Source organism: Plectropomus leopardus, chromosome 12, assembly GCF_026936395.1.
Source record: "Plectropomus leopardus strain MGB_pleo_1.0 chromosome 12, ASM2693639v1, whole genome shotgun sequence".
Taxonomy (NCBI): domain Eukaryota; kingdom Metazoa; phylum Chordata; class Actinopteri; order Perciformes; family Serranidae; genus Plectropomus; species Plectropomus leopardus.
In genome coordinates this window covers 811,257-955,435 of record NC_142187.1, presented here as the reverse complement: position 1 = coordinate 955,435, position 144,179 = coordinate 811,257, and the positions used below count along the sequence as shown (strand labels likewise).

The following is a 144,179-nucleotide window of genomic DNA, read 5'->3' as shown; positions in this document are numbered from 1 at the left end:
ATTGAGTTATTAAATTATAAAAAGGGGATTTTCCACCATGATTGACAGCCGTGACAGCCAATCCAAGCACTCGCATTCAATGCAGCTGCGGCAATTGATCACGTGTGTTTGGCCGGGAACTTCCCACCACGGAAATTGCTACTGTGCAGATGCAGGGCTCCCAATAACATCACCCTCAACTCGCATATCCCAGATATTTTAACCTCACTTCAGCATAGCGGGGGTAAGTGGGAGCATGTCGTCCATCTTTATTTGAAGTCTATGGGCAGCCGTAACAAAAGTTATTTTATTGGCGGAGGGTTCATGAAAGAATCTCAATAGAATACTGTTCATTTGGGTAATGAAGGCTGCGTCAAAGCAACAAACGCCGCTCACTATGTACTCTTTAACAGTGACAGACATTTGCTTGAGACAGCAACATAGCCAAAATCATTAAAGAGGGTCTGTTATGTTATATGTAATTACCTTTTTTTAGGTACCTTTTAACAACAAAACACTGCATTTTTTTTGGTAGCAACTTTTACAAAACAGTTTGTCTAGCATTACCTTTTACCACAGATGTTGGAAGAATTTGGCAAGTATTACTTTAAGAAAACAGCCAATTTAGTGTTGATTGTATCTCCGCTCCTGTTGGAATCTAGGCTTGTATGCGTGAATGGACTGTGTGGAACTTGTTGAAATGGAGTCGTCTGGAGCGTGCAGCTTCTCTGGTTTTGATACATGGACCCAGACTGGATGTAACGGAAGGGACTGCTCCTGGCCTCACCCACAGGTTGTGTGCCACTGGAGATTTCAAACTGAGACGTGTAGTGGATGCTTCTGGTCTTGGTCTTGTTATCCATGATACAGACACAGAGGCAGCTTCAGTTTGTGTCATATGTCATTGCTACACCAGAGACATACTGATACAAGAGGAATCTGCAGGAAGATAGCACTGGTATAGATTTTCCAAACTGAGAAAACCCTTTTCCTGAGCTGGGCTTTGCCATAACTTTAGATGCAGTTAAGGGGCTTTATTTGAATGTAAACCTGCTGAGAGTTCAGGTTTATGCACGTCAAAGGGAAAAACAATATATAAATACTGTGTAACCACCTCACACCAAATGGAACTGGATGGTAAACATAATACACTGTGGAGAGACAAGCCAAAGGTTGTAAAGTTACACAAATATGGAGATTTTTTTTAAACAAGGCTCCCTTAGACAGGTGATGGGTGATCTTTGGTAGAGGATTTTGCATGGGTCTTCAGCTGTAACATCGTTGTGGCAAAAATAACCCTGGCTGTCTCTAGTTAATACCTGTCTGTGATAGGCCAGAAACAGTTCTAAACAGTTATAAATCGCTTGAACCTTTTTTTAAAATTGCTTGAACTTTTATATGGCGGTTTCACGGTAAATGGTCCATAACTTGTTTGGTGCTGGGTGCAGCAAGAATATTGCAAAGAAGTGGCAAACTACTTAAATTTGTGGAAGGAGAGGTGATGAATATATATCTATAAGAGCAGAAAAAGAAAAGACAGAGAATCTCTTTTTGTGATGAGTTAGTTCCACTTTTTGTGGTTTTAGTGAAAGTCAGAGTAGTGGAACAACATAGGCCGAACAATTTTATATGGCGATGAATGATTTCTGTTTATTTTTGTCATTTTATGTCCCAATCCTGTTTTGCATGAAATAGCATGTTGTATTTTATTAGGAAAGAAATTAATCTATGAATGTTTTTCAATGCAATGTTGGTTTTTGATACCAGTGTAAATAAAGAACATTTAAAAGTCAAATCTCCCTCTCTGTCTTTCAAATTGGCCACCTTTATTCTCTTTTCTTACATACATATATGCAATCATCTACAAATAAATAACAGCAGCACCACCCTGGAGAGTCAGGGCCAAGTGTCACTTTCCCAAAATACTCAGTTCATGCAGAGTAGCAAACAGTCAAACTCATATTTCGAATTGAAAAAAGTCTTACCTTAAATATCAATTTCATGTTGTTTCAGCCTAAACATAATTTCCATGTTGTCTCAGCTAAGACTGAACATAGTTTAGAGGGTGGCCATATATATATATATAAACCATATATGACAACATTGGGGGGTAAACCAAGAAGTGAAGTTAGCTGTTTATTCAAGAGGTGGATATCTCCTAATGGAGTCGTGTACCATCTTCTGGGGGAAAAGTTGTGTTGGAGGTGCAGCCAAGGCAGCATTATGTGTTTCCCTGTGATACTTCCTTTGATTTGCCTGTGGTCAGTCACACTCCACAAGAATATGTGTCTAGTTTATGCCATGTGCTCAAGAAAGACCTGAGTGAAATTCAAGGACCTTCAATAGTCATGGCTGATTATTCTATCAAGACCAAATCCAGATATTCCTTAAACCAGTTCTCCGAACAGTTGGCTTTCATCATTCTCCTTTCTATGATTATTGTCCTCTTAAACGAGAGACATGTTAGAGACATGTTGCATCATTTCAGAACTGATTCCATTCCAAATCTGACTTCATCACCACTTTATATTGTACACTCTATTTCAATCAAACCAACCATTAATCTCAGACTGCTGTTTTTCAGATGCTTCATTGGAATCAACCCAGGAAGAGGGATAAAAGCCAGCCGGGACAAGATCTTCTTTAAGTGGACAGGGAGAGTCATTTAGAAGAAGTGTCCCAATGTCTCCACTCTTCTAAAGAATCTCTGAATGGAAGTTCATGTAGGTCAGTGAGAGCTCAGAGGCTCCACATCAATGCAGCCATGGCTATTTGAAGTGTATGTAATCATATTCTTGTTCTCCTGCTCTCCATTTTAATAATCTGGGTATTCCTGCTGTCGAATGCTGCAGAAAGCTGCTATGCTCACTGGTCACTTGTTCACATGAAGGGATGGTGTATGTGCAGTAAAATGTAGATTTAGATTAAAGATTAAAGATTAATTAAATTAAAGATTAAATAATAATAAACCTCAAAATCTGATATATAATCCTATATATGTTTCAGTTTGTATGAAAATAGGGGTCACTCTTTGTATATTAATGAGATTGTGGGATCAATGTAAATTAATTATTAATCACACAGACAAATTTGTGAAAAAAAATGCAGCAATTCACACACAGTGGCAAGATGTATTATCCCCCCAAGTTTATTAATGTTATCACATTTGGTGAACGCAGGGAAAACTGTTTTGTCATTCATACCTGATATCCAACTGTTATGGGGAAAAAAACAGTTTGTATCAACAAATTACTTCAGCTTTGTTTGCTATGTTGTTTTTGTAAATAAATGTTGGGTTTAGGAATTGATCTTACATTTTCCACGTCTCTTCTTTTCCATAAAATGTTTAAATGGATCCATTTTTCGTGAACTTCTGCTGATGAGATATTTAGGGTTTTTTTTGTCAATTGGAAGAGACTGAATGAGATCTTTAGGCAGACAGGCACAGAAAGGGTGCAGGAACAGGATACCCAATATAGATACAGGTCCACATTTAGGTTCCAGCCTCTTGGCATCAGTGTTGTGTGATGTCTCTTTCTCCCAGATGTCCCTCCAGTATTGCTCAGACTCAGTTTTGGGTGGGTTTGTCCTCATGTTGTTGTTCCCATGCAGCTGGTAGTGCACCCTCGATGGATCTTTGGAGAACAGGCCATTTATTCTCTTCTGCTCAGTCTCTAGAGCTTCACTTATGAACAGCTTGTTGTACTTCTTATTCATTTAGGACTTGTTTGTCCTGACCCCCTTCTGAGCTTCTATCAGCTGCTGACGTATACCTCTGGGCTTCCTTGATCTTGGCTTCCACCCTTCTCCTCCATGGGCACTCTCTGCATGTTATGTTCTTGATCTTATACCCAAGTATCTCCAGGATTACTGTTGCATATAAGAGCTCATTGCTTGATGGTGGTAGCAGAGACAATGAGCTGTGTTAACATCTACAAGCATCTCCTCTGATGGGATGTACAGATGTGTGTACAGTGTGCAGGATGTGTATTGACAGTGCACAGTGATGGTGCATTCTAAATTGTTGATACAATGGGAGCATGTAGATGTGTGGTGTTGCAGAGAAACTGACACTGATGGCCAGTGAAGGGAAACTGATGTGTCTGGCTGTGTTTGTGAAAAGAGGGGCTGATGGGAATAACAGGGCAGTGGTTACTGCAGGGCACAAGGGAGTGGCTGGCTGTGGGTGTCGGGTGACTGGGACAGGTGTGAAAGTCTGAGGACATTTGGTGGCCTGGAGAGGGAGGGACAGAGTGGCAAAATGTGACAGGTTTACATTGTTATGCATATCATATTATGTCCTCTTTCTATATGTTATATGTTACAGTATGTTGAAATGATGTTTTCCATGACTAAAATCAACTTATACTTTTGAGGTGTGTTGAAGGTGTTTAGGGCACAGCCTGTTAGCTACTTCAGGTGCAACAACTGCAACAGTAAAACACAATCTCGTGAGTATTGATCAAAAAGATTGTGTTGGTAATGCTTGAATCCAAAAATGTTTACAAACTTGATCTCCAAGTTTGAGATTTTACCTTATGATTTCTTTTTTTCAGCTATTTTTGTAGAACGAATATCATTTACTTGTTTCTTTATCTTTTTCCATTACAGCTCATCTCCCATCTATCCAGGAATGATCCACTCCATTTCATTTAGTCATTTATTTGTCTTCCTCCTACACTGCTCTACTTCATCATATGGACCAACACACATCATGTAGAATGATATGTAGATGAGGGTTTTTTTAAGTACATGCCTCATTCCTCAAAAGAAGTCTAGTACCTGAGATGTTTGTAATTGATACCTACCATCCATTTCACAGCCTTGTATAAATACTACTGCCTTTCTATGTAATCAGTGTCAGCCTGCTTTCTGTGATCTGTGTCAGTCTGCATTTTCTCTTGTCTCTGTCTGGGCTGACCCGAGCACTCGTCTTTGTTGTACTTGTCCTCATTTGTAGTCTTAGTTTAGTACATCTTTGTACTCATCTTCATTTATGTTGTACTAGTTTACTGTACTTGTGTTCATTGTAATTGTAATCATAATCGTATACTCATACTTTTACTCATATTAAATGTGTGCTGATTGAAGCTTTAACAGGTGTCTCCATCCTTCAGAAGTCATGACAGAAAACTCATACTATCAGTAATTAAAGTTTAACTGGTTATGTAAGTGTAAATTCAAAATTGAAGCACACAAGACCACCAGATGGGCTACTTCTGAATAAGTACAGTTGTAATTTCCTTAAATCAATGCAAGTCTCCACTGTTCCCTTTTATTGCCCTGTACCTACAGAGTATTTACCTTGTACTTACGAAGTACTTACCATGTACTTACATAGTACTTACTGGTGCACGGGCTGGATTATGGAGTATCCACTGTTCACCCTTCTTGCCCTGTACTTACATAGTAACTACTCATTACTTACATAGTACTTACAGGGGTGTGGGCTGGATTATGGAGTATCCACTGTTCCCCATTTCTTACCCTGTAGTTACACAATACTTATCCAGTACTTTCACATCATTAAACATTAGTTATCCTTTAATTACATAGTATTTACCCTGTACTTCCACAGTACTTACAGGGGTACAGGGTGGATTATATTGTATCCACTGTTCCCCTCTCTTACCCTGTAGTTACACAATACTTATCCAGTACATCCATGTTATTACAGGGGTGCAGGCAGGAACAGTTCCCTGTTCTTTCCCTGTACTTACATAGTAATTAAAGGGGCGCGGGCTGGATTATGGAGTATCCACTGTAGTCTTTTCTTACCCTATTATTACACAAGATTTACTTTGTACTTAAAAAGTCTTGGAGAATCTTGAATCTCAAGAATCTTGCTGTGTTTTGTAACCCACCTAGAAGTCATCAGAGTACTTAAATATATCAGGACCAATGTCTAGATTCGTAGGAGGGGTTGAAAGAGGATGACAGACACAAAAAGCAACTGGAGTCGCAGGGTCAAGTCAAGTCAATTTTATTTATAGAGCCCATTATCACAAACATGGTTTGCCTCAGAGGGCTTTACACTGTACAACATCCCTCTGCCCTTAGACCCTCACATCACTCAAGGAAAAACTCCAGAAAAAGAACCCCTATAATGGGAAAAAAATGAAGAAACCTCAGGAAGAGCAGCAGAGAATGATGAGGGATCCCTCTTCCAGGACGGACAGACATGCAATAGATGTCGGAAATAACAAATGAAATACAATCATGGCAAAAAGGAAAGAGAAAGAGAGAGGGGGAGAGAGGGTGGGGGAGAGAGACACAGCAATAGTGGAAACAGATGTCATATTACAATAACGATAGGTGTAAAATTATCAAATGCACTCTACGATGATATTTTGGGTGTTGATAAGAGTCTCATGCAGATATTGATAGGGAGGTGTCCAAAGACAAGATAGGAAACAAGGGAGCAGGAATGCTCTGCAGAGGCAACGGGATTAGCGTAGTGCAGTTCAACAGACCCAAGGTGGTGAGCACTCAAGCACTCAATGAGGATCCTAGAGTCATTAATCAGCAATTACAACTTAAATATGAATGCCAGAGAGCAGTAATAGACACGAAAGAAAGAGAGAGGAAGCAGAGCCAGAGTGGCAGGTCTGAACAGACTCAAAACCCCCCATCGGATCGGGCCGAAAGCTCTGCCACCTCCCCCTCCTCCCCGTCACACAGACTGGGATTTCAGGAATATACATACTAACGAAACTAGGGTCACTAATCAGCTATTATGGCTTAAATATAAAGGTCAGAGAGCAGTGTTAGTCCCACTGCTCTCTTGATCAAATAAAACTCTGAGGTTCCTGACAGATGTGCCAGCTAGAGAAATTACATTGTTAGAAAGGGAGTGTCTGAGGTGTTCGGGGCCAAGAACAATAATTTCAGTTTTGTCTGAATTCAACATGAAGAAATTACTGCTCATCCAGGTTTTTATGTCCTTAAGACATGTTTGAAGTCTAGATAGCTGATCAGTTTAATCTGGTTTCATAGATAGATAGAATTGCGAATTGTCAGCATAACAATGACAATTTATAGAGTGTTTTTTAATAGTGTTGCCTAGAGGAAGCATATATAAAGTAAAAAGGATTGGTGCAAGCACAGAACCTTGTGGCACCCCAAAGTAGACCTAGTATGCACGGAGGATTGATCATTGATGTGAAAAAACGATCTGATAAATAAGATTTAAACCAGGTTAGTCCCATTCCTTTAAGGTCAATTAACTGTTCCATTCTATGCAGCAAGATTTGATGGTCAATGGTGTCAAAAGCGACACTGATATCTAAAAGGATTAAAACAGAGACCAGACCTGAATCAGAAGCAATCAATAAGTCGTTATTAATTTTTACTAGTGCCGTCTCTATACTATGATGAAGTCTAAAGCCTGACTGAAAGTCCTCGAATAAACTATTATCTTGGAGAAAGTCACAGAGTTGACGAGCAACCACTCTCTCAAGGATTTTAGAAATAAAGGGGAGATTAGATATTGGTCTATAGTTGGCTAAAATCTCAGGATTGAGAGTGGGCTTCTTGAGAAGAGGTTTAATGACAGCTACTTTAAAAGACTGTGGTACATAGCCCGTGAATAAAGACGCATTGATTATATCTAATAAAAAGTTGTCTAATAAGGGTCAAGCTTCCTTAACCTAGTTGGGATGGGGTCTAGCAGGCAGAGTCAGCGAAGGTCAATGGGGGAAAAACAGTCCAAATAAATTCCAGGCCTTGCTGCCATATCCAGGCTATCTGAGTCCGGGGTCTGGTCAGTTAAGGGCAAGAGGTGATGGATTCTATCTCGAATAGTTGTAATTTTATCATTAAAGAAAGTCATAAAGTCGTCACTGCTTAGGGCCGAAGTAATACAAGGCTCTGTGGAGCTGTGACTCTGAGTCAGTCTGGCTACAGCGTTGAAAAGAAACCTGGGATTGTTCTTATTTTCCTCAATTAATGATGAGTAATAGTTTGCTCTGGCATGGCGGAGGGCCTTCTTATACACTTTAAGACTATACAGCCAGACTAAACCGAACTTCCGAGGTTGGTTGAACGCCAATTTCTTTCAAATTTTCATGATGTTTGTTACAATTTGCGGATCTGGGGGTTAAACCATACCCCCAGATCCGCAAATTGTCTTTGTTTTCTTTGTTTCATTTAAAGTAGACTTCATTAAAATGTAGGCACAAAACAAAAATCAAAGGGTCCCACTTTAACCAAGAAAAAATAAATAAAGGTTCTCACTCTGGATACCATATAAATGCATTCAGTACATTAATAACTGTTTAAACAGTGGATCACAACCTAACACATAACATAAATCCCATTTAACTGGTTGTTTGACATAACTAAATTGCATGGAAAGAAAATTGTCTCCAAGTGCCGTTGAGTTCAGGATTCCTGCTTCTGTTCCTTTAAGTTCAACTTTGGTCCTTTGGTCAGTTCAGCTAGCTTCAGAAAGAAAGGGTAGTGTCAAGTCAGTTTCAGTTTTAAATTGTCTCAGTTTTTAGTCAAAATGACAAATGTGGGCTTCGACAGTCCTGCCAGGGCATCATGGGTGGTTCCTTCCTCCAGCAAAAGATGATCTCCAGATCCTCTGGATAAGGAATTGGTCAGGTTCAATGGTGGCTCACCATCTCCTTCGTCAAGAAGAGTTCAAAGTCCAAAATCTGACAATGTCTTTAGGGTATCTCAAAAATTAGCCTCTGTTAAAACAAGGCTGTTACTCCTTTGATTCATTACATCCAAATCCTCTATGGCCATACTGAATATCACATCAAAACTCTCAAACACCACTGTTACACAATAGTGATAAAAAAAATTAAAAAATAATGGGTTTTTTGGAGTTTTTTTAAACTACACAGCATCTCTTGAGTGGAATATTTCACCCCTTTTTATGTTGATTATGAACTATGTTTAGCTTTTTACCGTAAAATATGATTATTTAATATTTAAACCATAAATTATGATTATTAACATTTTAACATCATTTTAACCACGAATTATGATTATTTAACATTTTATTTAACATTTAAAACTGACATGTGTTTCCTTTAAACTAATAGACTGAATAACAGCACCAACATCATGTATCTTGTGCACATCACACACATATTCTTATGTCCGAGGTAGTTTTAAGTGCACCTATTGAGGTTTCTCATTTCTTAAATACACTATAAATTATTGGCATACAACTTGTATTTCATGATTTCAATCAGGTTATCAATGCAGATTACTTTCATCTCATGTCTGACTCTCAGGCAGCACTCATCCAAACATGGGGGTTCTTTCTGTACAACCGAAATGTACACGGATGGTTGGGACTTATTTTTCCCCTGTTCAATAGGAAAAACTGCATTGCTTCAATAGAGTGGTGAAGTAAGTCCTAAAATGTGGAAGTCCGTTGGCCTCTTAGCACTCCCAGCTCCCTTGTCAAAAAGTCTATAGACATTTTTTGACTGGTTACCACAGGCTAAAGATATTGTATAGACATAAAATAAAATGACATAAAATATGTCGGCTTAAACCCAATTTTTGAACTTTTTTTTTTGAAATTTTTTTACTCATCTTAAAAAAGGCGGTTGCTAACAAATGGGACTACAGTGTTGGTCGTACACGTTAGACGTCATCACAGCAGACACAGAAACTCATTAAACCCACTTGTCCGCCTTTACAGCTTTCCAGGGTCAACATGTTTTTAAAGTGTTTGTAGCAGTGACGTTTAATACATGCAAGCACGATGTAGTTCGTGTATAGGCTAACAAAAGCTTTTTGCTTCTGGCGATTTAATTTATGCTGAACAAAACATGTAAGTCTCATTTATAAAGTTGTGTTCGCCACAGAGCATATTTTTTGGCCATAAACAAAAACTCCATTCAAAAATCCCATAAGGTTTTTTTTTTTGTTTTAAATTTGCGATTATTGGCAAAAATAGGCTCTCTGATGAACACAAGTTTATGAGACTTATACGTTTGGTTTGTTTGTTGATTTAACTTGTGTGAGCGAGCCAGTGAGTCGGAGGCAATGCTCGGGTACATTTGGCCGCATTCGGCTGCCGTTAATCACTTCTACGAATGCTATATGGGCCAGTAGATCCGGGTATTTTACACTTTTCTAAACCCGGAAAAAGAGTTTTCTCTGCTTCATGCGCCACTGAGCAGCTCTCATAGGAATAAATGAGGCCCCGCCCTCACGGCTGTATCCAGATTTATAATAGATCCATGGTGGGAACATCTGGTGACGCAACCAGGAAATCCTCCGGAGGCTGGTACGTCCCATTTAACACCTTTTGATGGACCACGTAGGCTGCGTCCTCCGAAGGATGCAGAACCTGAATTGGGACACAGCTAGTGTTGCCAACTTGGCGACTTTGTTGCTGGATCTAGGGACTTTCCAGACACCTCGGCGACTTAATTAGTCAATAGCGACCAGCAACAAATCTACTGACATTTTCTGGTAATTTGGGGAATGATTGTGCTGACCAAGGGTCTGCAAAAAGCATCTAACATATCCCATTCTGCGGTTCACGTTACAACTCCATTGACAAGAGCCAAGTACAGCAGGGTGGCTGCCGTCTCCTCCTCACCACTCACACAGCACTCATGCAGCCAGTCTGACCAGCAGCCCCACAGTCCCAACCCTCAGCGGACTCCGTGACCGCTCTGAGCAACAGCTGTCTGCCTTGCAAATGAATCATGCGTTTGCAGTTTACGACCAGTCACAGATGATGATTTTGTTCGGTTACAGCAGAGACGTTACATTTCACACCCCAAAATCCCTCACACGGTTCACTCTGTCTCAGTCAGTCTCACTCACACACTCAGTCAGTTTCTTGTCCTTCTCCTCCTCTAGCCAAATATAAGCCTTAAGCCTTACTTAGGTCAGTAAAAAACGAAAAGAAAAAATCTAACATTATAGTTATATGGCAACAAAAACACTTTGTAAATACATAAATAGTTAGTTTGTAAACTACCAAGTCAGCCTTTTCTATTAGTTTTGCCTCTCAGAATTTCATATTATGCAAACTGATTGATTACGTCATCTAGCTGATTGTAGCAACTTTTGGGAGAGCTACTTTCCTTACAGAGAAGTTGGCGACACTGCAGAGAGAACCGCCATGTTTGGATGAGTGCTGCCTGAGAGTCAGACATGAGATGAAAGTAATACGTGGTAGTGGATAATTTTGCTATAACTGCTGAGCAGAACCAGAGACGGCATTTGTGAAGTGGAAGAAGTGAACAAGGACCCGTGCACCAGGAATATATCACTTTTCGCAACATCTTGGTGAGTTTGGGTTGAGCTAGCACAGATGCTAAATACTTAGCGAGTGATGTCTGTAGACACAAGGCACTGCAGAAAGCCTCTGTTTTTCTCACTGAGTGTCACATTATACTTACTGCTGTGATATCAAGTGTTAAAGCTCTAGTTAAAGCTGCACATCTCTGCATAATCTGATTGAAATCATTATGTACAAGTTGCATGCTAATAATCTATAGCAGGGGTCACCAACCTTTTTGAAACTGAGAGCTACTTCAAGGGCACTGAGTAATGCAAAGGGCAACCACTTTGATAACACACTTCTGAAATAACAAAGTTGCACGGTTTACCTTTAATTTTATATTATTATTAATGATATTCTACGTGAAGACACTGATCGTTAATGATTCATCACAATAATTATTCAGAATGATTCAACAAGGTAGGACAGAGATACATTTCAACATGCAATATTTTATTTCTTATTTACCTTTCCAATTGTTTCATTTTCAAATGATCACTTCCACAACATTTTGCAGGAAATCTTGTCCAATTTTTACTACCCACTAACAGTTTTTATCAAATCATGAACTCTGAACCATGTTTAAACAAATGATCAATTATGTAAGATTTAACAAAAATCGACTCCTTTTGAAATAAATCTTATCACATTTGTACTAATCACTACATTTGCAGCCATTAAAACAAGTCAGCATGTCTGTTACACTTAGTAACACATCTGTAACAGTTTTTCAATATTTTAATTTATCTTTGCCATGGCACTGACATGTTGCCACCAACAACATCTGGCATTTGTTTCTTTGTCTGTTAATGGGAAGCCTGGCATTGCATGCTCTTCACCAGTGTGCTGTAATCTGGGATGTACGTTGACACTGCAACTCTGAGTGACTCTTGCAGATGTGCATCAGTGAGGCGTGTTCTGTGTTTGTTCTTAATGAAGTTCATGTCAGAAAAGGCTGATTCACACAGATAGGTTGAACCAAACATGTTGGCAACCTTCATGGCTGCTGTGCATACACCACTGTACTTTTCAGTGTCTGCAAGGCACCAAAAGTTTGGTGCGGCCTGGTTGACTTTGAGGTGGAGGTCATTTTGCAATGTTACAATTTCAGTCTCCACCTGTCCAACATCCAAGTTGAACGTTGCACTTAGTTGCTCAGCAATGCATGTTGTATCCACTTGCATGAAAGGATTGGAAATGAATGACACACATGGCTCAAGCTGATCAAAGTCACAAAACCTGTTCTCAAACTCTTGTCCAAGTCTGTTTATGACTTGAAAGTACTTTTCTGCAGCTTTGTCAAAAGTCTCATATGCATATGCAAGCATTGTCTTTCAGCACTGACTGCACAGAGGGAAAGTGCAGCACTTTTTTCCTCTGTAAATGCATGGAGAAAATGCTCATCTTAGCTTTAAATGCATTGACAGAACTTATCATGTCAGCAACATTCTTACCTTTGCCCTGCAGCTCACAGTTCAAAAGGTTTAGTTTCCCAGTGATGTCAGTTAAAAATGCAAGGTCAAGTATCCACTCAGTGTCCTCCAGCAGAGAGGTGTCTTTACCTTTGGACTGCATGAACTCTTTGATTTCACCCAAAAGAGACAAAAAACGTTTCAAAATCCGTCCCCTGCTCAGCCATCGGCTTTCTGTGTGCAGTAACAGGTCTCCATATTCAGCTGACAGCTCCTCCAATAGCACCTTGAATGTCCTGTGCTGTTTCGCTTTGCCGTTTATAATCTTCACGACGGGAGTCATCACATGCTCAAAGCAGGTCACTTTTGCACATATCACCTGCTGGTGAATGATGCAGTGGTAATGCAGAAATGGTGGGAAGTCTGTGTCACCTTTACAGTGTGCGATGAAACCTGCATGTCGGCCGGTCATAGCAGGAGCTCCGTCTGTAGTCACCGATACCAGCTTTTCCAGTGGTACTTTTTTCTCCGCGAAAAAACTCTTCACTGCGTTATAAATGTCAACTCCCCTCGCAGTTGTCTTCAGGGGCAGTAGTGTCAGGAGTTCTTCTTTTGTGGAGAAATCATCAAATACCATCCGAATAAAGATCATCAGCTGTGCGGTACTGCTGTTGTCCACAGACTCGTCGCACTGGATGCTAAACCACCTGCACCTCGCCAGACCCCGGTCCAGCTGCTCTGTCAAGTTCCCAGACATAGCAGACACCCTTCTAGCCATCGTGCTTGCCCCCAGCTGGACATCGGAGAGAGTGGGGAGGATATCGGTTCCATTCTTCTCGTCTTTAAGTACAGTGTTCACAATAATCACCATTGCTTCTTTGAGAACCTCCCCATCTGAAAACGCCTTCTTCTTCTTTATCAAAAAATGTGTAGCTCTAAATGAGGCTTCGGTTGCTTTTTGAGAGTTTTTCACCGGCCTTGTAAAAAAAGACTGCTGTTTGCCCAAAGCTGCCTTTAAGTCGCAGGCTTTTTCCGTCCGTAGTGCGCTGCCTGGTGGGTAGTTAACATGGTAGCTTTTGTGACATGTACTGAAGTGTCTCTCCACGTTCTGCCGCTTTGCCATCGCCACAGTCGCACCGCAAATGAGACACACACAGTTTTCTTTCACGTTAGTAAAAAAGAACTCTTCCTCCCATTTACTGTGAAACTGATAAGTTTTCTTCCTTTTTCTGCCATGTTTTTGTGGGTAGAAACCGTTTTCGTCTCCTCATCTTCGCAGCGCTCAGAGCTCATCTCAGCAAAGCTGTGGTTTGTCATGCGCACTAGACTGACCTGTGACCCATACTACGTCAGACTTCGTATATTAAACTTTTTTTTATATTTTTTCTTTACATTTTTATATATTCGTTTTTAAATTTACATCACTGTAAATGCAATTCAAAAAGAATAGCAACACAATTAAATAAAATTTTAGACAGAGCTAGTTCGTGATTAGTGCTATTTTTAGAACTGGCCTGTGGGCGACTGATGTGGTCGCTGCGGGCGACCTGGTGCCCGCGGGCACCGGGTTGGTGACCCCTGATCTATAGTGTGTTTAAGAAAAGAGAAACCTGAATAAGTGCACTTAAAACTATCTAATATAAGAATGTGTATGTGATGTGAACTAGATACATGATGTTGGTGCTGTTATTCAGACTATTATTTTAAAGGAAATAATAATAATCTGTAATAATCTGTGGTTAAAATGATGGTAAAATGTTAAATAATTATAATTCATGGTTGAAATATTAAATAATCATGTTTTATGGTTAAAAAGCTAAACATTATTCATAATTGATATAAAAAGGGATGAAATATTCCACTCAAGAGATGCTGTGTAGATGGAAAAAAAATATATATTCTTTTTATTTTTTTTTTTATCACTATTGTGTAACAGTGGTGTTTGAGAGTTTTGATGTGATATTCAGTATGGCCATAGAGGATTTGGATGTAATGAATCAAAGGAGTAACAGCCTTGTTTTAACAGAGGCTAATTTTTGAGATACCCTAAAGACATTGTCAGATTTTGGACTTTGAACTCTTCTTGACGAAGGAGATGGTGAGCCACCATTGAACCTGACCAATTCCTTATCCAGAGGATCTGGAGATCATCTTTTGCTGGAGGAAGGAACCACCCATGATGCCCTGGCAGGACTGTCGAAGCCCACATTCATCATTTTGACTAAAAACTGAGACAATTGAAACTGAAACTGACTTGACACTGCCCTTACTGTCTGAAGCTAGCTGAACTGACCAAAGGACCAAAGTTGAACTTAAAGGAACAGAAGCAGGAATCCTGAACTCAACGGCACTTGGAGACAATTTTCTTTCCATGCAATTTAGTTATGTCAAACAACCAGTTAAATGGGATTTATGTTATGTGCTCAGGTTGTGAAGCACTGTTTAAACAGTTTTTGATGTACTGAATGCATTTATATGGTATCCAGGGCATGAACCTTTATTTATTTTTTCTTGGTTAAAGAGGGGCCCTTTGATTTTTGTTTTATGCCTACATTTTAATCTAGCCTACTTTTAAGTGAAACGCACCCTGTGACTCCAGTTGCTTATTGTTTCTGTCATTCTCTTTCAACCCCTCCTACGCATCTAGACACTGGTTCTAATAGATTTAAGTACTCTGATGACCTCTAGGCGGGTTACAAAACACACCAAGATTCTTGAGATTCAAGATTCTCCAGGAAAAGTACTTTGTAAGTACAAAGTAAATATTGTGTAATAATAGGGTAGGAAAAGGGTACAGTGGATACTCCATAATCCATCCCACACCCCTTTAATTACTATGTAAGTACAGGGAAAGAACAGGGAACTGTGGATAATCTATCTGGCCTGCACCCCTGTAATGATGTGGAAGTACTGGATAAGTATTGTGTAACTACAAGATAAGAAAGGGGAACAGCAGATACTATATAATCCACCCTGCACCCCTGTAAGTACTATGGAAGTACAAGGTAAAAAGGGGGAACAATGGATATTCCATAATCCTGCCCGCGCCCCTGTAAATACTGTGTAAGTACATGGTAAGTACTTCGTAAGTACAAAGTCAGTACTCTGTAGGTACAGGGCAATATAGGGGAACAGTGGAGACTTGCATTGGTTTTAGGAAATTACAATAGTACTTATTCAGAAGTAGCCCATCTGGCGGTCTTGTGTGCTTCAGTTTTGAATTTACACTTACATAACCAGATAAAGTTTAATTACATAGCATTTATAATTATTTGTAGAAACAATTATTGCCAGCAGACCATTTAGCATAGCTACATTTGATCCACCTTCATATTTGTCTGTGACATTGTTAGATTACTGTATTTTGTTACTTTTGTCCTTGGATGACAACACAAGCCTTCTATGGAGCTGAGAAGAGGTAGGTTTGTTTTCACTCCAGCCTGCTCCTTGTGCGTTGCTGCAGTGCTGGATGAATGAGGGGTCCATTCCATCCCCACTAGCTGAATGACTGTATAAATTGTATGTTCAATAAAGAGGTAAAAAACCTAGGTGTGTTGTTTCTTCAAACATTATACCCTATGATGCCAAAGACAAGTCAGATAATTAGAGAACAAAACTAAAAAGTAGAAAAAGTGCTAATAATTATTAATATAACAGAGAAAAGCATTCCAGCATCCCATTTCTGTAAATCATTTGGATCTATAAACCTGTACCTTACCCTGTAGGTACCCACTACTAAGAAAATATTTAGAGGATAAGGTAATTTATTTTCCTCTAAAGTACTTTCCAAAATACTTAACTTCAAACATCTTTCCACTAGAGTACCCCGTACCTACAAACGTTTTTGGAGATAACTTCAGACATCTTTCCTCTAAATTATCCTGTAGGTAGCCAGTACTTACAACATACTTAGCAGGCAACTTCCTACATCTTTCCTATAAAGTACCCTTCTATAGTGCTCTGTAGGTATCAGGTACTTAAAACACTTAAGGGATAACTTTCAACATCTTTCCTCAAAAGTGCCTCGTAAGTGTCGCATAAAGTCACATAATTACATTGTAAGTGCCACATAATTACATGGTAAATCGCAAGCTGTATTATAAAGTGCTACCGTTTTTTTCATAGAACCAGTATAATTATTGTACTTGCCTTCTTAAAGTGCGGTTTTGTTCTCTCCTTCACCTTTGTTGTACCGTTCTTTTACCTTTCTCTGTTCATCCATGTCACCTCCTCCCTTCACCCTCCTCCCTTGCTCCCCTCCATCCTGTCCTCTCTTCTTCAGATAACACAGCCAGTATCATATTTCATCAGCGTGAGGGCTTCAGCCACAGCAGAGAGCAGGAGCTGTTCAGCCTGGTGCTTGTGGTTTCTGATGGTGGAGAGCCTCCTCTTAGCAGCACTGCCACGCTCTCCCTCAGGGTGTGTGTGTGTCAGAGGAACACCAGGGGGAGACACAGCAACAACGTCTGTCAGGCCCAGGCCTTCCTGTCCTCAGCTGGTCTCAGCACCGGGGCATTTGTGGCCATATTGCTTTGTATTGTCATATTATTAGGTAAGTATGTGGTTGCTCATTTTTTCTTTTATTTCCCTGCTGATAACACACAAGTGGAAATAGCACTGTTTTTAATCAGTAAAGCCCTGTACCAGTGTGCCTCTGAGTGTAATTTTTATGAAATTTCAGTTGCCTGTTGCAACCTCACACACTCCTAAAAATGTGGCGATAGACAAATTCATTACACAATAAATTAAGATTTACCCAAACACAAATAAATTTGGTCACATCTACCACGTGGGTTGCTAATTTAAGCTTATTTAGAAGCCACAATAAAGTTGAGGACCGTTTCCTGGCATCTTCCGTGCTCTTCTTATTTAGCACACCTGCCTTTACAACACATTCTCATCGTTACTGCTTTGGTGTGGACTCCCCATCTACATATTACATTTTAGGTATCCCTCTGTGTCTGCTGTTTAAGTGCTGGGATGCTGCTACCATTATATTAACACAAGCACATGGTGGGATGATGCTGCACATGGTTATGTTTAGACAACTAAAGCACATGGCAACCAACTCCATGCACACGCTGCCCCGGATGGTTAGGAATCTGGGAAGGAGGCACCTAATGAGGTGAATAAAACATCACATTCAGAGGGGAAGCGAACACCAAACGCCTGCATCAAAGTTATGTGTTTGTTGCACACTTCCACCCTATCGGCGCCTACACACTTCTTATATTACATTATTACAGGCAGCATTTCAACCTGACGCCATCCTGCCGCATTTCATGCAAATGAAACAGGTGCTATCTGGCCATGCTTTCATGTGAAGCTTCCTGTGCACATATACGTATTCAGCAGGTGATGTCCACCAGCCTATAATAACGCCCCAACCGGTTCAGTCCGGCAACTTTCTCAGCTGACGTTGTCTAGCAGCGCTTAATGCACACACCAAAGGTTCTCTTTTGGAACTTAGGCCAAAGGCACTGTCAAAGTGGCGTAAATTTAAGAGTTGAGAATGGGAACGGGCTTGTCTTTAATAAAATGTCCTGAGATGCCAGGTCAGGTGACGCATTCAAGTAACTCAAAAAGTATTTTAAAATGCATGGGACATGTATACATTTGGAACATATTGTGAGAACAGCCTGAGGTTTGCGTCCCTAAGTGGGATGTTAGAGTGTCTTATGTGACACTCCCACTGGGTGGCACCAAAGGGGGTTTGCACCAAACTTGTTACAGACTCTGTGAACATGCTGACAGTGTCACCTACAGAGTGAAGTTTTCACCCCAGCTATGAAATACTGAAATAAATTATATAATTTATATTTGAAGGTTTTCAAATGAATCTCATGTTTTCTTTTCCTTTCTTTCTGCCCTTTTACTTTGACTCATTTCCCTCCAGCCATAGTGATGCTCTTCACCCAGCTACGAAATAAGAAAGCCAGCAAAGAGCACTTGATTCTCTCTGAAGAGGACATCAGAGAAAATGTGGTGACGTATGATGATGAGGGAGGCGGAGAGGAAGACACGGAGGCCTTTGACATCTCTGCACTCCGAAATCCCAAAGCCTCTGAGCCTCACAGGAAGTTCAATAATTACTTTGGCTGCAGACCAAGTGCATACGCAGAGGAGGAAAAAATCGAAGAGGACGAGTTCAAGAATGAAGAGGAGGAGACTGTGGTAATAAGGAGGAGAAAAAGACAGGAGGTGGATTACAGGAGCTACAGCCCGGAGTCAGAGACTGCCTGGTTTGTCATTGATTGCATTCCTCGAGAGATGAGCCAGTCAGCGCCTTCGCTTCTGCTACATGGTCAGGACATCATTCAGCAGATCATCCAGCAGAAGGTGGCTAAAGCAGACTCTGACAGACGGGGGCCACCGTATGACTCACTTCAAACATATGCCTATGAGGGCCACGGGTCCTCGGCTGGATCAGTCAGCTCTTTGGGCCTGACTGCCGAAGTGCCTGAACTAAACTTTGCCTTCTTAGAAGACTGGGAGCCGCAGAGGCAAACACTACAATGAACTGTTGGCGAGCAGCTGACTACGTCAGGCTACCCTTGGCACCTGAAAATTACAATCACAAGGTTTATTTTTGTGTGTTTTTTACCTTTGGCCAGTTTGCTTTTTACTTGTGCCATTTTAACTTGGTGTGGGGATGCTGCAAAAAGCTGGCAGTTAGAAACTGTGAAATCATGAGGGATCAGAGGATAAGAAAGACCTTGTACGTGTATCAGGAGAGAAGAACACAAGCTGAAGGGAATCAGGGAGAAGACATCCAAGCTCAAGGAACGTTGACTTTTCTAGATTTCTTTTTCATAAACAAAATAACTGTGATACAGATGCTACAAAGAAGGATTTAGAGGAAGCTGATGGCCCCTGTGGAAGGAGCACATATTGCAGATGTTCCAAAGGCCAAAGAAAGCTATAGGCCCCTCCTGGTTAACCCTTATTGTTTACTTTTTCTATAAAGGTATTGTACCTTTAAAATATTTGAATGGGCCCTGAAGCACCAGATATCCAGGTTCATGATCCCAACCAGAGCCTCGCAGAGCAGGAAACACTGAGGCAAATTAATGAACATGAGGAGATGATTATTAAAAGTTTTCTTCTTTTCTTTATTTCTCATGCATATTAATATCCTACTGACATTTGTACATTTATTAAATGAATAAAAAAATAATGAAACAGAGAGCTTTACTATTTGCTGAATTTTAGTGACATTCAAAATACAGTACAGCTTTTGTTTCCTTATTGGGCATCGCAAGACCTGGCATTATAAATCCACTTCACACCGGCAGCCTTAACCATACCATAATGTCACCTGACATAGAGGATGACGTCGATATAACGCTGAAAGTGATGTAATAACCCTTTATGACAGGAAGAACGAGCATTTATGACTACGTCGGGTGTCAAAGTCAATTAGTGATTTATTTCTCACACAAAGGTAAAAAAGCTCTGTAATATTTTAATCCACACAACCCAACCCTAACAAGACAGTCTCATGGTCACTCTTCCTGAACATGGCAGCGCCACATGCTGCTGCCATTAGCAGTGATTCACAGCAGGAACAGGACAGCATCTTGAACACATCGTTGTCCCAAGTCATCTCATGTTACCACTTTGCAGTGGACACAATCAGTGAAATTGGCAAACATCCTAAAAACAAAATAATCCGTCTCTCAAAGTTGCCTCAGTTAAAACTGTGTGTTCGCTGCTCTGAGGAGTGTGTGAGGTGCGCACATTCTCTGTGCATATTCCTTCTTCACAAATGCCAGTTTATGCTTGGAAAAAAGCATGTTTTTGTGAGTACACATGGTTTATGCATCTGGCCCCTGTTCAGTCTGTGGCCCCGTGTCATCCGGCGACACATCTTCATTTGCCCAAATTATATGTAATCTCAAAGTCAATCTCTTGATGAGCCATGTCATCCATCCCTGGCACCTTATTTAAACTATGTGGCTCACTTCCTCGGCGATGAAGAACTGGGGTTGAGCTTAAAGGCACCTCCTTTTCCTCTGAGGACAGCTGCACTTGTCTAATTTTGGTACAAAGATACAATCTGAGGAGTTTAACCTTGCTTTTTTCATACAAGTGTTCCACAGTGCTACAACTGTTGACCTGTATCTGAGGAGACTGAATTTCAGTTGAGTATTTTGAGAGCTTGTTCTTTTTTTTTAGAAAAACCATTTGGGAAAAACAGTTTTTCAGCAATGTCTTTGATTTCCTCCACTGTTTTCTCCTTGCCAATGGTCAGGTGTCTCGTTCCTCCTCCACTGACTGCCTTCACCTGTTTGTACCGTCTCTCTTTTTCATTAAAGTCCATCCATCCAAGCTCAACCCTTCTCTTTCTTTTTTTTGCACTTGTATTTCCAATCCAAGGCTTGTTTTTTGCAGGAACTGCTAACTCACCAGACACTGGTCTCTGCCGCAGCCTTGTGAATATAGAGTCTTTCCTGCTTTTTGTGTCAAGCGATGCGATGGCTTGTCGGCAGAAGGCCCCAAAAGGTCTTCTATCTCCATGTTTAGAGACGTACTTTGCCATGTCACCATTCACCATTACAGGGATTACAGATGCATCGATCTGGAAAAACAAATTGGATGATTAGATTTTACTTTAAGCAGACCTGTATAAATAGTACAATGTTGAGTCTTACACATCATTATACCACATTTGTTTCCATTCACTTTCAGTTGGGGATATTCTCCTAATCCCTTCAACATCTTACTGATTTTGTTTTCACATCCGATTTTAAACATAATATCTCTAAGTCGATCCATGCTAAAATACATTTTAAAAATTCCATTTTTAATTTTATTAATTAAGACTCATTAACCTTCATTTTGGTCAAAATTTGGGCTATGGTGATTCTACAAAAATATTTGTCGTTTTTTTTACTTATTTTCCTTTAGTGAGGTCACAACTGATAGATTTAATTTCATGCCAGCATTTTTTTGAGGTCATTAAGTCAGTTTAGCAATATATTAATTTGTTGTTGAAGATTTTCAGTCATGCAGGTCATGGTAATTCTGAGTGCCATATTGTAGGCAACAGTTCTAACAGACTGCTTGGGAGCAGCAGGCTTTAAACCTTGAGTGGGTGTGGACCGACCAAAACGATCCTAACAACTCTGAAACTCAGAACTCATGTGACCTCAAAAACTCTCTCAGAGTCCATTTCTAAGGGTTACATTTGTAGGACATTTCTAGGATTTTAGCTTGTTTCTCGGATTTTAGGACATTTCCAGGATTTTAGAACATTTCCAGGATTTTAGAACATTAAGGACTCAGCTAGGACCTCTGTCCTGCTGTTTCACGCACTTTGGCACCTTACGTAAACTACAAGTACAAAAAAATTTCCCAGTGTTAATCACTGTATTTCTATTGTGAAGTAGAAAATGGTTGGGGGACCACCCGGCACCCTATCAGGGGCCAGATTTGGCCTGCAGGCTGGAAGTTGAGAATTACTGGCCTACTTGTTCAGCCCATATAAGTTTAAAAATACTTCCTTTTCATTTGTTTTCAAGGAAAACACACCTATATTAACATAGAAAAATATAGAAACTCCACAGCTTGTGAATTGGGTGCTGCTAGCTGTTGTCCAATAAGAGGATTAAACTAAATCTTTAGACTCCACATTCTGACAGATCACCTGTGGTCGGCTATTTTTCAGACCCAACAAAAAAGTTTAGTAAGTAGTGAGATTCCCAGCTTTTTTGAATTCCCAAAATTACTATGCTGTGCGACGCCTGCTGTGGCATTAAAAACTGATTGGAAAATGAGTGCAATTAGCTGATAATTAACCTGATTAGCCACCGTTGGCTGCAATTCATTTAACCCCTCCTCATGGCACTGCTAATTCACTGTCTATCATGTGTGTGTTAGATGGTGTTTTAAAGCTTTTTGTTTATTTGTTTGTTTTGGTTACCCTTTAGTGCTGGAAAGATACGTTATGCACAGACACTTAATGTGTTGTTTTTTTGACAGCGATCGAGGTTTCTTCTGTTTATTTCTATGATGTTTACATGAATGTGTTGCAGACAGTGTAGAATGATCAGAGAAAAAAGGCTGACGTGTCGATAGTGAGTTTACTGTGTCCTTTTGGGTTTTACTAATAAGAGTCAGGACGTGTATCTATCATCACTGGTAGACTGTTATATGGCTATTTGACACACACCTACTCAGTGATTATCCCAGTGTCAGGGAGTCTACATTGACAGCAGAGCTTTGAGAACTAGCCAAGGTAAGCCAACCCAGGTAGAAATCTAGTTTGGTTTAGAATATCAAACTACTTTGTAAAAAAAAAAAAAAAAAAAAAAAGATGAAATTAACAATATACATGTGATATGAAAATATAGGCCTAACAAAATTAAAACATAAAAAAGTCACGTCAGCAAAAATGCGGCTGACATTTGTTGTGAAAAAGTTTTCGGAAAGGTGTTCTTCACAGATCATACATAGACCAAAACCAAAACAAACACTACAACAGTATAACACCACTGCGCATGGGGAAGTGCACAGGATGTCAGTTTTGGTTTTGTACACAGTGTCCACCAATGGGGCTGCTCAGTTAGGGAAGCAATGGTACAATAAAAATAAATCAACATTCCTTTCCTTTTCCTTCCTACACCAAAAATGGCAACAAAATAATGGAACTTCTTGAGCCATTACGTAAATAACACTTTAGTTGAACTACCAGCTAGCTGCTGCTTAATTGTGTGAATTCACAGGTGAATATATTTATTTTACCACTGTGTATTTCTAACATAACAGCTACTCATTCAGCAGCTCTGAAACTTTTAACTTAAGCAGATTTAAATGTGAAGCTCAGAATTGCATTTCTGTATACTGACACTGGGTTTCATGCAGCAACATCAAAGTTCTATTAAACATACTTAAAATGATTTTCCAGAGTGTCAGCACTGGTGTTATAGGAAAATCAAAAACCTATAAATGACAAAATATCTGCCCTGTCAGCAGCAGAGGTGCAGGAAGTATATAGTTATAGTATAGTATAGTATAGTATAGTATAGTATAGCTACTGATTCCACAATATAAAAATACTCTCTTATTTATCAAAGCCATACATAAAAAGTGTTACTTATACCCCATTTCCACCCAACATTAGTGAAAAAAACACAAGAAAAAAAAAAAGGAAGAGGAAAAAAAGATCCTAATCCACACCGTCCTCCTTCTTCATGTCAATCAGGGGCTGAAATCTGTTACAAATTACATTAGTGTATGTAGGCAGGTTTTTCATACACAGGTAAACCTGCTATAGGCTATTGACTGCTATCTCATTGCCAGGAGAGCAGAGCTGTGTACAGTGTTTATTTTGGCAGCTATTTTAGATTTAGTCTTTGTCTTAGTATTTAAACGGAAATGTTTATTAGTTTTAGTCACATTTTAGTCATTTTTATCCTTTTACAACCTCTACCCTTTTAGGGTAGAGGTTGTATCAAGTGTTGAAATTCGTAAAGCAACATTGCACTGACTTTAGTTGGATATGATGCAATGATATACTGTACTATTGCAGTTATATTTATTTTCTGAAGCTTCAAACAAAAATGCAATGAACAAACTTTTACCATGCTTTAAACAACAGTGGCCTAATAACCAATCAGAGGGGATCCCCTCGTAACAGACACTGGATATCAGTAGCAGCTTCAACAACCTTGAGTCTGTCAGCAGAGTTAGGCTACTGATCTTGATTCAGTTTGAGAAAAACGCTTCTCTCTAAAATGACTCTTGCTTTATTTCGGCAACCACAACAAAGGTCACCTGTAATGCTGAAAACTCACTCAGCAAATGCTTGAGATGCTGGCATTGCCAGAAGATCTAAGACCAGACGTTTCAGGTTCTGATAAACAGAACCATGTGCAGCCCAAAAGCAGTCTCTTCAGTTATGGGCTGTGACAGCTGCTCCTTGAATTTCTGCATCACTGTCCTGACACTGGACTCTGACAGGCCAGGCCTTCATGGCCAGTTTGCACTTTGTGATTTTGACAGGAATTTATATCTGGGTTGCTTTGTCTGTGGTGCCTCTTGTCTTTCTTATCCCTTCTTATTTTCATCAGCCTCTTCCTCCCGTGATGCTGGTGACACCGTTTGAGCAATATAATCTTCTGCCTTCCTAAGAAACTCCTGTATTTGTTTGTCATTATTTTCAGTGCTTTGGGTGAGACTGTCAGGTCGAGGAAACATGCAGCAGCGAAGAGAGGTGAGAACTTAACTGGGATCAAAGGAGCACCTGAAACACTGATCCATGTCTGCCTTCATCTTCTGTGCCAGAGAAGCTAGGTCCCTATAGCTAGAAACCTGGGCCTGGGGGAATTCAGACAGGTGAGCACTCAGGTCCAGGAGGGCAGGCAGCACTAGGGATAAGGACACTTTGTCCCTCTGCAGCATCTGCGTATGCTCAGCAAGGGGGACGTGCAGATCTCTCAGAGAGCAGTCAGCCTCTGCCACTGACCTGGTAGTAGACAGTCCCAGCCCATCCCATCAACCACCTCAACAACTGAGTCCTTCGCCTGGAGAAGGTGTGATATCATCAGATATGTGCTGGACCATCTGGCGGGGCAGTCTTTGACCACAGTGAGTCCACACAGCTGCAGCAGGTGCTCCATTGCTACAGATGACATGCGGAGGAGTTTGACAAGTACTCGAACTTTGTCAAGGAGTTGTTGGACAGTGACACTTGCTTCTTTCTGGATCATGTTCACCACGAGCTGCAGTGTATGTACAACGCAGGGCGTCCTCCCTATGGCTCCATACCTAAATAGATAAGAGAACTTAATTAATCATCTAGAATGAATTCAATTGCCATGGGCAACACAATACAATATGATAAACAATGTATGAACAAACACTGGGCCAGCCGCTGCCATCAACACTCCTATGTGGTTGTTTAGGGAAGCACCTAAAACACCTGCTGTGTGACCTTTTTTTGTATTTCAACTTACAGTCATGGTAACATATCAATTTAAACATACGTTTAAGTAAACAAACAACTAAATGGGTGAATGATAAACCAGTAAAGTCAGTTTATGACTTGCTGCTCACTCCTCGTGCGTAGCCATGGTGATGCAACAGGCAGCTGCAACATTGTAGGTGACGCTGAGTGAATTTTTTTCTTTGGTGGTACAGCATAATCACTACTTATTTTGATGAACCCAACTGAGCAAAATTAAAAATGGCTCCTAAATGAAAATTTAGGAGTGGAGCTGAAGGACAAAAGAAAATAAATTTGCAAACAGAAAAAAGTTCACAAGATAAAAGTACATTACAATGTGATTGTTTGTTGAATCTAATTGAATAAATCAATCTGCTGTTGCTTTTCTTTTTTTTTTAAGATTATTATTTGGCTGGGTTTTTTGGTCTTTATTAGACAGGACAAAGTGATAGCATGAAAGGGGGAGGGAGAGGGGATGACATGCAGTAAAGGGTTGCAAGCTAAAAGTTAACCTGCAGCCGCTGAGCCACCAGGCGACCCCTGCTGTTGTATTTCTTTCCAGCATTTCAGAGTTACTCCGAAACTAGCAGAGCACTTTCATGTCACATCCAACCAATATCGTCAGCGGTCCCAAGGAGTTATTAAACTTTGAATAAACAATAATCAGGGCTCTGCTGAGACTGTATGTCATGATATGTCAGAAAAATAAGTAGACAGTGGAAAGATTTTAATGAAGAATGGATTATGGACAGACTCTTAGGCTACTCCCCATGGGCAGTTCAAAACCACTATGTCATATAAGCATACATTTTTTGAGACATGGTATGGTCAATCCACTTTTTGTAGGATGCACATTTTTTTCAAAAGCTCTCTTATGCATTTTATTTATCCCTCACTATACGTGAAATGAGATTAACCAACATAACGCCTATTTAACATCTGTGTACAATGAGAATTTCATCACATCAACAGTATTCATTTTTCTGTGTTGAAGCAGTTATACCTGAGGCCAAGCAATGGATTGTAAGCATCATTTATAATTCATAAAAGCTAACTTTGCTTGTTAACTAGCTACTAGTGTTTTTGTTATTTTAATACATAGCATACTAAATCTCCAGATTGACCTAAATAGTTTCAGACTGTCCATTTGCTTTCTAGCCATGTTAAATTGTATTTTTGTTGACCATATTTGGACATTTAGATCATTTGCATATTTCGATAAAATTGCATTTGTTGTGTGGTTAATACATAAACCTGAAAAATACATATAACATACCTATGTAGCCCTGAACACACATCTTGACTGAACAACACGATTTAAGGTCTGCTTAGGAGAGGACAACCAATGTGTCGACCTCATCGCAATTGAGCACTTTTCAGACCCTCTCAGCAGGGTTGTTTGAAAAAAAAAGCCTCAGGAGAAACACTTAGTGACTTATTTAGATCATCAGGGAACAAGGTGGAAATATATCGTCATTTGTTACTATGCTCGCTGTTCTCAGTAACTGTGGAACACCGCTGTCAGGCCAGTAGATGCTGCTCGCGGTGAGTTCAGGTGTGCAAATGCATAAATTCAGATGATTAAAAAAAGGAACAGAAGAAGCTACAATAAAATGTGTTTTGTGTACGAAAGCTGAACATCTGTTCTTTATCTTTATGTATTCATTGTTTATATATTTAAAACACAAAATGTTCTGGATGACTTGAAAAATTAGTAAATATGGCCAAAAATGCTGGCGCTGGCTGGCAACTTCAGATTAATACTCTGGCAGGGAAAGAGTTAACTAAAAGAATTTACCTTTGGTTTTTGACAAGTTGAGTCTTCATCACTCTCCTGGTATTCCTCATCAGAGCTGCTGAGCTCATCATCATCATGTCCATTATTTTTGAATGCTGCAGCCATGTTGCCTCCGTTATCAGTTATGACTGTCACAATTTTTCATTTTGGTATTTCTCAATCCTCTCTGCATTGGTCAACACAAGTCTTTATGCCCTCTGCAATGTGTGGGAGATCTGGCCAAGTCTCAACAATATGTGCTTCCCTTTGTTCTCCTGAGTGCAAAAGTAACATGCACTAATTGCAAGGAATGATGCTGTGTGTCCTTTTTTTGTTCATATGGCCAGGCCAATTGTTATTTTGCGTGCTGTGGCAAGTCTTTCTTTGAATTTTTGTTTTTCATCATTGTAAAGCCTGTCAACTAAGTTGTTTACTTTTGTTTTTTTCAGATATGGTCAATGGTCCCCATCATAAGGATGAACTATACGGCAGGTAGACCGCTGGGTCCAATCTTCTGGGCAATTGCCTTTTATTTAGAAGCTTGTTCCAGTGAGTCAGCTTTGTATTTTGATCCAGAGGAGACCGCTGCTGTGATAGTTGACCTTTCATTCTCTGCTCAAGGTTGCTGTTTTTGGGTAGCCGTGTCTGGGGTCTGGGTGAGGAAACAATAAGACTGGATACAATAACTTTCTATACTGACCTCCTGAAGGCCTACAGATGAATTCAAATTACGTTCAATCCAGGCTTACAGGCTTAACGATATCACACATTAATCATCATTAAAATATAACAGAATATCAAGTATAGCTTTTGAAAATTCAAATGATGTGATAACACAATACAACTCGCCTATTATATAAACCTACCTCGCCTTAGAGCTAAAAAAATCATACACAAATATCTGCTGTATAAACTGCTGTGTTATTTTAGAAACAATAAATTGCAGTTTGACTAGCTAGCGGGACATGTTCACGGCTCCTCATTAAGCTTTATCTGGTAAGGACATGAAAATGGACAGAGCATAAATACAAGGAGCTTGTTCAAAATAAATTAACTCCCAGGCTAGTTATAAATGTTACAGCTGCAACACATGATGTGCACAAAGACACACTGGGGAGCATAACTGTTTTTTTTCCCCCTATGTTTCAGTCGAACAACATTATATGATTAATCATTTCACTTGTCCAGCCCTAACACTTTTTTTGTCCTGGACAAGCCTAACGTTAATTATAAAATCCTAACATTACATGTTTCACTCAAGAGCTTTGAAGCAAGCAAGCTGACATTAACCCAGCCAATATTGTCCTTAAAGCCAGACTCATTGATTAGCTACCTCAAACTGAAAACTTGTTTTGCGAGAAAGACTTCCAGGCTCTCTAGCAAAGTTGGCACAAGTTAACATAACCGACTGTCCACTAACACTGTCATAAGGTTAACATTAGGACTCTTCATTTAACATTAGTTAGCTGACTTACCGTGGCATAAATAGCAGCACGGTGCGTCTTCAGTTGTCTTGTTGGTAGTGCTCTTCCCACCTAGTTTGTAGCCACAGGGCTCCTCTCCGTCCCCCATGACAACCATGCATTGGGTTTTCCTTTCTGCTGAGTTATAAGTAAAGTGTGTCCAGACGTCCACTCGTTCTTTTCGACCAGGCTCTTTTTTTCATTGAAGCCATCATGTCAAACACGCTGTCAGTTTGGGGCATCATCACCTGTACGGCTGATGTTCTGGGAATCTGCACACAAACCTCAACCAATTCAACCAATGACAGGGATGCATTATATTTTAACAAAGTAGATGCACAACTAGGGAAAAAAATAATGCATTTTAAATGTCTGACAGCCCATCACTAACGTTTTAGCCCAGTCCTCTCTTGTCATTGAAAAAATACATTTCGTCACAGCTTTTATTATGATAGATTTTAGACTACTAGATAGATAGATCGATAGATAGACTATTTTTAGCTTGTCATCATCTTGTCTTAATCATGGAAAAAAGATTGAGGAAAACATTTTGTCATGGAAAAGAACAACGTTAATACTGTGATGGGTGTATGGGTGAGTGTGGGTTGTTTTGATGTGTCTGATGTCATGAAGTGGCCAGAGAACCGGTAAACAGTAGACAGTAGTATAGACAGAGCTCTGTGAAAACTTTACAGTGCTTACTTCTCTTTATCTCTTACTTATTCAGTTACTTTTCAAACTCGTTGCAGACTAACTTGGGTTGATGTTTGAGTGCTGCTTGGGCGGAGACGGTAATTAGAGATGGTGCATTACTGCACCTGGCCAGTTAAGTAGCTGAAATTAGCGCTTTTACAATGCCAGTTGGTAAATACCCATGACTGCTGCAGAGTCATTTGATCTGGGTGTAAATGCTGATTGTTCACTTTGTCATTGCATTAAATCCTGATGTTAGTGGTTGCTGGCAGGTTTTTTGCACAGTAGCAAAGATGCTTTAAGTTCAAGAATTTAAGTACTATCAGGGAAGTATTAAAAGTAAAAGTACTCATGCATAAAAGTTTAATTTTAAAAATCAACAGTAAAAATAATTTAAAGGAAAAACAGCAAGTTCTACATATTCTGAAAATATGGAATTATAACATTATTTTGCATGAAAATTATTTAAACAATAAGAAAAAAATACTTTTCTAATTAACTGACTAATTGTTGACTAATTGTTTTAGCTGCATGTGTATATATTCATATGGTTTGTGCACAAAAATCAAAAAGTGTAGTGGGCAAAGTGGCATGAGTTTAAAATGCTTAAGTTGCATTTAAGTTAAGTACTTGAGTAACTGTACTTAGCTACATTCCAGCTGTGGTCAGCAGAGGGACACAAAGGAACTGACATTACAGTAATTGGGATCAGTGGACCATGTATAGTAAAATTGAGACCCGCAAATTTACTAATCCACCTTTATAATTACTCTTAAACAAAATCTAAATTTGATTAAATGATATTCATGCATTTTTTTAAATGTTCCTCAGGTATAAAACTTACTTTTCCTTGTATTAGACAACAGTTTGTGGCCTGTGAAAATGAGATGTTTTTCTCTTTTCTTGGTAAAAGTGCTCTAAACAGGCCTAATGCAAGAAGCGATATACAAACAAATTTTCTCTTCTTTTTGTTCTTGTCCATTTTGTTGTTTTGTTAGTCCCCATTGATTTCTATGATTTAACATTTTTTTCTTATTTGTGCTTTTCTCTGAGGTAGGACCAAGAAAGTAGTAATGACTGGATTATTAAATTTTAAAGTGTATAAGTACAATCAGGGAAATGTATTTATATATTAGAAACAAAAGTAATCATGCAGAAAAATTTAAATACATCTAATCAATAAAAATAATTTAAATAAAGGAAAAGCAGCAAGTTCTCATTTATGAGAAGCTGCAACCATTATTTTTTTTAATGAAAAATTACACAGTATTATACACAAAATATTTGCCAATTAATTTTCTAATCAACTGACGAATTCAGCTCCACTTGTATATTTTCATATGTTTGGTTTATGTGCACAAATCTTAATTTGAAAAGTAGTTATCTAATAATAGCAGTAGAGTGAAAAATACAATATTTCCCTCTGAAGTCTAGTGGAGTAGAAGTAGATCGTGGCATGAGATTAAAATAAAGTAAAAGTACCTTGAATTTGTCCTCTGGTACAGTACTTGAGTAAATTTTAGTTACAGTTCAACACTAGTTGAGGGAAGCACAGTAGCTGACATTCCAGTAATTAGGATCAATGCACAGTATATATGCGCAGTATAGCAATGTCTCTTTAGCCCTTAACTTAACTTTCTTAATGCAGGACTTTTACTCTAACAGGGTATTTTTGCAGTGTGGTATAAGTACTGTTAGTAAGACAATGCAAATGTTTTTCCATCGCTGAGTTTTTGATTATCCTGTAACATCAGTAATGAAACTCTAGATAATCAATTTACTGTGTTTCAGTTTATTTAAAAGTGCATCAATGTCACTACTGCAGAAATTCTTCTTCTTGCAGCGTTTTTTTGGTAGCATCTCATTCTCGAGCATGTGCCAGAGTCTTTGCACACGGCACAAAACCTGCTCTTATATAGTGTTGAGGGGGCGTTACCTGTGCAACAGGTGATATATGTTCAAGTGGGATTCATCATTAAACCCACCTAATCAGAGCAGGTTTGGATGATCAAGAACATTTGGTGCATCTGAAGCTGACTTCCCTTTGATTTTCTCTTACCCGATAATAGAGAGAAAATATATGAGAAATTTAAGAGAATGATGCTACATTAGACCAAACCACTCATAACATGTTCCTACCTCAGAAAAGAGCAAAAATAAGAAAACTTTGGTGAATCCCAGAAATCAATGGGTACTAACAAAAAAAAAACGAATCACAGATATTATCAAAAATAAGTGAACATTTATTTGTACATAATTTCTTGCATGATGCCATTGTCCCATAATACAGGAGCAGTCTGACTGGAACCATCTTCTGTTCAGCCTGGGGAAGATGTGTGTGAAGGATCCATGTTGTCCCACATGAATAGAAACAATAACAGCCACCTGCTTCCAATGATTTGTGGAGGCAAATAACGGCCAAGATGTTAATTCTACTTTGTGTGCGACTGTTTCCTGAATCTTTTCTGGTAAATGTTATTCTGTCTTTGTCTATCTCTCACCACAGATTCCCTTGTGTGGACTGTCATGTGTTGTGTCAGATTTCCTTTCTGTGCAAATTTTTCACCACAAATAGGACATATGCATGGATTCTCTTTTTTGTGGATGGCCAGGTGTTGTTTCAGGTTTCCCTTCTGAGTAAATCTTTTACCACATAGAGAGCAACTGAAGGGTTTCTCTCCAGTATGGCATCTCATGTGCATCTGCAGATGGTACTTCTGGCTAAAATTTTTACCACATTTTAAGCAGCTAAATGATTTATAACTTCCAGGATCACTGAGAGGAAGTTTGTTTTTTGTGGGACTGAAATCTGTCTGAGGTTTCCAATCATCATCATCATCATCATCATCATCATCATCATCACTGTCTTCAGTCTCAGTGTCAGAGGAGTGTGAGGTCACCTCATCAGATCCAGAGAAAGCAGCTGCTGACGCCTTGCATGGTTCCTCTCCATCAGCTCCTGCTCCCAGGTGCTGAGCAGTACATGTGGCCGGGGCCTCTGCCTCTCTGTCCTCCTCACACAGTCTCTGATGAAGCTGTGACAGCTGAGCTTTCTCCCCATCACCTTCACTTGTCACTAGGACAGCAGTAATAGGGAAATCTGGGATCTGCTCCTCCTGTGGTCCCTGCAGCTGGCTCCAGACCTCCTGAATGCTGCAGAGATCCTGCTGTTCCTCTTTAATGTGCAGGCCCCCTGGGTGCTCTGGGTCCTCCTGGTGCAGGCTGAGCCTCCACTCCTGCTGCTCCTCTTTGATCACCGCCTGAACTGAAACATTCAAAGACAGACAGATATCTATCGATTACGTAAATAGGTCGATTCACGTAATATGAGTTGACGCGTCGCACCGTTTCACACAGCGTGCGTAATGAGAGCGTGAGCAGCGCCGAGCGTGTAGTGTTTTGTTTCGGCGCTCCTGTATCAGGTCAGAGCTGCACACTGCCGGCCTGAGCAGCGCTCGTCAGGCGCGTCTGAGCTGCGTGTCAGCTGCAACACATCTAGAGAAACGGTGGCTCGCCGTGTTTTTACACGTGACGTTCGCGTTTTGTTGACTCTATAGCACTTTCTACTGCAGTTTAAAGTCTTTCTTTGTCACAGAGATAAGGAAATACAAAGGTGTTTGTTTTACCTCAACTTCCTCGCTTCCCTTTTAAAAACAGCAGAGCAAGCTATCTGACTGTGTCTCTGTGGACAGAATGCTATCAGTTGCTGTTACAATGCATTTTATTTTGAAAAATTTACAGGATGGGGTAGTCAGCTGTGCAGGAGCTTGTATAACTTCATAAATGAGTGGAATATGTGCTTATAAATATGAAATTACAGCACTCATATCTGCAGGCAGCAATATGCCTTAAGGCCCAGTTAAGGCTGGACTATTTTGATGCAGAAAGAATGTACTAGTTATAATTATTTCTGTTGTAGAGAAGTTATAGTGTTATTCAAATTGCACTAATTTTACTGTAAAATGTTTTGTTGGACTGCTAGATTTGAGGTTTGTTACTGTAACAAAGGGTAACTGTTTTATTACTCCTCCTAAAAGTGATTTCAGTTTTACATTGTTTTGTTAATTTTGCTTTTGGATTGCTAAATGTAGATTGCACTACATTCCTTTTACCTGGAATTTTATTTTGGAAAGACTTTACATCAGACTGTAAAACACAGATTACCAGTTAAGACTGGGCTATTTTTTGTTGGGGAATAATGCCCTGTCGTGTATGACAAGTTTTAAAATGTTATTTTCGGTAAATTTGTTGTTATATTATTCGAGTCACTAAAAAATAATAGCTACATCAATAATAAAAAAAAATTAAAAACTCGATAGATTAATCTTTTAAAAGGAAAAAATAATCAATAGATTAATCGATAAAAAAAATTGTTAGGTGCAGCCCTAATCTATTTAAATGTACACAAATAGATAGTATTATTACTAGTAATACAAAATCCAAAGGCCTGTCATAATGCACATATTTAAAACTACCAAAATAAACTGACTATAGCAATACAATCAGATCACAAGTGTTCCTGCAACACTATGAACAGAAAAGCCTTTCCATGAAACACTAAAATTTTGCAAAAAAAAAACAAAAAAAAAACCACCATTTACTACTACCATTTATCACAAAAAAAGTTTTTTCACGGACATGAAGTGTATATTATGCAATTGGAAAAAAAAACACATTTAACAAAAATGTGATGGAAACCCTTTTTAGCTTTTCTAGGTCACATGATGCTATGGCTATGTGCTTGTCAGTAAGAACTGACTCCTTCATGACACAGCAGGCGCTTCATGAGGTGTTATTGCATAACATAACTCTTCAAAAGTTGAACTGAATCTAATGCGATGGCTGCTATAGAAATAAAGCTGCTAATGTTTTGAACATCCACCACCGTGCTTCTTGGAATGTTACTTTCAGCTAACTGCCGATGCCGGTATCACACGAATTTTCACAAAAGCTCTTTCAAATATGCCACAAAGTGGCAAAATCTAACAAAGCTTTTTTTACTTTGGAAGATATTTCACCCATGATTTCCTCCGATTGTGACTGTACAGTAAAATAATATCACTTTAGCAACATCAAACTCGGGGTCATTCTGAGCAGGTTTACAGTATATGTATTTCAAAATTGAGGAAATTGTGTTAAAATGACATTTGAGGTGACTTGTCCTTTAAATTTCTGCAAAACTTGCAGCACAATCAGCACAAATTTCAAGCTGATCCTAATCAGTGTGATTCTGAAAAGGATTCCATTGAAATTTTCAGCAAACCACTTGAAGTTTAAGTGCATATTGGCCTGATATTCAATGTGTTGCAACTGATTTGGACTTTTCCTTTAAAATGCTTTCCTATTTTATATTAAAACAGTCTGCAACATTCTGAGCCGAGTTCCACTGGGATTCTCAGCAAACCTGTTATCGAATTGTTTTGTCATGGGTAAAAAATTGTCCCATGCAATATAATGCATAATGTGCATACGGATATGTTGTTTTTTCACAAAGGCTGCCAGCAGTAAAATGACTTAACATTTTACAGGACATCATGTTGTGTAACAGTGATCTTAACACTGGGATTTTCAGGAAGCCAATGCCATTTCATACATTAGTACGGCAACCAAGGTCGGAAAATGGCACAAATAGACACCAGCCAAATGCTGGTAAAATATGCAAGTGGCTGATGGTTTTGCTTTACTCACAAGCCAAAAAAAAATCTATTGAGTAGCTGGTAGCTTTTGGAGATGAGTATCATGAACGTTTGTTTATGCTAGCTCCCAGGGATGATAAATTCGTCCTGGTTCCCTCATCAAAAAGCCTACAGAATTTTATATTGTGGGATTTTCCCATTGGATTTAGGATCATTGCAGGAAAAAAAAACTCTGTGCTGAACAAACATTTATGTGACTTAACAGTTTTTTTCAATAAGATAATCTTCACAGATAAACACCACTCTCAGGTTTTTTGAATCCTAAATACAATCATCAAACGTAAAAAGCTAATGTTAGAGTATAAACTAACTACACTATGAGCGCATCGCCACTGCTGCGAGGCTGCAGAGCTGTGTTTGGTGCAGCTTGATGTGATGATATTTTTATAGTCTCATTTAGCTTATTAGCAGCCGCCTCTTACTGTCCTCATTAATAATCTAAAAACACATTTTTCTCCACATAAATGTTTAATATGTAATAATAAAAACATTAGATATAAAAATAAAACATTGTTTATTGATAGTTGGGTTAAAAATTACATTTTGTCTGTGACAACTTCTGAATGAAAGCGGACTCCTATGTACTGATACAGAGTTTCTAAAGAAGTATGGAATTCCAATTATTCGGTCTGAGGTGAATTAAGTTGATCTTACGGTATGTCCTAATCTTAGAAGACTGACCATAGGAACCATTGTTTCTCCAGCCAAACCTTTTTGGAACTCTAATTATGAAAATATTAAATAGGACTCTGATTGGAATTTTAATAACAAATATAGTGTCACCAACAAAATTCTTAAAGGTTCTTTTAAAATCATACATTTGTGGATGAACACTGTATCTTTTGTAATAATGACAACTTAAGTATGTGTCACCTGTTTTATGAATGCCTTTGCATTAAATTATTTTGGATGCATATATAACATTTCTTTGAAACACTGACAAGTAAAAGAATTCAATTAGAAAAAATACATATATATTTTTGTACAATACAATGGACTTGCTAGTCAAAAAATGACTTTGATTTTGTTTATTTTGTATGGAAAATGTACATACATAAATGTGAATGGACTCAAAAGAAACCAAAAAACACAAGAATTCAAAATAGAGATAGGTCATTATATCCAAACATTACACAGACTTTCTTCTGTTTTTGCTTTTTGTCACACTTAAATGTTTCAGATCATCAAACAAATTTTAATATCAGACAAAGATACCCTGAGTAAATTCAAAATGCAGTTTTTAAATGATGATTTCATTTATTTTGGAAAAAAACACTATCCAAACCAATCTGACCCTATGTGAAAAAGTAATTGCCCCCCTTGTTAAATCATGAATTAACTGTGATTAACCACATTTTTTGGAAAGCTGAGTTCAAATTTCACTAGCTACACACAAACCTGATTACTGCCAGATCTGCAGAACCAAGAAATCACTTCAATAGAACTTGTCTGACAACATGAAGTGGGCTAAAAGATCTCCAAAGGCAACACATCATCTATGTTAACTACAGAGCTTATCTCATGCTTCTAACCACAAACACATCCAACAAACCCAGAGACTTTGAGACGAAGGAACCAGAGATGCTACATGCTAACTGTTTTTGTGTGAAATGAGAGAAGTGACTGCAGGAACACACGTGCAACAAACCCCACAGCGGCTAGCTTGCTAAGTTAGCTCGAGCTAACAGGCTGTGAAAGAACCGAGTCTGTGAAGGACTACTGTGACTATTCAGTGATGTTTATGTGTCGCTGTACTGACCTGCTGTTAGCGGCCTCTCTTTGGCTTTACACACCGAGTCCAGCAGCGTCATGTGACGGCTCTCCATCTCCTTCTCATACTGGCTGAATGTTGCCTCCAGGTGCTCCATGATTTCAGAGACAGCCGCGGTTAGCCGCTGGTACACGAACACTCTGGCACTCTGCAGTCTCGCCATTTTGCACAGTGGACTGCTCCTATCACAGTTACCAAAAACAAAACTCAATGATGGCAGCGTTTCTCTTGTTAGCCTCAGCTGAGGTGCCTGCAAACACTTCCTCTTTGTCTTCTTCTTGTACCGCTAGTTCTTCTTCTTCTTCTTCTTCTTTTTCTAGGTTTATTGGGGGTTGACAAACAACATTTTGGCGCATTACTGCCACCAAGTGGTATGGAGTGTAGAGAGCGCGTTAACCCTTTGAATCATGGGCAAATTGGTTTAATTTCTTTCAGAAGGGGAGAAGGCATTGAGCAACTTAACAAGACATGCCCCTCAAAATAGCAAAAAGTTACAAGAAAATAACCTAAAAGAATAAGCACCCCCCCCCCCAAAAAAAAATGATGATGATGAAAATGATATGTATAAAATTACTGTTATTATGAATATAGTTTTCTGTAATTCACTTTGTAACCTGAAAACCTCCCAAACGTATCAGTCTAGTGGGACTGACTGTTAATAACAAATCATTAGCAAATACATTTGTTTTAAAATCATATCCTCCAATTTGTATACCAGTGATTTTCTTCTCTGCTCGTATAGCACACACTAAAGGCCAATGCCGTGTAGATCTTAATAGTTCGAAAGGCTCAGATACAATGCCATTAGTTTTAATTGATGCAACGGGTTTGTTATAAAGGACCATCACCCAGCAGATAATGACTGGTCCAAAATCAAACTTGGAGAGAGCATAAAACAGGTATTGCTACTCAAGCCTATCAAAGGCTTTTTCAGTATCCAACAATAAGGCTATGGCTGGATGCTGTAGGGTACTGACTTTGTCCATTACATAAAAAAGTCTCCTCATATTGTTGGAAGCAAGACGGCCTGTAACAAATCCAGCTTGATCGAGGTGTATCAATGAGGAGATGACAGTCTCTATAGGCATATCAAGGATTTTAGCAAATAGCTTATAGTCATTATTTAACAAACTAATGGGGTGAAAATTAGTCAGATTCAAATAATCTTTACCAGGTTTGGGCAGCCTAGAAATAGTGGCTTGGTGCATAGTCAATGGCATAGATTGACTAGTTAATATATTATTTAATAATAAAGCAATAAGTGGAGATAGATTATGTTGGAAGCATTTATGGAATTCAATAGTAAAGCCAATGTTGCCTGATGCTTTCCCTGTTTGGAAGACTTTTAAAGCAGTGAATATTTCTGAATCACTAACAGGTGCCTCTAATCTTTCTCTCCCCTCATCTTTAAGGGTTGGTAAGGAAATGTTCTTAAAGAATGTTTCCATATCTTTTTCATTTATGGAACCTTCTGTCTGATAAAGTTTACAGTAAAATTCTCTGAAAGCTGTATTAATTTGTTGATTTAATTTGCTCAGAAATTACTTCATAAATGACTTCAGCAGAACTATTATCACGTATAAATGGTACTGATTGACAATTTTGCAGTTATTGAAACTTTAAGGCTAACATTTTGACTGTTTTATCTCAATTTTTAAAGTACTTAACTGCAGAGATTGAACAAATGCAAATGCTGTCTCCTCATGTATAATTGAATTTAGTTCTGCCTTACAAATCATCAATGCATTTTGGAGTTTCATATCATTAGGTAACTGCATATGTTGTGATTCTAATTTCTTCAACCAGGTTCCAGAGGATTAAACAGCTTTTTAAAGGTGTCTGAACGAAGCACAAGAAAAGCTACGTTGATCCGGGTTTCAAGGGGTTAATAGGCATATTTACAATGCAATACAATAAATAATTAATACGATACAAAAAAATCAAGTCTTATTGAATTAATTTATTTAGTCTGATTTAACTATCTCCCTCAAAATCAACATAAACCAACCAATTGAAAAATAATCAGCAAACAAACCAAGTACCTTATAACCAACCAACTCACCGCAGCTGCTCAAAGAGGACTGTTTCAGAAACATCATTGGTTTAAACTAGACAAAAAACAATGATAACCACATGCAATCATGAGCAAAAAGATACATACACAACAAAAACCTAAAATTTATTCATGTACCCGTAAATAAGATCTTAATTTCTGTTTAAAACCTACTTTTCCTTTGATTTAACTTATACTATGTGGGAGACCTTTCCATTTCACAATAGACATGTAATGTTTTGTGAACATAAAGTGAGTGACATCGGCGACCATAGTCAATTGTATTCCTGGGGCCAGATTGGGCGACGTCGAATCAAATATAAAGCTGCTGGCTAAGGTTAAGCGTAAATTTGCGAAGATCGTTATTCACGTCGGCAGCAATGACACCCCATTTCACCAATTGTCGGTCACTATAATTAACGTAGAGTTGGTGTGTGAGTACGCAAAGATGATGTAATCTTCCAAAATTCCACCACTCCTGGTCAAATAGTCACGTTGCTCAAGACACTGGCCTAGGAGGGGGGAGTTGCTGCTATTTTTGATTCAAGCTTAGCAATTCATTCTAAACCTAAGCTAAATTATAGTTCATTTGAAAGTTGTTTCCTTAGTCTCTCTCCTCCTCCTCCTGGAAAACCCTACAGCTCATTTGAATTGTTATAGTAATGGTAAATGGTAAATGGACTATACTTGTATAGCGCTTTTCTAGTCTTATTGACCACTCAAAGCGCTTTAACACTACATATCACATTCACCCATTCACACACTGGTGGCCGAGGCTACCGTACAAGAGGCCACCTGCTACTCAGTAATCATTCACACGCACTCACTCCGAAGACGCAGCGTCAGGAGCAATTTGGGGTTCAGTATCTTACCCAAGGATACTTCGACATGTTGTCCAGAGGAGCTGGGGATCGAACCGCTGACCTTCTGATTAGAGGACGACCCACTCTACCTCTGAGCCACAGCCGCACCCCAGCCCATACTCTGAAGTTGTATCTGAATTCTCTGAGCTTTTATCAAGTTCAGTGCTTAAATCAGACAAAGTAATTATCATAAGGGATTTTAACATTCATGTGGATATTAATAATGAGAGCCTTAGTTCTGCTTTCTCCACACTTTTGGATTCAATTAGCTTCAGTCAGTGTGTTCATAAACCCACCCACCGCTACAACCACACCCTAGATCTTGTCCTTGCATACGTCATCAATATTGAAGATTTATTAGTCTTTCCTGAGATTCCCATTCTGTCAGACCATTATTTAATAGCTCTCAATTTTTTATTACCCGATTACACGCCTCTCAGCAAGACTTACAATACTAGATGTCTGTCTGATGGTGCAGTTGCTAAATTTAAGGAATTGATTCCTTCTGCATTGACTTCATTACCATGTCTCACAGTGACTGAGAATGCTTTACTGATTTTAGTCATTCTCAAATTGATTGTCTCGTTGATAATGCTACTGGCTGACTGTTATCAGCTCTCGATGCCTTTGGAACTTTCAAGAAGAATATAATGAAACAAAGAAAATTAGCTCCATGGTTTAACCCCCAGATCCGCAAACTGAAACAAACATTGTGAAAATTTGAAAGAAATTGGTGTTCAACCAACCTGGAAGAGTCCCGTTTAGTCTGCCAGGACAGTCTTAAAATGTATACAAAGGCCCTCCGCCATGCCAGAGCAATTTATGACTCATCATTAATTGAGGAAAATAAAAACAATCCCAGGTTTCTTTTCAACACCGTAGCTAGGCTGACTCAGAGTCACAGCTCTATGGAGCCTTGAATTCCTTTGGCCCTCAGCAGTCGTGACTTTATGAGTTTCTCTAATGATAAAATTATAACTATTCGAGATAAAAATCCATCACCTCTTGCCCTTAACTGACTTGACCTCGAACACAGGTAGCTTGGATTAGGCAACATGGCCTGGAATTTATTTGGACCATTTTCTCCCCTTTGACTTTCACTGACTCTCTAATTTCATTTCCGCATCCAAGCCATCAACTTGTCTGTTAGACCCCATCCCAACTAGGCTACTTAAGGAAGTTTTACCCTTAATAGACAACTCTTTATTAGATATACTCAATGTGTCTTTATTAACGGGCTATGTACCACAGTCCTTTAAAGTAGCTGTCATTAAACCCCTTCTAAGGAAGCCCACTCTCAATCCAGAGAGCTAACTATAGCTAACTATAGACCGATATCTAATCTCCCCTTTATTTCTAAAATCCTTGAGAAAGTGGTTGCTCATCAACTTTGTGACGTTCACAAAGATAATAGTTATCATAGTACAGAGACGGCACTAGCAAAAATTACTAACAATTTACTGATTGCCTCTGATAAAGGTCTGGTCTCTGTCTTAATCCTATTAGATCTCAGTGCTGCATTTGACACTACTGACCATCACATCTTACTGCACAGGCTGGAACATTTAATTGGCCTTAAAGGAACGGCACTAAGCTGGTTTAAATCATACTTATCAGATTGTTCCCAGTTTGTTCACATCAGTGATCAATCCCACAAGGTTCTGTGGTTGGACCAATCCTTTTTACTTTATATAGGCTTCCCCTGGGCAACATAATTAGAAATCACTCATCACTTCCATTGTGTCATGCTGATGATATGCAACTGTATCTAGATACTATTTCCTTAATGTGATTTGACCACGACAAAAGCTTGAAATTCCTTATTCAGTTTAGAATCATGTGCCAGTTTATGAAAATTAAAAAAAAATGTTTTTACCCAGTTATTTACAATATTAAGCTTACTTGACAGGACTTGATTAAGTTCTGCGCAATTGGCTGCAAATGAACAGTAGAATCATCTGCATTCATGGTCAAGCTGGACTGTCCAATTGCAGATGGCAAATAATTCTTAAAAATAACAGGGGCTCAAGGCAACTGACCTGTGAAATGGAACAGTCCAACCCTCGACTGCCTGATATAGAGCCACTAACATATACTCTCTGTGACTTATAGGACAAATTGCCTCTGAACCACTTTATAGCACATTAAATAAAACCATTACAAATAAGTTTGTTAATTGGAGTATTATGATCAAATTAAAGGCAGTTCCGGAGTCTAGCATTGCTGTATCAACGAGCAAAGACCTATCCATTTCAGTAAGCCAGCTATCTGACATTTGTGATATAGCAGTGAAGGTAAAAGGACCGTCTCTACATGTTGATGCATAGAGAATAAATCTTATGATTAAAAATAATACTATTTTTTTTATTTCAAAGACTTTGCTAAGCACAGGCAAAATGCTTACATGCCCTCTGCTGGGACCATTGAAAGCTGTCTTTTGGTAGAGGAACAATCTTTGCCTTCTTCCATACTTTTGGACACACACCACTTATGAAACATCTATTAAAATTATGACAAATTGGTTTGGAAATATATGAGGCAGATATTTTCAGCAGTTTACCATCAATGTGGTTGGTATCAGCAGACTTATCATCAGGCAGAGAGCACAACAACTTCTTAACCGTCTCAGCATCGACACCCTGGAATTTAAAAACACAGTTTTTATATTTTAGGATACAGTTTATGTAGGCACTGCAAATGAGGGCTGTATAGGAAGAAAAACTAAATTTCTCTGTCAATTCGGCACGCATTGAGGAATGTTCAATTAAGTGCATTTACTATCAGCACTGACCAGATATCCACTTAAAACATGGCAAATTTCTCCTTTAAGTTCAGCCAATTGTATCCCTGTCTCTCTCTCAACCACATATGCCGTACACACAAACTATTCTACAGAGATACTGAGCTAAGAGCCTCTACTCTAACAACATCTGAGGTATCTAGTTGCTGGGCTGCTGAAGACCGAGGTATGTAGGAATGTTTGGGGGAAAAAACTCCCCTGCAGTTAAGGGTTAAATTCACTGTAACAATCTATGAATGACTTTTAACATCCATTTAAAGAGGGCTGGAGAAGTGTGTAAATGCACTTGTTTTGACAATAAATTAAACTTCTAAATGCCAATGTGTTCGACCTAGCTGAAGTTTGTCCTCATGCAGAGCATTTAGAAAAATCTGAGTGGCTTGTAAAGTTGAAATATCAGCAACTGGATGAACTGTGAGAACTAGATTTTCCAGAAGATGGCAGAGTTGGACAGTGCATTGGGATAACTGTAGTCCTTTGAGACATCCTTGGACTCAGAGCAGCTGCCATAAGGTTTGTTTGAGTTTAGAAGTAATGAGTATGACTTTTCACACAAAATAAAATGTGTCAACAATCTTTTTTGGCATCTATTGCTTTTAAGAGCACAGTGGTACAGAGGTTAAGTGTTATGTCATCATAAGTAGAAACTAAGAAGTGCACTATCAGAGTCTTAAAATTGTTTAATGTAATTTACCAGTGCACACAGCATAAGATTCAGTCATTATCAATCCAGAGGTAACATCAGACAGTAGCCTGCTGTTTGTTTTTGTTTGTTTGTCTGTATATTTTGAACAATAAAAAAGAAAGAAAGAAAATAAGAAAAAAAACAACATAGTTGAAATAGAAATAAAAGAAAGCAGTTTACAAATCCAAATATCCATCCATCCATTTTCTTCCGCTTGTCCGGTGTCGGGTTGCGGGGGCAACAGCCACTGCGTCCAGCTCTTCCCGGGGGATCGCTAGGCGTTCCCAGGCCAGCTGAGAGACATAGTCTCTCCAGCATGTCCTGGGTCTACCCCAGGGCCTCCTACCGGTGGGACGTGCCCTGAACACCTCACCAGGGAGGCATCCTAATTAGATGCCCAAGCCACCTCATCTGGCTCTTCTCAACGCGGAGGAACAGCGGCTCTACTCCGAGCTCCTCCCGGATGACCGAGCTTCTCACTCTATCTCTAAGGGAGAGCCCAGCCACCCTGCGGAGGAGGCTCATTTCGGCCGCCTGTACCTGCGATCTTGTTCTTTCGGTCACTACCCAAAGCTCGTGACCATAGGTGAGGGTAGGAACGAAGATCGACCAGTAAAACGAAAGCTTTGCCTTTTGGCTCAGCTCCCTCTTCACCACAACAAATCGGTGCAGAGTCCACATTACAACAGACACTGCACCGATCCGCCTGTTGATCTCTCGCTCCATCCTTCCCTCACTTGTGAACAAGACCCCGAGGTACTTAAACTCCTCCACTTGGGGCAGGATCTCATCCCCGATCTGGAGGGGGTACTCCACCCTTTTCCAGCTGAGAACCATGGCCTTGTATTTGGAGATGCTGATTCTCATCCCGGCCGCTTCACACTCGGCTACGAACCGATCCAGTGAGAGCTGGAGGTCATGGCCTGATGAGGCCAACAGGACCACATCATCTGCAAAAAGCAGGGACCCAATCCTGAGGTCACCAAACCGGACCCCCTCAACACCCTGGCTGCGCCTAGAAATGCTGTCCATCAAAGTTTTGAACAGAACACACTGCTCCTCCTGAATCCGGGGTTCAACTGTCTGGCGGACCCTCCTCTCAAGTACCCCTGAATAACCTTACCAGGGAGGCTGAGGAGTGTGATCCCCGTGTAGTTGAAACACACTCTCCGGACCCCTTCTTAAAAAGAGGGACCACCCCGATCTGCCAGTCCGGAGGCACTGCCCCCGATGTCCACGCAATGTTGCTGACAACACGACAGCCCCACAACATCCAGGGCCTTAAAGAACTCCGGGCGGACCTCATCCACCCCCGGGGCCCTGCCACCGAGGAGCTTTTTGACCACCTCGGCAACCTCAGCCCCAGAGATGGAAGAGCCCACCCCAAGTCCCCAGGCCCTGCTTCCTCACCGGAAGGCGTGTCGGTAGGATTGAGGAAGTCTTCAAAGTATTCCTTCCACCAATCCACAACATCCCAAGTCGAGGTCAGCAGCGCCCCATCTCCACCATACACAGTGTTGACAGAGCACCGCTTCTTCCTCCTGAGATGCCGGATGGTGGTCCAGAACCTCTTCTAAGCCGTCTGGAAGTTGTTCTCCATGGCCTCACCGAACTCCTCCCACACCTGGATTTTCGCCTCGGCGACTGCCATAGCTGCACTCCGCTTGGCCTGCCGGTACCTGTCTGCTGCCTCCGGAGTCCCACAGGCCAAGAAGGCCCGATAGGACTCCTTTTTCAGCTTGACGGCATCCCTTACCACCGGTGTCCACCAACGGGTTCGGGTGTTGCCGCCCTGACAGGCACCGACCACCTTATGGCCACAGCACCAGTTGGTCGGCTCAGCAATGGAGGCAGGGAACATGGCCCACTCTGACTAAATGTCCCCCGCCTCCCCCCGGACATGGTCGAAGCTTCCTCTGATGGGAGACTCTGTCAGACGTTCCCAGCAGACCCTCACAATGCGTTTGGGACTGCCAGGTCTGACCGGTGTCCTCCCCCACCATTGGAGCCAACTGCCATCTGTTGACAGCTCCGCCCCTCTCTTCACCTGAGTGTCCAAGACATGTGACCGCAAGTCCGACTATGCGACTACAAAGTCAAACTGTGGCCTAGGGTGTCCTGATGCTAAGTGTGCATATGGACACCCTTATGCTTGAACATGGTGTTATGGACAATCTGTGGCGAGCACAGAAGTCCAATAACAAAACACCACTCGGGTTCAGATCGGGGGGCCATTCCTCCCGATCACGCCCCACCAGGTCTCACTGTTGTTGCAAATGTGAGCGTCCCCCAGCAGAGCAAGGGAGTCCCCAGAAGGAGAACTCTCCAGCACCCCCTCTAAGGACTCCAAAAAGTGTGGATACTCTGAATTACTGTTTGGACCGTAGGCACAAACAACTGTCAGAATCCATCCCCCCACCCGCAGGCGGAGGGAGGCTACCCTCTTGTTCACCGGGGTAAACTCCAACATACAGGCACCAAGCCGGGGGGCAATAAGTATTGCCACCCCTGCCTGGTGCCTCTCACCAGTGGCAACTCCTGAGTGGAAGAGAGTCCAGCCCCTCTCAAGAAGACTGGTTCTGGAGCCCATGCTGTGTGTCGAGGTGAGGCCGACTATATCTAGTCGGAACTTCTCAACCTCACGCACCAGCTCAGGCTCCTTCCCCATCAGAGAGGTGACATTCCATGTCGCCAGAGCTAGCTTCTGCAGCCGAGGATCGGACCGCCAAGGTCCGTGCCGACAACTGAGCTCCTAGGATCACTGGGACACGCAAACCCCTCCACCACGATAAGGTGGTAGCTCAGGGAAGGGAGTTTTCAAATCCGTCTGTCAAAACTGCAGTACCACTGTCTTGTGTTCAAAAGGGAGTAGGAGGAAGCTACCAGGGGGATATTCCAGAATGCAGGTTATGTGAAAAATCTGATTATGCTAACCCTGAGATGAGGGAAATGCTGTGTTATCCATTCCAGAAAGAGAGTTAAGTCAAACTTTGAGTCAATCAGCATGGTAATTGATTCTGTGAAAGTAACCTGCTCGCTAGCAGGTCACTTTCAAGGAATGTACTTGCATATTTATTTTACGATAAAATAACATTTGTAATACAATTTTCAGATGTCTTTTATGTCACTGAAAGCAAAAATTATAACATTCAAATCACTGTTTTGCTTGACAGACTCCCTTTCACAAAAATGCATTTTTCTCAGCTTTCTAGAGAAAAAAGTAGTCTTTTTGATATTAGCCTGACTTTTGAAACTAGCCTCTATTAAACTTCAGATAAATCAAGAATGGAACAAAGTACATTTTTTCCATGACAAAAAAAGAGAGTTTCTTCTTTCATTTGAGCTATTCAGTATATTATAGTCTTTGTCAATATTCTGTGGGTCTTTAAAATGATGACTCAAAATGGCCAGAAAAGCTGGCCAAGCCACTTTCCATTATATAATAGGGCTGGCACTCAAAGACTTAATAAATTGAATTTCATACAGTTCTGTTTCACTAACCTTTTTTCAAATATTTCCTCCTTCCTGATCTCTATATCTTTCTAGAATCATGCTTCTGTATCTCTTTTTAAATTGTGCCAGATTTTTTTGTGTTTGATTCCATCATCGACGCTATTCCACAGAATCACCCCACACACCAACATGCACATACTTTAAAGAGTCGTGCGTACAGATGGTTGTTTTAAATTTTAAGGCATTAGATCGTAAAACAGTGCGTTGGTTTGTGCATAGTTTCCTACATTATGAATAATCCTTATGGCTTTCTTTTGTAGTGTGCATATTGGCTGTAAGGTGCTTCTGTAGGTGTTGCTCCATATCTCCACACAATAATTTAAATGTGGCAATACAAGTGTACAATAGAGATTATATAGTGAGTTGTAGTAAAGAATATGTAGTGTTTTGCCCCAAACTCCAATGCTCTTTGCTAACTTGGAGCACACATGGTTTCCAGCAGATTTTGTATGACAACCAGAGTATGACAACCAGAAATGTATTCTCATGCACTCTTTCAGTCATAACACTGTCAATCATCACTTGGACTTATGTGTCACTCTTATGATTTCCAAACAACAGAAAATTAGTTCTGTTCAAGTTTAAAGACAGTTGTTTTTTTTAATCAAACCATACTTTTAATTTAGCCAGTTTAGCAGATACCAATTCCAAAAGCTACTGTAAATTTTCCCCATCACAAAATATATTAGTGTTGTCCGCAAAAATAACAAATCTTCAAATACTTGATGTCTTGCAGATGCCGTTGATATATAAAATAAACTATTTTGGTCCCAAAACTGAAACCTGTGGGACCTCACAAGTAATATTCAGACAATTTGATTTGAAGTCACCAATCTGTACAAACTGTTGTCTGGTCCCCATATAACTATTTAGCCAATCTAGCACAACACCTCGTACACCGTGCCTTTCCCTTTTCTTGAATAGTATGTCATGATCAATAGTATCGAACACTTTCTTTAAATCAATATTCCAATTGCATACTTCTTACTGTCTACGCTACTTGTTATGTCTCCTATTAGTTCCATTAGTGTACTGATATAGCCTAGCTTATAGATGGTGCTGTGACGCTACTGATGTTGCATTACACTGCATTGTATGTTATTCAGTGAAGAAGATTAAATCTATACTCTTGAGAATGGCATCTGGGTAGCAGTCATTACATGGTACCAGGAGTAAATCTGGAGTAAAAAGATACGAAAAAAATGAATAATACGCATCTGCGCGACGAGTTAAAGTTAACAGGCAATGCCCACGAGAACTGGAGAAGCTTCAGGCAGAGTTTTGAGTTTTACTTGCTCGCAGTAGGGATAGAAGAAGATAACAACCATTGCAAGATAGCCCTGCTGTTAACTGTAGCCGGCAGATTTGCACTGGATATTTACAACACCTTCACGTTTACTGTGGATGACAAAGACAAGTTTCCCACGGTCCTGGGAAAATTTGAGGACTACTGCACACTGAGAAAGAATGAAACACACGAATGGTATGCATTCAGAAACAGAATGCAAAAAGAAGGAGAGTCTATAGAAAGTTATGTGACAGACCTATGTCTAAAGAGTCAGTCCTGTAAGTGAGCACACTGTGTGATTCCATGATTAGAGACCAAATCGTTGTGGGAGTGCAGGACAAGAGAGTAAGGCTACTTTTATTAAAGGAAACGGACTTTACTCTGGAAACAATAGTAAAGATTTGCTAGTCATCTGAAAGCACAAAGCTACAGCTCAAGTCCTTTGACAAGGACAGTGAACAACAATCAGGTCAGTTGATGCAGTGCAAAAGCACAAGAAGAAAAAATGAAAAATGGCAGTCACAGAAAATGAAACATAAACAACATGGACAAAGAGAATCAAAACAGTATGGCAAAGATTGTGAACGATGTTGAAGCCAACATGCTCCAAACAAGTGCCCAGCATATGGCAAAGAATGTCGCAAATGTTTCTTTGTCACAAAGAAAAAAGTGCATGTAGTGGGACAGGCAAAAGAGGCAAGCGACAGTGATGATAACAATGTGTTGTATGTAGAGACAGTAGCATTATTTGATGAGGATGGCACTGAAGGTGAATGGATAGCTAACATAGAAGTGGATAATGTAACAGTCCCAATGAAGATTGACACAGGGGCATGTGTCAATATCCTACCCATGAAATATTACAAGAAACTGAAAATAAAGGCTAAAGTGAGACCTAAGAAAATGAACTTAAGAGCTTAAAACAATGATCCAATACCATCAAAGGGTGTGTTTAATGCTAGCCTGTCAGCAGAGGGGCTTTCTTTTAGTTCACTGTTTGTCCTAGTAGAGGAGGATAGGCAGCCTGTGATAGGTCTGAAAGCAATTGAGAAGCTAGAGCTTATCAAAAGAGTCCATGTCATAGATAGCACTCTAGTGACCCCCAGAGGAACTGCTGGGGAGCGTGTGACCAAAGGCTCTACTGCAGAGATAGTGAGAGTACAAATATATGTTTCACAGGATTGATCACTTTCCAAATAAGTATAAAATACAGTTAAAAGAGCATGCCAAACCAGTAATACATGCAGCTAGGAGAGTGCCAGTAGAATTGGAGGAAAAACTGAGAAAAGAGCTGCAGTCTCTGATAGACAAACACATAGTAAGAAAAGTAAAGGAACCCGAAGAATGGGTTAATGCCCTTGTTATCATCGAGAAGAAGACTAGTGCTTTAAGGCTATGTATAGATCCAAAAGATCTGAACCAGTGGATCAAGAGAGAGCACTTTAACCTACCACCAAAGACAGACATCACAAGCACAATGGCAGGTGAACAGTTCTTCTCCAAACTTGATGCATCCTCAGACTTCTACCAGATTGAGCTGGATGAGGAAAGCGCAAAGCTGTGCACGTTCCACACACCTTTTGGAAGGCACTGCTTCCTCTGCATGCCCTTTGGTATAGCCTCTGCTCCAGAGATTTTTCACAGGACAATCTATCAACTTTTTGATGGCATGGAGGGAGTGGACAAGTTTTTGGATGACATCAGAGCATGATGAGAGGCTAAAAAAAGTGTTAGACAAGGCAAAAGAGTCAAAGTTAAAGCTGAAGGAATTGAATGGAAGATAAAAATGAGTGGCAGTGGGAGCATAAACACAAGGCTGAATGGGAAAAGCTAAAGATGTGTCTCATAAAGGATCCAGTCATAAAATTCTATGACCAATTGCTCCCAGTGAAAGTGTCCACCGATGCTTCTAATGCGTATCAACAACAGAAGGAGCCCCTTATGGCTCACAGCAAGCCTGCAGAGCCATAGAGAAAAGTGGGCACAGACTTGTGTCACTTAACAGGGAAAGATTACCTTGTCATCATCAATTATCAGTCGATTTTTCCTTTTCCTTTTTTTGCTGCCTGACACATCAGTAAAGCAAGTGATAAAACACACTAAAGCTATCAAGACACAGGATCCCAGTGACTGTGGTGAATGATAATAGCCAAGAGTACAAGGACTTTGCTGAGTCTTATGGCTTTGAGTACATGAAATTGGTCAAATGACATGGCTGAGAAAGTATAGATCGTAAAGAGGCTGTTAAAAATGCTGCAGAGACTGGCGGTGATCCTCACCTGGCCCTGCTTAACTACAGAGCAGCTCCACTTGAATGTGGAAAACCTCCAGCGGAACTCCTTATGAACAGACAACTAAGAACGCGGCTGCCCTCAGCTGAACACCTATTTAAAAAGAAAGAAGAAGGTCCTATTAACCAGAACAGACTGCATGCCTACGAAAGGTCCACCAAGTCATTATTTCTGCTGGCACAAGAAGATGTGGTACGCATCAGATGCGGCGGACAGTGGGGGCCTGTTGCAAAGGTAATCAAGGAGACAGCACCTACGTGCTTACTGAATATGGCAACACACTGTGAAGGAACCGTAGTCACCTACTGAAAGTGCCACCAACTGGTCGTGGCGGACTGGAGTTCGGTGTCACTGATGGTCTGAGAGTTCAAATTAGTGCAGAGCAGACCCCACCCAGCTCCACAGTAGAACACGGATTAATCAGCATCACACCTGTCACTGGACAGGATGCAGACAATTCACCTCCCCCAGAGACTGTAAAAGAGAGGCCAAGCAGACACGTTATCAAACAAGAGACTAATTGAGGAATGCTAAGTATTTACCTCATATTGAAAGAAGGGAAAAGAGAACCGTGAAAAGTGATATGGAAATGTTTATTTGCTTATGGGAACACAGTAAGTAAAGGGTTGCTTACAAGAAATGTTTAAATACTGATGTTTAAAAAAGCTTTTTGTTATTATGGTCTCTTAACAAAGGCAGTGACATTTTGGTATACTATCACACAGATGCTTATAATTAGGGCCCAAGCACCGAATGGTGCGAGGACCCTCTTGGAATGCAAGGAATTAGAGCCCAAGTGCCCCTCTTGAAACTGAAGGAATTATTATTATTATTATTATTATTATTATTATTATTATTATCATTAGGGCCCGAGCACCGAACGGTGCGAGGACCCTCTTTAAACTGAAGGAATTCTGAAATGAACTGCCTTTTTGAGGGCTTTAGCATATTCAAAAAGTTATGAAACTTTGCAGACTTATCAGGTCTGGTGAAAAATTTGATATTTTAATGGTCTCATGCGTGGGTGGGAGGAAATGTATCAGTTGCACCCTGTACAGATTTCAACGAAACAGCCCCTGCAGTACATTTCACCTAGAGCTACAAAAGTTGGGAGGCGTGTGTAACAGCCCAAGACCTACAAAAAAGCCTCTTAGACCCATACCCTAATTTTGGCCATTTTCGGGGCTTGCAATTTTCCGATCTTCTCCTACAGATTGCATCCGATTGACTTCAAAATTTAAAAATCCTCTCAGAAGGCCTGGGACATCAAAAGTTATTACATTTGTGAGTTTTTGTCACATAGTGTGGTTGTTACTGGGCAAATCATTTCCATGTCTCACAATTAACCAGGAAGTAGTTTATAACTCTGAGGTACATTATCCAATCTGCACCAGACTTCACATGATTGATGACAGTCTCGCCCTGAAAACATCTACATTACAACCATTATCATTACTTAAAGCGCATCCTACTGGCAACATTAAATGTCATGGAAATTACATGCTTTCTTCTTTGATGGAATGCTCCTACAGATTTTATCCGATTGACTTCAAATCTGGTGACAAAATCTTTAAGACCTTAATGATGCCTCCCTCTGAAGTACAGGTCTTTCATTAACGCCATTGCCATGGAGACCCAGTGGTCGCCGCCAAACAGGAAGTTATTGTAACTTCAATTTGCATTGACCGATTGGCCCCAAATTTCACAGTTGTGATCAGGCTGCAGCCCTCAACACATCAACATGTCATTTAACTATGATACTCACTGAGACACCTACTGGCAACAGGAAGTAAGCCTCGTAACATAAGTATCCTTTGATTTACATGGAATTTACATGTTTTGGTCTACAAATCATTTAGAACAAGATGATGTAGATTATGTGAGGCCTCCAGCGCCAGCTAGTGATCACAGGAAGTATCACATCATATAAAAAAATCTCACTTAAGGGTCCACTCTCTGCGTACATTTTCTGACTGAAATCAACAATTGTGCCACTCTGAGTCTTGCCAGTGGCCCTGACTTGCATGGGGATGTGAGGGCCCATTCATCGCTGCTTGCAGGTTTAATTTCTATATTATTTCTTTCAAAAAAAAATGAGCTTGGATTGCTGTCTTCATATTCCTCTGCTCCAGTTTCCTCTGTGTGTTGTGTGTCATTTATTTCTCTTGCCTGTTTAGAACCCACATTCACAAAAAAGTTGTTTAACCCCTCTGCCACATCAGTCATATTGTCATATATATTATCATTATAAGTAAAATTATCTGGGTACTGTAAGCTAGTTGTTTTATTTCTAATAATTCAGTTTAATATATCCCATGTTCCCTTAATATTATTTTTGTTATTTTCTAGGATTTTATTGTAATACCACTTCCTACATACCCTCATTTATGCATTTTATACTTATTTTCTGCCTCTGTTGTTCTGTGTTTTAAAAATGATCTATATAGTGTGCTATTTTTCTTACAGGCATCTTGCAGCCCTTTTGTGATCCATGGTCTGTCTGGATAATTCAGTTTCTGTCATGGACCTGCTGTTTCTCCTCCTCACCTGCTGCCAGTAATTTTCCACTCACCCTCCCTCTGCTCTGCTCTACCTGCTAGCCACGCCCACTGCTGCAGCTGCTCTCCCCTCAGCTGCAGGTCATCATCAATCAGTGCAGTATATAAGACACTCCAGCTCACTCACTCGCTGCCCGATTGTTCCTCTGCACTATGCATGTCTTTCCAGCGGTTTCCTACCAGATCTCCCGTTGCTGACTCTGCCTGCTCCTGACCTGCTCTCCTCGCCTGATTCCCCGTGAACCTACCTGCCCTTTGTCCTGGACCACGTGTTCAGTTTCGGCGTTCCGGAAGTCTGACGGCTCTCCTGGTAAAGACTCCTTCGCTCGGCTTAGACGCTTCTTCTGCCTGATCCCTGTCGGTGCTGTTACCTCCGCGGACGGACTTCCTGGTTTTCGAACCCCTGCCTGTTCCCGACCATTCCTCTGCTCGATCCCTGTCGGCGTTCCAGCACGTGTCGACGGCTCGTGGAGCTACGGGGTTTCCTCCTCGCCAGCCACAGTGGGTACAAGCTTCGTTTCTTCGCTTCGTGGGAGACCCAGAGACATTGCTAGGGCTGCCTGCCCGAAGAACGAACTCTCTGCCTGTAAGCTGAGCTTTATTTGTGTTGGTTTTAATAAAAGTTATTACCAACTGAACGAGCGTTTTGGTGTACTGCATCTGGGTCCTGTAACCACCCGTTACAGTTTCCTTCTATATTTTTGCAGTGGACAGTCTTTTATCATACAATGATTTAAAAATATATAAACATGATTTATAGACCCTGTCAATGTTGCTTTCTTGATATACTTTTTCCAGTCTTGGGCTAATAAATCACTTCTGAACATGTTAAAGGCAGTTTCTGATCTCACTCTCCTATATCTAGTTTTGTTTTCATATTTTATCTTTCCACACACACTGTCATAGATCACAAAAACAGGCTGGTCACTTATATCAGTCTGCTCACTAAATTGTTTTCAATGTCATTTGTTGATATATTATCTATTAGTGTTGCACAATGCATTGTTATTCTACTTTGCTTGGTGATGACCAGAATCAGACTTAAACTGTACATTGCATCACTAAATTCATCAGTCATTGCACAATTGTTAGGGTTCAATAGGTCTATATTGAAATCCCCACAGATGAATATGGTCTAAACACGAGAAACCCCTTTGTGACTTGCATCTAAAAGGAGTATGCTATGAAAACAGGCGCTGTAACCTCATACTTTGACTGATTTGAAAAATTCCAACTGATATATTCTTAAGTCAGCTAGCACCTTAAATGCTGTAAAGGAAATGTTGAACTTCCACCAAGGACATTAATAGGTTTAAAAAACAAGATTGCATTACTATACAATTCAAATATAGTAACAAATATTTACACTGAATTCCAATTTACAACAGGTAACAGTGATAATTATTGTTACCATTGTTTGTATTACATCACATTAAACATATGTAAGTGGTATTGATTCACTCAATTGCTGATAAACACCACAGCACTAGCAGGTAGAGTACTGAAAATCTATTCTAAAGTAAAAGCACAGTAACTCAGGGCGTCCATTAGCTCACCCAGTAGAGCCGCCGCCACATGTACAGAGGCTGTGTCCTCGCCACAGCAGCCGTGGCCCTTTGCATGTCATCCGCCCACTCTCTCTCTCCCACTTTCAAGCTTATCCTGTCCTATATAATAGAGACAAAAGGCAAAAAAAACCCTTAAAAATAGTACAGTAGCTCTCTACCTTTTGAGAAACCTACTTGTAAAATGTTAAGATATGAACACTAACACTATGTCTTCACCTTTTCATTTTTTACTGAAGCAAGCTGATTCTAAAGGAGCACTAACTAGTTAATGTCATAATCCTAACATTGAAGATTAACATTAAGCATGAAAAATGAGCAGAGTGGTAAAATAAAAAGCTGATTAATGGCTCAAAAAAACACTCGTCATAATTAGCAGAATAATTTTTGTTTTGTGAGGTCACACTGACCCTGATAAATGACCCCGCTGTGCCAAATATAAAAAAAAGATTCTTCAACGTCTTGTTGAGATGTTCACAAGAATGGACAGACAAAGGGCATCATGCAGCAACATCCTCTTAAATTTCATTTCAATGATGAATCCCACTTGATCATCAAAGCGGCATTAGATTAAAATACTAATACTTATACTTTAGTACAATAATTGATTAAATGTAAAAATTCCAGCTCCGGTCAGCAGAGGGACGCACAGTAACTGAAATTACGTTTATTGGGATCAATACATCGAGTAGTCTCCCTTTAGTCCTGAAATTTACTAATCCAGTCATTATATTTACTCTAAAACCCATCTAAATTTGATTAAATTATATTCCTGCATTTTTTAAATGTTCTTCAAATATAAAGCGTATTTTTTTTCTTCTGTTGGACAACAATTTGTGAACTGTGAAAGTGAGATTTTTTTCTTTTGTTCTCTTACCTCTGAGAAAAGCAAAAATAAGAAAACATTCAGAATGCTAAAAATCAATGTGAACTAACAAAATAAGATCAAATCCTGGATACAAGCAAAAATAAGAGAAAATTCATTCACATATTGTTTCTTGTGAGGCCAAAAGTCACAGTGACCTTCACCTTCGACCTTTGACCACCAAAATATATTCAGTTCATTGTTGAGTCCAAGTGGATGTTTGTGCCAAATTTTAAGACATTCCCTCAAGGTGTTCTTTTTATGTTTGAGATATTGGGCCTCGTGTTAGAAACAACATATGAACAAATTTTCTTTTATTTTTGCTTGTATGCAGGATTTGGTCTTATTTTGTTAGTACCTATTGATTTCTGGGATTCACTAAAGTTTTCTTATTTTTGCTTTTCTCTTAGGTAAGTGAACATTTTACCAATGGTCAGAAGCACTCAAGAAAAGAGAAAAACATCTCATTTTCACAGGCCACAAAGTTTTATATTTGAGGAACATTTAAAAAATGCATTAATATCATTCAAATTAAATGGAAGTTTTTATAACGACTGGATTATCAAATTTCAGGGCTAAAGGGATACCACGGTATTATACTCAGTCTATGATCCCAATGACTGTAATTTCAGTTACTGTGCATCCCTCGGCTGACCAAAGCTGAACTGTAATTAAGTAAATTTACTCAAGTTCTGTACTTTAAGTACAAATCTGAGGTCACTTGAGTATTTTGGCTGCAAACTGACAGTAGTGAGCTTTGCTCATGGATGTCAGTCAGTCATTTTCTGTAACTGCTTGTCCTTGTAAGGGGCGCGGGGGGCTGGAGCCAGTCCCAGCTGTCATTGGGCAGAAGGTGGGTTACACCCTGGACAGTTCGCCAGACCATCGCAGGGCCAACACATATAGACAAACAACCACACACGGCACCTCACGGCAATTCAGAGTCACCAATTAACCTGAGCTGCATGTCTTTGGACTGTGGAAGCCAGAGACCCCGGAGAGCACCCACGCAGACACGGGGAGAACATGCAAACTCCCAAACGCACAGAAGGGCCCCCGCCCGGACCGAACCTGATAAACCCCGTTCCAACTGGGATTCGAACCAGGGACCCTCTTGCTGTGAGGCAACAGTGCTAACCACAAAGCCACCGTGCTGCCCGGATGTATTCTAACGGCGTGTACCCACCAAACGCGATTAAAAATGATTGCGCCTCAAGATTACATACAAAGTCAATGCAAAGACGCGATTTGACGCGTCATTTTGCCGGGCGACGCGATGGACGCGATTGCGCGGCGCGTTGGATGCGAAATTCGCGTCGCGTCCAACGCTCGAGTTGAAATAATTGAACTTTTGCGGGGTCGTCGCGTGAAGACGCGCCGCGACAGCCTATCAGCGTTGAGATCGTCATCGACGTGCTGACGTATGGACGTCCTGGTGTTCCCGCAGACGACGCTGGGAACTTCTCCAGAGCAGGTACAGTGCAGCAATCGTGGTTATCTCAGGCATGGTCAACGAGAGAATGAAATGGCGGAAGAAATGTTGTTGTTTGGGCGGGCTCGACGCGCAGCGCGATTTCGTCGCGCGTCGAGTCCCATTTTGGAGTTTTTGTACGAGCGTCAAAACTGGAGCGTCGGGCGCAACGCGATTTCATTTGAGGCGCAATGAAATAATTTTCATCGCGTTTGGTGGGTACGCAGGGTAAGGAAGTCTGGATACAGCTGTGGGAGCTGCTCAGTGGCGCATGAAGCAGAGAAAACTCTTTTTCCGGGTTTAGAAAAGTGTAAAATACCCTGATCTACTGGCCCATAGAGCATGCGTGGAAGTGATTAACGACAGCCGAACGTGTCCGAGTCTCCCTGAGCACTGACTCCGACTCACTGGCTCGCTCACACAGATGACCCGAGTGCTCGAAGTGAACAGTGCCGGTGCACGAGCATTGCTCTCATAGTAGCTTAGCTTATTAGCAACAGCAGCTAATCGGCGGTATAACGACAGCGCTGTCGGTTTTAATATTTACGTGATTATCAGATAATGGTATATTTATCTCTCTACACACACACACACACACACACACACACACACACAAATATACATACAACTCATCAGGGAATCATATCGTAATCACGACCGGAGAAATCAAATTAACAGAATCGGAATGTGTTGTGCCCATGAAAAGGTAATAAAAGGTGGTGCTTGTAATATTGCCCAGTGTTTTATTACACAGCTCAACTTTTAAAAATACTACGTTCAGTAACTTTCAGTAACTGTCACTAGTGGTCAGCGCTGGTCACTGATAACCGGTAGTTTGAATACAGACCGTAGACTGTATATACGGTCTCTGATACAGACACGGTAAGATGTCCATATTACAGCTTTACAGCCAGCAGGATATGGATGTGTTGTAAAATTGTTAAAATTATGAATTGTGGTTAAAAAAAATGATGAATTACAGCAAAAATACCCATTACTACGGCCGGTACAAAGCCTGTGCTGTGTCAGAAACTCTTAGAGTTACATGCGCGTTCATGCATTAGAGTCCCGGGGGTCCGGTGCGCATTCATGTTATGTCTGGAGAAACACCGAATTCCAAATCTTGATCCGGAAAATAGCGCATTTTACGTCTTTAGGACTTAATGTTTTTAATAATGGCTATATAAAAATGCATTCTGAAAAGTCAACAGGTCTCAAAAAAACGTATCCAGTGATTTAAGGAGGTCTCTTTCCCAATGTTAACAAATGGGGAAAGGTCTTTCTGGGCCAGTGTGCATCACGTGACGCTGTAGTTCCACTTTCGACCACTATGTAAATTTTGCTTCAGAGGGTGGCGCACTTCCTGGGGGCTTGGCTTCGCTGAGTGTGCGCGAGGGAGGGTGACTGTGCAGCAAGTGTACAGCAGTGATTGGGACTGCGTAGAGCCTCCCCCCAGCTCTGATTGGTTGATCTCTGCCAGAGGATTTCTACAAATAGCAATAGAGTGGCCCTTAAACGCAGAAGTCCGTTAGTCTCTTAGCACTCCGGTTCCCTCACAGTGGACACAGAAACTCATTAAACCCACTTGTCCGTTACAGCTTTGCAGAGTCGCGCTCGAACTTGTCGATTTATCTGTTTATAATATTTTAGATCATGTTTTAACATGTTTTTACAGTGTTTGTAGTAGTGACATTTAATACATGCGACCACGATGTAGTTCACGTATAGCCTAACAATAGCTTTTTGCTTCTGCCGATTTCATTTATGCTTCAAAACAAACAATAGTGGCATTCAACTGTGAAGATTATAATGCAGAACAAAATGTCTCATAAAGTCGTGTTGGCTTAGAGAGCTTATTTTTGGCGGTAATCGAAAATCCCATCAAAAAATCCTACAAGGTTTTTGACGAGGTAACCAATGCGATGGTTACTTCCTGGTTGGCCTACAGAAATACGTCATCCCTTCACCACTCTAGTGTCTAGCTGTGTCCCAATTCAGGGTCTGCATCCTTCGGAGGCTGCATTCGAAGGCCGATTACGTCACAGCGCTGCGCGAAGGCTGTCCCATTTGGTCAAAAGTCGAAGGCTCCTCCTTTCGCAGCCCACAAATGCGTCTGTAAGTATTGGGTTTTAAACCATTTGAAAATTAAATGCCAGATATTTTAAACTTTGAGGGACCTTAAAACCTCAGTTTCTGTAATAATTTGTAACACTAGTAATGCTAACATGTAGCCACCTAGCATAGTAGCTATGTAGAGCCAGCTCGGCGCTGTAGCCCCGCTGTGCTGCCCGCAGCAGAGGAGAGCTCCGCCCACTGAGCGAGGCTCTGCTGCCCGTTTAGCTTGATGCCAGGAGCTCTCAGCCTTTGGATATAAAGCCTTAAAAGCTTCACTTTCAAATGTCACATGTCCAGAGGTTGACTTAAATGTTCTTGTGACTGTGGAGATGTTATTTATGCTTCATAACACTAGCTATATAAATGGATCAAGACTGAGGTTTGAGTCCTGCTTTATTTAAACTGTACAACTGTAGAGTCAAGTTAACTGTTTGGATTGAATATTAGATTAATTCAACATAATAAAATAATATTAAGAATAATAAAAAATATTATTATTTCTGTGACATAAGAACTTTTATGTTTGTCATGCTTTACATTTCATCTTGCTTTAGGGAGCAAGGAGCAAACTGAAAGCTTCATAAAGCTGCGTGGAGAGAACGGCCATCTGTTCACAGGGGCCAAAAACACCGCCACTGTGGGATGGAGGTAAGGCAATAAAAAATAGCTCTTTTGTATTCTATAAATATTTAATGTTAAAGATACTTAAATTAACCCAAATCCTTTATAAAGTCTAAACTAAAATGATAATTTAAAGAACAAATTGCATCATGTAAATGTTTGAGAGATTTTGTGTCTGTCCTGATGATGTTTGTCTGTGTTTAGAACAATCCTGGAAAAAATGGGCCTGGAGGGGAAGATTGAGCCCCAACAGGCAAAAAAAAAATGGGACAATCTTCAAAAAAAATACAAAGTATGTACAGGTTTGGATGGTGATTTCAAAACTAAATTATATTTGTTTTACGCATTCAAGTTAATAAATACTCTGTTATGCTGTAAAGCCCTCCGAGGCAAACTGTGGTTTGTGATAATAGCCTTTTTTAATAAAACTGACTTGCTGAATACTGCTGCTGTTGACATGATTGATGTCCTTTGCCTCAGGATTGCAAATATCCAGGGACAGGAGAGGGGGTCAGTGGGAAGCCCACCGCTGCAACTTGGCCCTGGTTTGTCCTCATGGATGAGATGTTAGGACAGACGCCTTCCATGGCTCCCCCTGTCCTAATTGCCTCCATCCCTGAGGACACACCAGGGCCAAGTGCTGCGGGGGCTGATCACGAGGATGAGGAGGAGGAGGATGATGAGGAGGAGAACCAGCCAGGGCCAGCGAGGAAGAGAAAGAGAGGGAGAGAGGATGAACTCCTTAATTTAATTAAGGAGGACATGAGGCAGCAAAGAGAGGCAGAGGAGAGAAGAGCTCAGGAGAGCAGAGAAAGAGTGGAGAGGCTCTTCTCTCTACTTGAGAGAATGGTGGACAGGCGGTGATTTTTTTTTTTTGTTGTTGTTTTTTGCTGAAAGTGTTTGAGTTCTGTTTTATATTGTTTATATTTTTGAATTATTTTGTACAGTTGTTTCACATTTAAGATTTTATGTTGTATTTATTAAAATATTGTTACTTTGTAACACGTGTATTCCATTTAGTATTTACAAATGTTTTATTTTATTTACAAAAATCAGAACATTTCTAACTATTTACAAGGAGGCAGTCTTAAAATATACAATTATTTACAAAAATACAAATACAAATTAAATCAAATTATTTACAGTTTGCTGTTAAAAAAAAATATTAATCTTGTGAAAATAAAATAAAATAGGCTGAGCAGGAGTCCCTGGCAGTGCTGCTGGACTGGATGGGATGCCGCAATGAAGACCCTGGTGTCTTCTGTCTCTCCTTGGGACATCATCTGGGGTGGTCTCCAGAGTGTGTTTGGGGATGCTTCTCTCCACTGTCCACCACATCGTCCATCAACTGGATTTGCAGGGCTGACTCATTCGACGGCTGCCATGTCACTAAGAATTTTTTATTTTAGAGGTGAGAATTAAACAAAGTGCAAACTCCTTTATAAAGACAAAATACATCCCACCACAAAACACTCTACAAAACACTTTAAAAGGGAATATCAGCTTTCAAATGATTTTACTTGCCGACTACAGATAGTCATGGTCGGGGTGAGCCTCCTCCAGGGCAGACACCTCCGCAGACAGCTGGTCCCGCCACCAAGCACCACTGACAGCCTCCAACCCGTTCTCCCCCTCATCCTCCAGCATGTCGTCCTGCAGCTCATCCTGTGGGGCCATGATGTCTCCCGCCCCCAGGCAGATGTTGTGCAGGACGGCACATGCTGTTATGACCTGAAATGAAAAAAAAAATTCATTAATTTTGATTTACTCTGCTTCACTATTAAAATGAAATCCTGTTGAGTGATGACGTACCTGAGGCACAAAGGTGTGGTGCACCTCCAGCGCTTGCAGAAAGATGGAGCGAAACCTGGTCTTCATCATTCCAAAGGCACGCTCGATGATAGCGCGTGCCCTGGAATGATGGTGGTTGAAGCACTGGGCTCCCACACCTTGTACTGGCCGCTTGTAGGGAGTGATGAGGGGGAGTGGCTGTTGGAGGCACGGGTACCCACCGTCTGCGAGGATGAAGTGCCCTGGAGGAGGGTAGATGGCCCGCCTGTACAGTGGGGTGTGCCGGAGTACTCTGGAGTCATGCACCAACCCCGGCCAGCCCACGTACGTATCGATGAAATGGTCCTGATGGTCACAAACTGCCTGCAGGATAACTGATGCAAACAGTTTCCTGTTCTTGTATCAGTGACCATCAGGGCCGCTTGGTGGCTTGATCCTGACATGACAGCCGTCGATTGCTCCAGCAGCTTTTACAAAAGCTCTGTGTCTTGCCAGCCCTGCAAATCCACGAGTTACTGTCGCCAGGTCTTCTGCAGTCCTTGGGAGGCAGATGACCTTGTGGCGAATTGCCACCACCTCCTCAGTAACTCGGTGGACGATGCGGTGGACAGTGGAGCGAGGCATCCCAAACACTCTGGAGACCACCCTGTATGACGCCCCACTCGCCAGCCAGAAGAGGAACACCAAGGTCTCAATTGTGGCACCCCATCCGTGTCTCCGCTCCTGGTGGAGAAGGTCCAGCAGCACTGCCAGAGACTCTCTGCTCAGCCTGAAGTCCTGTCTGGTGTCACCCTGCCCAAAAAACCTGTCCAGCACAGGGACGGCCAGGTTTATCCTGCAGTACAGGGGTCTGGTCTGAATTGGGAAAGGAGGAGAACAGGGGATAAAAAATGATTATCTCAACAAAAGCTATTTAATTTGAGTTAATGAGATCTTTTAGTTAATTTCATAGCTTAGATAGATAATGCTTATTCTGTCTATCCACTTGAAAGAGAGTTAGTTGATCACTTGATCAAAGTAACTGTTTTCTTATGATCAACATCAGGTTATCAGTCACTTTATTAATTTGGAATATATTAATTATTAGAAATAAAATGAAACAAATACAGCACAATACATTGTAGAAAGTAATATACTGCACATTAACTAAACAATATTGGACATCAATGTACATTTGAATATTGTAGCCTGACATCTCAACACTTTATTTAATGAACAAACAAATAAAAACCCTTATAAAAGACATCACAATAGTTTCTATAATTAGCGTTAATGTCACTTCTTGGTAATAAATGTATACAGGTATGCTAGTTACTGCTAACTAGCATAACTGTTATCTAGCTAATGATAACATTACTTTGGGGTAAAATAACAGGTTTACCTCTCCATGGTCCGCTCTCAGCCGGAGATAAATCAGCCGCCGACGCTGGCGCTGACGGAGGCGCTTCTCCTCTTCCTCCAGTAAAATAAAAATTAAAAATAATAAAACGATTAGCTCAGGCTCCATAACTTCTTTCTTTTGTTTTTTGAGTTGTCCCTCTTCTCTCTCCCGCGAGCGCGAGCCTTGACAGTAGAACTCCTTTGTGACGTAGGGTAAGGGCGGGAATATCTCGTGACGTAACCAGGAAATCCTCCGAAGGCTAGACCGTCCCAATTAACAACCGTTGATGCAGCCTTTGGAGGTGCCTCCGAAGGAGTCGCCTCCGAAGGCCGCGTAGGCTGCAGCCTCCGAAGGATGCAGACCCTGAATTGGGACACAGCTTATAACAGCACCAGGAGGAGCCAGAGGACCCTGATTTTTTCACAGATCATCTGTCTCATATACTCCTCTCAGATTATTAATTAACAGTTTCAGAAAATATGACAAAAAGTTATTTTGAAAAAACTTACACACTGCAGCTTTAATACTTTAATGCATTAATGCAACTTTAAGTTTATTTAACAGAACATCCGTTTTACTCCTGCAGAAGTTCTTCTTTCAGACATTTTTGGTGTCATCTTTCCATTCATGTGTCAGAGTCTTTGGGCATGGCACAAAACCTGGTCTGTTGAGGGCTTGTTACTTATGCTAATGAATGACTCAAGATCGAGTGGGATTCATCATTGACCTCACCTGGGTAAGAGCAAATTTGGGGAGTTAAGAGCGTTTGGTGCATCTGGAGTTGACTTCTCTTATATTTCTCTTACCAGAAAATTACAAGAAAATATAAGAGAAATTTAAGACAATGTTGCTGCATGAGGCCCAATGACACATATGGACATACGGACAACCCAAAAACATAATTCCTCTCGCTACAGCTATCTCTGGCGCAGAGGCCTGAAAAGGAACATCAAGATTAAAAAATATATACTTAAGTCCTCAGCAGTATAACACCCATTAACTATCACTGTCTCTCACTGCTTTGAGAAGTTTTTCAAAGCAGAGAGACATCTCTTTCAGTGCTCTGTCTATATTTTACAATATAACAATGTGTTTGTTTTAATCTGGTGGCCCTAAAACAGTAAAATCTACAAGCAGTAGCCCATTTGAAGTCCTGTCAATCAATAAATAAACTCTGTCTTGATATGTGTATACTGTTTGCTAATTGTAACAGGTGTGTGTGTAACAGGCCTGTAGAGCCACAGGCAGACAGCCGCATCAAGCTGCTCGCACTGAGCTGTTAAAGGACAAGCTGAGTGCTGTTTGTGCTTGAAAATAAGAGCACATTTCTTTATTGTTTTTTGGGTAATATAATCTTACTATCTGTACCTGCTGGTTCTGGAAAAAAAAGATAAATCAATAATTTTCAACACTTAGTTTTATTAATGTGGTATTTACTTACACTGAAGTTCTTTGGTGCCCATGTTACAGGTGCGGTTTAGGCAACAGTGAGAACAGCTGGTGTCATTTCTAAATTTAGAAATCAGCCATGTTACCAGCTTTGAACAGGCCAAACCAAGGCGCATTTTATTCCTACCTTACCCAAGTAGTTGCAGACCGTGTTTGGCATATCTTACTTCTAAAAAAGCTATTTCACCAAGATATTAACAAAACAAAAAAAAACCAAAACCTTGCTACCTTTTCAAAGCCCTCACAGGGACCTATTTAGAAGCTGCTGTCATGCTGAGCCCTACAATTGTATTTAACAGAATTTGTAAATAATAGGCTTCAGTGTTGTAATCTCTGGAACAGACAACAATAGACAGTGAAGGCTGGATTACCAACCAATCAGGGGCTGCCTGATTGACACTCATTGACACACGGTAAACCCAGGGCAACAAAGGAATGTTTGGATTATGGAACTTGAGGCAAAATACAACACATTTAAACAATGTGTAGAACAATGTTTGCACAATGCAAACATTCGCTCTGCAAATAAAGCATGGATTACTCTGAAATTGTTAGATTTTAGGAATGCACCATATCAGCACATCATCAGAGTCAGCAGATATTGGCTTTAAAATGTCATATCAGAATTAGCTAGCATGATTTTCATTAATATAACAAACCTTTTTCTTTTTAATTGACAAAGTGAACAGGTACAAAACAGCAACTCTACCTTAAAGTGTGTTTCTTATTTTACACAATGAATGGATATTTCATACAGTGAAAAGCATTTTATTTCATGTCTCCATCTGCTGGTGGTCCTTCACAGTAAGAGTATGTATAATCGGCCCGTTCTCAATCCCAATTGGTCAAATACATCCAGCTGCACAGCATCAGCTGAGAACGTGGCGGAACAGAACTTGTGGCTGTGGCCTGATTGAACCTCATGCATGTGCATAAAATGCAGAAGGATGGCAACAGGCAGTGAAGTTGCCAGTGACTTTTTTAATGTAAAAAAGTGAAAGTGAAGTGTAAATGTGCTTATATGGTAGGCAAGAGGGGCGGTGGAGGGGTCCCACCAACAACTGACTTTCATGCAGGAGTCCGGAGTTTGCTTCTTGCGTGGATGTAAGTTACTACACCTTACCATGTGTCTCATTTGCCTAAACCTAACCACTCTGATGGTCTTTTTGGTTGCCATGTGCTCATGCTGTGTAAACACAACAATGTGCTGGGTAAAGTTCACCATGTGCATTTGTTGACATAACTGTAAAGGCATCCCAGAGCATAAACAGCTGATGCAGAAGGATATCTAAAATGTCATTAGTAGATGCGGAAGGTCCAGACAGAGTGGCAACATGTGATGCGTTGGGATGAGAACATGTTGGCAGAATATGATGTTAACTCCACAACAGAAGAGACTCGATGATCATTAAATAAAGTGGCGATAAAAATGGATATATCGGCATATCCAATATTAGCAAAAAATTCAATATTGTGCATTCTTATTTTAGTTTAATTAAATGCCATGAAAATGTTGTCAGTTGACACACATATATATGTGTCATATACTGTTTATATCCAGGTACAGAGCTCTGGTTGAGTTCATTGCAGGCTGGTACCTTGACTTGCCATGTTCAGCTCAATTACAATAGAACAGACCTCCCTGGATATTTTATGAACAATTTGTTTCTCAGATAAATTCAGGCAATGTGTTTATTATCATATGATGGAGGATTAGGTCCATGATTAGGGCCAAAAAACATCTCTTTTAATACCATATTACCCAACTATCTGTTTTTACTCTGTGTATTTTATCCATAAAATAACAAGTTTAATCTCATAATGTCATGACTTTTTTTTGTACAGTATTTTTTCTACAATATTTTTACGTTTGATTCCATAATATTACAACATTATTCCAGTGAATTTATGAGTTTAATCTGGCAATATTACGACTTTATTCTGGTAGATTTACGAGTTAAATGTATATATTTAACAGTTTGATCTCACAATATTATGATTTTTTCTCCTTTATTTACAAATTTAATCTGGTAATATTAGGAACTTTATTCTCGTAAATTTACGAAATTAATCTGGTAATACTACAAGTTTAAAAAATATATATATTTATGAGTTTAAACCTGTAATATTACAACTTTATTCTGGTAAATGCATGAGTTTACTCTGGTAATATTAAAACTATATTCTGGTAAATTTATGAGTTAAATCTTATGATATTATCCTACGACCTACATTTGCGACTTTAATCTTGTAACATAATGACATAATGACTCTTGAAATCTAACATAATGTCTTCATTCTTGACTTTCTTTAAAATGTCAGTGGTGGAAACATTGATCTGATGGCTGTTGTTTCCCTCCTGCAGTCAGACCTGAGGCCTGCAGAACTCAAGAACACAAGGTTTAAATGGCTGGCTTTAATTTTGAAAAGTCCAACAGGAACAGCATATCGTGTCATCGCGTGAATGTCGGAGGGGGAGAGTCTCTCCTCTCTCTCTCTCTCGGCAGTCAGCAGAAGAGCGACTCTGGCAGCCGTGGCGGCCGCCTCTCACACTCCCACGCCCCGCTTTCAATAACCGGCAACTTAGTTCTGATGAGCCTAGCCGCCGCCACTCACCGAGCCGTCACAATACCGCGGACAGTTTACCTTCTCATCGGGGCTTCTTCCCGCATCTGAACACAACCCCGCACTCAGGACTTGATCATTAGCCGTCCAGCAGCACCTAACCCTCCGTGTCTGAATGACGGGCGGCCGGTTCGACTTTGACGATGGTGGCACCTACTGCGGAGGCTGGGAAGACGGCAAAGCCCACGGCCAGGGGGTGTGCACCGGACCCAAGGGCCAGGGCGAGTACTCGGGCTCGTGGTCCAACGGTTTCGAGGTGGTGGGCGTGTACACCTGGCCCAGTGGGAACCTGTATCAGGGCTACTGGTCGCAGGGGAAGCGCCACGGACTCGGCGTAGAAACCAAAGGGAGGTGGACATACCGCGGAGAGTGGGCTCACGGGTTCAAGGGCCGGTATGGAGTCCGACAGAGCCTCAACACACCCGCCAGGTACGAGGGCACCTGGAGTAACGGACTGCAGGACGGATACGGCGTGGAGACGTACGGTGATGGAGGTGAGAGGGACGGAGGCTGTCGTGCTGCAAAGTCTGTTTCACTGTTGGAACATATTAACCACTATTTTTAGAAACTAACGTTACAGTGTAGGAAAAATATCGTACGCACGCGCACACACACGCACACACACACACACACACACACACACGTGCGCGCGTACGCACGCTCTCTCTCTCTCTCTCTCTCTCTCTCTCTCTCTCACACACACACACACACACACACACACACACAAGTTGAGCACTGGGTTTGTAATTAAACGATCATTGAGTTTAATAAAGGAGGTGTAGAAATACTTGTGAAAAAATGATTGAAGATTGGTTGATAGCCTGCATGAAGCGAGTATTAGCATTTCATTTTGCAAAGTTGACATTTTGCCCAGACTTGTAATCATATAGTATCTCACAGGGATAAACAATTCTGGTGTCCTGGTTAACCCCACAGAGCTGATCAGTTACAAACTGAGGACATGGGCTCAACCACCAGCTTGTGCTCCAAAGAGTGTGTAAAATATACAGATTAACCAACAATCTGTGAAGAAGGCTAACTGAAGAAATTATTAAAATTCATTTTTATGAAATGCAATTTTATCATGAGATTTCATGGTAACTGAACTTCATTGACATTTTAGACATTTTACGAAATGGGTCTTTTTATGGAGTTTTTATTAATTTATGGTATGTTTCTCAATAACACATTTATTGTGACTTAGCTTAGAAGAGGATAAGCAGGAATAATTAATTAGTTCAGTTTATTTTTACTCTTTCATTTTACACACACACACACACACACACACACACACACACAAAGGCCTAAAATATACACATCAGAGCTGATATACATGCATCTTTTTGCATGTCAATTCTCATTTATACTCCCTGCGTGTACAAATCTGTTTAAAACTTTGTAAACGCCACTGTCATACACCCATCATGCATCCTTTATGTTGCCATAGATACAGCCAAAAGATGGGACTAGAGGACACTGTCAAAAGTTTCACACAACAAATGAGGCGAGAGATTGTAATGATGGACCTTTAAACAGTTGTAGACGGCGATGGTCTGTGTGGCCATTGTATAGATTCTGTGGACAGACAAGTCTTTCAACTGTTTTCACTATATATTATTACACATTACCAATTTGTTCTGTTCCACCATTATTTGAATTTCTTTGTCGTCTCTTACGGTTGTATCTCACTTGAACTACACTTCACTGCCCTTGCGTTGTCTGGTGGTACTGCCTGGTTACATTCTCAGATAACACTCACAAACACAGATGAAATGATGGCAGAGAATGGATGGAAGGCTTTGTCAGTCTCCGTATGAATAGTTGAGCAGAAATTAGCTGTTAGAGTGAGGGGCTGCCTCATAGGATAGCACCCTGAGCAGTTGAGGGTAAAGCGCCTTCCTGCAAGACACATCCGCAGTGCCTGAGGAGGTGAACAAGCACCTCTCCAGCACACTTGGTACTTGGTCTGAGCTGGACTTGAACAGGCCACCCTAGTTATTTTTGTTCTCTTTTTTTTTTTAACACAATCTGGTTTCCCTTGGGGCCTTCTTACTGTGGAGCTGGCTCTGACAGCCACTTCAGTGGTGACAGAGCCCCCTGGAAACACCTGTTGTGGAACCTAACTTTGACTCAAATTACTTCCCAAGCCAACTCCCCCCATCCCCTTGCCCCAGACTCAGCTCCTGCAGACCCATATATCGTGTCTCTTGTCATGACAGTGGTGTTGTCACCGCCCTCTCACCTTTTAGCCAATCAGCTACTAAGTGCTCTGCCTCTCACAAGGTAGCTACCAAATTTTGCCAATTAACTCTCTCCAAACATCATTGACTGCTGCTTTATACAATTGCTCTGGACAATTGTCCATGTCTCCGGATGGTTGTGGTGATGCATGGCTTGAGGTCATTGAATAATTAAGTGTCAAATAGGTAAAGCTGCAAACAAACCAGTTCAGATATGAATGGTATTTGGAGAGATTTTTATAAAAATGTAGCAGCTGTGATAATCATTAAGTAGGAGCAAAGCGCCCCTGCTAATGACACAAAGGGGAAACGCCACAGGAAATAAAGGGAAATAAATTGATTCATGGCACACTTTTTAAAGAATAACCTTTTTAATCTCTGGGCTTGGGGAAATGTGTCAAGTATTATCTTGATTTTTTTGGAAAATCACTTCAATACTGAAAGTGACAGTTTAGCTGTGTTGCTGAGTTATTTTCAATGCCTCCACACAGGCAATATTTAATTCAATTCAGTTCAAACAACTTTATTATTCCAAAAGGCAATTCAGTTTCAGCAGTATATCCCACTCTCATAAATGCGATGTCTCAAGAATGCCATGAGGGAGTTTCTCCAAATCTGGCACAAATGTCCACTTGGACTTTACAATGAACTGATCAGAATCTGGCAGTTAAAAGGTCAAGGTCACTGTGACCTTGTTTTGTGTAATGCTTCTGAACACAATATCTCAAGAAGGCCTTTAGAGTTTCCTCAAATTTTGCACAAATTTCCACTTGGTCTCAAGAATGAAATGATTAGTATTTGGTGGGCGAGGGTCAAAGGCTAAGGTCACTGTGACCTCCCAAAACATGTTTTTGGCTATAACTCAGGAATTTACGGGGTAATTATAATTTTTTCCCAGTTATAGTGTTTTTTCTTCTATGGTCGCTGTGAGGGTGTAAGGGCAGAGGGGTGTCGTATGCTGTAAAGCCCTCCGAGGCAAATTGTGATTTGTGATAATGGTCTTTATAAATACAATTGAAATTGAAAATTGAAATTCCAACAACATTTCACACAGATGTTAAATAGGATATAAAGATACAGTGATGACATTTTATATCCAAAGGTAAGACTAAAGGGACATGACAGCAATGAACCTTCATTTGTTATGGTATTGCAAATAGGGATGCACAATAATATAGGCACATCATCAGTATCGACAGAAATAGCTTTTAAAATGAAATATCAGAATCAGCAAACATGTTAATTTCTGTTGATATCACAAACATATATATATATATGTATATATATATATATATATATATATATATATATATATATATATATATATATATCTTGTTCACATAATTTCTTATTTATGTTTGCTTGATGCTGTTGTTTTCATTAAGTCCCCATTCATCCTCTTCTAGTAGCAGTAGTAATACCAGTCACTAGTTGAATCAGATAGAGCAGCAGTTTCAGCAGCTGTAGTAACAACTAGAACATTTCTGCATAAATTTTGAAGGGTGCCTGCTCCTGAGCCAGGTGCTAATCATGTATTGATGGCAGTAAGTACATGCAGGGCCACTTGTGGTGCAGTGGAGCCACCAGTGTATACTAGAATACGTAGCCTAGTATATGTAGCCTCCTCCAGAGGGGCCACAAGGGCCAGTGAAAGGCCTCTTCCTCCTGAGGGGCCACAAGGGCCAATTGGGGCCACAAGTGGCCACTAAGTGGCATCTTTGTATTGGAGAGGACACGCTGACATCAGCATGTCTCTGTGTTTGTATGTCTATTAGACTAAGGGCATGTATTTGCTGACTGTAGTAAGACTTTTACAATGTTGGTAAATGTTTACAGAAATCTAAACATAATCCTGAAAGCAGCATTGAAGAAAGAGAGAGATGTTTATAAATATTTCTTCAATGTGTGTAAATATCTGTGTGCAGCATTTTAATTATGAGAGACACAGAGACAGACATAGAGACACAGAGACACAGGGAGACAGACAGAGAGACACAGAGACAGACATAGAGACGGACATAGAGATAAAGAGAGACAGAAAGAGAGACACAGAGACAGACACAGACAAAGAGAGACAGAGAGACAGATATAAAGACACAGAGACAGACAGAGAGACAGAGACAGATGGAGAGACACAGACAGAGACAGACAGAGACACAGAAAGAGACAGAAGGAGACACAAAGAAGTAATTTAAAAACGTACATTTCTAGAAGTTTGAATCTGTTAACTTTTAGAGGCATCTGTGTATTGACGAACACACACACGCCAGTATGTCTCTGTGTGTCAGTGGCCCTTGCTATGTTAATTAATGGCCCACCTGCACCCCTATTCCCTCCTTTCCTCTCAGAGTGCAGTTTAGAGGAGGCAGTTGCATTTGTTAGATTTGATGCAGATATTTGCTGTCAAACTCATCCACTTGTCAAATTATGATATTCAACAGAGACGTAAGGTTCTCCCGAACGCACACTAGTGTTTCCCATTATTTTCCCTGGGCGGCCCGCAATAGTCTCAGTGGAGCTGGACTGTTAATTAAGAGCCGTATTAAAACACTGTTGAGTTATTTGTAGCCCAGTAGTGGCAGAGACGTGCAGCAGAACATCAGGCGTATTAAAAGTGAAACTGAACCGTTCATTCTGCTGGGCCTAAAACTGTCTTTCACTTACAAAAATCTGCAAATACCTCCTCTCATCTATCGATATGATAGGTTGTGAATGTATCAACAGATCAATTATCCACCTCAGGAGTGAGATTCAGCTGCGAAGGAGATAAAAAGAACTCTGCGCAATACATACACAGGCAAACTGTGGGAAACACTGCACACATATGTACACAGTCCCTGACACAACCCAGGCTTCGTGCAGTAGTAATGGATATTTTTGAATCATAATTCATCATTTTTAACATTTTACAACACATCCATACGCTGTTGGCTATAAAGCCTGTAATATGGATGTGTTTCCGTGTCTGTATCAGAGACCGTATATACAGTCTGCGGTCTGTATTCAAACATGCGGTTATCAGTGAGCAGCGTGGAGCTCTAGTGACAGTTACTAAACAGTGCTGAATGTAGTATTCATTATCAGAATCAGAATCAGAATCAGAATACTTTATTCATCCCAAGGGAAATTCTGTTTGTAACAGTGCTCCGCTCAACAACAACAAACAGGTAAGAAAAACAAGACAATGCACATAGTGCACATAATGACAGAATAAAACTATATACATAGTGCAAAGAGCAGTGCGCAAGAAATAAATAAGACTGTACAATAAGTGTCAGGTTATTATGAAATAACCTGACACTGTGCAGTGAGTGTGGAAGGATGACAGTGAATTTACAGAGATGAGTTGTACAGTTTTATTGCCACTGGGAGAAAGGACCTTCTGTGACGCTCAGTTTTTGAGGTGGGTGGTCTGAGTCTGTTGGTCCGTGTGCTCCTGTGCTGGACCAGGAGCTGATGGAGGGGGTGGGTGTTGTTGTCCAGGATGCTCCGTAGTTTGAGAAGCATCCTTCTCTCCATCACTGTCTCCAAGGAGTCCAGTTTCACCCACACCACATCACCAGCTTTGCGGATGAGTCTGTTGAGTCTGTTTGCATCTGCAGCCCTCAGTCTGCTGCCCCAGCACACCACAGCAAACAGAATCGCACTAGACACCACAGACTCATAGAACATCCTCAGCATCGTCCTGCAGATGTTGAAGGACCTGAGCCTCCTCAGGAAGTAGAGGCGGCTCTGTCCTTTCTTATAAAGGGCTTCGGTGTTCCGAGCCCAGTCCAGTTTATTGTCTATGTGGACTCCTAGATATTTATAGTCCTCCACAGTGTCCACGTTGACCCCCTGGATGGAAACAGGGGTCACAGGAGGCCTGGTCCTCCTCAGGTCCACCACCAGTTCCTTAGACTTTGCCACATTGAGCTGCAGGTGGTTCAGCTCACACCATGAGACAAAGTCCTCCACTACAGCCCTGTACTCAGTCTCCTCATCCCTACTGATACATCCAACTATGGCAGAGTCATCAGAAAACTTCTGAAGGTGGCAGAACTCTGACCGATAGCTGAAGTCCGTGGTGTAAAGGGTGAAGAGAAAGGGAGAGAGAACAGTTCCCTGAGGTGCCCCAGTGTTACTGACCACTCTGTCTGACACACAGCTCTGCAGGCGCACATACTGTGGTCTGCCAGTCAGGTAGTCAATAATCCAGGACACAAGAGGGGCTTCAACCTGCATCTCCGTCAGCTTCTCACCCAGCAGAGCCGGCCTGATGGTGTCAAAGGCGCTGGAGAAATCAAAAAACATGATCCTCCCAGAGCTGGCTGGCTGGTCCAGGTGAGTGTAGACTTGGTTCAGCAGGTAGATGATGGCATCATCTACTCCCAGGTAGGGCTGGTAGGCGAACTGGAGGGGGTCCAGGGATGCAGTGACCATGGGCCGAAGCTGATCCAGAATCAGGCGCTCCAGGGTCTTCATAACATGTGACGTCAGAGCCACTGGTCTGTAGTCCTTATTGCTCCTGGGATGGGGAGTCTTCGGGACCGGAACCAGGCATGATGTCTTCCACGTCACAGGGACCCTCTGGAGGCTGAGACTCAGGGTGTAGAGTCGATGTAGAACTCCACACAGCTGGGGGGCGCAGGCTTTGAGCACCCCAGGCCTGACACCGTCAGGGCCTGCTGCCTTGCCTGAGTGGAGGGCTCTCAGCTGATTCCTGACCTGGTCAACAGTCAGGGACAATGGAGGACCTGGTGGGGAGGGGGGAGAGGTGGGGTCTATGGGCTCTGATGTGACAAGGGGGGCGGGTGGCTGAGCGAAGGTGTGAGGTGGAGGTGTGAGACCCTCACAGGACGATGAGTGAGGATAAGGAGGAGGGGGGGGAGGTGTCAGGAGATCAAAGGGCGCTGGTTGGGGACAGACACCAGCAGGGACTGATGGGGGTTGAACCGGTGCCACTGAGTCAAATCTATTGAAAAACAGATTCAACTCGTTGGCCCTGTCCATGCTGCCCTCAACCGCCCTCGCCCTTAGGTCTGTAGCCGGTGATGGTGTTCATGCCACTCCAGACTTCCCGTATATTATTTGTCTGGAGTTTGGACTCCAGCTTCCTCCTGTAAAGTTGAGCTGTGCATTAATACACCGGGCAATATTACAAGCACCACCTTTTATTATATTTATGTGGGCACAACACATTTTGATTCTGTTAATTTAATTTCTCTGGTCGTGATTATGATATGATTCCCTGATAAGTTGTATGTATATTTGTGTGTGTGTGTGTGTGTGTGTGTGTGTATAGAGAGATAAATATACCATTATCTGATTATCACGTAAATATTAAAACTGACAGCACTGCTGTCGTTATACCGCCGATTAGCTGCTGTTGCTAATAAGCTAAGCTACTATGAGAGGAGCGCTGTTCACTTCGAGCACTCGACTCGGGTAACTTGTGTGAATGAGCCAGTAAGTCGGAGTCAATGGGTACACCCGGCCGCGTTCGGCTGTCATCACTTCAACGCATGCTCTATGGGCCAGTAGATCCGGATATTTTACACTTTTCTAAACCCGCAAAAAGAGTTTTCTCAGTCCACTCATTGATGTATTTTAAGGAAGTCTGGATACAGCCGTGGGGGCGGGGCCTCATTCATTCCTATGAGAGCTGCTCAGTGGCGCATGAAGCAGAGAAAACTCTTTTTCCTGGTTTAGAAAAGTGTAAAATACCCGGATCTACTGGCCCATAGAGCATGCGTAGAAGTGATTAACGACAGCCGAACGCGGCCGAGTGTACCCGAACATTGACTCACTGGCTCGCTCACACAGATGACCTGAGTGCTCAAAGCGAACAGCGCCGGTGCATGAGCATTGCTCTCATAGTAGCTTAGCTTATTAGCAACAGCAGCTAATCGGCGGTATAACGACAGCGCTGTCGGTTTTAATATTATGTGATTATCATGATGAATTGTGATTAAAAAATGATGAATTACAGCAAAAATATCCATTACTACAGCTGGTAAGAAGCCTGTGCTGTGTCAGAAACTCTTAGAGTTACATGCGCGTTCATGCGTTAGAGTCCTGGGGGTCAGATGCGCATTCATTTTATGTCTGGAGAAAGACCGAATTCCAAATCTTTATCCGGAAAATAGCGCATTTTACGTCTTTAGGACTGAATGTTTTTAATAATGGCTATATAAAAATGCATTCTGAAAAGTCAACATGTCTCAAAAAAACTCATACAGTGATTTAAGGAGGTCTCTTTCCCAATGTTAACAAATGGGGAAAGGTCTTTCTGGGCCAGTGTGCATCATGTGACGCTGTAGTTCCACTTTTGACCACTATGTAAATTTTGCTTCAGAGGGTGGCGCACTTCCTGGGGGCTTGGTGCCACTGAGCAGCTTTCATAGGAATGAATGAGTTCCCGCCCCCAATGCTGTATCCAGATTTATAATAGATCCATGCTCCACAGCCCCTCCACTGCAGAGGAGGCTGTCATGAACACGCAGGCTCGTAACTCGGCAACCGATGCGGCCAAGGAGACAACATGGCGAATACACCGGTAAGAGCGAAAACACAAACAATAAAGCTATAAATAGCGTGTTTTAATATAACTGTTGCTGACTATATTTTACCTAGAGATATGGTCTTCATTACGTTCTGCGTATTTATAAATAAGCAGTCTGTGTGATGCCTGTAACGTTGCAGTGTTTCTATGTTAGCATTAGCTGTACATTGAACTGTTTAGCTAACGTTACGTATCACATTAGCTTCTACAGCCAGATAGAATGTTTGTTTGTAAATCAGCAGCTTATTTACATTTGTTGCTTTACGAGCCCGTTGACATGTAGTCTGTGTTGATACAGGTATTTTGAGAGTGTGACGCGGGAACCTGCGGAGGAAATCACCCCCACAACTGATACTATGAGCAGACAGGTGGGGAGAGGAGGGAGCCGGGGCGTCCTGTGGACCAAACACAGAGGACCTTGGCCTTTGCAGGAGGGAGCCTTATGCCTGAGGAAGGGGTCTGTAGCCGACCTTCCAGATGCAGGAGGTCAGCGGACAGTCCTGTCATGTTACATGGCAGTGTGGGTCCCTCACAAGTGGCCAAACTAGGCTAATGTAGCTGGTCAACTCTTTACTGAATTCCAGATCCTTACGAACAATACTACTGCTGTTACCCTTGTTACAAGTAAATACTTTAGGTACTGTACTGTAAATAGATTGTTTCAGTCAGCTCTTATATCTCCAAATTGTTTTAAAATGTATTAGACTTTGCCATTATATAAATAAATTTGTTAAAAAAGTAACTTGTTTGTACTTGCATAAATCAAACACATTACAGTATTCTATTATCAGTATACTTCTTGAATCAATTTTAAACAATATAAAGACCTGCATTTTTAGCATTGAGATTCACAGTCAATATCTGAGAAGCTTATGTAAACATAAATAATAACATTTTACATATATTTTCAGTTTTATTTGGTAGATGACTGAAATACAAGGTAAGTGGGTAGGATACAGGAGTATGTGACACATTTTTGGTTGGAATAGAGTCATAAATACCTAACTTATCCCCAAGGGAAAAATTGTAACATTTTATAATTTGCTCTCATACTATACATAGGCAAAGATAATAATAAATCTAAGAGTTAAAAAAAAGTATTCAAAAGTGTGTGCATTATACTACAATAAAATGAATGAAATACAAAGTAAGATTATATACAAATATGTGAATCATGCTACAAAGTGTGTTAAATATATACAAAACTGTAATATGTTGAAATAATATATCAGTTAAAACATAATGCTGGAGGATTTGTTCCCTGATACAAAGGCCAGTCTTTCTCTCAGTGGTGACGTCTGGCCTGTGGAAACAGCAAAAACTATTTAGATGTGTGATCTGACAGTTTTTTCACCTCCAGATGTACTTTGACATTTCACCATGTGACGGTGATGGTAACACAACTACAGCTGTGGCAGGCACAACATTATTGCCCAACAACCACGGCCTGTGCGTTGACAGATACATAATCAGGAGATGGATAAATTGTTTTGCTTTGGAAACATATGTACAGCAGTTTCTATTAGACAAAAAGAAAATGATAGTTTGTGCTTTTAGCGCTACAGGTGTTGATAACAGAAACTGTGGTAAACATAGAGCTAACTACGCAGTAGAACAGTGGTGATGACAAATTTATAACGTGAGACTTTACATAGCGATATCGGTGATAAACCCAAACTGACTACACTGTTTTGATAACTTCATAAATATATTTTTAGCCACAATGAATAAATGCCAACCAGCCTAAGCATTGGAAACAAGCTAACATTAGCTCCGGTGATTACCCTTGTTTTATTTTGGGCGCAGTTGAATTATTTCCTTTAAGCTTGTTTTTCGTCTTCGGTCTGCTTCTGTGCTTGTGTGTTCGCCGTGTATGCTGCTGTCACCAGAAAAATAAGCAGCTTTTTCATTGCTGGTGGTTGTCTTTTGTCTTTGTCTTTTTCATTTTCCTTCCGAGGCCGTGAGTTGAGGGTAGTGAGCTTGGCTGACACTGAGTAGAGCCTCCTCCTGGCCTCCTACCACGCGTGGTGATCCCAATAACAGCACCAGGAGGATCCAGAAGGACCTGATTTTTTCACAGATCATCTGTCTTACGTACTCATCTCAGATTATTTTGTCACTTTAAAAAAATGTGAAAAAAGTTATTTTGACAAATGTTACTATCTTAATCTTTAAGAAATATCAGAAGAACAAAAATAAGTATGACGGATAACATATAGTGACCGCTGCACTACTACCTGTGGGGCCACTATTTAGTGTGTACTAATGTGTATTCGTGTGACGCAACACATCATTGCATGAAAGAAAAGAGAGAAAACTCAAAAACTAGCAGGTTTAATTAAAATGAAAAATAAATGAAAACTTTGCTGAAGTATAAACAGTGGTTTTCCACATGGCTCATCAGTTAAAATGAGTACGTATGTACTTTCAATGTTCTAGTCTTGTAATAAATGGAAGCACTCTGTCCTTAAGTGTTTTAACCTCCTTGAGGCTCGATTACACGTCAGGAGTGTATTTATAAACTAATCTGTGTCTTCAGAGTGCAGACACCTGTTCACCAAAATCTCCGTTAACAGGAGTTTGGTATATTTACCAATTCACAAACAATTTGTTTTGGCAAATATGCCATTTATTATTTTATTTATTATTATGCATTTTTTATTTGAGAATTGTCATTAAATTAAACACATGCAATGTAGAGAGACTCATCATCTTTCCCCAACCCCACCTGCCCAGTGAGAGTGTAAGGTAGAGAGAGAGAGGGAGAGAGATGAGCTCAAGTTGCATATTGACACTAGTATGCATGGGTCCCGATTTATAATAGATCCATGATGGTTCCATGGGACGTCACTGTGCCATAGTGCCATTTTTGTGACTGGTCACAACTGCACACCATAGCTGCAAATAAGATGAAGATAACAGAGGTATGACGAAAAAGAAATCGAAATGAAAAAATAAAGTTCATACAATATACCCTGAATATTTTGCACTGTTGGCTGTACCAAAAGTCTTCAGAGAAACCCCAAACTATAATTTTATTCCATCCTAAAGCAACTAGATGGCAAAATAAACAAACAGAAAGCAGTAACTTTTTAACAAATAAATAGTGGTGAATAAACTTAAGCCCTATTCACACAGGACAAGTATTACGTGGGGACCTCCAGTAATTAGTAATATTTGCGGAGGACGTTTGTGAATCAGCCTTGTCTGTAATTTGTGAAGTAAAAATTTCATGGCAAATTAACTTCCATATATTGACAAACACAGAGGTCATGGAATAATATTAGTCCTGTGCATATCAGCATCTCAATGATCCGCTGGTGATTTGGAGTTGGTTTGTTTTTTTTGTTTTTTGTTTTCCCTCCGTGGTGTGCACACCCCAGTGACTGGACCAGGTGCTTGGTGCTGCTCCTTGTCGCTGCGCTGGCCTCCCTTGATGGTTAGGGATAGGCACTGTTGCTTACATCTTTGGGGGAAAAGGGGTGCTACGAAACAGTCAAGGCATTAAAAAAAGTAAGCACTGAGGAGGGACTTTTTAATTTTGGATTAGGTGAGGGACATACAACTTGATATAAGTAATATTTTATATTTATTTAAAATAAAATAGTCGTCACACCCCAGCCACCCCCCTCCTCTGATAAATAAAGTACAGTGCCACAACACTGGCATGGAAGCTAAGTGAAAACATATTTTAGCCACCTAAAATATCAATATCAGTTAAAGTTTAAACTTAATTGAATATTTGCTCCTCTTTGCCTTCCACAATAGGCTACTGAATGGCAGCTCTGCTGTTCAGTGGAGTAAAATGACTGTTTTTCTTACTGGAGTCTGGTGTTTGTAATGTAACAACTTTAAATCCCTGTTGGTAAAGCAAGGTGAAGCAATGAAAATATTCTAAATATAGCATACACCTAAACTGACATTGATAATTTTAGATGGCTTAAAACTAATCAGTGAAGGCAGAGTTTGCCCAGTGCTGTTTGATCATATGTATTTGATGTGGCGGTTTTTATTGTAAATAAAAACAGTAATGATTGTGATGCGGTCTATATCATGGACTGTTTAAATAAAATCGATTTCTTACATTTTGCGGAAAGGGAGCATATCTCCACCTGCCATGGCGTAGTAGACATATTTAGTCAATAAAGTGATTCTCCCTGCTGCTTGTACACTGGGACAGGGACAGTAACCTAGACATTAGCTCAACTTACTGTGCGTACTTACATACTGAGTTATCAGTAAATTTGAGTAAAATACAGACATCTCTTATCCTGTGCAAATGTGCCGCATGATAAAGAGACGTGGGGGGTAATTTCTAAATTGCATGAGGTCCCCAGGTAATAGTAGTCCTGTGCGAATAGAGCTCTGTCTCACTTTGATACGCTGTGTTTGCAGTCATGGCAGTCAGGGTGAGTGACAGAGAAGACTGACTGTGCAGAGCAATGAAATTCTAACACACACATGCCCTGGACATTTTGTACTGTGTTTTAGTGTTTTAATGTTAATTCATTTGTGTTGTGTTTTGTTTATAGTGCTGCTGAAGAGTTGCCCAGCTAACTTGTGTTGTTTTAAAATGACAAAACAGACCTTAGCTTAGCTTTGGTTTGGTTTAAAAAAAACCAAAAACTTATGAACAAGCCAACTGCAGGAAATGCAGATGACACAACAGCTATGTTTATGTTTTTTTTTTATTTCATGGGAATTTACTCTCCAAACGCCAGCAGCATGACGTGTTGCTGAGCATCCAATCCGTGCTGAGCGCTGCATGTTTGTGAAGTTTGTGATGTTTCTTGAAAGTTTAAAAATATTTAACTGTGGGTAAGAGGTTGCAGCCACTCGTCACTGTCACTTTTATACTCAAACCACCTGTACATCGCAGATCAACATCAATAATGGAGAAGAAATGAATACAGAGCCCACACAGAGGGCTGGGTCTGTCCTCTCTCCCTGTGTGCTTCATCCAGAGCCAGTGGGTCAGCCTACTCTGACTTGTGCTGGCATTTTTACTTCTGCAGCTATGCTGTTGATTTCTGTCACATTAAGTTAAGCATAATCTTAACAGACAGCTGATTAAATCACTGAAGTCAGGTCAAGTCAATTTATTTGACTATCCCACTGCCTATTAACCATGTTTTTATTGGTCAGCTCCCTGTCTGTCGGTGAGCAGCAGATTCCCCTTGCTCTCTACGATGGGCTGGGAAATAAATCAATAAACACTGGTGATATCCTACTGTGGTGCTGACATAAAAACTAGTAAATATCTGCTGTCAGACAGCCTGGCATTAAAGGACTGTGAATGGTCCAAAGTGCTGAAATTTCTGTTTATGTCCTTGGCTCTTAAAGTCTTATGTTGCTTACACTAAATATTTTCAGGACGATTTATGAGGATAAGTCAAGTCAATTTTATTTATAAACCCCATTATCACAACTTACACTCTACACTTTCCAGCATACGACATCCTTCTGTCCTTAGACCCTTATAGCAGGCAAGGAGAAAACTGGTAGAAACCTCAGGAAGAAGTCTAAGGCCAGAGGTGTTGATGTTTTTGCTGTGAACTTGAAGTTCCTGGTCAACAAATGGAACGGTAGCAGAAAGTTTCACTGTTGCTTCAGCGCCTTTAGCTGTGAGGCCTCATCCACTGCCAGCTGGACCTAACAGCTCTCCAGTTCAGATATTCATAGTTTTACTGGTGCTCAATTGTTGTAAAGTATGTCCAAATAGTCGCAGTCTGGAGCCCCTTGTGTATGTATTATTTTGTATATATTATTTTATTTGCTGTTTGGCAAATGTCATATTTTGACAACACAAGTGACAACACTTCACTCATTCAGTGACAATGGTGCTTTACCGTCTGGGGGATGCACTGTGTTTTTCCCGTGATAATGCTACATTGTGATAATGTGGCAGTGCTAGTGATCGATGCTGTATTGACTCATATCGATGATGAGCCGGTCATGTTTTACTGTCCACAGAATGCAGCCTGTTTTTCTATATTTTCAACAGCAGCTGCCATTTTCACATATCACATATCATATCTGACTTTGGTGCTTTCTAAACTCAACACAAGATGCAACATTTGTATCATGTTTTGTACATAGACTATATATAAAGATACAGTCTGTGGTTTTGTAAATGAAGTTTTCAGATTCGGGATTTGACTTTCAGATACATTTTCAACATACATAAATATTACCACAATTAAAACCATATAACATCAAACATGCCTTTGCAATAGCAGTTTGTCAGAAACCACTCAGTTTCTCTGGGACCCACTCAAATGACAACTGGGTCCTGGCGACTCACTACATTGAAAACCTATGAACATCACTGCAGCTGCATTAATATGGTACATTGGTGATTTTGATGGCAATGAATCATACTGCAACAGAGTGTAGTGATACAGAGAACAGATTGCAGTCACCTCCTAGAGCCATATTTTAATGTTTGACCACATATGACTTCAGAAATGACCTTCTACGTCTGAGTTTCATGTCACATTCACATGAGTGAAACACTTGATATTAGACTCGGATTAGCGGACCAAGAAGAAATTGAAAAATAATGACAGCATCAGAGGTTCCCAGACTGGGGGTTGGGACACCTTCAAGGTGTTAAATTTGAGGGGTTGCAAGATTTTCACAGCATAGGGTAACCAAAAACAAAACTCAGTCTAGCTGTAATGTTAGAAAAACCATGAAATCCTTACAAATGAACATAATAAGTGAGATGCACGACAATAATATCCAGTCCAAAATTGCCTTGAGTGAATCAGCACCTCCATCTGAAGTGGCTACTTAGGTGGAAGATTCATGGCAAATAAACAGACACTGAGTGACTGTATTTACCAGGGACACCATAAAATGAATGCATTCACTTTAAAATACTGTAAAATTTTCACTGTGCTGAGTGAATCTCTCAGACAGGTTCTGTTCTGAGAAACTTGTCGAATACAGGCCACTGATTGTATTTTACTTCTTTGATATATATCAGTGTGTTGAGTTTGCCTCTGTGGAGAGTCTTGCTCCACTAGCAAGAGAGCTGCTTCGAGTTATGTTTGGCCAGCCAACAGACTTCCCAGTGTCTCAAGTTACTTCCATCTTTTAAAATAGCACGTTCTCACATACTGGAGCTGAAGCTGTCAGGGCCAGAGCTCTCCTAACCAGGCCACCAAACTCTTTTATCACCTAATGATGATCACTGCTGCTGCTTTTAGAATTACAACTGGTTCATGTTCAAACTGACTCAAGCACACTGAGACAAACATATATGTAGGTTCCGGCTGTGTTTTGTTGTTATTCAGGGATTTTCTGTTTCTCTGGCAAGCTCCAGAGATTGTAGGATTTCACAGAAGCACACATTGAAACAGGATGTAGAGCAGAAAGATCAAGTATATGATACCTTTATTGGAGTTTTCAGTGTAGTTTTTATTAGGTGCTGTCATTAAAACATGGTCACTGATGGATGCGCTGCAAGTCTAGTTAGACCATGTTTGCAGTATGCGGAGTGACCTGAAATCAGGTCTGGGATCTATTTTTTGCCACCATTATTGGATCTCTGTATCATTTGCCAATATCAATATTTAATTTGTTTAGATCTAAATACTTAACTTACTCAGTATTAAAACCAATCCATTATTATCACAATAACTGATTTTGGCCACTAGGGGGCATCAAAAACAGCTGTTAACAAAACTGACATATAATCACAGTTGATGTGGTAAATGTGTTAGCAAATAGTTACCAGTTTACACATCTAGCAGTGACAGAGCAACATGCTTATGTCCAAAGAGATTAAACCCTATTGTCTTTTTCTTTGACGTCTTCTTTTTTCTTTTTCAGAAATGTTTTCATCAATTCCCATGCTGCATTACATTGTACATTGTACACATAGGACAACAAATAAGCCATATAGATTAAAAAAAAAAAAGAAAGACATGTCCCTCTAAACTGTATGTCTGGTCTGGTCTGGACCAAATTTTCTGTGTATCAACATAGGAGCAACATAATTAAAAATTCTTTTGATATCTTATTGCGATATTGATATCTTATTGCGTTTTAAAGATACTGACTAATAAACTGTAGAGGGGGCATGGTTAAGCACATACATAGACCCATCCCCCTACTGTTGAGCCAATCATCACAAAACGTCTGGAATAGTTCACAGAAGAACCTTAAACAAACCCTGAAAGTTTCATTTAAAGCGACCACCAGGGAGTGCCAGAAATACAAAAAGTGTACATGGCACAACACAAATCTGATTTTCTAATCAGAAATTGTTTGTCCAGTCATTACAAAACTTGCAGAATATGTTAAATAATAATTCTGACCCACGTGTGTATAATTATTTTAAAATCATTCAATAGGGGACGCCACCAGTTCCAACCACTCCCTTTGGCTTTTTGCAAAATTTGGCCAAACATCGCTAAACTCGGTGGATATTTTTAACTTAGCCACTGAGGCCTGTCCCCAAAATGTTTCAGCTATTGACCAAAGAAAAGTGTAGCCCAGCAAAGATTTAGATGTAAATGAATAAGCATCTGTCTGGTTGTCATAAAATGTGTCATTAATCTTAAATGCAGGTGTCGTTCAGTATCAAAGGTCTTAAGCCTTCTCAGTTTTCAAGTTTTAAAGGTCCGTGCTGGCTTGAATCCTGGTATTGCCACATGCAGCTATATTTAAGGAGCTGTGTTTGTGTCCACCTCATGAACGTAGGTCTGTAGTAATGCACTGATTTATCTGCTGAACATCAGTATCGGCTGATATTCCTCTTGTTGACTGCCATGGACCCATCTATAAATAAGATGATGGCGTTAGCCAGTGGTTTTCTGTGTGTGCGGGCCAGAAAGCAGGGGCTTGAGAGACATGGCCACAAATTAAAAGTTAAGAAGCAGGTACAAGAAGAATACAGTGACTGTTTGGCAAATGGGCTCTGTGATGATATGGCTAATACAGCTCTCAGCAGCAAACGACAGGACGACAGGATTGGGGATGAACAGAGAACTTCTGCAGGAAGCTTTCGTGACAATATGACACAGTTAACTCACTACAGACGTAACAGAGGATTCATCCTGCTGTTTCCCTGATAAAGCTACATCATGAACAATGAATCAGTGTTAAAATCATCAGGAGGAGAGCGAGTTAATGTTAGCTCCAAGCAGCCACTGGCAGCAGCTAACAGACCATAAAGGTACTTTAGTTACATTAGTTACATTATGATGTGTTCAGGCTCTATTCAGTAATACATACAGCTGTTTGAAGGAGAAATTTGATATTTTCACAGCGATATAAAATAGATATTAGCAAGGGAACTATGCTATATTTAATAAAGTCAAAAGTTTTAAAGATGTTTTTCATGACTTGGTGTCACAACAAAGGTTGTTTCATGCAGTGTGATTATTCGCTCAAGATAAGCCATTTATGATCAGGTTTTTGAGTATCCTTTTTAAAGGTTTGGGCATATAAACACCAAATTCCATTTTTGAGACAGCAGAATATGTGAGCTGGAGCACTTTGAAAGAGACTGAGATATATATGCAGAATATGAATAATGGGCTTACTCTTTGCTCATATAAACACCATATTCTGAGTATGATAATAACTATTATAAGCCTCATAAGATGATGGTGTAATGAAGGACTGAATTGCTTTAAAACAGCTCAGTTCTTTTTTATAGTGTAGATTTCTGTATTTCCCTGGCACAAATTCAGGAATAAATAACAACAGAAACTAATTTAACAACAGTATAAAAACAGCAGTATCAGCTATTGGCCAAGTTGTAATTTTTACATCAGTATGAACCCAGAATTGCAAAGTGCATTTCTGTTAGTGTCACTGTCTTTTATCTCTAATTTTGTTTTCCATCAACTCCTGAGATAAATATCTGTCCTTTTAGCTGTCAAATGCTCCGCTACATTCAGCACTTAGTTTCTTACTATGTCACAGTCAGTGTGCTGCAGGTTTTAGAGCATCTACATTCTCTACAAAAAGCTGCTGCTGAAAACCAGGGGCCAGATGCATAAACAATGTGTGCGCACAAAACCCATCAATATGCCTTTCCCCAAACATAAACTGGTATCTATAAAGGAGGAATGCTCAGTGTGAATGTGTGCACTTCACATATCATTCAGAGCAGCATTCAGGGCCGCTGCTGGCCATTTGGGTGCCCTGCTCACCATGACTTTACTGGCCTACATAAACACTTGAGAGGCCCCCACTTTCAACTGAGCATAGCCTATATGGGCACGCTTGCATGCTTCTTTACATCGTCAAAATAGTCCAAAATAATAAAACATTTTCGAACTTTTTCCAAAATCAGCAAGCACTGTCGCACTGTGACGCGTTTCAGCTTGTAGACTGGCTATTTTCACCGTTTGTCCTAGCATAGGTGTCTAGGGGCTTATTAATACTTCACATACCTGCAAGTGATGCCTGAGCCTCCTCTCGCAATTTCAGTTTTTTTCCTGTTCTCTGCTACTGACTCCTGTTGCCTTTTGGGGCCCATTTTTTTCCTCACTTGTTACCGGAGGGTGGGGATCATATCTCAAAGCAAACGCACGCTGCTGCAAGACCGGGCGGGGAGAAGGGGCCGCCTCTGCTCCTGAGTCCTGATACATCCATCTAATCCACGATGGCACGCAGTGACGCAGAGACTCGCGACTGTGACACATAATTATTTTGAGCAAATATGTATAGTATAGGCATACCTTATTGCCTGTGCTTCAGCTTAATGTAAAATGAAATAATTCATCTAAATGATGAATTACTTCATCCTGTAATTATTATGGTGATCGGCTTAGTTGGTGGCCCCTCGCCACTGTGCTGCCCAACACACAGTGAGTGGTGTGCATGTATGGAGCGGCGGCGCTGGCAGCATTCACACAGTTTCAGCTGAGATAGCTGCAAATGAGATGATCAAGAGATTAAATATACGTTGAGAGATGAAAAGCAATGTTTTAAGATTGTTTGCCAACTTCACTGATTGTTTTATTTCATTTTTTTGTAGGTTACAGACACATTAAAGCCACATTTATTAAGCCAATCTTGAATTATTTAGGAGATTTATTTCATCATTATTTTTATTTACATTAATCTCCCTGTTAGTGATCAGTTAATTTGATCATGTGGAGCATTTTGTAAAGACAGTCCATGTGAGCACTCTGAATGAATCATTGATCCTTCTGACATTATAATGTTTGAGATTTTATTGCAGCATTGACTTACAGAAATGTGATGAATTAGTGGTAGCGATGCTACAAATCTCCCCAGACATGTGTAATCACGGCTGTTCTGTTGGAGAACCTCACCGATGCAACACAGCCACTTGACTTTATTTCTAACTGGCAGATGAGAAATACAGTTTAAGGGCGATTTTATGCCTTTTTATGGCGATCTGTGGGTGTGGAAATGAGAAGGGGCCGCCTCTGCTCCTGAGTCCTGATACATCCATCTAATCCACGATGGCACGCAGTGACGCAGAGACTCGCGACTGTGACACATAATTATTTTGAGCAAATATGTATAGTATAGGCATACCTTATTGCCTGTGCTTCAGCTTAATGTAAAATGAAATAATTCATCTAAATGATGAATTACTTCATCCTGTAATTATTATGGTGATCGGCTTAGTTGGTGGCCCCTCGCCACTGTGCTGCCCAACACACAGTGAGTGGTGTGCATGTATGGAGCGGCGGCGCTGGCAGCATTCACACAGTTTCAGCTGAGATAGCTGCAAATGAGATGATCAAGAGATTAAATATACGTTGAGAGATGAAAAGCGATGTTTTAAGATTGTTTGCCAACTTCACTGATTGTTTTATTTCATTTTTTTGTAGGTTACAGACACATTAAAGCCACATTTATTAAGCCAATCTTGAATTATTTAGGAGATTTATTTCATCATTATTTTTATTTACATTAATCTCCCTGTTAGTGATCAGTTAATTTGATCATGTGGAGCATTTTGTAAAGACAGTCCATGTGAGCACTCTGAATGAATCATTGATCCTTCTGACATTATAATGTTTGAGATTTTATTGCAGCATTGACTTACAGAAATGTGATGAATTAGTGGTAGCGATGCTACAAATCTCCCCAGACATGTGTAATCACGGCTGTTCTGTTGGAGAACCTCACCGATGCAACACAGCCACTTGACTTTATTTCTTACTGGCAGATGAGAAATACAGTTTAAGGGCGATTTTATGCCTTTTTATGGCGATCTGTGGGTGTGGAAATGAGCCCTTGCGCCCAGTTGCTGGTAAAACAGGATCAGATGCACACTCAGCTGTATGAATCTGACATAAAAAAAGGCATATGCATATTTCTGCATCTGTGCGTAAGCAGGGAGCTCTGATGTTGCTCATCTTAATATGCCACACCCATCTCAGGTGGATGGATTATCTGAATACAATATCCAGCCAGCCACTGTTGCGACAAACATACGAGTTTGCATTACCTCACCCACCATAAGAGCATTTATTGGTCTGATGCATTTTGCTAGTTGTAGGTTTTCTACTTTTTGAGCAAAATCCAATGCCACAGTCCTTTTTATCTGCTATCTCTGGTTATGTAGCATCTGTTTCAAAAGCATTTGTGTCCTCTGTAAAGACAGCCTAGTTTTATGTGAGGACTCTCTTTTTAACAGTAAAATACTTCTTGAGGTAATAGTAGACAGTATGAGTGTGGGATGGATATCTCAGTTATATTAGTCTAGATATGACTAACCTCTGGTCACTACCAAACCATGTGAAGAAAAGTTGCAATGGTTTGGACAAAACTCTCACTATGTTTCATCTGTAGTGATCTCTGAGGTGTCAGATAAGACCTGTGAATGAATTTAGAGTGTATCATTTGATGGTTTGGGTTTCTACCTGACAGGGATATGTTTGACCACATGGTGTGCTAGTTCAGATCTAAGGAAGGTATTAATATCACTCATCCAGAGTCTGTTAAGTGGCAAAGATTTATGTCAGACTTTAGTTATATTTTTATAGAAACCAGAGAAAATTCCATTGTTATGCCTTCAATCCGGTGGTAGCCATGACCAGAGGTGTTATGTTTTTGAATTGTCCATCCGTCTGTCAATCTGTCTCGTTCTCGTAAATGTGATATCTCAAAAATGCGTTGGGGGAATTTCTTCACATTTAGCACAGATGTCCACCTGGACTCAAGAATGAAGTGATTAGAATATGGTGGTCACAGGTTAAAGGTCAAGGTCACTGTGGCCTTTACAGTCTCATTCTAGTGAACACCATATCTCAACAATGCCCAAGGGATTTTTTTTCCCCCAAATTTAGCATAATCATCCACTTGGACTTAAGGATGGACTGATTAGATTTTGATGGTCATCAGTCAAAGGTCAAGGTCATTGCAGGCTTGTCAGTCTTATTACTGCGAAGAAAATATCTCAAGAACACCTCGAGGGATTTTTTCAAAAGTTGTGTTTATACGGACTTAACGGTGAAGTTACTAGAATTTTAAAATGACAAATGATTAAATGTCTATCTGAGTAGGTGTTGGTGATTTTTCTACTGAGTGACTAATTGTGCAGGTCTAGTTATGTCAAAGTCATTGGTTATAAGATGTATTGAAAGCAAGTCTTGCATCATGCATTCTTATATTCTATAGATGCTTCTGTTCAATTATTTGTGTAATCAGTTAGTGACTGTGTTACTTATCCGTCTCTCTCTGTCAGATTATTTTATTTCTGTATTTTGCAGCTCAGTAACTGTCTGTCATCTGTCTCCCTCCCTCTGCTCTTGCTGTAGGTACATACCAGGGACAGTGGACCGGTGGGATGCGTCATGGATATGGTGTGCGTCAAAGTGTTCCGTATGGTATGGCCTCTGTCATCCGCTCACCTCTACGAACTTCCCTGTCTTCCCTCCGCAGTGAGCAGAGTAATGGTACTGTACTGCGTGACAGCCTGTCTGACAGCCCTGCCGGGACACGTGGTGGCTTTGTACTCAACTTCCACTCAGACGGGGAAGGCTCAGAAAAGAAGAAGGGTCTTTTTCGCCGTGGTTCCCTCTTTGGAAGCCTTCAGCGACTACGCAAATCAGACTCACGCTCGTCGATTTCCAGTAAACGCAGCTCAGCACACAGTGACACCACCATGAGCCGCATCAGTTCCAGTGACGCCAATTCAACCATCAGCTTTGGAGATGGAGACCTGGGCGATGACTACCTGCCACTGGAGGACAATGTGGATGCCACTACCACTGAGTCTTACATGGGTGAGTGGAAGAATGACAAGCGCAGCGGCTTTGGTGTCTCTGAGCGCTCCAACGGCATGAAGTACGAAGGCGAGTGGTTGAACAATAAGCGCCATGGCTACGGCTGCACCGTCTTTCCTGATGGCACCAAGGAAGAAGGGAAGTACAAGAACAACGTGCTGGCCCGGGGCATCAGGAAGCAGCTGATCCCGCTGAGGAACACCAAGACCAAGCAGAAGGTGGAGCGAGCCATGGAGGGAGCAGTGAGAGCAGCGGCCATTGCCAGAACCAAAGTAGAGATCGCCATCTCCAGGTAAAATCTTACATGTTCCATTATCTCAGAAACCTCCATGGCAGGACAACTGTCAAGCTTAGTTCAGCTGCAAGAATCCCAAAGACAGGTCAGTCCAGCAGCCTACCTTTTCTTTTGTCCCATGTTTTAGATGTTTTTCTAACAATGTAACCAAACATAAATGTACTTGTTTGATTTAGTTACAAAGAACGTAATAATAATAAGATTTTTAATCATGTCTCACCACGTTTACTGTCTTAAAAGGCCAGTAGATCATTTGATATAGGCCAGCCTGTTTCAGTTAATCCTAATTTTATTCATCATCACCCTCGTTTTAAAGATTTTAGACTATAGGCTACGATATGGCGACACCCCATGGACAACATGCCCCATTTACCATCATGCCTTGTGATGGACTGAGTAGATTGTGGTTTGCACTTAAGTTTGCTGTTTTATGTTCCAAAACACAAATGTCACTTTTTGTTAGTGTTCATAGTTTGTCTATTCAGAACATGGTGGTTGATACAGAGTATTGTAATCTTTGTGTTACTTTATAACTTACACCATGAGTGAGATGGTGTAAGTCTCAGCACTATAATACCTGGATGTACTTCAAGACACTATATGTGGTTTTGCAGGCAAAGATATTCAGATATAACTTAGCAACATTTCATTTAGTTTTGCGAATACAGTAAATGTAGTGTTTATATATGTGGGTTCTCCTAAATAATCCCACACAATCATTATAAAGACATTCAAAATTATCTAGTCTACTGATAATGCAGTCATAGTTTTAAGTCTAAGTGACTTCATTTTTCATCAAATAGCATAGACTGTATATAAAGATGGATGACACACCCCAACTTAGCCCTGCTATGCTGAAGTGAGGTTAAAATATCCAAGAAGATACAGGCGTTGCTATGTTGCGAGCGTGATGTCATTTAGAGCTGGAGTCTGCTATATTCGATGTGGGGGAGTTCTCACCGAAACACCTGTCCAACCAATCACTAGCAGCTTCATTGAATGAGAGTGCACATATTCGCTGTTAAAGCTGTCAGTTATGAATAAAAACAAACACATGAATAAACATCAGGGCGATGACAACTACCTTCAGTGACAGAAACCATCTTTGGTTCATGGAGGGGCAGGCTTTATGAGCTATACTTCAGTCAGACACCAGGGGGCAATCAAGATTGAGAAGCCTCACTTGGCAGGAGCTGTCATGTTGTCCATATTTATATACAGTCTATGTCAAATACAAATCAAAAAATCTGACGGAAAATTCAAGTCTTCAGCTGCAAAAAAATGCAATTTAGGAAAAATTTAATCGCTGTGAAGTCGGCCCATTACAACATTTAATAATCAATAGTTTAAACTGCATGGTTGAGGAGTAAAAATCAAACCCTACACTCTACATTAGTACTCATGGCATGCTTATCTTATCTAATCAGATTACCTTTTCAGAACTAACTATTGTATAATCATCCATCACAGTTTAACAAATAGACTTCCTTTTTTACTTTGAACTGTGCATTCCACAGTTGTGTGTACAACTCAAGAATCAGTCTCTGCACTGCTCATTCACTGCATTTTTCAGCAGTTGTCAATGTCACTGAATCTTAGACAAAGAATGCTTTAGAAAACAGTGGAGTAAGTAAAGCTTTTGCATCATTTTCCTACACAAGTGTGTTTACATGGACAAGATTAATTCATTTATAAATGGGTTTTTGGAGTATCCTGTTTATGTGTTTAAGCATGTAAACACCACATTCCATTAATGAGAAAGCTGAATATTCTAGCTGGAACACTCTGAAAGAAACTGGGGAATATAAATAACTTGTTTACTCTGTGCATGCAAACACCATATCCTGAATATGATCAGAACTAGGATCATAAACAGGCTATTTATGTCCATGTAACCACACTCAGTGCTGCAACCTGCAGCCTGAAAAAGAAGGTGAACACTATCACATACAGAGAGAAGAGAGGCGAAGAGAGAAGAATTATTTATTGGAATGTGAACATTGTACCGTGAAATTATTCTCTGCATTTAACCCATCCTTGTGGAGCAGTGAGAAGCAGCGTGCTGCGCTTGGGTACTGGCGTCATATCCTCTGCCAGCGCACTTGTCAGGAGTGCTGACAGGTGTATTAACCTAATGTACATGTTTTGATGGTGGAAACGGGGAGGACATGCAAACTGCACACTGAAAGGTCTGGGTCGGCCAGGGCTCAAACCCGGGACATTCTTGCCTTAACGCAACAGTGCTAACCACAGAGGAAGCAGAGACACAGAGGCACTTCCTCTTCCTCTCTGACAAATATAATAATATCAGAGTGGGATAATGAGATGTTCGTTTTGCTAAACCCAAACTTCAAAGAGAGAAATGACAATGAAAAGCAGCAGATTGATTAGGAGAGGGACATGCAGCATCCCTGAGCTGCACAGTGTGACTGCATGTCCCAAACTGAGGGACATATATGTATCTCAGCATAACATTGGGCCTTGTGCAGCAACATTCTCTTAAATTTCTCTATATTTTCTCTTAATTTTCTGGTAAGAGAAAATATAACAGAAGTCAACTCCAAATGCACCAAATGTTCATGACCATCCAAATCTGCTCTGACCAGCTGTGCTCGATGTTGAATCCCATTGATCATCACCTATTAGCACAGGTAACGCCCCTAAACACCATATAAGGGCAGGTTTTGTGCCATGTGCAAAGACTGACACATGAACAAGACTGGAGAGATGACACCAAAAAAGCTGTAATAGAAGGAACTTCTGCAGTCGTGAAACTGATGAAGGCCAGCTGTTAAATAAACACAAAGTAAATGTGATTTCAGGGATTTTCAGGGATTTCAAGTATTAAAAGTAAAAGTACACATGCAAAAAGGTTTAAATAAATGTAATAAATCATGCATTCAGTATACGTATATGAGATCTGCAACCATGGAATCTTTTGGCATGAAAAATAATTTAAACAATTAAATAAATAGTTGCCAATTAATTTTCTAATTAATGGACTGCTACACTTGTATATTTTCCTTTTTTTGTGAGCACAAATCTTAATTTGAAGAGTAGTTACCTAATAATAGTAGTGGAGTAAAAAGTACCCTCTGAAGTGTAGTGGAGTAGACATCGAAAGTGGCATGAGATTAAAATACTCAAGTAACAGAGGAGTAACCCCTAATATATACTTAAGAACATTACCTGAGTAAATGTACTTAGCGACATTCCAGCACTGGCCGCAGAGTGATGCACAGTAACTGAAATACAGTAATTAGGATCAATGCACCAAGTATGGTAGCCCTGAAATTTACTAACCCAGTAATTATAATTACTCTAAAACATAATATAAATTTGATTAGATGATAGAAATTCATTTTTTAAAATATTCCTCAAACATAAAACTTATGTTTCCTTGAGTTGGACAACAATTTGTGGCCTGTGAGAACAAAACAATTTCTGACTTCTTGGTAAAGTGCTCTGGACCGCTTGAAATGAGAACTTATCCTGGATACGAGCGATTTGATTATTTGTGTTGTGTATTTTGGTATTTTGTCTAAATATTAATTTAATTGGTTCCTTGGTGTTTTGGAGAGAGACAGAGAGAGAGAGAGAGAGAGAGACTCTGAAAAACAAATTCACATTAGGAAATAACAAAATATAACATACAAAACAATATACATATTTAGGTTTGAACATCAGTTCCACTGGAAACTTTAGAATGGCTGTGTCTCAAAATCCTAAATACAGTAATAGACCCAATAATATATGGCCATGAAGTGTGGGGTCCACTTACCAGCCACCACCTCCCAAAATGGGAAAAACTGCCACTAGTAGCCCTGCATGCAGAATTGTGTAAAAGAATGCTCAGAGTTCACAGACACACTACCAAAACTTGGTCAATCAAATATTGGAATGAAATCACTAAATCACAAAGTTAATCTGAATTTTATTTGACCCTAAACAGAGAATACGTGCTGGCAGAATACCTGGCCACTGTGACAGATATAAAACAAAGAAAAATGTTGAAATTGTACAGACTGAGTGGACAGTGTGTTCACTCTGTCATCAAAGAGAAGTAGAGACTGAATCTCACTTCCTACTACACTGAAAAATACAACGCTTTAAGAGAACCTCCTGGGTTTATCCATTTTCCAAATCTTCAGAAACTGCCATATATATGTGGGGAGAAAAGGTGGTGTGAAGTTTTAGCTGCAAAATATGTGGAATATTGTCATAAACGAAGAAAAACAAGCTCTACAATAAATGTTTTAATGTGATTAAGACAGGATTTATATAGTATGTGTCTAAAATATATTTCTATAATGTAATGTATTTTTGCTTTGGCAACAATGTAACGTAAACATTCATGCCAGTAAAGCTGATTTGAATTTGAAATTGAGAGGTACAGACTGGAACACTGAATTGGCCTTCAAGGAATGGCACTAAACTGGTTTAAATCATACTTGTCAGATTGCTCCCAGTTTTTTCATATTAATGATCAATCCTTCTTACATACTAAGGTCTGCTTTGGAGTGCCACAAGGTTCTGTGGTTGGACCAATCCTTTTCACTTTATTAATGCTTTCCCTAGTCAACATCATTAAAAATCACTCTGTAAATTGAAACCAGATGAAACTGATCAGTTATCTAGACTACAAGTATGCTGCATCTTTTGCCTCCCATATAAAACAAACTTCAAGGACAGCTTTCTCATGCATAACATTGCAAAAATTAGACATATCTTGTCACAAACAGACGCCAAAACATGTCTGTGAAAAGTGTCTGCCTCCCTGACCGAACCTGGAATTTGTTTCCATAAAAGAGGAGTGTGGTAACTGAAAGTTCTGGCTCCCATCTTACATTTGGAGACTTTGGGAACCACAAGTAACCCTGCGTTTCCAGAGCGCAGTGATCTTGAGGATTGATAGGGAACTATGAGCTGTGACAGATAGGACGGAGCCTGTCCATTCAGCGCTTTGTAGGTAAGGAGGAGGATTTTAAATGAATTCTAGTATTTTACAGGGAGCCAGTGCGAAGAAGCTAAAACAGGAGAAATATGATCCTTTTTCTTAGTTCCCCTTAGTACACGTGCAGCAGCGTTCTGCACCAGTTGGAGAGACTTCAGAGATTTGCTGGGGCAACAGAATAATAGGGAGTTACAGTAATCCAGCCTAAAAGTAACAAATGTGTGCACTAATTTTTCGGCATCTCTTGGAGACAGGATATGTATAATTTTTGCAATGTTATGCAAGTGTTTGTGCAAAAGTGGACATTTATTTTACCTGTGTGTGTGTGTGTGTGTGCGTGTACGTCAGAAGTTGTGGTTGTCTAAATAAGGCCAAGGAGGACGATGTATAAACAGCTGCCGCCGCCACCCCCCAAAAACAGCTACACTACACAACACTGCACACGCACACACGCACATACACACAATAGCATACAGTACTGTGCTGTATCTGCTTTGGTCAGTGTGGAGAAAGGGTTCCTTTAAAGTGGAGCTTCCCTGGTTTAGTTTTTGGGTTGAAAGATTGAGTGAGTGTAATCAGTTGCAGATATCTGGTTGCTTTGATCAGTTTAATGGATGCAGATCTTTTGGTTTGGGTGCTGGCACTGCAAACTAGTGAAATGCCTTGGGCCCAATGAAACTGTTCAGTGCTTAGTGTTATCAATCCACGAGAGCTTAAAGCCATAGCTGAAACAATTCTGTGGGGAACACCAAGTTTGTTTCAAATGACAGAAATCACTGATGGAAAAAATTTGCTTCTTTTAAACTTTTGTTTAATATGGAACTACAGTATGGTGTGGGGACATGAGTCATTGTAGCAGCAAGAGCTGATTGACTGTGCAAGTTAAAAGTAAATGAGACTTGGTCAAAAAATAGTATGTGGTTGGACTGTTTATGGAATGCTAGAGGACTTTTAATTTGAAAGGACTTTTAGTTTGAAACAGAAAGTGGCCTGCATTCAACAAGTCATAGGCTTTTGTTCAGCTTGACCTTTGCTTACAGCGCTGGCCCTGTTTTTGCAGCCTGGCCCCAATATATTAAAAGAAACCCTGTTGAAATGAAGAACAGGGCGCTGAGACACAGAAACACAGCTGAGAGGAGCGGCTTCCTCTGGAGCTCTACACACTGATAGAGCTTTTTTTGCTCCATTCAACGCAACCATGCTCTTACATCTTCAGCTCCTGCTGAGGATGAATGTCCCAGCGTGACTATTAGAGCCAAACTCTGCTGACAAAGTCAGTTTGTAAAACATCCTAGCTGCCTTTATTAGGCCCAATGTTACCAAAAGAATCATTTTGTCATTGTGGCAGCACCTGCTAGGGCATTTTAACATGTAATATTGACTTCAGTGTCACATAACCACCACTTGTGGTGGCGGCACCTGTCCTGGCATTGTAACATGTCAATAATATTTAAAGAAGGGCTTGTGTCATAGACCTAGCTGATTCTCAAATAAACTGATGAGGTAATCCTCTTTCTCCTCTGTCCAAAACTGCCATTTCCACCGCAGCTGCACTCTAAGAAATGAAATTTTAGATTTACTTAATTTACTTATGTCAACTGGTCCCACGAAACTGAATTGAGTAACTGGGAAACAGACCAGACAATTTGTTATTACTACATGCTCTGAAGTAAATCTGACCAAACTGTCTCATGTAAATTAAGAGTAACTGAATGATGTAGCATTTAACTGACACACTTAAGTTGATTTTACTTAAATTTACTATTACTAATTACCAATACTACGCTGTTATATTGTATTGAAGTTGTCGGATTTTGTTGATTGTACTTAATTTGACTGAATTCTATTCACCCAACTTTAATTTAACAATTTCGCGTCACAGTGAAAAATGTGCTGAACACCTTTAGTAAACATGTCTCTATTTGTTTGTTCAAACAATCTTATCATTTTACAATTCAATTATAAAGTCAGACTTAAAATCATTGTGTAAAATTACAGTTAAACCCAACCATCTAAGGAGTACTCAACTTTTGTGAAAACTACCTCAAAAAAGGAAGTCAACTGATATGATTTAGGTTAATAAATATAAAGGATATTATATATATATATATATATATATATATATATATATATATATATATATATATATATATATATATATATATATATATATACAAATGTTTTTAGTTTTGTGAACATTTGTTTTTACAGTGCAGAAAACATCTGTTGGACCCTTAAATTAAGAAATGTATTAGACATGCATTAAATTTGGTTGTATATCTGCATTATGTATAACAAAACAGTATAATACAGTTGCAAATAATGTAACAATCCACAATGCATCCAAATTGACAAATTCACCTTTTTTTATATTCAAAGTAGTTATCAGCCTACTATTTTTAGCAGCAGAAGTAAAGAACCCTGTTGAAAATTCAACTTGGCATATTTATCTAAACCACACTGTATGTTAAGTAAATAAAAAAAGTTATTATCCAAAAAGAAAACATTTGTCAGATCTTGCAGTGCTACTCTTGATTGCTTTTGTGTCACTTGGAAATAAGTAGGTTAGAGCACACTTCTTGTCTGGTGATAGGGCTGGGACACTAGGACAAGGAGGTGCCAAACACCACTAAGCAGACCTTGCTATGCCGTGAGAGAGCAAACACAGCCATAGCTGCATGACAAACACACCTCATTAAATAACTATTACGAACATGGTGAACATGTTAACAAATTTCTTTCAACTGTAAAATGTTCTGATCTGTTTGACACAGCTTGATAAACAAAACAACTTTAGCCCATCCACAAGGGCTCTGATTGGCTGTTTTTTAACTGACGAAACAACCAATTACAGAGCACTTACAAAAGTTTAGTCTTGGGCATTATTAATAATAATAATATTAATATTTATTGGCGCCTTTCTGGACACTCAAGGTCACCTTACATCATAACAAAAAAACAAACACAGAGTTTAAGAAACCAATAAGGATACCAGTAAAATACAATTTAAAAAGATTTAGGAGAAAAGAAAGAAAGAGAGGAAAATGGACAACTGTGGTGGTCAGATGGAGTACGCTAGTCTAAACAGATGAGTTTTGAGTTTGGATTTAAAATGTGGAAGTGAATCAGTATTACAGAGGTCAGGTGGAAGAGAGTTCCAGAGCTAGGTAGCAGAGCGGCTGAATGCTCTGCTCCCCATGGTAACAAGGCAAGCAGGGGGGACAGTGAGATGGATGGAGGAGGAGGATCTGAGGGTGCGGACGGTTGTGGCAATATGGAGGTCAGAGATATATGAAGGGGCAAGGTTGTGTTTGGCTTTAAAGGTGAGGAGAAGTATTTTGTAGTTGATACGGTGTGTGATGGGGAGCCAGTGGACCTGTTGTAGAATGGGTGTGATGTAGTGGATGGAGGGGGTGCGTGCGATGATATGGGCAGCTGAATTTTGAACTAGTAGTAATTTATGGAGAGTTTTGTGTTGGGGGGCATTCAGAAGAGAGTTGGAATAGTCTAAGCTGGAGGTGACAAGGCTGTGAACAAGAATGGCAGTGGTGTGGGTAGTGAGGGAAGGACAGAGACGATTAATATTACGTAAGTGGAAATAGGCGGACCAAGTGACATGGTTAATATGGGAGGTGAAGGAGAGGGTGCTGTCGAGGATCACACTCAGACTCTTTACCTGAAGGGAGGGGGAGATGGACGAGTTACAGATGGGAATAGAGAAGTTATGGAGTTTGTTTAATGTGGATTTTGTGCCAATTAAAAGAAGTTCTGTGTTATTGCTGTTTAATTTGAGGAAGTCTGAAGTTAACCAGGATTTTATTTCTAGGAGGCAATTGGTTAGGGATGAGGGTGGAGGTGAGGAATCGGGTTTTGTTGAGAGGTAGAGCTGGGTGTCATCGCGTAGCCGTGAAAGTGAATATGATTCTTACGGAAAATGTGACCAAGGGGGAGGAGGTAAATGATAAACAGCTGGAATGGAAGAAGGTCTCTTCAGTAGAATGGTGTGTGAAATATTGTCAAAGTCTGCAAACAGATCAAGCAGGAGGAGAATGGATAGTGAACCTAAGTCAGCAGCAAGGAGGAGGTCATTGGTGATTTTAAAAAGTGCCGTTTCAGTGCTATGGTAGGGACGGAAACCAGGCGGGAGTTGTTCGTAGAGATTATTGCAAGATAAATGGGTATGGAGTTGAGCGGCAACTGTTTTTTCAAGAATTTTGGAGATGAATGGAAGATTTGAAATGGGAAAATTATTGAGGTTGTTGGGGTCTGAAACAGATCTCTTGAGTACTGGTGTTACAGGGGCTGTTTTGAGGGAAGAAGGAACAATTCCAGTGGTAAGGGAGGAGTGAATGATGTCTGTAATGAGAGGGGGCAGAGAGGGGAAAGTGGGCTTTACAAGGACAGTAGGAAGGGGGTCTAATTGGCAGGTTGAGGATTTGGATTTTTGAATGAGTTTGGGTATTTTATTGGCTGAGGGTAGGGTGGATGCTGAAAGTGAGTGGGTAGGGGTAAATGGAACTGGGACGGGTGAATGCAGTGAAAGCAGAGGTGGGTGTAAGTTGTTGGTGGATGTGTTCAATTTTTGAGGAAAAGAATGATATTAAAGTGTTACAGAAATCAGAGGAGTACAGGTGAGGAGGAAGTGAGTTTTGTAGTAGTAGTGGTTTTGTAATATTTCTAAGGAAGAAGAAGAGAGCCTTGGAGTTTCCTTCATTTGAACCGATTAAGCCAGAGTAGTAGTTGGATTTAGCGTTAGAAATGCAGTCCCTGTAGTGGAGAATATGGTTAGAATGCATGTCTTTGTGTACAGTGAGACCAGTGTTCCTGTAGAATCTTTCAAGTTGACGTCCTTTTGCTTTTAACTGTCTGAGAGAGGGAGTGAACCAAGGTGCAGTGCAAGTAAATGAAACAGATCTGGTTTTTGAGAGGAGCAAGGTTATTTGGAAGGTTATTGAGGTAGTTGTAGTGGGAGAGCAATTCGTCTGGGGTAGAAAAACTATCAGCAATGGGGAGGCTGCTGATACTAGCAGATAAATTGTCCTCAATGATGATGATGTCCTTAATTTTGCAGAAAGTTATAGTACGTGGAGGGTTGGATTTGGAGAATGAAAGATTGACACTGAAAGACAACAACATATGGTCCAAGACAGGGAGAGAATTTGCTTTGCAATCAGCAGGTGTAACACCTGAGCAGCAGATTAAATCTAAAATGTGTCCTTTAATATGGCTGGGAAAGTTACTATATTGCTGAAGTCCAAAACTGTCTAGACAAGATGCGAAGTCTTTGGTGAGGGTATTATTGACATTGTCCATATGAATAATAAAATCCCCCAAGAGTATGTTTGGTGAGAGTGTGGAAAGGTGCTTCAGGAAAGCAGCAAAGTCAGGAATAAAATCCTTGTTGGACTTTGGACTCGATACAGAGTAGCAATGATAGTGGGAATAGGTCCAGAGAGCTGACATACAGTGGCCTCGAATGAGTGAAAGACAGGAGCATTCACAGGTGCTATCCTCCAATTCTCGCGTTAAATTATCGCAAGACCTCCCCCACGGCCGGAGACACGTAGTCAAGAGATGTAAACAAACCCCGGACGAGTAGCGTCATTGAGTGGGGTAAAGTCATTTGGCTGCTGCCACGTTTCAGTTAAACACAAAAAAGTCAAGCTTACGGTGACAAGGAGATCCTGAACAAGATGCCCCTTACTCGTAAGTGAGCGGATGTTGAGGAGACCGAAGTTGACAGTAGTACTGCTGAGTTTGACAGCCGTGTTAGCCGACCTAGCTAGGTGGGCTAACACACTGTGATCAGTGTGGAGACCGGTGTTCCTCGGTGGACGTTGAGCAGTAGACCAGAGTTGGATTTGTCGTACTCGAAGTTCCAATGGCAACCGCAGTGGATGTATTTCCGACGAGGCAGGTGTAGGATGTCCGGGTGCAGGAGCAGAGCTGGTGGTGGTGGCTCGTGCGGATGGAAGCGGAGCTTATGAAGCTCAGCAGCTGAGTACTGGAGCAGTGCTGTCGATGGATGATGAACAAAAGACAGGACAGTCCAGGCGAGCACAAGCCACACGTAGTTAATCCACATGGTTGTCAAAAGCTGTGACAGCGGCGGAGGCAACAGGTAGGCTAATCTTGGCCCAAACACACACAGACACGGATGTCAGTTCATGTGGTATAATAGGAGGATTGGATTGACAAATGGTCCACACACAGACAACAATTCCAAAGCCCACAGACGATAAAATTACTTAAAATTACTTAATTTAGCTCAAAACACGGCAGTGTCAACCTGGAAGCATTGATTCCAGAAGTCTGGAACTTGGCTGGAGCAAAATAGCGCTCCCTTTTCTTTGCCGCATGCTTAAAATAGATGTGTTGGCACAGTTTGAGAGAAATGAGAGCTTTTTTTATATAAACTTTTCAATGGCTAGTACACTTTGAGGGAACAAATAACAGCCGTGTAACCTCTGCCCAAAGATGTCAGCTGATAGAGTGAACTCTTTTAAACAAAATCCAGAATCATTTTTACAAAGGGATGGATTGTTTTCTGAAAGTCTTTACAAAGCTGTCATGACACTGTGAACACACTGAAGCACAGAGTAACATTCTTCTTCAGCTGCAAACTTTTTCCAATGAGTTATCCTTTTAGTGTCCCTTAAACAAAACCATGATGCCAATTATGATGCCAACATCCTCTGGTGGATCTATTGGCTGTGTAAATCTGTATGAGAACCAGACCTGTCAATCATCATTTTCTGATCAATAAATCTAATAATTTTCTCAAGTGATTGTCTGCTGTCACACAACTGAAAAACATGCCTGTGTATGTGAGGAGTCCATAGAAAGATCTATTTGACATTAGTGCAAATGTTGCTTTAATTAAAATTAATTTTGATTCTTCTATTTTCTTATTCATTTGTTTAAACTGTGTCCAACCACATGACTAAACACTTTCTTATGACAAAATGAACCTAAAGTGTGAAAATAAAAATGGAGAACAATATTTTGGAAAAAATAACAGATTTTTTTAGGGCCCCACAGTCAAAAACTAATAAATTCAATTTACAATGACATAAAACAGAAATCCTCATGTGAGAAACTGAAGTAAATCTTTAAGCATTTTTGTTAACCCTTAAACTGCCAGCTCAACTGTTTGGTAGAGCACATTTTGAGTCACTATATCTTGATTAAAATTTGTTGAATTTAACTCGACCTTATTGAGCCATCTATACCATTTGGTTGAGGTGTGTTATTCTTAAAAAATCCACTAGAAATCGCTGTGTCTTTAAACAGTCTGCCTTTTCAGTTCACCTCCTACAGGAAGTTAGGAACTATAAAAATCACACTAGACATAAGGATTGTAGCTGTGTCCAAAACCGTCCCCTATCACGGATATAGTGCACTATATAGTGTGTTCGCCATTTTGTAGTGGTGTCTGGATTCTCTGCTGTTAATTTCATCTACTATATAGTGCACTATAAAATGCCCACAATGCACAACAAATTTGAGTGTACATACGATGTACACTACATTCAATTCCCATCTACCACAATGTAATGCGGCCGTGTATTTACAGGGGAAAAAAGTTCCAACATAGTGTCCGAAATCTCATTTGGACACTACGTATAGTGCCCTATTTAATACACACTACATAGTGAATAGTGAGTGAGTCAATGAGGGGACGATTTCGAACACAGCTTGTGTGGTGGGATTTTCAAAAGGTAGGCATATTTATTCTACATGTTAACGTTCCAGAGGTCTTAATGATAAGATTTCTTTAACTTAATACAAAATATTAAAATCTTATAAGGGTCAAATAATTTTTTTAAAACATGCTCCACCAAACAGTCGATTTGGCCTTCTATGGTAAAGGCAGTGAAGCTCAGCTAATGAAAATAATATTGGCTATTTGCTACAATATAAATGAACTTCTGATCATTGATTGTTGTTAAACACATTTAATGTTATCCATTTTATATGGTAAAACAACATTAGTAGTATGATTTCTCATTTTTTACTGTCTAAAACCATGTTTTACCAAATGGTTGAGTTGGCCTTTTATGGTAAAAGTAGTGATACTTGTCACGATCCCTGCTCCTCTCCCCCTTCTCAGTACTTTTCCATTCACTCTTCCTCTGCTCCCTCTACCTGCTGACCACGCCCACTCTGCCTGCTCTGCTCACTCACCTCCAGCTGCAACTCATCAGTAATCAACCCAGTATATAAGCCTGCCACACACACACACACTCGTTGCCAGATTGTTCCTTCGCATTATGCAAGACTCTCCAGCATTCTCCTGCCAGATCTTTGGAAGGCGACCCTGCCTGTTCCCGACCTGCTCTCTTCGCCTGATCCCCGGTAAACCTACCTGTCTTCTGTCCCCGACCACGAGTTCTGTTTTGGCTTCCCTGATCTGCTCGCTGGTAAAGACCTCTCCGCCTGGCCCCGACGATCTTCCTGGTCCATCCCCATCGGTACCGCTGCATCATCGGACTGCTCACTCGGTTTCGAAACCTTCGCCTGTCCCCGACCACGCTTCCGCCTTCTCCTCGACGGTAACTCCACACGTGCTGTCGAGCTGTTGGGCTACGGGGTTTCCTCCGCATCCACGCCGAGTGACGTAAGCTTCGGTTCGTTGCTTCGATCTCCCTCCAGAGACTTTGTTGTGGGTTCCGACCCGAAGAACGAACTGTGTGCTGAATTACCTAATCTTGCTTCGTGTTTGAATTGTGCTGGTCGGAATAAAAGTCATTACCAACTAATCCTGTTTACCGTTGTACTGCATCTGGGTCCGTACCACACCCGTTACAATACTGGGACAAAAAAAAAATTGTTATGTTATAAACATTGTTATGAAATAAAAAAGGATGAATATTTACTCTTGTTAATATCATATCTTTAATTTAGGTCCATTATATAATTGGTGAATAAAAATATATCTGTATGATTTTTTTTTTACCATTTCTGAGACATTTTCAAAGTCCTGTAATTTTAAATATGCATGGAAATAATATTAGTGCCAGTAATACTACCAATTACATGGTCACAAATTGATATTTGTTGATATACTAACATATTTAAAGCTTTTAACAGTAAATGATTTGTAATTTTGTTTTTTTCTTTCTGTTTTACCATTGCCATGAATGGCTAGCTCATCTATTTGGTGGAGGCCTATTTTTCAAAAACTATGGGGTATAAAAATAAAATAAACAAGAATTAATGCAAAGAATTAATAAACTAATCAAATCAATAACCTAATAGTTTCACCTTTAATTGGAACTTGGAGGATTTAAACTTGCATTATCCACAAAAAAATCCACTCATTATAACACTTGATGTTTTGTGATAACAGCAATATACCAGCTGAAATAAAACATTTTTTTTAAAAGAGCAGAACTCCTAAAGATATTTGTGTAATGGCTTTCATTCTTACACTGTAAAATCTTCCATTCAGTAGACATATATAATATTGACTGACATCAGACAAATAGCTTTTCAGCTCAAGATAATACACAGCATCAGCTTATGATTTAGTGTTGCAACCTACCAAGAACTCCTTTACAAGGCTTTCAGGGTTTTCATTGAGGTGGAGGCAAAGTGCCTTGAGGACACATTCCCGATGTGTTTCTGGGATTCTGCGGAAGACAAACCCTTCATTAATCAATATCAACACAGCCTATACATGTTCACATAACCACAGCGATTTTAGGAAAGGTAAAGCCAGATGAGCATGTAGAAGGAGATGGATAGACCCGGGTGGGCAGGAAGATTTTAAACCAAGCAAGTATTAGTGTTTGGAGCCTATTCTAAATGCATAGGGCGTGTGCCCAACTTACACCCTTTAATACAACTATATGTCCATATAAATGGACATATAGTCCCCTTCTTCTTAAACACCCTCATGAGTTGGTTTGAGTAGTGATCCAGTTGGGACATGAATGTGGACAGCAGTGGGATAGTGGTGATGCGAGTGAACTCTGCATTCACCTGAAACACATTGAAAGGGATATACATATAATTTAGCGATTTGGATCCATTCACCCATCAAAAAGGTACAACATTGCAAAGCATGTCAATTTGTCCCAAAAGTAGACAGTCACACAACACATCTGAAGGTCCACTCAGAATAAAATTTGACACCCAAAAGGAATTATTGATTATAAAATCTCATCATACCAAATATTTTTTCTCTGAATCTCATAACGCCCCGACAGATTTCGTCTTTGGTAATAGAAAACACAACATTCTGAACTTAAAGCTGCTGTTTGGGGCCATGGCTGTGACCTAAGGGATGAGCCAGAAGATGCAGATTTGGAGGAGGAAAGTATCACTGTGTCTGCTGGTGAGGAAAATGAAGAACAATCATCTGATCCTAGGGGCGAAGCATTGTGACGAGGGCTGGTGCCTGAGCCATTTGCTAAGTAAATAACTTTGACTGTGCTCTTGTCTTTGATTTCTGATGTACATGTCAAGTTCACTAAGTCATTATCAAAGTCAGCATCTCTGTACTGCAGCCTGAAATTTCCTGACAAGCTAAAGTGTCTTTTTATCTCTTCTTTGAGGTCATCAACTGAATCTGGTATTCCAGTGGGTAGTCATTTTGGATGTGTTGTCTGCAATGCATCACATTCTCCAAATAATGTATACAAAAATGTAACACCTGATTTTGTAACATGCTAAACAGACTGAACAGAACCAAACAGTCAAAAAAAAAAAAAAAAATCAGTGAACTGTCTTTGAAGCACTGAATGCCAATTTACCATTTTCCTTTATTAGCTTCTTTGTGTCCTTAAGTCAACTGGTCACTGTCAAATCACATCCACACAATCCTGATGAAACCAATGAATTTGAGTGTTGAACTCTTAATAGCTAAGGGGTAGTGTGATTTTATTTCTTTCAAGATGTTTTGCTGCTATACATGCTTCTGTGGCAGTACTCCTGTCTGCCTATCCAAATTGGGGTTATATTAACCACAACCTACTGCTGGGAATACACTGATTGTGGCTACGAGAAGCTGGAAATTATCGGTTTATCTGTATCAGTTGAAAAATGCAGCATAGTGTTTGTTTGCACCCTTACTGAATATTAAGAACAAATTAGAAAATGCCAATATCTAAGATACATTTTAACAATTACCTGCCACGTGTACAAATCCCTTTAAGGTCACCATTTGCATGGATCCAACTCTGTAGTCAGCCAAAGAGTACTGGTCAGCAAGCTCCTTAAAATCAACCAACGCCAGCTCTTTCGTTGGATGCAACTCAAAGGCTCTGTAGTGTTCCCTATACCATGACCAACGTTTTCTGATGATGAGACTCAAATAATCTTTAAAAAGACATAGCTGTATTATTGTATGAGAATTCCGGCAGACCCCCACATGATCCATGCACAACTATCATGCCTTTTTTAGAGAGAGAGAGAGATAGAGAGAGAGAGAGACACGTTTATTTATCCCACTTGTGGGAAATTAACTTGTCACAGCAGCCGTGTGTACAGAAAAAATATATAAAATATCAATATATACAAAATATAATATATATATATATATTATATATATATATTTGTAGTTATTGCCATTAATGGTGACATTATGGGCAAGATTTACAGCAGTAATGTCAGGATACTTGTGAGTAAGGGTACACACAACATCCTCAATTTCACTTCTTTTTTTCACTGTCAGGAATGAGCATATTATAGCCCACCATGAACTGATGTTTTGTTGCCAATGACAATCTTAAAAAAATTGTGTTTGGCCTTGAATCGCATGGTCCATAATGCTACAAGGGGACCAAAATGTTTTATCATTTCAGGATAGTGTTCCAGAAAGTGATGTTTTGGCAACAACTTTTTAGCAGGAAAGACTTCCTGATAGTGTTTTCGGTGCTCTAAAATTTTGCACTTCAAATATGCAACACTTTCTGAACTTTGAACAGGAGCAACTACTAATTCCACAAGGTCCTTTAAATCCAAAATCACTTGCCATGCAGGTTCATGATGAGAAACAAGGTCCCCAACCATCAAAGGGAGTAAATGAAGGAGACAACAGTTTTCATGGGCGTCGCCACCTATTGTCCGTTTCTTTAACAAAGTTTGTCGTAACAGATGAGGGCGATTGTATGGAAATTATCAAATTAGATTATTGAGATGATCAAGAGTGAGCGACTTCTTAGACAGACACACTGCAATGCACTGTGCTAGTTCAACTGGAATTATGCCCTCAAAAAGATCATGCACAATGTCTGGGGGGTATTAAAGTGAGAAAGACTTTCAGTCAAAACACAAGAAGTTTTAACACCTGGGCAGAAAATTCAGATAAAAAAAAAAAAAAATTAACTCATCACACCACTGCTCCTTATAATACTGCAACTACAGGAGGTGGTTCCACTTTCAAAGCATCACAAAAGATGCTCAAAGCAAAGAAAAAAAAAAGAAGAAAAGAGAGTGACAAAATAATGAATGAATGGAGGAGCTTCAGTCTGCAGGAAGCATGGTGTCCATATTTCCATAGAGAGCTTCAGTTCAATGAAAAATTGTGCATACTTGCTCTTGATGGAGAGAAACATACAGCTGATAAACTTCTTTGGTTCTATGCTCAAATGCTCCTGATTTCACTTCTTTGTCTCGAATGTTACAAAGCTGAGCTGTACAAAAACGACAGAAATACTTCCCTGAGAAACTCTACAAAATCGACAAGGCCATAAGCACCCAAATTATCAGCAATAATGCACTGTACTGTGCCTTTGATAAATGACCCCAAGTGTGGAATGAATAACACTTGCTGCTCCAGAGTCACCATATTATGCCATTAAGGTTCGAATATTTTCTTTTAACCAACTGCTTTGACATAATCACTTTTGCACAACAATGCTAGGTAAATTGAGGATAGGGCTGAGCTACTACCGGTTGGTAAATTACCTAAAATCCAGTAAACGTCACAAAGTATGTGTCTCTTGCGTGACGTTCCCGAAGGATTACACACTTCAAAGTCGTCAACATACAAACAGGGAAATTCTTAGATCTTTACTTGAAAGAAGCAAATTCATCTTGTTATATTCACCGTCCTGGAAAGACAAATACTGGTGCTGATTTACAGTGCAGGCTGTATGCTTATCAACAGCCTTATCAAGTACATCATTTCACCCAAGCAGCTGTTTTAGAGACTTTAGTAAGGGAACATACTGAAAGGTTTTGTTGGACCTTGCCTCAAGTACATATTCAACTGGCTCCACAACCTTAAAATGTTATTTATAGTATTGTTTACGTTTGACAGTTGAAGCTAGGGGACCCTCCTTAGCTATTGCCTTGACCAGAGGATTGTGCGAAAAATGGCAGAACTCAGCTCTTCAATTATTAACTGATCAACATGAAGGCTGTGTTTTTTGAAGACATCCACAACTTTACTGTTTGATATAGGTACCACAGCAGAGGGGAAAAGAAAGTGCAATTTTTCTAACAACTCACCAATTGCTGAGTTAGGTACATGTGATAAAATTTCCAATTTCAGATGCCAATTTATGGAATGTTAGGTCTTGTAGGTCGTCATGTTCTGTCTCTGTTTGAATCAAACTGTGAGAATCTAGACCAGAAGCAGGTTCTGCAAGATCAGTGGACAGTTCTTCATATGAGTAATCCTCAGTTGTATCACTACTTTTCAGTACTCCAACTTTCAAGTCTTTTACTGTTCATGTGCCATGCCTCCTTCTCTTATGAGATTTGAAAGTAGCATATATATTTGTTTGAAAAGAACGATTCTGAAACATACAAGTGACGGTTTCATAGTGCTTCAAGTGGGTGTTGATATGAGAAAAATAATCTCTAATTGATAATATCACACTTTCTGGACACAAATAGCATGTGAATGTTACAAGTTCTGCACTTCTTACAGGCAAACTATTAACATGACTTCTACTTAAATGAGTTTTAAGAGCATTCCAAGTTTTGAATGAACATGGACAGTCATAGCATGTGCACTGAAATGAGAGTCTCTGACCAAAATGGCAGTGTTTTAATTTATAGTGTTTGAGTAATTGGTACCTTGTTGATACAGTGTCAGCACATTCCTTGCATCTCCACATTCAACCTGCAGAAAAATAAAGTTTCAATGATAAACTTAAAACTAGTTCCACATTACAGCTATTGTTATGTATTTGTAGTTGTTTTGTTCTAGGAGAGATTTTTAGTAGTTTTTATACTGGGGTTGTATAGTAATTAACACTTTCCCCACCAGAGAATTATTATTAAGTTACAAAATATTTAGAAAAAGAAAAGATCTCCTGCTTTCATACACAAAGAAACATTTTATCCTAGTTTCGTTCGTTCCTTTTGTATCCACTTCTGAATTTGTGCATTTTCATCAAAAAGCGATAATTTGATCCAAAAGCTGAGAATTGCATTTTTATAAAAGACAGCCATGTGTCTTTATTTTTCATCAGTTTATTTCCTTTTGTTATCTTGAATTGTACAAACAATACCAAAAACACAATTCTTTTTGTGGTTAAGTGGAATTATATAGTGGAACATTCCCCAAAATGTCAGGACAACATCAACAGCTACTGATCAGTCCGTAAGAGCTTTTTTGTGATCTCTGCATATTTTCATGTTGTTCTGCTTGATGTTGGAAGGAATCAAACATCAGATATCAGTTTATTCTTTCAGCATAACCGAGCTGGAAACTCACTACACCTAAATTCACACCGCGAGCACCGTGTCCTCCTGTCTGCCTTCCGCACACACGGCACACACACATCAGCAGGAAGGATGGGGAAGGCGTTGGTCTGACGCCCACTTACAGCACTGTTCCGTCGTTACTAAAGGCAGCGAGCATGGTAATAAAATACAATATATGTCCTCCTTGTTCCCCGATGAACTGAAAAAAAAATCTCTAAATGTGTCTCTTACAGCTTTTTAAAAATAAAATCACGGAGAGGGTCTAAAAAGCCAAAGAGACTTACCACTACTCTTGAGCCATTGGCTTTCCATCCATATATTCAGCACACTGGCCTTCTCCCTCACACAACCTGGAAACCTGGAATTCATTTTGAAAACCTTCATTATTCACATTAAAATGAGCCCACCACAGCCTCTTTATTCTAGTAATGTCAGTTGAGACCGCTGGTGCCCCTGCAAGTCTCTTTGGTTTAGACTACTGTAACCAAAGTAAGCTAAAACCATTAATTACCAAACTTTTGAAATTAAACATTAATTAAACTCTGTTGTTTTAATTGCAAAAAATGCACATATTAATTAGTTTCCCCCCTCAGTTATGTAATGCAAACAACGTCCATGTTTCGTTTCTTAGAGTGTGGCAAGTTCACCACAAAGTTTGCTAATTCAACTATGCTATCATGTTGCACTGTTTACAGAAAGTGAAGAATACACGACTTTCAGCGTCCACTGCTCTGTCAGGAATGTATGTAGATATAAAGGAGATGTGACAGATAGACAGGAGCTTGGTTATGAGGAGCCTTAAAGGTGAGAATCTTTAAATCGTTTTTATATTTAACAGGAAGCCAGTGAAGTTGCTGAAGAACAGGAGTGATATGACGTATGGAGGGAGTTTAAGTAATAATATGGGCAGCTGAATTCTGGACCATTTGGAGTTTATAAAGACAATTGAGAGGGAGTCCAAAGAGAACAGAATTGCAATAATCAATACAGAATGTAACCAAAGAGTGAACCAGAATGGCGCTGTTTGGTGTGAGTGACGGGCAAAAAATTATTAATATTGGATTGATGGGGGTCACTTGATGGAGGCGAGGTGAGCACAACATTCTTGCCGGAGCTCTATGCCACTCGGCTCTCATTATCTGATTATCCTGACAACAACCGTGCTCTGGATGCCTTTTTGGTATGAATATTAGCAGGTAACCAATTACCTGGACTCCCTGCCAGGACCAGCACAGATCAAACATGCAGGTTGTCTCATCTTCAACATTTCTTTCTGTAATAATAACTGTTCTGCCATGTGCTGAGAGGACCTGTTTAGTTATTTTGATACCATTTTGAACGTTATGAAAATTTTTGGCCGGTTGGCACGGCTGTTCATAATGAGTGTGTTATTTCATTATTGTGAGAGAATCACTCCCATGGGGGGGACCACTTTGGCGGTTTGCACTGTTATAGTTTTTGCACTGCTGCTTGCTCTTATATTGTGAGTCTGAAAGTAGTTGATTTGGTGAACAGTCCCTGTTACTGTGGTGAAAAGCCCTGAATTTGTTTTTATTTTTGGTTTTTGTATAGTTCTTGTTCTACTGGTTTTGTCCAAGTGTTTTTATCTAGCTATGGACATGCATGTATAACATTTGATATTCATTTCAATTCAGTTCAATTCAATATTATTTATAAAGCCCATTATCACAAAACACAGTTTGCCTCAGAGGGCTTTACAGCATACAACATCCCACTACCCTTGGACCCTCACATCATCTAAGGAAAAATTCTAGAAACCTCAGGAAAAGCGACTGATGAGGGATCCCTCTTCCAGGACGAACAGGTGTGTAATAGATGCTGTGAATAACAATTAAATTACAGTAATACAAAGTAAGACAAAGAGGAAAAAGAAAGAGAGAGGGGGAGAGAAGCACAGCAATAATGGTAACAATAACATATATAACTATAGTGATAGACGTAAAATTACTAAATGCACTTTATGATAGCATGTGATGCTACGTGCAAATAGGTGTTGATAACAGTCCCATGCGTGTATATTAATAGTGGAGGCATGACTCATAATAATGGCAGTAGAAGGTCATGTCGAGCAGGATCACGGCATCAGTGCAGCCAAGGCCCACCACACAGGCGCAGCCTCAGATAGGACCATAGCAACAGCACAACCAAGACCACGATCAAGGTGAGCTGGAGGTGTAGCCAAAGGCAGGGTCACAGCATCAGCACAGCCATCACCACGATCTAGGCGCAGCCAAGATCCAGGAAAAACACAGGAGCGCTTGTGGATGGAGGGAGAAAGAGAAGGAAAAAGGAGCTCAGCGTATCATAGAAAGTCCCCCGGCAGACCAAACCTAATGTCAGCCTAACTAAGTGCTGGTCCAGGCAACCTGAGCCAGCCCTAATTATAAGCTTTATAAAAGATGAAGGTCTAAGTCTACCCTTAAAAGTGGAGATGGTGTCTGCCTCCTTGACCAAACCTTAAAGATGGTTTTATAAGAGCGGAGCGTTGTAACTGAAGGCTCTGGCTCCCATCTTACATTTGGAGACTTTGGGAACCACAAGTTACCAGAGCGCAGTGCTCTTGAGAGTTGATAGGGAACTATGAGCTGTGACAGTTAGGACAGAGCCTGTCCATTCAGAGCTTTGTAGGTAAGGAAGAGGATTTAAATTGAATTTTGGATTTTACAGGGAGCCAGTATGAAGAAGCTAAAACAGGAGAAATATGATCCCTTTTCTTAGTTCCCATTAGTACAAGTGCAGCAGCGTTCTGCACAAGTTGGAGAGACTTCAGGGACTTGTTGGGGCAACTGGATAATAGGGAGTTACAGTAATCCAGCCTAGAAGTAACAAATGTGTGCACTAATTTTTCGGTGTCTGTTTGAGACAGGATATGTCTAATTTTTGCAATGTTACACAAGTGAAAGAAAGCAGTCCTTGAAATTTGTTTTATAAGGGAGGCAAAACATAGATCTTGATCTTTATAACTCTGAGGTTCCTTACAGTTGTGCTAGAGGCCAAGGCAATGCCTTCTAAAGAAATTATATCCTTAGAATAAGAGTTTCTTAGGTGTTTTGGACCAAGAACAAGAACTTCAGTTTTGTCTGAATTTAACATAAGGAAATTGTCACTCATCCAGGCTTTCATGTCCTGAAGGCATGCTTGTAGTCTAGATAACTGATCAGTTTTATCTGGCTTCATAGATAGATACAGTTCATATCACCTGCATTACAATGGAAATTTGCAGAGTGATTTCTAATTATGTTGCCTAGAGGAAGCATATATAAAGTGAACATGATTGGTCCAAGCACAGAAGCAGACCCATGGACGATTGATCATTACTATGAACAAACTGGGAACGATCTGATAAGTATGATTTAATCCAGTTTAGTGCCATTCTTGAAGGCCAATTAAGTGTTCCCGTCTGTGCATTAAAATTTGATGGGCAGTGGTATTAAATAGAATCAATACAGAGACCAGTCCTTTATCAGGCAATCAATAAGTCATTAGTAATTAATACTAGTGCTGTCTCTGTACTATGATGAACCCTGTTGATCCTGACTGAAAATCCTTGAATAAACTATTATCTTTGTGTCGCACGATTATTACGTCACTTGCTTTGTCGGGGAACTGTTTACATCATATGCAGACTGGAGAAGCTGCTGTTTTGAAGAGGCATGGTGGAGGCAGAACGTTTCGTACAAAAACTTAAAGTTTGGGAGCACTTCACGTTATGCAAAACAAGTAAGTGTGTTAGCTGCAAAATATACAAAAGTGACACGATGTGGCACAGGAGCACGACATATATGGCGCAGCATCTAAAACAAAAGTGGCCCGTTTCACACAGCGCATGTCAGAAGTGCATGACTTCAGCCTCGCCGAGCAGCAGCGTGTTTCATGCTTGTGGTGTTCACACATGCAGCGTTGTTGTAACGTAGTACTGTATTTTCACATTTATAAGCAAACATTCGACTAATTTATGAAGTCGTGCAGCTTCTGCACTGCCAACAACATGGTCCTGTAAATGTTTCAAAATAAAATGCCTTGTATCAACAACTGATGGGATTCTATCCACAGACACTGTCATAGGGCTTTTGTTTTGAAAGGGAAGCGGGGAATTTGGAGTAAAGCAAATGTCTTTGTATTTCCTCATCTCTGTGGCAGGGGGAGACTTTTAAACTGCAGTAAAAAGTGGTGGAGAGTCAATATAATCATCAAAACACCATCTTCACTGTCTATTTCTGCTGACAAATGCGCATCATGTGTAAAAAATTGGTAAGCCACCCTCCCTGTAAATGTGCTGCGGCTGACATGCAGCAGAGATGACCCTGGCAACTGCTGCTCAGGCGGGCAGTATGCATGCTCTAAGTTTAAAACATGCGCACTGAAATAAAAAACAACACACTGCGCTGCTCACGCACTTCTGACGCGCGCTGTGTGAAACAGGCCTGGACAAAAATCGATGTATGATTAGTTTTTAAGTAAGGAAAAGTAATGGTATGTTGTGAAAGCTGTCAACATTTAGTTTTTGAATTGTTTCATATTTGATTTTGTAGTTATTTATTATTTGTAAATTAAAATTATTTTGACAACTCAGGGATGTTTAAGCAACCGCCTGTTCATGCACTGCACTTTTTGCTATTAACCATGAGTAAAAGTTTGCTTTGGCATGGCGGAGGGCCTTTCTATACGTTTAAGACTGTCCTGCCAGACTAAATGGGACTCTTCCAGGTAAGTTAAATGACAGTTTCTTTCAAATTTTGGCAACATTTGTTTTAATTTGCAGGTCTGGGAGTTAAACCAGGGAGCTAATTTTCTTTGTTTTATTATTTTCTTCCTGAAAGGTGCAACAGAGTGAGCCAGTAGCACCATCAACAAGACAATCAATTTGAGAGTGACTTAGATTAGTAAAAGTGTTCTTAGTCGCGTTGAGACATGGTAATGAGGTCAACACAGAGGGAATCAATTCCTTAAATTTAGCTACTGCACCACTGGACAGACATCTAGTATAGTAACTCTTGCTGAGAGGTGTGTAATTGAGCAACAAAAAAATGAAAGTTGTTAAATAATAGTCTGACAAAGTGGGATTCTCAGGGATTCTTAATATCGATGCTGTACACAAGGACAAGATCAAGGGTGTGGTTGAAGCATTGGGTGGGTTTATGTACACACTGACTGAAGCCAATTGAATCCAATAGTGTAAAAAATGCAACACTGAGGCTATCATTATGAATATCCACATGAATGTTAAAATCATCTACGATAATAAGTTTGTCTGATTTAAGCACTAAACTTGATATAAACTCTTATTGTGACTGCGTGGGCACCGTGAGTGGGGAAGGACCCATGAGCAAACACTCAGACGGGGATTGAAAAGTTGAACAGTGTTACTTTTAATGAGGGAAATGTGATGAGAGGTATTAGGGGGAAAGGATGGCAGGATGGCAGGTGAGGTAGGTATGGTGCAGGCAGGTGAGGTTGATGTGGTGAAGGGCTGTGAAGATCCAGAGCGTGTGGCTGAGCATGAAGAGGAGGGGCTGGGTGGTGAGGCGCTGGAGTGTGAGACGGGAGGCACTGGAGAAAAACACAGAGTCACAATGAGTAAAAATCTGAGACACAAAAACAAATCCAAAAAGCACAGAAAGAATCTCAGAATGAGACGGCCAATCTACCGCTTGTGGAGCGGGAAATAATCTGGCGACAAAGAGATGTGAAGTCCCAGTATATAAGCAGTAAGAGGTTGATTGATGATGAGGCACAGGTGAGAGAGTGTGCCCCGAGCTCCAGCACCCGGAAGCCACGCCCAGCCCCTGCAACACAGACAGACGGAAAAGACAACCCCAGCACACAGAAAGTCTCAAGCACTCATACACAGTCACAATGGTCCACACCAAACCACCACACTATGAAGTCAGATAAAAACTCAGAGTATACGGTGCACGATAGATAGATAGATAGATAGGTATATAGGTAGATAGGTAGATAGGTAGATAGATATAGTTTATTGTTTGTCCCAAGTGGTGACAGGGATTCTCCTTTGACTAACTCAATACAATACACACAGGTTGCATAAAAACTCAATCAAAAAATCTTAAAAATGCATTACAAATAAATAAATAAAATTAAAACTCTCTATTTTTTGTTGTTCAGAGTAACTTATACAATGGGCTGTAGAGTTTTCCAGGATGGGTGAGAAAGACTAAGAAAAGGGCTTTCACATGAATTATGATTTAGTTTAGCTTTAGGATGAATTACTAAGCTTGAATCAAAAATAGCAGCGACTGCCCCTCTTCGCCCAGTGACTTGGGCAACATGAGTATTTACATGACCAGGAGGAGTGGATTTATTCAGGCTAACATAATCATCAGGACAAAGCCAGGTCTCTGTGAGACAGAATAAGTCAACATGATTATCTGATATTAAATCACTTACTGTACTAGCTTTAGATGATAGGGATCTAATGTTCAAAAGTGCACATTTAATTCTCCTGTTATGATGCTCTTTGACAGAAGATGAGTTAATTTTGATGAGATGTTCTTGTACAACTCCCCGTTTGTTTATTTTAGATTAGAACAATTTAAGTGGTCGGGGGACAGATATCGTTTTTATAACATTTACATTATGGGTGTGTGACGGCTAGAGGAAGCTCAGAGAAGCGTGTAAGACTGCGACTCTGCTATGCTTCGCTTGGACAGTCACCCAGCATCCCGGCTGCACAGGGGTTGCCAGGGGACAGCTAGCAGAGGCTACGCTGTGCCGGTCCACACCAGCTACAGAGGGGCTTGCCAACTACCGCAGCTACAGGGCACGATTACTTTTTCATCCCCTCATCAAAAATGTTTCTAGTCCTGTCTTGTATCATAGGCAATATAATTTTATCTGACCATGCCCCCATATATATGGTCTATTCTCTTTCTGAGGAAAGGGCAGTGTCCAGGCGCTGGAGATTTCAGTCATCTCTTCTCAAAGATAATAAGTTCTATAAACTATTTTACCTCATAATTTTAAATATTCTATTCGATTAATTTGCTGTCTACTGACAATCCCTCTGTTCTTTGGGAAACATGTAAAGCTTATTCCCGGGGCTTGATAATATCCTTTTTATCATCCAAGAGGCATCAAAAGAACAAATAGTGGGTACTTCTAGAGGCTAGATTAGCTAATCCAGAAAAAAACTCAAAACAGAAATAGACAAGGTGACCATCTTAGCCCTCTGCTCATTGATATTACCATCCAGCCCCTAGCCTAAGCAATTAGGTAGGGCTGGGCAATATGGAAAAAAAGTCTTATTTTATTACGACTATTTTGCTTTTTGCTTTTTTTGTGGTTTGTTTTTTGCCCTCATAGTTCACTGACACAGTTTCATTTGACCATGGTGTGTTGGAGTGTAATTAAACATATGATTTATTATTCTTTATTAAACTTTCCAGCAGTATACAAAAATTAAAAGCTCCATCTTAAACAAACATCAGGTAAATTTAAGCACAGTGTGCTAATAATAGGCCAGTCTCTCCTGACTGCAGGACTCTGACTTCGACTTCTGCTATTGTGCTTTTAATAATAATTTTACTCATGACAAACAAACAACTTTTGAGTAGGCCTTCTTCTCCTATAGTTGCCAACAGCTTGCCAACATTCCCAGTGAGAGAAAGGGTGCTTGTGGCCCCAGGTGCCCAAAACATGACATCTGCCCCTGGTAATAATAAAGAGAGCTCAGTGCGCGCGCCTCTATAAGACACAGAGCGATGCGTCCTGCCGTTTCTAAATAATTCTATCCAAAGTCGGATTAAACCTGAAACTAACTAATTTGGCTCTTTCAGACTGCTCTGTTTGTCTGTCTCACTGCGCTGCTGTCATCAGCTGTTTGATCTGAAATGCTGTGGAAGCACATGCCGCAGCACTACTCTTATTATATATTCGCTGTTAGTGCTGTCTGTCAAAACATGACTGGTATGCTTTCTATCAACATTGTATTGACTAGGTCTCGTATTTCAATCGAGGAAAAGTGATTTTATTAGTTATTTGGACTGGCAAGAAGTGTGGACAGAAGCCATGAAGATATCTGTTTGTAATCGAACCAAATCTATTCAGTTTAGAATTTCACATAACACACACATAACACTTGCTCTTCAGAACAAAATGGATGCTAATATGTCTCTTTGTCGTAAATGCAAATCTGAGGTTGGCTATTATATTCACTGTTTTTGGTTGTGTGTGAAGCTTCAAAGATATTGGACAGGTATTCTGAATGAACTATTAACTATTTTTGGTGTTTCGATAGAGTCAGACCCTATGTGCCTCCTTCTTGGTCTTTCAGATGGACATATAAATAACAAACAGAAGAGACTGTTCAAGCTATTGACTTCTGCTATTTTGCTTTTCTGGATTCTAGATGCTACTCAGACAATGAAGTCATAGCACAATATTATAATGGAGTGTATCCCCAATGAATACATCACGTGTATGCTTCACTCCTCACTGGATGCTTTCTATAAAGTCTGGGATCCTTACTTGGTTCACATTGTACCTACACTGTCTTCTTCAATATTACAGGGGTTCCTCAAGCCTGGATAGCCTAGCCTTGTACTTTCACATGTCCATTATATTCATATTCACATTTTTATCTTATTTTATTTTATTCTACTTTGTCTTTTTACTATCATTTTAATCTTGTCATGTCATGTCTGAGCTGTTCTTTGTTTATATGGAAAAAATGTACTAAACATATTATTTTTTTTAAAAAATTGCGTAGATGAAAGTATGCAGACTGAGTAACATTATTGATGTGCTCCTCAAAGGACAGCATACTGTCAAGGTTGACACCCAGACTCTTAACCTGAGGGGAAGGAAGGACTTTGGAGTTGTTAAAGGTCAGAGAGTTACTTTGCGATGTAGCCAAAGTAGATTCAGAACCAGCAAGCTTACGTTTGTTTGAGGAAAGTTATCAGAAAGCCAAGATTTGATATCTAGTAAGCAATCAGAATGGGAAGTTGGTGGAAGAGTGTATGTAGGCATAGTGGAAACTTAGAGCTTGACGTCATCCACATAGCAATGGAAATGAATGCGAAATTTTCGAAAAAAAAACCCAAATATAGCCACAAGGAGGTATATAGGAGGTAAAAAAAAATTTTTAAAAAGGGAGGGCAAGACAGAGCCCTGGGGACACATCACTAGTGACCGGAAACGAAGTTGGAAATTTGACAAAGTAAGTGCAACCGGAGAGATAGGATTTAATTTGGAGAGAAATGGTGAGTTAGTTTGTACAGATGAGGGAACAAGACCAGACGTAAAGGAGGAATGTATGATCTCAGTTATTAAGGAGGACAGGGAGGGAAGACGGGGTTTGTTCAGTATTATGGTTTATTGTTTATTGAGTAGGTCAATTGGTGGTGAATTGTTTAAATTTTGGTATTAAAAAAGATCATAAAGGTGTTACATTAGGCAGTAGAATACTGGTGAGGAGGAAGAGCGTCTGGTGGCTGGAGAATGTTGGTGGAGAAGAGGGATTGAGCGTTCTCCTACTACTGACTGGACGTTAACCATAGTGTGCTGATTTAGCTGTACAAGAGTATGTGGCTGCTGTACATGTCTTTATGAACCAAAAGGCCAGTTTCAGCATAAATGTGTTCCAGGCGACGGACCTTACCTTACCTTTAAAATGGAGTAACTGGGTTGAGAACCAATAGGAAGAGTGTGTAAAAGGGACAGACTGGGTTTTTAAAGGAGCAAGTGCATTTAAAAGACTATGAAGTATGGATAAGTTATCTTTGCAGGGTAGTTATCAGTTTCACTGGAAAGAGCTGATAAATTGGAATTGGTTATGGAATGAAATGGAACGTAGCAGTTTTGATTTGATAATGTCATGTTGTTGCCTGTCATTGAGTTACTGTTTAACAAACCTGAAGTAGCATCCCTGACCTGCTGCTGGCATCATCTGTCATTGATGCGATTAGCGTGGGCTAAAATGTAGAAGCTAATAGCTGAATGTTTTGTACATTACTGCTCCTTATTAACAATGTAGAAAGTACAGCTGGGCAATTAAACAGATTTTGTTTTTGATTATGATATCTGCTTCCCTCAATTTTCAAAACAAGATAATCAGGCTGCATGTTAAGCCTACAAAACGGAAGTTGTAGAACAAGTTGAAAATGGTGTTGCCAACATAGCAACTTTGTCGCTATATTTAGTGACCATCAGGGTAAGCCAGAAATGTATTCAAGTATATTGTATTGTATTTCATTCCCTGGCATACCATGCAGGACAGTATACTGCTTCTCTGCTGAGTCTCTCCCATCGCTCCTTCTCCTTCAATTCTCAGAATTGTGTTATCAACCCGCCCAATTTGGACAAGCAGACAAGAAAACCAATATAAGTTAGTTCCAAAGTCATGCAATCACACAAACTAAACAGCAGCAGAAGACCAGAGACTCATTGTGTTCTGTGGAGTAAAATTACTGTCCTTGTCAATGGCTTTAAGGAGAGCATAACTTAACAGCATCAGTTTCCTGTTACAGAGTGCTGTCTGACCGAAGGTAAAGCGGTGAAAATAATCTAAATTTAGGGTAGGTGTTAAGGTGGTCCTATTTTTATGTGGCTAAAACGCATTTTGCTGGTTTCCCATCTGCAGTTTCCAGACACACTTATTTGACCTCACAGCTGTCATGCCATTCAAATATTTTGTTGAGGACATTTCTGTTGAATATAATTCACCAAAGTTGTAAAATGCTTCAAAGTTTTCTTACTTATCCTCCTGACAGAATGTCAGGAGGATAAGTAAGAAAACTTCAACCTACCACCCTTCCCTCTCTCCTTTCACATGTAGGGGGGGTTGAATGCTTCTGTCGTCAATATGCAATCTTTGGAAGTTGCGGTGCCTCTTGAGTATTAGATGTTGGCTGGGTTGGCCTTTGTATAGGTTAATATATTTTGTGTCGGTCACAAAAAAAGGTTAAAAAGAAAAACAGCTTATTTTACTCAGTTTCATTAATTTCTGCTCAGACACCACCACATTAACCGTGTGGCAAGACCAACACTGAGCCTATGTGTTGTATCTGTGTTTTTTGCAGGACGTCCCATGCCCGGGCCAAAGCAGAGGCTGCAGACCAGGCTGCACAGTCAGCCACTCAGAATTCAGATATAGCCAGAGCTGTGGCCAGAGAGCTCTCACCGAGCTTCCATCAGCCAGGTACTGGAACAACCACGCACAGCACAGCAGCAATGAACGTAAAAGAGTATATCTTTTATTTTTCCATTGACATGACAGTAAGAATGATCAACAGGATATAGAAATGACTGTCCCATGTTGACATACACATGTACTTCCTGTTTTTCAAGGGGTACAGTACTAGAAACCATTCTGCATCACCAGGGATCCCACTTTAATGTTAATTATAAAAAAAATAAGAAATTGCAGTGTAGTGAAAGAAGCACTTTACAAATATAGAGTCCTCACATAAAACTAGGCCGTCTCTGCAGTAGTAAGACGCAGATTCTTTTGAAACTGGTGCTACATGACCAGAGAAAAAGAGAGAAAGGACTGTGGCATTGGCTTAGCTCAAAAGGTAGAAAACCTACAACTACGACAATGCATCTGGTGGGCCGTTATGGCACAATTGGGCATTAAAACAGGTTTCTGAAAACATTTGAAAAGGAAAATAGGCAGTGCAGTAACAGAATCTTGACCATATTTGATCAGCACTGCCTAGTTTTACCGTTTGATCAGATCGCCACCGCCACCACCAAATGACATCATTTATGGAGGAGAGTCTGCCACAATTCATCAAAACATACTACCCACAGTGTTTTGAACCAAAGCTGGCAAACAGGTTTCAAGGGACCCTCTTGCTGTGAGGCAACGGTGCTAACCATGACGCCACCGTGCCTGTCAAATAATCAAATAAAATAAATAAATAATCATCATAAAATCCCATCCGGAATCTAACAGAATCATTATCCATAATGGTACCCATGACATTCCCAAGCAGCAGTCAGAACTTTTAAAGCAGAACTTCATCCAACTTTTCAACACAGTCAAGCAGTCCCAGAGGAGTGTTTTTATCTCCGGGCCCACCTCCACCTGTGGCCGAGGAATGGGACGCTTCAGCCAGCTGCTGAGCCTCAAAACCTGGCTCTCCTCTGTGTACAGGTCCAACAGCTTGGCTTTTATCGATAATTTTGATGCATTCTGGGAGAGGAGGCTTCTTTTTGGAGCAGACGGGCTCCACCTTAATGGATCGCGTAGCCTGCTGCTGTTTGCTAACCTGCCGTTTGGATTACAGCACGTCCGCTTGTCACCTGCCTCTCACCACTACAACCCTGCACTAGCAGATCAATCCGTCAGTGACTGATGCCCCCCAGGTCCCAGTCTCTATCATTTTAGTTCAACTTTTAACAGCAAATTTTTCTCTACTGGACTCGGACCCTCTGTTTCATTTACCACTTCATCTATTCATGTCATTATCTCTACCAGAGAGCACACAACATTTCAAAGCACTAAACTACACTCAGGAGCAAATTTCAATAATCTTAAACCCATACACACACACAACGATCCCCTTCAGAAAGCACAGACAATTCTGAACATGGCATTATTAAATGTCAGGTCTCTTTTAGACTTTTCTCATTAATGACCTGATTTTAGAGAGTAATATTGACTGTATGTTTTAAACAGAAACATGGCTTGGCACAGATTGAAATGCATCTCTTATTGAAGCCTCTCCGACAAACTACAAGTTTTCATATTCTTACAGAAAAGGTAAAAGAGATGGGGGAATAGCCACAATTCTTTTAGCGTCATTTGGACATAAAGACATTTTATTCAAGGAATACACATTTTTTGAATTCCATGCTTTTGTTTTTAACAGCCCTCCCACACTAAGCTTGACAGTCTGTAGACCTCCGAAACAATGATCCTCTTTTATTACAGAATTGTCCTAACTGCTCTTTATTATCCATTCAAAAATATGACAGAATTATTATTTTAGGTAATTTTAACTTGCATGTGGACAATCAATCAAACTCTTTTAGCTCTGAAGTTTTAAAACCTCATTAACTGTATGAATTTTACCCAACAGATTTCACAGCCCTTCCATAACAGAGGACACATTTTAGATCATGTTATAACCTATGGCTTGTCAGCAAGTATCTGTTATGGATGTTGGCCTGTCTGACCATTTCCGCATCTTTTTTAATTCAGAGGTTTTTAAACAACAGGTAATTCCAGAATGTACTGTCAGGAAACGCTATCTCACAACTGAAGTGGCTGCAAGTTGTATTGATATTTTATGTTTTGTTCCTCCTGACATTTTACCTTCTTCCAGTGATGTTATTGTTTTACAGTAAACTTAGATCAGCGCTCGACACAGTGGCACTGCTTGAATTAAAAAAACTTAAAATAAAACCAACTCCTCCCTGGAGAAACACAGAAATTATTAATTTAAAGAGAAACTGTCAAAAAGCAGAGAGAACATGGAGGAAGAACAAACTGGCAATAAACTTTCGAATCTTTAAACAGCAATTAAATATTTATAACAATACAATGAAGAAAGGGCTCATTTCTCAAAACTAATCAACGAAAATCAAAATAATCCAAAAGTCCTTTTTTCAACCATCGATTGTTTAATAAACCCTGTCTTTAACCAGACATACAATACAGCTTTATCATGTGAAGATCTTGCAGTCCACTTCAAATAAAAAATAGATTTTATTCGATCGAACCTCTCCCACTGTCAGCAAACAAACTGTATCTTTTTAGAGTCATTTTCGCATGAGGAAACAGAAGAAGTTTGTCCTGGTTGATGCTGAAATGCTTGACAAAGTTCTCTCCCAACTAAGACCAGCAACCTGCCTTTTAGATCATATCCCAACATCGCTTTTTAAAAAAAATTCTGGCTTTTTCACTCATGATTCTCTTAACATAATAAATTATTTACTTCAGACAGTTGTCTTCCCCACTGTTTTTAAGACTGCCATTGTCAAACCTCTGCTGAAGAGAAACAATTTGGATACAGCAACTCCTGATAATTAAAGGCCTGTATCCAACCTTCAATTTGTGAGAACGATTTTAGAAAAAAATGTTTTTAATCAGTTAAATGATTTTATCAACACAAACAATGTCAGTGAAATTTTTCAATCTGGTTTTAGGAAGAATTACAATACAGAGACAGCCCTAGTCAAAATTGTAAATGACCTCAGATCAAACATGGACAGAAAAATGTCCTCTGTTTTAGTTTTACCGGACCTGAGTGCAGCCTTTGACACAGTAGACCACAAAATTCTTTTAAACAGACTGCATTACCTGATTGGCATCTCTGGTACTGTTTTTAACTGGTTTTAATCATATCGTACTGATAGAACATTTTGTGTAAACATGGGTGACTGCTCTTCCAGGATTTATGATTTGAAATGTGGTGTCCCCCAGGGTTCAATTTTAGGTCCTACATTATTTAATATTAATATGCTACCTTTGGGAAGTGTCATCAGGAGGCATGGCATACACTTCCATAGCTACGCCGATGACACTCAACTCTACATTGCTGTGTCTCCTGAGGACACAGGACCGATTGATATCCTTTTTAACTGCATTTTAGATATTAAATCCTGGATGGCAGAGAACTTTCTTCAGCTCAACCAGGACAAAACACAGGCTTTAGTCATTGGTACTGGACCTCAGAGAGTGAAACTGTCTGCATAACTCCAAACACTTTCTTTTAATCCCTGTCAGCAATTAAACAATCTCAGAGGAATATTTGATTCAGACCTCAGCTTTGAGCCCCATATCAGGGATGTCACCAAAAAGGCTTTTTACCATCTAAAAAATATAGCCAGAGTGTGACAGTTTCTATCTCAAGCCAAGGCAGAGACTCTTATTCATGCTTATCTTCTGATAAAGAGCAGTGCCGGCTGCTGTCCTAAACTTCGTCTCACCCAGAGAGGGTCCCAAACAGGGTCTGTGTCTTTTAGACGGTCTGTAGGGGAAACTAGGGCGCAGAAAAAAACCTAATGCACAGCAGACCATAGGACATGACTTTTGTCTCATGACTATTTTCTTCTTTTCTGAGACTTCTCAGAGAACACAGATATATGAGTTATGTTTGAATATGCAGAACTCTTTATTAAAACTCATATGAGCTATTCAAATATGGAAGCCTGTAAATGATATCAAAAGGTGCCAAATGCTTATTTAAAGAGTTAACTTAGCCAAACAAAAGACATAATGAGGACTGAAGAGTAAATCATGTGTGCAGACAGAGATCACATTAAAGAAGAAAAGATCGACAGGACAATAAATATTTGAAAGCAACACAGGAGGTCTGAGAGCCTTACTGCATTATATGCCTTCACATTTTCAATTGTAACTGAATATTGTGTTTTCCTTTACTAAATACATAGACATTTCTACTATTAAATGTTGTACAAAGTTCACCAGAATGTGTAAAATTAAGTGTTTGATTATCAAAATGTCCTGCCAAATTACCACTGTCTGATTGGCTGCTGTTTTTTATTAATAACTAGACCCAATTAAAGCTTGAATGTCGAAGTGCAACTATTGCAAATTGTTGCATTTGTTTAACTCATATATATCACTTCTATTCACTGGGCTTTTTTGCTCTGAGCTTTCTGAGAAACTAATGATAATATTATCTGTCTTAACTGTCCAGTTTAATAGAAGCTGTTTTTTGTTATTTCAGGCCCTGACTACATACGGCAGAAGTATAATGAGCCAGTAGAGGTGAAGGAAGTTCCTGCAGAGGAGACGAAGGAGAAATCTCCATCAGGAAGTCCTCATTTCTACCGGAAAGGCACAACTCCCAACCAGTCTCCATCAGGGAGCCCCGGGCCCAGTCCTACGCCTTCACCCGCTGCTGTTAAAAAGAGCTTCTTTAGCAGTAAAACGCCTGCCGCTGTTGCTCCAGCAAAGCCTGCTGGGACAGAGAACAAAACCCCAACAGCTGAGTCCTTGACAGCAGGTAAAAGCCCGCAGGTTATTCTTAGCAAGTCCTTCTTATTAAACAACCATCATCTGCAGTTAACAGTTCTCAAGGCAGTTTCATAATGAACAGCATCAGTTAACTTGTCTTTGTGGAGGACAGGATTGGGTTAATATCAGGCCTTAAGCATGTCCTGCACAGCCAACAGGAGTTTAAAGTCTCTTCACAGTCAGAGCCCACAGAGGAGGACTGCTTTTGAAGAGGGACTCATAAGTGTAGAAGTGTAGAAGCAACGTTGTTGAGCAGCAGCAGTGATTTAAGCAGCAAATATATCGGTCAACTGCACAACGCAGCAGTGTTAGTAGTAAGAGATTAACTGACTCACAATCCAGGCATCTCAGGCGTTAAAGTGCAGAACTGTCACCAGTCAGTATCTTTACATGATGTTAGAAAAATACATGTAACTTTTCAAATACACTTTTCAAAAAACATGTTATAGTGTTAGTCTGAATGAAAAGTTGAATTTCTCAAAGTCAGACGAACACACTTAGATAATGGGGTTACGGGTGGATTTATTCTTTCATGTACACACCTTAACTGGACCTAAACTGGCCTTGGTGTTCCACACATGCTCCAAAATATCTCTGCCAGACTTTTATATTTATACATAGATTTATTCCAGAGCCCCTCTGAGCCCCTTATGGTAGAAACAGTTATTATACAGTTAACAGTTAACAGTAACAGTTACTATATTTCGTTGCCTTGGGTTCACAGTCAGTGCCCTCAGTTTTCTTTTTTTGTAGTAGTGAATGGGTCGAGTTTCGACAGCTTTTTAAAAACTAATTTTGACAATATAACTTGTGACAACACATTGACTGTGGTCCTAATGGCTATGGCTATTGGTAGTTGTTATTAGCTTTGTGAAAAAATGCTGAATTGTAATTTTATTGCTTATTAATGTTTTGGAAGATAAGCTAATGGCTAATGTCAGCTGGTACAGAAAGTGGGCTGAAGGAACTCAACAGAGTGTGGTCAAGCTACATTGTAAATATGGATAAAAAACATTGTTTATCGTGATAAATACACAACAAAAAGAATCTGTATAAATGAAATCAATTGACAGAATACTGTAAGCGTTGCTGCCACTTTTCTGAAGATAAATACTGAGAAACTTAAGAGATTTCAGTTTTTATAGAAAGAACAATTACAGAGGTTAGTACCTATGGTTATGAGAAAATAGTAAATATCCATATGAAACATGAGGTTGAGGCCTGGTAATACCTTTTGATATACTGGAATCTATTATTTCAAAATGTTATCAGGTTATACAACAGCCTGTTTATTAGGATTCGGATACATGATTGATTTTAAATTGATTCAAAGTAACATGCCATTGAAAGAGATACATTTTTATCATTTTTAGGATATTGTGATTTTGATATTATATTTTGTGTTATTAAACTGACTTAATAAGAAACCAGAATTCTGGCAGTGAATTACATGCAGAAGTGCTAGACTGACCAGCAGGAGTAATTTGGGGTTCACTGTCTTGCCCAAAGACACTTGGAAATGCAGACAAGATGAGCAGGATGGAATGGCCAATTCTGGAACATTCCCCCTTCCTGAGCTGAGGAAACCCCCAACCAATCCACATGCCAATTCTTTGGTAAACTCTTTCTCCTATTTCCCTTTCTTCTACTTGGCAGGTATAACAAAGGCAGCATCAAAACTTTCTCTCAGGCAGGACGTGAGGCATCAGGAGGCTCCTCCAGCAGTCAAACCAGCTGTAACCTCGACAATCAGCAGTTATCCCAGCAACGGGCAGATTCACTCCCAGTACCATGGTTACTATGTCAAGGCAGATGTCAAGATACCGCCACTAGAGGATCCAACCAGCTTGGAAGATGACCTTCACCCATCAAGCCTTGCACGCCTGCCGCCACCTGCCAAACAGATTTTGGCGCCAGTTCAAAAACCCCTGCCATCCCCCAGCTCCTCACCAGTTCCACCAAAGGAGGGCACCAAAGCACCAGAGCCCGCCAAGCCGAAACGCCTGGAATCAACCAAACCAAAGAGCCTCGCAGAAACTAAGAAAGCTAGTGTAGAGATGGTTCCAGAAATTATAGAGGAAGAGTCGGTGAGTCAGATAAAATCATCACCCATGTTTTAAATAGATTCTAAGTTGCAGTTTTAAGTGCATTGATGTGCAGTTTGCTGAGCATCAGTGTGAATGAAACAATCCCACAATCTTGCTAATGCTAATGGCCGCAGATCACTGTCACTGATGCTGAGAATCAGTGATGTCAAGATCACTTTCTGGCTAAAGGCGCAGTACTCTGCAAAATCATCTGGTGAAATATTTGATTAGCATTAGAGCGTCTATATTGGCTCCTGAAAACATGTGATTGGCAAGTTGTTCTTTGAGCCAGACAGGAAGTAGATTGCCTAACCTTGCAGTGGTGCCTTTTCCGTGTTAATCTGTAAAAGGATTCTAATGCTGGCAGTACTGTCATGGCGTTAGGGGATTTGCATATGGTACAAATAAGAGAGTGCTTATATGGACTGCAGAATGGACTTGTGTCGTGCTTTTCTAGTCTTTTGACCACACAAAGCACTTTCACACTACATGTCACATTCACCCATTCACACACACATTTAAACACTGGTAACCGAGGCTACCGTACATGGTGCCACCTGCTTCTCAGTAACCATTCACACTTACACAATCGTTGTAAGTAGTGCTGAAAGTGTTGGGGAAATATTTTTGATTGAAACAGTCTCTGTAGATTAAAAGACAGACCTATTTTTGTTGGTGCTTCAGAGTATTAAACAAGATTTATTGTCAAGAAGAAAAGACAAACGTCTTATTTTCACATAGGAATAAGTAGATAAAATTATGCTTGTTGTACTCTCATGGGTTTTACATAGCTGAATCTCCTCTAAACAGTTCTTACTGTTAACAGTTTTTACTGTGTTTCTATTGTAAAAAGTTGTGGATGGTACCAATAGAACTGTTCCATACCGTCCCCAGTTTTGGTTCCCCCTCTGCTTGGAGTACCTAGCACACTGATCCGTTACTAAAAGGTGAAGCTAGAAACACTGCAGTCAGTTGATTGTTTTTCATACATTAGTAAACTCTAACTTTTCACTGTCAGGATTTTTGCAGCATCTGGCAGCAGCTGGAGACTAAGAACAAACTATTTGATTTACCACAGATTGCCCGTGTATCTATGTCGGTGGGGGTTCACTCTATCTGTGGTGTCACTCTAATATCAGACGTTTTTGCGGGTCCGTGAATGCAGCACAGCAGGCGGACTTCTTTTTATCTCCTTCAAGGCTGAATGTCACTCCTGAGGTGGATAATTGATCTGCTGATATGTTCACAGCTGATCAGATCGATAGTAAGTGAAAGACAGTTTCACGTCTCTGCCGCTACTGCGCTACAAATAACTCAACAGTGTTTTAATACAGCTCTTAATTAAGAGTCCAGCTCCGTTGAGACTATGGCGGGACAAATTAGATAGCCACCATAGTCTATGAAATTAATGGGTTATACTGGTGGGGCTGGAGGGCGGTCCGTGTGCCTTGTAAAATTACGTCGTTGATTGGAAAAAACAGTGGAATTTGGATTTTATTTTCCTGGGCGGGCCAACCAGGAAGAGTATATGTATGGGAAACACTGGTGAATTTCAGCATGACAACTTTGAAAACTCCATCTGTTTTTATTGTCTCTCTTGGATGACAGACACTTTTAGTAAAGAGTGGATTTCAAGCATTTAATATATTTATTATAATTATATAATATAATTATAATTATATATATATATATATATATATATATATATATATATTGTTATTATCTTGAACTGCATATATTATTATCCTCACTTGGAAAAATAAATGTGTCTTGTTACTCTGCACTCAGGGAGCCGTTGCTTGAGAGGGACTCGATGCCCACTATTTTTAAATATCTTATAACGTGTATCTCAAGATATAATGTTATGTAGCTGTGCAGTAATGTGGACAATGAAAGAGAGTTGAAGTCCACACTTCAACTCTGTATCACCAGTAAACAAGGAAGTACAGCGAGTGCTGCTGGACAAAGCAGCAAGTGACAAAAACCCAGCCATGTCAGCGTACTGTCTGCGGCAGAAACGCTTAACACATCTAGGCTCTAGGTGCATGTTCGTAGATGTTACTTTTTGTTCTAAATGTACTACACCTAAGTTTAAAAAAAGATTTGGCTTTGATTAAAATATTCAATTTGTGTTTTACTTGACATTTCTCAATCATTTTCAACTATAATGACATTCCAATCGGCATTATGTTTATTTGTAACTGCTACATAGTTTTCTAAAGTGCTGTAAGTCACATGGCAATGTAAGCTAACTCAGTTTGGATTTTTGATCAAAGACCCCTGATGATACTTTAACTGCAGCCTCCGCTAGATGTTAGTTTCAAAGACTAACAGCACTTGAAAATAACTTGATGCGATCAGCTCGATCCTGTTGACTCACCACTCAGAGATACACAGCCTTCTCTGTCTTGTCAAACATCACAGTTTATTTTGTAATAAACTACTCACACTGAGCAACTTTGTTTGATAGCCAGTTGCTGCTGTGCTGGTAGAGTCAGTTTATATCTGTTGCAGGCAGCTGCTGATGGGGATCATGTTTACACTAAATGTGTGTGCCATTTACAACAGTAGATGATAAAGTAGCAGAACTTCATTCACAACATAATCTAACAGTAACTGTAACTCTTTTCACAGGGCCCAAATTCTATCTTGGTGGCTCTGGTGATGCTGCTGAACATAGGTCTAGCAATCATTTTTGTCCATTTCCTCACCTGACCAAATCTGGACTCAGGTAAGCATTTTTTAACAACTACTGAGTTTGAAATAGGGATCTGTTTGTCATAACTCAAACAGTGTTGAAAACACATCAAAAACATGTGCATGCTCAAAACTTTTTCGCTCGACTTTTTTAATTTAAGACACAATTAGACAAAAACTAAGCAAAGCATTATTTCAAGCAGGCCACAGTGTCAAGCTTGGTTCACATCCCAGCTATATCAGCTGATCTCAAGCAGCCCAATCAGCTGATTGATGGAAGGGAGTCAACTCCTTTCTATGCAAACCAATTGGCAAACATTTAAACTGTTTCAGCCTGCGTACTGTTGCCTCAGGCTTTCCTCATATGTGCATGCAGGGCAGAGAGGTGCATTCTGTCTGCCTTCAGCTTACCATGTGGTCACGTCGAAGGGCGGAGAGGTGTGCTTTCTTTCTATACCTACGCTTTTTATCCACCAAACCAAAGCAGCTCCAAACACCAGACCTACAGGTTATTGGACAATCTTCTGTTTCTGGTGTGGTGACAGGGTTACTGACCATTTTACAACAAGCAGACAGCACGTTGTCTGTTCCGTCAGTAAGCTGCCTTCAGGCTGCCTTATTGAGTGTAGTGACACCGAGAATATTATATTAGCCACAATTTAAACAGTTTATTTTATTTTACAAATGCAATGAGATCAACATACCATTCCATCCGTAATGTGTACAAAACCGTGAGCTGATTAGCAAACGTTTAAATACGAATATACGTATTGTTACACCCCTCATCATAACAAATGAACACACTGATCATTTTTGTTCAATCCATCCCTTGCACTTCTGCTCTTGTGTTTTTGGTTTTGAAAAGAATAAAAACAAGCCTGTTTATCACTATTGCTCCATGCACATGTTTGTAGTTGCACTTTGATCCCCACCCCTAACCTTTATCTGTGCTCATGAAACAGCTACATAGGACTTACTTATTTCAAAATTGAAGTATTTTTATCATTAAAACTATATTCCTGTTTACTATGCTAAATTGCAATCAAATATCCTGACTGTCATTCACCAACATGTATAATCCCCAAATCTTTTGACCCTGCAGTGGACTCATCCAAACTGGTCGCCCAGGTCACCAGCTCTCCATCACCAAAGAGGCCTTTTAAAAAAACTGGTGCCCCTCAGAATGGCAGACACGGGCAAAACGGATGACTGAAAATAGACGAGCGAAGGAACAGAAGAAGTGGGGGGTGGGGGGATCACATGGAGGAGAGAGAAGGGAAAAAGCAGAGAGAAAGAAATCTGAAGCCTCCACTACTGCCACTCCCTGCCCCCTCTCTCTGGACGGACTGGATGACTGTCTTTGGTGCCCGTGTCCAACTTGCCTGGACTGCTGGTGATTTGTGACTCCACTGAGAGTGCATTGAAAGCTGAAGCAAGCAGTCGCTGGTTGGAAATGAGCCCCTGAGCCCCAACTATGGATTCTCTATCAGGCTTAGAAATAACAGGGGGCCTTGAGAGTTGAATGGATGTGACTGAGTGTGAGGCCTGGCATCTGTACTGCCTTGAAAAGCCTGCAGTGTGTGTGTGCTTGTCCGCCTGTGGCTCAATTTCCATCCTACTGTTCAGCAAAGTTTTGAAATGCTGTAATAAAAGTTTGAGTCGTCTAGCTGATTGGAAGAGAATAATGTTTCCTAAACGATCCAGCAGGGGAACAGAGAGTGCCTTTACACTGCTGATTAGTGCCGAGAAACTGAATGTTGCCTGTGTTGGTCGTATGCCGTGTTTTCATTCACTTCAGCTAGCATCAGATGGGCTGCTTCCACTTTGGAGTGACAAGAACACATTTGCAGGTTGTGGCAATCAGAGAGCCAGTTTTTAACTGTTGTGCACTTTAACTGAACTGTTCACCAGGGTCTTTCTTAGTCAGTCAACACCTTTCTGCTGCCACCTGCTGCATAATGTGTTCATTAAGAAACCACTTCAAGTGAGCATCAACAAGTTTTTGCAAAGGCAGATGACCTTTTGATGAATCTTGCTGCTCCAACTTCTCTCTTACATAAAACTTCTCTCCACAAAACTATATGAATGGAAACCAAGCTTGTGCATATCTCAGTGTATTTTACATGTGGCTGCTTCTGCTGTGTGTGTCTGTGTGTGTGTGTGTGTGTGTGTGTGTGTGTGTGTGTGTGTGCGTGTGTGTGTGTGTGGGTGTGGGTGGGGGCAGAGGGGGACTGGATATGTTCAGAGATGCACTTTGAGCTGATGGAAGTCAACAGCTGCCTTACTATTTTACAGAGTGACGTGTTGGTGGGTGAGAAGGGCCCAGGCAGGAATGTGAAGCGCTCGGCTGATTCTCACTCTGCCATGTCCTGAGAGAGCGCCTCTATTTCTACCAGTCTGTCTATTGATCTTTTCATATCTGTTTTTATCTGTGGCTGTGGGTCTCAGTGCCTGCCATTTTATAAACAATATCTGGTGCACATTAAACAATCAGAGAGATTTATAACATTTGTAAAACAGAACCACAAGCTCATAGTTTTTAAAAGGTTCATTGCATCAATTGTGCAAACACTATTATTCCATAGTGCAGTCTGCTGTCAGAGAGTCTGTTAATGAGTGGATGACATAACCGTCATTGATGCTTACTAATTAACTATGAATTTAAGGTTCTATATTATTATTTGTGTTCTTACAATCTGAGCTTAATTTCACACTGGCTTGTGTGTCCTTATGATAGAGCATGGAGTATGATAACTGATCATGATCTGTAAATGATCTGTTCAGAGCTGATCAAATCAACATATGAGAGGAGCAGCAGTTTGTGAGTGAAGGCAAACTTTTAGACCAAGCAGAATGAAGTTTTAGTTTTACTGCACCCAATGTTCTGCTGCTCTGTCTGTGTCCACAGTATGCTCTGTGCTCTGACAGTGTGGTGCAATGAATAATTGAATGTTTGTATTTTCCAACAGCGTTCCTAATAAATGGTTAAGCTCCAAAATAGGTAATCTATTTGTGGCGGCAGATGTTTTCATCGTGGCAGGCCGTCACAAATAATTAAGTGTGGGAACACCTGGACTAAGTAATTAGAATACATTTAAACCTTTAACAGTGTCTCATATCTGAACAGCTTTCTATGTTAATGCTACCAAGCTGCTGTTTCTTATTGGCAGGTACACTTTAATCCAACGTAAGCAGCTAGCTGTCACTCTAATAACTAATTAGAGTGACAGCTACTAGCTTGCTCCTTATTGCAACCCCATCTCTCACCACCACCCTAACCCCACTCATAATATAAAGTCAGGACTTAGTACCTTGGTGCAAGAGTGACAATGAGACAGTTCTGTTTAAGTTCTTGGTCTGTATGAATAGATTTATCATGGCATTAAGCTTAAATTGGCACAGTGCTGTCAGTAAGTAAGTCAGTAAGCAGTGTAAAGGAGTGTAGTTTAGACTCAGACAGCAGAGCCAACACTCCTCCTGTATCTCTGAAAGTATGAGAAAGGTATCACCAGGACAGAGGCACACATTGAAAACTGATCACAACCTAAATGATAAAGAAAAGTGACAGCTGAATGTTGTAGACCGATTGTTGAACACCTAGGTCAGGTCCGACTTAGTTCACCTGACTGTTCCAACAACACGGAACAGAGACATGAAACAGGCATGTGGAGAGTCTGATTTCATTCTCTCTAACAGAACACTGTAACACTTGTTCAGAAGCAGAGCACAAGCTATAGACCACTTTACTGAATTCACAGGTGATTCCACCAGAAACAAAAAGTCATTGTCAACAACAGCACCTAAATGACCATGATGACCATGGACTGCACCAGTGAAATGTGTTTGTGTGTGTGTGTGTGTGTGTGTGTGTGTGTGTGTGTGGGGGTAATTCTTTTTTGTTGCAACTATATTTTATATAAAATACAATATGATGGAATATGCAACACACTGAGGTACAGCTCTTTTGCTGTGTGTGTCCACCAGGGGGCTCCTCACTTTGGGCAAACCAGTTTGTAAGGCGTTTGCTTACAAAGGTGTTTGCTTGTAAAGTGTTTGCTTTGGTATTTCATCCTTTACAGCATTTTTACTGCCAAACACACAGCCCTGATGCTGAACATATATCAATTTTTTCTTCGTATCTTGATATGAAAATACGCATTTTGCAGCTTAGCAAATAAAGGAATTAGTTTGGTGATAATGATGATGAACAGAAACTCTCATACCCCTTTTCCACCAACATGGAAGTGATTCTGCTCCGGTTCCAGCACCTTAATTATGAATTGTTCAGAACATCTTTACCAAAAATCGACTGGTTTAGAGCTGAAAAAAGTTAGGTCCCGGCTGGAACCAAAAAGTATCAGATTGTTTTTAACCTGAAATGCAACACCATGACAACATCAGTGGTCATATTCTACGGATTGGAAAAACAGAATGGAAAAGGCAACAATGGTGTTAAGATTGAAAATGTCAGATAAAAAAACAGCAGGCAGGGTTCTTATTAAAGAGTAACAAAAAAACCCACTTTCTGCTTGAGTGCTTCCTCCCTGGAGTGTGAAAAAAGTCTCAAAAATGGGCAGGGCTGGAAGGGGGGCAAAAACATGTCAGGTCACCCAACTGTACCAACTCTCGGTCCACAGCACCTACCTGCTCCCTGCACTCATAATAGTTAGCTGGTGAGAAGGCGATGTGGAGGCAGTGATGGGGGGCTCAGTTGTTGATGAAAGCAGCTCCTGCTACCAAGATTAGCCAATAGCAAAATTCAATTGCAATAGCAGGTTTCAACCTTTAGAGGGCAGTCACAATGCATATTTATAACACAATATGTAGAATTTCAATACTTTGCAGTCAAATGTCAAGAGTTGGTCCTGAAGCATCAACACTACTAAATACCCATATATATTGCTTTTCATATATTGCTTTGAGGTAAACTATAACAACAGTTCTCAGGTTATCAGTGTAATCTGCAGTTTTGCTACACTTGTTCACTTCTACTCTGCATTGTGCAATGTCCTCCATTGATGACACATCCTTAATTACAGTGGATCTGCAAAGCTGGTTTGCTGGATAGCGCCAAGGTTCCAAGAATCCTGAATGGAACCAGTTTAGGAACCAGAGCTAATTAGGTGGAAAAGGGGTATCACTGATTCACATTCTTGACATATTATTATCAATGATTTTAGTCATGATGCCTGTTCTGTGTTACAATGGCTTCATGATTCATTTTTAGTTATTGTTCTATATTCTGTTACAACAAGCCAGAATCTACATGTTGATGGTTGGTACACTTTATGTTATGAGTTTGTAATTTACAAATAATTTCCATAAAATTCTCATAATTTCCAGTAAACTTTTCAAGACACAATTAAAACATGAAAAGTAAAGCATTACCCTCATTAGATGGATTTAAAAGTATCCAGTGTACAGTCAGGTGTACCTTCAACAGAACTGTGTTGTTAATTGCAGACTATTTTTTTGTTAATATTTGAACATTCTGTTGATTATGTCTCCAAATGATGAGGTGGTCTATTTCTCTCATTTCAGTCCAGATGAATGGATTGGATGATATTGATCACTATATTTTCAGATAATTGCACAGATGTGATGCTGCCTCATTAGCAGCATTTTTAATTCCCAGCGGGATATGACTGCTTAATGGAATAGTGCAGTAACCAAGTATGGTTCTATGTAAATGCTGTATAGGCAAAAATATGATCAGCAGGACGTTTGATTGTTTATTTGAAGTGGCCACGGAATAGTTTGCATAACCCATTCAGACCTGTAGGTTTATGAAAAATAATGAGCTTTCATTTTTGTTTGGTAACTGCAATTCTCAACAGATCATTATGTGCTGAGTTCTATGTGATGTTTTTCAGTTGTTTTTAATTTATTCAAAGCTGCTGGTGTGTACATGGTGGTTTCAAAACAATGTTTTTACCCTTGAAATCAGCCACTACTAACATGCATGAAGCTATGTTGAATATATTTATGTATTTGGATGTAAGGTTTAAATGGAATATTTGAACTCTTAATTAAGTTTACGTTAGGAGAGGAAAAAAACATTGTCTTAAATCTGTTTCCACCCTCATGACAGTATTTAATTTATTTACATTATTATATGATTGTGATGCCTACTTTAGCATGCAGATATCAGCTAGTTTTCTTTTGTTAGTTTGGATGTCAGAATGAAATATTGTGTAAAGGCTGCATATTCAGTCAGAATTCAGAGTTTGGAATGGATTGCAGAAGTAAAAGTTGGTTTGTGAAACTTATGTGCAACCTTAGTCCTAAAAAAGCTGCAATATGAGCTGCAATATTTAGTGCTGTCCACTATCTGCAGAGAAACTGCTTCATCTCTTTTCTTCAGTCTAACACAGATGACTGATAAATGGCATATGGGCAGCATGTTCAGCATAAGAATTTACTTATTGAACCATCTCATCATACCATCAGGATACAAGAAGAACACGTTCTCATCCAAAGTTGTCACATATTGCCGCTTTGCAGTGGACTTCTGTGTCTATTTATTTTATTTATTATGTTTTAAGTATCTTTCTGTGTCTGCTATTTACGCTCTGGTGCTATCATGATGTCTGCACCCTAACCCTAACCCTACCCGCCCTATAGGCGCTTTTGTGCTTCATGTATTACATTGTATCATTTGGACGAGGCAGGGGCGTTCGAACATCCAGCGGCATATAATAACACTGCCATTGCTTTTGTTCAGCCGTGTTTTCACCTGATGCTGTCCAGCGGCGTTTTATGCACACACGAAAGATGCCTTTTGGCATTGTGCACTTACACTAAAAGCACTGTCAAAGCAGTGCTATTTTATGAGTTTGGAATGAGAACAGGCTGACAGGAACCACAGAGTCATTAGTAGAAAGAAAATCTGTGGCTCATCCCAGCTTGTTATAATAGAATAATAGCTCAGAGTATAGTAAAAATATATTCCTGAGATCACACTTCCACCGTGTCACCATAGATTAGTCACAGATAAATTTAGATCAAATATGTCTATATTCAACATAGCAGGGGGAGGTAGTCAACGCGCCATTGTAATGAGAGGAAGAGTAATTTAACACTACACAGACAAAGGAAAATAAGTTATTACATATACATAGTGCATGTGGTGGCCATTCTAGAATTTCATTCATGGAATTGTAGCCACACAGAAGAAATATGCTTATGTTTTTCAGTGTGTAAATGAGGTGTGTCCAAGGCTGTTCCGTTTTCCTTTAGGACAGGGTGGACTTTCTAGCTATACAATGACAATTGAATAAAAAATAATTTGACATGAGGTCTTAAACATCATGTGATACAAGGCAGAAAATACATAGAGAATTTCACTAAGAATGTACTGTGTTGGAGATTTTTGATGTTTTATACCTAAGTTTGGTAAACATATAGAGGTTTTTTTTCCCCAGTTTAAAGTAGCTGAGAGCTTTTAATCTCTACTTTGCAGTGACTCAAAAACCAGGAAGTGACCTTTCAGAGAATGAATGAAATGAAAAGTCATTACAGCATGTGGGGTCGTAGATAAGGAGGCTTTGTATGATTTATGGAAGCAGCAGAGATGTGAGATCAGATGGAGAATGATGAACAACAGATCTTCAGTTGGTTGTGTGTTAGAATTTTCTGACTTGAATGTGTTTCTGCTGTAGTGGAGGGGGATGGTATGGACGCTTTGCCTCAGAGCTGCAGTGTGTGCAGTGACGTGGCTTTCCTGAGTGCTTCTGTGCTGTTGAACTGAGAGAAGATGGCTTGGTTCTTAGAGGTATTGTCGTCGCTGGAGTGAGTCAAAATTATGGTATTAAAGCACATACTTCACATGTAGAGGTATGAAAGTCTGATCTCAATACTGCATTGGACCCACACACTTTCAGACACTCACAAGTATTTAAACCTTCAAAAGGTGGGCACATTGGTGTGAAACATGGGAAAGAGACAATGAACAACTTAGTAAGAAATGTTTCACAAACTGCAAGAAATTAGACTACAAAAATAATTTTTTTAAAAGCTTGGAAAAAAAGAGAAAAAAGCTAGGGAAAACTACATTTATTATGATCATAATTACATATTTAAAATGGTCACAAAATTATTATAATTTTTGATACACTTTTTCCAGTTATTTTACTTGCTTTTCTTTATTTTCGTCTTTTGTTGTTTTCCCCCATCTTTTTTTATACTAATTTTCAGGTAATTTTCTCAGTACTTTTAACTAACATCTTGCTATTTGTGGGTCATGTCTTTTTTGTTTCTTATTGCCTTCTTCCCATGTTTTTTGAAAGAATACAAGCCTATTTGTTCAGGTTTCAAAGGGTTAACTCATGGCTGTCACTGCAGGCAATAAAAGGATTATTATCCAAACAACTTTTTGTAGATTTGAAGTCTTTGTGATTGTATGACAGGCCTTCACAGTATCCCATCTTGTCATTGTAGCAACATGCGGACACTGAACACACATTTGTGCTTGTTTGATGTGCTGCTATTCTCAGCCTGGATTCTTGGTCATGTGTGGGCCTTCCCTCGCCTTCATCCCTGCTGATCCCTCAGGAAGGCCTGTGGTGGGCACACACACACAGATCTAAAATAAGAAGGAGGTGATTTTGTTGCAAACTTTGAGTTCCTTTGCTGCAGTGTGGGTGTTGTTCAGTTGTGAGCTGAGAAAATACCAACATGCTTTCCTCTGGTCTGATCTGAGAGAGGAGATAAGGGTGTTGTTGTTAGAGAGAGAGAAACAATAAGAAAAGGGTAGAACATCACTGGTCTGATCAGATGTGTGTGAGGGGACTGGGACAGAGAAGAGGAGAGAGTCTTGAAGGGATCACGAATGTTTTTGTGGGAGAAATAAAGCAAATTTTAAATGAATCCTAATTTGATGAAATTAGTTAGTGTGGCTCTCAGTTTGAACATATATATGTTAAAAGTGACCTTAGTGACAAGGTAGAGCCTTTAATGTACATATGTATGTGTGTGGATTTAGCTCCAACATGTATTTGTAGTTCCTACAAGCCAACAGGACAATCTGACATAAAGAGGACAAGCTTTTATTTTTGTCTCTGTATAGAATTTCTACATCACTGTATATTGTGTTAGCTCTGAAGTCATTCTGAGAGCCTTTTTTCTAAAAGTGTTCCTGACTGTATTTTGAATATTTGGCTTGATTGCGAAATGCAACGACCGTCTCAACTGTTGCTGGTGATACAGTGCACATATTGTTATTAGTTATTTTACAATAGCATTTTTTTTTGACAGTTTATTCTCTGGTGATGAATTAAAAAACGGGTTTACATTTTACATCCTGTGTTTGTGTGTTTTTTATTGTCTACCTTTGATTTACAGCTTCAAAACTCACCTCAAGAGCAACAAGTAATTAATGGTCATAATCAAGTTTGAATGTAACAAAGAAACTGGAGCCCTCATGGAGACAGTGAGACAGTCTGTGTGAATGCAGAGAGACAATGGTGGGGAAGAAAGGAGGGGCATTCCCTGCTGCTGGAGTTGGTCTGTCCCAAGCCGGCAGCGGTCTCTTCCATCAAAGACACTCCAACTAAAAAAGTAACTTAAGTGTGAAAGTTGGCTCGGCACTTCAAGACCAAAATAGTTGCGATGGCTGACAGCTGCCGGCCTGCCTGGAGACTGCAGCACATTACTGAGGGCTTTAGAGAGGGGGCGCTTCAACACACACTGAACATGACATGCTGAGACAGCTATGAAGGGTGCAGATAGTGGTTCTACCAAGTACCCAGAATCTGCTCAGATCTGGGTAGAACAGCTTACTCCTAGATTAATGAAATAACCTTTGGGACACACTGCAGCTTCATGCTTTAGATGTCTTGGCTGGCCGAGTTTGTAATGTGCTCTCTTGGCCAGCTCTTCCTCCAAAAAGGGATTTCCTTACTCAATAAATGTTGAATAGATTGTAAAAATAAATCTATTGTTTTTTTGTTTTTTATTTCACGTGATTTTTTTTCAATAGAATAGTGGAAATACAAATGTGGCATGGAGCCTTAAAGTCAATTCAATAAAGATGCACATCTTGGGGCAGCAGAAGCTCGGCCTCCAGAGACTTGGCTTGGGAACCTGGGGATTGCAGTTTCAGGTTCTCATATGGACCAAACACAGAGTGTGGACTGGTAGCTGGAGAGGTGCCACTTCATGCTCCCGGGCACTGCTGAGGTGCCCTTTAACAAACAAAAATCCAACTGCACATGTCCATGTGCAGCCCCCTCGCTCTGACATGTTTCCAACATGTGCAAGGTCCTGTTTATGCTTGTCTGCTTTATTTAACTAAACAAACAAAAACTGCAGAGTGAAAACAACAATTTCCCCCTGAGGGACTATTTCTTTCTTTGACATGAAACAGGTTGAATGTCAGATATTAATGGAGGATGCAGTTTTAGTATCATTTTGATTTATTTATAGTTCCTCATAGAGACAAAGCATGTCCATTTTTTTAAGTTCTGTGATATTTTCAGGACATGAATTTCTTTAGTTATAGCTGAGTGTGTTGTTAAAAAGTTATGGCAGCTGATCTGTTCAGGGGCCACTGTTCCTCGTAGGGTCTGATTTTCAGTTCATTTTAGAACCTGAGAAGATGACTGAGTGTTGTATCTGGACTGTTGTTACGGAGCTGCTGTTTCTGGAAGAAGGAATGACATTTCTGTAAATGGTTATAATATTCATACATCCATAATCTCTGCCCACTTCACTCTGCAGGGTGGTAGTGACCGTACATGGTGTTTTATTAGAGGCCACTGTCCCTACATGCACCACCATCTTAACCTAATGTCCAGACTCCATGTACTGGTTTTGTGTTTCACTATTATGGAGTCTTTGTGTATCAATGCAAAAATGTTTTTGCAAGCACATAAAATTATATTATGCACCGTAAGTCTGTAGCTAACCAATGTTTTAATTCGAGGTTCATCATTTTCTTAATTCTTGAAATGAACTGTTTTCAATACAAGGGCCCCTAAGAATTAGGAATCGCAGCATTGCAGCCACGTGTGTTTTGTTGCAAACATACATTTTAACAATGGCACTACCTGAACACACACTCCTGACCCATGAAGTGCTTGGCACATTCAACCCCAGACATTTGAGAGAGGGCTCAGACCAAAATTAAACCCTCTAGTCTGAGCTCTTGTTCCCCTATATAGCTGAACTCTCCTGGTCTGTGTGTCCTGTCAGGTGCGGCTGAGGGTGAAGTTAGTCCATGCTCTACAGTACAGGAGGGACAGTATTTCAGTGAGAAATGGCAAGGTGAAGTGCCACTGGTTTCAGGATGCCACATGTATGTAAACGAGAGACAGTGTCAAACCTTAACCATCTCCAGATACACGCACCCACTCCTATTTCACAGGTCATCATTTCTCTAATGTGGGATACCACACACACTAACATTTGTCCTGGTTTTCACCAACTGGAGCGCAAGACGTATGAGTCAGGACTGTGATCAGCAAAGGACACATCGGGAACCACACCTCACTCTGGAGGCCAAGCTTCATTTATATTATTTCACATGTTCTAAAACTCCATGAACATTTCCATTTGCTTGGATTCTTAGATTTTTGGCAAGAAATGTCCCACAAATTGTAAGAGATTAGTAGATTTTTTTTTTTTTTCAAACTGGGGAAAATTTTTATTTATTTATGATTATATCATTGTTTCTATTGAGATGGGCGCATTGGGGGTGGGCCCTGTGGCATACAATTTTGGGTAGTGACCTAGTGTTTTTTTCTCTGTTTCTTTTTCTTCATGTTTTTGCTCAATAATGCAGTGACTTTCTATTCAATGGCCTTTCAGTTCTTTCTGATTTATATGACAGTTCTAATTTCTGTTGTCTCAATATGTGTGTACATGCCTCATTTTTCCCCAATTTAACTACTTTCCTGCTTGAACTATCAGAATATAAAATTTATTGTTGGTGCTGACATAAATGCAGTCGTTTACTCTTCTACTGACCTCAATGCAAAGAAGTAGGCTCACAAAAATAAGCTTCCCTTGCATTAAGAATTCACATTTTTCTCAACAAGGCACAAAACCTACAAAAACAACAACACTTTTCAGTCGCCACTGCCCAGGAACTCAAATTGATAAAAACAGAACTTTGGACTCTTCTAAGGCATAGGTTCATGATACACAGAACAAGACGTAACTATTACTTTAATGGTTCCAGACCAAGTCACCTCCTGGTGCTTAAATTACTTAATGCTGAGCACTTTACAGACATAGTGTCTATCAGATCAAGCCAAGGGGAATTATTAACAGCTACCCACCAAATTAACAATGAACTCTGCTCATTCTATAGGAACTTGTATTCTTCTTCTTCTATATCCTTTAACAAGGATAAATGCAAAGATTTCCTCAGCAGCATTTCTTTACCAAATCTCTTGGAAAATGATGCAGCGGATTTGGTCGCACAATTAACTCTTCCTGAAATAAAAAATGCTCTGAAATGCATGAAGAAGGGCAAATCTCCAGGTTGGGATGGGATCCCCTATGAATTCTATTTAAAATTCTGGGCTATACTTACCCCTAACCCCTAATTCAAGCCATCCGTCAGTCTTCAAAAATCTATCCAATTCAATGACACTTAAATGATACTCACTACAAGGTGTCAGCGTTTGAACTTTTATGAACTTCTATTGTACATCAATAGAACTTCTGATTCAGTACCACATATCATGACTCTTTAAAATATTTGGGAACCTCTCTGGATATAGGATAAATTGGGCCAAGTCAGTTTTGATGTCACTTAATTCAGTCAACGATATTCCCCCGCATACCTTTAACATTCCAATTCAAAAGCCCTTTACATATTTAGGTATTTCAGTTCATCTTAACCTTCATTCTGTTGTTCACTCCAATTTCACCAACACCTTTAAGAAAATAGAGGCAGGTCTACTTAAATGGTCTAACCTCCCACTCTCACTCCAAGCATGCATTTCCATTATAAAGATGGACATTTTGTTGTTTTGTTGTGCATCAACTTATTTTCGTCCATGATCCCTCTTCCTTCACCACAAAATATTGGTGTTATAACAAGATTTATCTGGAAGGGAAAACAACCAAGAGTGAGACTCACTACACTCCAGTGTGACAGATCTGCAGCCAGACTATCTCTACCCAATTTTAAACTCTACTCTTTGGCCTTTACCCCTCTTTGGCCCTATCTATCTGGTTTGATCCCCATGCACAGGTGCCTTGGAGGCCTAATGAAGAAAAACTGATCTGTCCCTATAGACTTTAGAATGGAGTTCACTCAGCATTTCCTGTTAAACAAGCGAAACTAAGATTTTGCCCTATACTCTCCCACTTGGCAGGCCACATTAAAAACAATGAAAACAACACAAAAATGGCGCCTAAATTCTCAAATTTTCCACAATCATTCATTAGTCTCTGATTCTCGTCCTTTTACTTTCCTTCATGGTCAGATAGAGGAATTCATACACTCAAAGACATTTGTGGAGATAAAGGCCTCCGTACATTCCAAGACTTAAAGCAGCAGTATGATTTACCTGGCACTTCTTTCTTCTT

General features: G+C 40.1%; 3 protein-coding genes across 10 annotated transcripts in view; 2 read left to right on the top strand and 1 right to left on the bottom strand.

The window, feature by feature from the left end:
- LOC121951252 (cadherin-18-like) overlaps positions 1 to 20,991 on the top strand; it is a 120,347-nt gene extending 99,356 nt beyond the window's left edge. For 2 of the 3 annotated variants that reach the window (XR_015778090.1, XR_015778089.1), the window contains one exon: positions 2,564 to 5,147. Coding sequence is in view for 1 of the 3 variants with exons in the window: in XM_042497517.2 (XP_042353451.2) it covers positions 16,943 to 17,212; positions 18,557 to 19,179 (893 nt within the window). In the remaining 2 variants the exon portion in view is untranslated. Of the gene's footprint in view, positions 1 to 2,563; positions 5,148 to 16,942; positions 17,213 to 18,556 lie in introns of those variants that run through there. The other variant, XM_042497517.2, reaches the window with a different exon arrangement.
- LOC121951403 (uncharacterized) lies at positions 20,795 to 37,327 on the bottom strand. 6 transcript variants are annotated; one of them, XR_015778093.1, is made up of 5 exons: positions 36,998 to 37,319; positions 32,443 to 32,807; positions 28,862 to 29,133; positions 24,459 to 25,431; positions 21,103 to 21,241 (listed from the first exon to the last, which is right to left on the bottom strand). XR_015778093.1 is itself a non-coding variant. In XM_088085017.1 (3 exons), the coding sequence occupies exons 1-3, from the start codon at positions 37,170 to 37,172 to the stop codon at positions 20,801 to 20,803; spliced, it is 981 nt and encodes a 326-aa protein (XP_087941143.1). In that variant the 5' UTR covers positions 37,173 to 37,327; the 3' UTR covers positions 20,795 to 20,800. The 6 variants fall into 6 exon arrangements, 2 of the variants coding, with proteins under 2 accessions (XP_087941143.1, XP_042353646.1); XR_015778092.1 differs by lacking the exon at positions 21,103 to 21,241 and adding an exon at positions 27,408 to 28,038 and having other exon boundaries at positions 24,183 to 25,431; XR_015778091.1 differs by lacking the exon at positions 21,103 to 21,241 and having other exon boundaries at positions 24,183 to 25,431.
- A 29,472-nt stretch (positions 37,328 to 66,799) lies between these two features.
- On the top strand, positions 66,800 to 139,934 carry LOC121951734 (junctophilin-1-like). The gene is made up of 7 exons (XM_042498186.2): positions 66,800 to 67,437; positions 89,494 to 90,253; positions 120,941 to 121,059; positions 125,564 to 125,842; positions 127,510 to 127,940; positions 130,575 to 130,671; positions 131,740 to 139,934. The coding sequence occupies exons 1-6, from the start codon at positions 67,059 to 67,061 to the stop codon at positions 130,653 to 130,655; spliced, it is 2,049 nt and encodes a 682-aa protein (XP_042354120.1). The 5' UTR covers positions 66,800 to 67,058; the 3' UTR covers positions 130,656 to 130,671; positions 131,740 to 139,934.
- Positions 139,935 to 144,179: the final 4,245 nt, after the last annotated feature.

Excerpts from the sequence above, each read along its gene's own strand:
- LOC121951403 (XM_042497712.2), bottom strand. The coding sequence starts at position 37,172 with ATGGCGAGACTGCAGAGTGCCAGAGTGTTCGTGTACCAGCGGCTAACC. Across the intron at positions 32,808-36,997 it reads AGAGAGGCCGCTAACAGCAG|TTCAGGCGGTGATCAAAGAG; the intron begins GTCAGTACAGCG and ends TGAATGTTTCAG.
- LOC121951734 (XM_042498186.2), top strand. The coding sequence starts at position 67,059 with ATGACGGGCGGCCGGTTCGACTTTGACGATGGTGGCACCTACTGCGGA. Across the intron at positions 67,438-89,493 it reads GGAGACGTACGGTGATGGAG|GTACATACCAGGGACAGTGG; the intron begins GTGAGAGGGACG and ends CTCTTGCTGTAG. Across the intron at positions 90,254-120,940 it reads GTAGAGATCGCCATCTCCAG|GACGTCCCATGCCCGGGCCA; the intron begins GTAAAATCTTAC and ends TGTTTTTTGCAG.